General features: G+C 46.7%; 5 protein-coding genes and 1 long non-coding RNA gene across 6 annotated transcripts; all 6 read right to left on the bottom strand.

Moving 5' to 3' along the window:
* Positions 1-20,582: 20,582 nt before the first annotated feature.
* Positions 20,583-23,892, bottom strand: LOC137847247 (adenosine 5'-monophosphoramidase HINT1-like). Its single transcript, XM_068665537.1, has 3 exons — positions 23,750-23,892; positions 21,452-21,557; positions 20,583-20,747 (listed from the first exon to the last, which is right to left on the bottom strand). The coding sequence occupies exons 1-3, from the start codon at positions 23,884-23,886 to the stop codon at positions 20,628-20,630; spliced, it is 363 nt and encodes a 120-aa protein (XP_068521638.1). The 5' UTR covers positions 23,887-23,892; the 3' UTR covers positions 20,583-20,627.
* Positions 23,893-51,723: 27,831 nt separating this feature from the next.
* LOC137847267 (adenosine 5'-monophosphoramidase HINT1-like) lies at positions 51,724-55,045 on the bottom strand. The gene is made up of 3 exons (XM_068665561.1): positions 54,902-55,045; positions 52,586-52,691; positions 51,724-51,881 (listed from the first exon to the last, which is right to left on the bottom strand). Exons 1-3 carry the CDS (start codon positions 55,036-55,038, stop codon positions 51,762-51,764), a joined length of 363 nt encoding a protein of 120 aa, XP_068521662.1. The 5' UTR covers positions 55,039-55,045; the 3' UTR covers positions 51,724-51,761.
* Positions 55,046-69,003: 13,958 nt separating this feature from the next.
* LOC137847248 (adenosine 5'-monophosphoramidase HINT1-like) lies at positions 69,004-72,337 on the bottom strand. The gene is made up of 3 exons (XM_068665538.1): positions 72,195-72,337; positions 69,873-69,978; positions 69,004-69,168 (listed from the first exon to the last, which is right to left on the bottom strand). Exons 1-3 carry the CDS (start codon positions 72,329-72,331, stop codon positions 69,049-69,051), a joined length of 363 nt encoding a protein of 120 aa, XP_068521639.1. The 5' UTR covers positions 72,332-72,337; the 3' UTR covers positions 69,004-69,048.
* Positions 72,338-95,984: 23,647 nt separating this feature from the next.
* Positions 95,985-99,310, bottom strand: LOC137847281 (adenosine 5'-monophosphoramidase HINT1-like). Its single transcript, XM_068665570.1, has 3 exons — positions 99,168-99,310; positions 96,854-96,959; positions 95,985-96,149 (listed from the first exon to the last, which is right to left on the bottom strand). The coding sequence occupies exons 1-3, from the start codon at positions 99,302-99,304 to the stop codon at positions 96,030-96,032; spliced, it is 363 nt and encodes a 120-aa protein (XP_068521671.1). The 5' UTR covers positions 99,305-99,310; the 3' UTR covers positions 95,985-96,029.
* A 1,328-nt stretch (positions 99,311-100,638) lies between these two features.
* Positions 100,639-139,606, bottom strand: LOC137846978 (uncharacterized). The gene is made up of 2 exons (XR_011090693.1): positions 132,338-139,606; positions 100,639-108,265 (listed from the first exon to the last, which is right to left on the bottom strand). It is a non-coding gene; the product is annotated as an uncharacterized lncRNA (long non-coding RNA).
* LOC137847284 (adenosine 5'-monophosphoramidase HINT1-like) lies at positions 127,139-130,466 on the bottom strand. Its single transcript, XM_068665573.1, has 3 exons — positions 130,324-130,466; positions 128,008-128,113; positions 127,139-127,303 (listed from the first exon to the last, which is right to left on the bottom strand). The coding sequence occupies exons 1-3, from the start codon at positions 130,458-130,460 to the stop codon at positions 127,184-127,186; spliced, it is 363 nt and encodes a 120-aa protein (XP_068521674.1). The 5' UTR covers positions 130,461-130,466; the 3' UTR covers positions 127,139-127,183.
* Positions 139,607-143,320: the final 3,714 nt, after the last annotated feature.

Genomic DNA, 143,320 nt, shown 5'->3' with positions numbered 1-143,320 from the left:
GTATCATTGCATAGCCAATACCACCCTTTTCCTTCTGGAACCGGCCAGCTGGTTGAATTTGCTCAGCCGCTAGTCGTACTAATATCAATTGTTCGATTACAAGATGTCTGATTTCCCACATAAGTAGTATCCGTATTTATACAATCCTGTTTTCCCATACCCCTAGGTGGGTTACACCTTTGTACACATACATAGTAAGATTCCAACGGCACAAAGCTACTCACTTCTAGTTCCAAAACTTCTTCATATTTTCGACCCCAAGATGTGTTTTCCCACAAATTAGTCCAAGGTAAGTTTGCAGGCAAGGGAATCCTGATTAACGATACACCCTTATTCCCATGCTGTGGCAGATGGGTGCATACCCAACAGTTTGTCTTATTAATTACTTGAGAAATTGTTTGTATCAGGGACAGGTGTAAGTTCTCATCCCAAACTGCCCACCCCGAATCTGAGAACCACACCCCTGCAATCATTAGGATCTGGAAAACCATAATTTTGTTGGTCCAATTGGAGTGGTGGTCCATATCCTCGCCAGGGCCTTCTTCACCCTTGAATCGTGGATCCAAGCTGCTTGCTCCTTAATCTTAATGGCGGTGTGTGTTGTCAGTAATACCTGGTATGGTCCCGTCCACTTTCCTTCCGTTTTTCCTCTAGGGGTTGTCCTGAAAAAGTCTTTATATATATATAATCCCTGAGCTTAAAAGGGTGGATTGGTTGATCCAACCGTCTAGCCCAGGTCCTGAGAACAAATTTATGTACTTTATTTAATTATTTCTGAAGTTCAGTTATATATGCATATAAATATTCTAATCCTAACTGCGTTCGATCCTCTCCACTAAATAGAAATGGATACGGCCTTCCATATAAGATTTCAAAGGGACTCAAATTCCCTTTTATTCTAGGTTTAACTCAAATTCTAAGTAATGAGAATATCTTTAGAATCTTACTTATCTGTTGTACCACTTGCACACAAAAATGTGAAACTCTATCAGAAGACATTGCTACTAGAATCCCAAAGCATGGTATTATTTCATTTAACAAGACTTTAACCACTTCTTCTTGCTTTGTTTGTTCAACAGGGAAAGGCTTCAGGCCTTCCTGAAATCATGTCAGTCAGAACCAGTAAATAACAATACCCCCCTTTTCTAGGGAGTTCTGAAAAATCAATTTGCCACAGTTGCCCCGAATAATTTCCTTTACTGATTATTCCAAATTTTATTCTATTCTTGGTATTGGGGTTATTGTGTAAGCAAATGCTACATTGTTGAGTTACTTGTTTTATTGTTGTATATAAATTTTGTTCCACTAATGTCTGACTCAGGCTCTTATGCAATGTGTCAGCTCCCCGATGTGTTTTATTGTGTTCTGTAAGAACTATGGGCCATATCAAATTAGAGGGTATTATTACACAGTTATCTTTTAAATATACTCATCTATCTGGTTTCATTTTACCTTTCAAATCTTCAATTAATTTTAAGTCTTCTTTTGTATAATTTGGCTTTTTGGTTCATATATATAGTTTGGATTTTACCGTCTGGTATTAAAGACAATGCCTTCACCTCAGTTATTTCAGCTGCCTGTTTAGCCTCCTGATCTGCCAATCGATTTCCAATTTCAAAATCAGAGTTTCCCTTTTGGTGTCCTTGGCAATGCATCATAGCTACCTTTTCTGATTGTTTTACAGCCTGTAACAATTTTAAAATTTCTTCAGCATGTTTTCTTTTTGTTTTCCCTGAGCAGTCAGCAATCCACGTTCTTTCCATATCGCTCCATGAGCATGTACCACGCCGAATGCATATTTAGAGTCTGTCCAAATACTTATTTTCCTTCCTGCTGCTAGTTCCAGTGCTCGTGTAAGAGCAATTATCTCTGCTTTCTGGGCAGATGTCCCAGGGGGTAATGGTTTAGACTCGATTACCTGTTGAGTAGTTGTTATAGCATATCCAGCTTTACGTTGTCCTTGTGTAACAAAACTGCTCCCATCCGTGAACCAAGTTTCTTCTGCATCTTCCATGGGCTCCTCCTTAAGGTCTGGTCGGCTGGAATACACAGTCTCCATAGTTTCTAAGCAATCGTGAATCACAGGTTCCGCCGGAGCATCACTAAGAAAAGAGGCTGGATTCACAATATTAGTTATCACAATTTCCACATCGTCCTGTTCTACCAATATTGCTTGATATTTTAAAATCATCAATTCTTGTTTAAGTTGTTTAAAGACTTTTTGTGCTTCTCCAGTCCAGACTAACTTTGACTGGTTAATCTTTATCAATTCACATAGAGGCTTTACCAATCGTCCATAATTATAAATCCAAAGGCGACACCAACCTGTCATTCCTAGAAAGGTTTGTAGCTCCTTTACCGTTTGAGGTTCTGGAGTCCGGCAAATGACTTCCTTATGTTCAGTTCCTAGTTCTCGTTGTCCTCCCGAAATTTCAAATCCCAGATAGGTCACACTTTGTTGAGACAGCTGGACTTTCTGTCAAGAGACTTGATATCCATTTTAAACCCAGAAAATTAAGAAAACTTATAGTCCATTGAATACAGCTCCCTTTAGTCTCGGTAGCTATTAAGAGATCATCTACATATTGTAACAAAGCACCTTCAGTGTCCGGAGGCATCCATGTTTCGAGTTCCCTTGCTAATTGGTTTCCAAAAATAGTGGGGCTATTCTTGAATCCTTGAGGTAGTAATGTCCACGTAAGCTGCGTCTTTCTGCCTGAATTGGGATTTTCCCATTCAAAGGCAAATAGGTTTTGGCTTTCTGTGGCTAAGCCTAGGCAGAAGAAGGCGTCTTTTAAATCCAGTACGGTAAACCAGACTTGACTATTCTTTAATTTAGTCGGCAAAGTATAAGGGTTTGCCACTACTGGATGTATATCCTCAGTGATTTTACTTATGGCCCTCAAATCCTGAACTAACCTATAGCTTTTTTCATCTGCCTTTTTAATTGGCAATATGGGTGTATTGTATTCTGATTCACATTCAATCAATAATCCATACTGTAAAAATTTATCAATTATCTCTTTAATTCCTTTCCTATCTTCTATCCTCAAAGGATATTACTTAACCTTAACGGGTTTCTCTCCTGGCTTTAATTTAATAATTATTGGGGTCACATTTTTAGCTCTTCCAGAGACTTCAGTGGCCCAAACTCCTGGATATACTTGATTTATGATCTCTAAGGGTATTTCACTTTTAGGGTCGGTTTGTATTAGTGCCAGGCTTAACACATTTATTAGTTGTTCTTCTCCTATCCTTAATTCCATTTTCCTTTTTTTCGAAGATAATTTCTGCTTCTAATTGTTCTAACAGATCTCAACCTAATAGAGATTTTGGAGATCCAGGTAGATATAAAAACCTATGTATCCCCATTTGTTTCCTGTTATAAATGAGGTCTGAATTTTGTAATATTTATAAAACAAATATTTCTAAAAGGTATATAAAAGGCAAGTAAACAGCGCTGGGTGTGCAGGGAGTCTACGCTCCACCAACACGCACACACAAACATCAAACGTTCTAAATACATGTATACAGAACATTGCTTTACATAATAACCCGAGTATGCCTATACATACATACAATCAGGATAGGTAACAAACAATCCTTTGAGTTCCATAACTTAACAGTCCCCATTCTGCCAGCCTGTTCCTCTTCACTTCTTTTTCCTGCTTCTGTACCAATGTAACTTCATAGTGTTGCTTTTTTTTTTTTTTTTTTTTTTAAAAAAGCAGGTTCCCCTCTAATACCCTTCTCTCCACAGCAGTTCTTTTCAAAACAACTGTTTAATTAGTCAAACAACTTTGAATGTAACAACAACAGCAAACACCCAGAAACATCCATGCCTTAACGGCTGGAGAACAAGAAACCCCAGACTGCATGGAGTCTCCTGAATCACCCTTCTTTGTTAATATCAACCATTTTCTCGACACGAATTACCACTCCATATATAACATTTCCCCAACTTGTATTTCAAAGGTTCACAAAAATAAGCCTTTTCGGTTACACCCTTTTACGTTAACATAATCATTCCGTAAAGGCATTAATGCTTGATTTAGAACTGAATACGTTGCCCCATATCAATAAGAAATTTCACTTCCATTCCTCCCCTAGCTTCATTATAATCAGTGGAGGATCCGCTAGGGTAAATTCCCCAGGTCCCCGTTATTCCTGTTGAAATCAGGGACCAATGATTACCCTAGAAAAAGGCTAGTCCATTTGTCCTCCGAAGCCAGGTCCAAACCGTTTTATTTATTTATTTATTTATTTTCATTACATTTCAGAGTTGGTCCAAAAATTCCATAGGGGTTTCTTTTAGACCTTGTTGGAAGCATATTCTCAATTCCCAATTCATCCAGATTTTAGTATTTACTTAGCCGTTCATAATTTTAGGGATGATTAGGGTCTCAGTGGAGTCGGTCAGGGGAATGCAGTTGTCCACAGTTCCCTGAGCGGTCCCATCGGTAATCTGAGCTCGCACATGAACTCAGGTTGTTTTAAGAGTTAACTGTTTTTCTGTTTCCATAACAACTCTCTCTCTCGGACCCATCATGATCCATTTGCCCCAAAGGGCTAACACCCATGATTTTAAGATCTCTGCCTAGAGCAGAGGCAGAACTATTAACATTCCTACATCCTCCTTCCCTGCTCATTCAACTTCAAACACCTTTAACACTTTCAACAACCCTTTTAACACTTCCTTTATCTTTCTCCAGCCTGTACTTCTCTAATGCCAACGTCAAAGGCTCAGTCAGGGGCCAACTTAATTCCGTACCTTTTCCCACCAAGATGCTGAAACAACATCAGTATACAACATTTCATCCTATTCTCCTTCTCAAAACCAACATTAACTGTAGCAAAACATTAGAGTTTAAAGTTCCATTTAGGGGCCACTTTTCTCCACATTCCAGCTTATAAAGCAGCCACCATTGATTACAATATTTTATCAATGTTTTCCTGTTCACACTTCCACCGGCAGATCCTCCAATATCCTTCCAGTGACTCAAAACACATCCTAACGCACTTTTCTTAGGAATTTCACTGCTTACTCGCCCCCCCATTTTCCAGTTTACACTTTCAGAATACACGTGTTACTTACAAAAGCGTATCACAAAAACGTATCGCTCACAAAATTACAGGCACGCAATATCTTTCAGTAGCGATGTCACAAAGCTACTATTACCAGCAATATTGCTAAAATCACAATAACAATAGTCAGAGTCAAATTCCACATGCGATAAGTCAGAAAACCGAACTGTGTAACACCATAACGATATCTTTCTTATAACAATGCCACGAACCTACTATTACCACCAGAAAAATAGCCAAAATCACAGTAACAATAACCAGAGTTAAATACCATACTCCATGAGTCAGAAAACCGAAATAAACAACACAATTCCAGATGGGGACCTTAAGGAAAGAGCTCACTTTAAGGTCCAAATATACTTATGGTGCTTACCACAAAGTATATACCAAACACTGCCTCGCAGAAGATCACCTTCCGACTTACAGACAGTTCCAGATACAGATGGACCTCAAGGTCCCCAAATATACTTGTGGTACTAACCACAAAGTATATACCAAACACTGTCCTGCAGAAGTCACCTTCCGACTTACTGGACAGTCCCAGATGACCGGTCTACCAGAAAACCAAACCAGAATAAAGAATATACTCACTTACAATGATGGGGTCCTTGTCTGCCTCCGCAGTGATCCGGTGAGTCGAGGAGTCCCTCCGGGAAATCCCGGGGGTACCCTAGGGAGTCCTGTCCCCAGCGGGTCCTGCGGACCGGCAGAGAGGTTGTCCCATCTGGGGTGCCAGATTGATTCAAAGATCGAAGCCGAAATTCCTTTAAGTGGTATATTCTTTATTGCAGCGCTGGATGCACGGGGGATCTCTCCACCTATCGTGCATACCCAAAGCGGAAAGCAGTCTTGAATTTATACAATCAATCTATCAATAGTCTACAAGCGCCTATACATATGCATTACCTATCCCCGCCTTCCCTCGCTTCTCATGCTAATTAGCCTTTTGGCACCTTGCGCCTGCGTAGAGCCTCCCAAGAATTGTGGGCAGGGGTCTTTGGGAGGAAGACCCTGAGTCTTCCTCACAGTGTACTTTTCACCTTTGGTCAGGAATCTGCTGAATTGGCACGTTTCTTAATTGCGAGAGCTGGTTGTTGCCAATTCTTCCGTTTATTGTATCTTTATAATGAATTCCAATGTCCAATTTTGAGATTTATAGTCCTTACATTTGTTTCTCTGTCCGTCTGCCGCTTCCTTATCATGAGTTCCAGTGTCTTGTTTCGAGATATACAGTCCATGTCTGGGGATTGTCCTTGCCTCCCCAATGCCTCCCCAATACCTCCTTAATCACTGGCAGGACAGAGTGAGAAGCTGAAACGCCCTTGGCTTGGCCTAAGCACTGCTCTGCAACAATTAAAACATCAGCATGTTATCAGCACTCTTCTCATCCTAAGCCAAAACATAGCATTCTACCAGCTACTAGGAAGAAACACCTTCATCACCAATCTATAAAACAGCAATTACTAAGGTTAAATTTTCCACAGACTTCTCCTTCTTGCGCAAATAATCCAAAGCTAAGCGATTTTGATACAAAGCAGTCCTCATCTTAGTATTTTGCCTTGCAATTAATCCAAGTGCATCTCCGGTTTTATTTACAACTATTTCTATTACAGCTTCTAACCTAATTATTCTATTAAGCATATATATTGGGGTCCTATAGCCCCAGGATCCGTCTTCTGCCCACGTAGCTGGATCATGTTATAAGTAGCTCAGTCCCAAAATAGGATTATAATCAAAGTTTACAATTTATTAAAAGAATAGAGGTAAGCAAACAGCGCTGGGTGCGCCGGGAGTCTCCGCTCCACCTGGTCGCACACCCGTTACATCAAGATGCTGATTTTTTATGCTCCTAGACTAATACATATTCATTACTATTTCTAAAAAAAAAAACAAACAACGGAGTTATTATAATTAGTTCCGGAATCTGAACCCTCCTACTGGAGCATGCGTATCAGTCTCTGGTGCTCCCTCTGGGGGTCTTTCATGATGAAGGCTCATAGTCTTCCTCTCAGGCTTTTTTTTTTCTTGTCCTTCTTCGTTGTACTCCTTGGCTGTATGTCAAAAGCTTGCACAGCGTTCCCTGCAAGCTTTGTCTTTTAGCCGTCCTTCAGCTTTTCCCTTCTCCCTAATCTCCTGGCCAGATATCAAGATATCAGGGGCTTGCATAGTGTCCCATTCAGAAGTCATAACAGTTAGCAGTTGTTCTGAAACCCCCAGGTATCAGAGACTTCAAGGAAAGAACATACGAATACATTTTCCTTCAAGCTCTCTATTGACACACATTGTTAAAACATTCCTCACAATCCCTTATCTTCTTTTTAATATCCTCAATTCGTGTCTCTTTTTCAACTTTTGTCATTAATAACTGGAGTTCATCAGTCCGTTCTCAGAGGGTCCAATTCTTAAGCATCATAATTGACTTCCTTTTTTAATGAAGTCATTACAAATGTACTATTTATCATCCGGCGCATCAATAATGTAAAGCAAGGTATCATACAAGGTATGAATAATAACATCATTACAGCACATAAAAATAAAAATAACATCCTTCTAACCCATGGTCCACCAGGCAGCCATGAAAATAAATCCCAATCCATACCCTTCCAAGTTTGTGCTGGGACGTGGGCCAATTTTCTAATTTCTCTTGTTATCTGTTTAACCACTTTCCCATTACCGTCAATTTGTAAGCAACAATTAGAATCATTTAGTTTCCCACCCCCACCCCCCCCCCCTTCTGCTAGTAAATAGTCTAAAACCATTCTATGTTGAAAAATAGCATTCCTCATCTGGGCGGACTGGTCAGCTAAAAGATCCAAAGCTGTCGCTGTTTGCTTATTATTTCGAGGACAGCTTGCAACCTAATTATTCGATTCAAATTATGAAGAGGTTCTCGGGCTCCAGATATTACCTCATTTGGGTTCCGGGTAGCCGGTCCATAATACTGTATGATTCTTTCAGGGGGCCATTCATTTTCTCTCCGTTTTTGAGCACTACCTCTGGCTAAGGAAGCATCAATAGATCGTTTTTCTCTATTCAGATCATCATATAATTTTATTCCTAAGTGATTTCCTTGTATTTGTGACAATAAAAAGAACAAGGGTCTTATGTACCCCACATAGCATATTCCTGACCAGTCCTTTGGTAGCCTTTTATAGGCCTGTTTGCCACACACCCAATAATGAGCCCACGTCCCATTTGGAAAAGGACCGTCCCGTTCTCTTTTATTCCTTGGGGCGTGAAAATACAAAGTGTTTTCATTACCAAGTGGTCCTGTTACAATGTTTGCCCCATTAGTACTCATATATATACACCTCCAAGCTCCCGCACTAGATTCCCACTCACAATTACGACTAAGTTCTCCTTCACGACTTGTCATATTACGAGCTGACCAGAAACATTTAAAGAACACTTGTGTCCCATTCTCATTTTGCCACCTCCAGCGGTAGACTCTTTACCACATGCTGCTCCCTAGTGGTGTTATCACGCTGACAACTCAGGATTTGAACGTCAAATTGTCCCTTTGATTGTGCTCTTGCCATGGCTTCACATCCAGGTCCAAAAAACATCTTATATGAGCATTTCAGCCAAGTCCCGTTTTTCAGCTGGACATGCGTAGCATTCCATTTCCCTTTACTTGCTGTACAGTTTCTAGGTCCACATTCAGGATCAGTACATTCATATCCAGGAGATAGAGCCCATTTACAAATGCTTTTTCCCACCTTTACTGTTCCTGTTCTGTTTAAACAGTATATACCTTTCTCTGACGAGTGCAACTGCCACGGGCCTTCTTCCCCTTTCCAGAATTGTGTACCATTATGAACTTCACTCAAATTACTAACCCACCCCTTAGGTTCAACCGGGCCAGCTACCCAGGGCCAACTTTCAGCTCCCCCTGGTCCCCCACAAACCCAGCAATTGCTAAGGTTAAAAGCCTTGGCCACTTCCTCCCCCAGAATGAAAAAGTTATTCCCATGGCTTAATTGCCCTTGTAAAAATAGTACCAGGAAGTATAACATCCTTCTGCGTCGTCCAGGGGGTATCGTGGGGGTGTGAGAAATGCCTTCAATCAAGGGGTTGGGCCCACTTCCAGGATCTATTTGAGCTTGGGTTACTGTTCAGCCTTTGAGGGTGATCCAGCTCCTGGAAAACTAATTACAATAGGTTAAAAAAAAAAACTTATTCATTATATACATATATCTTTGCTTGCTTGTTTGTTTCTTTTTCCTGGGACAACCTGGCTTTAGTGCGGGAAAAGTCCGGTCGAGGCCCTCTCACTCGGCGGTCAATACCCATAGGGGTTGCCTCCCTCGGTAGACCATACACACCGCAGTGGAGAGTCCTGCCCCGGTCTTGCCTTCTCCCTTTCTTCCCTTCAGGCTTGTCCCCTTCTTCTGGCATCCTTAATTTATGCAGAGCCTTATTGCCAGAACATTAGTTCTTTTTTAGCTTTAATTTCAGTTCCCCAGGAGCGGACTCAACCCTCCAAGTTTTGGTATTTATTGGTCCTTTTACTCTGGATGCATGGGTCCAACCCCTTTCTGCTGTTCTCACAGCTGTTTCAGTGGTAAGTGAAACAAGGTACGGTCCCTCCCACCGGGGGTGCAATGATTCTTCTCTCCAGGTTTTTATTAAGACCTTGTCCCCTGGTTGTATCTTATGAATAGCAAATCCTAAAGGTGGTGTCTGAGCCATCACTCCAATTTCTCTTAGCTCTTGCAATCTTTTCCCAACAGTAATTATGTATTTCTGGATACTACGATCCTCAACTACATTGTTTCCCAGAGGCATTCCCTATGAATAAGGCATACCATATAACATTTCATATGGCGATAATCCAGTCTCACTGTGTGGTTTAGTTCTTATGTTTAGAAGTGCCAATGGTAAGCATTTCATCCAGGGCATTTGTGTCTCGATCATTGATTTAGCCAATTGTTGTTTTTTTTTTGTTGTTTGATTCAATCTTTCTACTTTCCCTGAGCTTTGTGGGTGCCATGGAGTATGATATTCACAGAATCACAGAATTTCTAGGTTGGAAGAGACCTCAAGATCATCGAGTCCAACCTCTGACCTAACGCTAACAGTCCCCTCTAAACCATATCCCTAAGCTCTACATCTAAACATCTTTTAAAGACTTCCAGGGATGGTGACTCCACCACTTCCCTGGGCAGCCTGTTCCAATGTCTAACAACCCTTTCGGTAAAGAAGTTCTTCCTAACATCCAACCTAAAACTCCCCTGGCGCAACTGTAGCCCATTCCCCCTCCTCGTCCTGTCACCAGGCACGTGGGAGAACAGACCAACCCCCACCTCGCTACAGCCTCCTTTAAGGTACCTGTAGAGAGCGATAAGGTCGCCCCTGAGCCTCCTCTTCTCCAGGCTGAACAAGCCCAGCTCCCTCAGCCGCTCCTCGTAGGACTCGTTCTCCAGACCCCTCACCAGCTTCGTCGCCCTTCTGTGGACTCGCTCAAGCACCTCCATGTCCTTCTTGGAGCGAGGGGCCCAAAACCAAACACAGTACTCGAGGTGCGGCCTCACCAGAGCCGAGTACAGGGGGACGATCACTTCCCTAGCCCTGCTGGCCACACTGCTTCTTATACAAGCCAGGATGCCGTTGGCCTTCTCGGCCACCTGAGCACACTGCTGGCTCATATTCAGCCGACTATCAACCAATACTCCCAGGTCCTTCTCCGCCTGGCAGCTTTCCAACCATTCCTCTCCCAGCCTGTAGCTCTGCTTGGGGTTATTGCGCCCCAGGTGCAGGACCCGGCACTTGGCCTTGTTGAACTTCATGCAGTTGACCTCAGCCCATCGGTCCAGCCTATCCAGATCCTCCTGCAGAGCCTTCCTACCCTCGAGCAGATCGACACACGCACCTAACTTGGTGTCATCTGCGAACTTACTGAGGGTACCCTCAATGCCCTCATCCAGATCATCGATGAAGATATTAAAGAGGACCGGCCCCAGCACCGAGCCCTGGGGAACGCCACTAGTAACCGGCCTCCAACTGGATTTGACTCCATTCACCACGACTCTTTGGGCCCGGCTATCCAGCCAGTTTCTAAGCCAACGAAGCGTGCGCCAGTCCAAGCCAAGAGCAGCCAGTTTCCTGAGGAGAATGCTGTGGGAAACGGTGTCAAAAGCCTTGCTGAAGTCAAGGTAGACCACATCCACAGCCTTTCCCTCATCCACCAAGCGCGTCACTTTGTCATAGAAGGAGATCAGGCTCGTCAAGCAGGACCTGCCTTTCATAAACCCATGCTGACTGGGCCTGATCGCCTGCTTGCCCTGCAAGTGCCGCGTGATGACTCTCAAGATAATCTGCTCCATGAGCTTCCCTGGCACTGAGGTCAAACTGACAGGCCTATAGTTCCCCGGGTCTGCCCTACGGCCCTTCTTGTAGATGGGCGTCACATTTGCTAGCCGCCAGTCAACTGGGACCTCCCCCGATAGCCAGGACTGTTGATAAATGATGGTAAGCAGCTTGGCCAGCTCCTCTGCCAGTTCTCTCAGTACCCTCGGGTGGATCCCATCTGGCCCCATCGACTTGCGCGCATCCAAGTGCCGTACCAGGTCACCAACCATTTCTTCGTGGATAGTGAGGACCACATTCAGCTCCCCATCCCCTTCTGCCAGCTCAGGGTACCGGGTATCCAGAGAACAACTGGTATTGCCGCTAAAGACAGGCAAAGAAGGCATAAGCACCTCCGCCTTTTCCTCATCTTTTGTAACAAGGTTTCCCCCCCCGCATCCAGTAAAGGATGGAGATTCTCCTTAGAATTTTCCCACTGAATACCTAATTAGATTACCACACCGGAGGAAATAATCTAGCAGATAAAGAATACCACTTAGAATATTCCAATACCACTTAGAATATTCCCACTGAATACCTAATGATTGACAGAATAATCTTATTATTTTAGAAGCAAAGTGTGTGCCCTGAGCAGAATCAATGTACTGGATTATCCCGTATTTAGGTATCAGGTGTTCTAATAGAATTTTTGCCACCATTTGTGCCGTAGCTCGTGCTACGGGATAAGCTTCTACCCATTGCGTTAAGTGATCTACTATTACCAATAGATATTTTATCCTCCCTACCTGGGGCAATTCAGTGAAACCAACTTGTACCCTCTCGAAAGGCCTATAAGCTGTTTTTCTCCCTCCCGTGGCTGCTTGTCAAAACACTTTCTTATTTATCTTCTGACAAGTTAAGCAACGTGGTGTAATTTGCTTTGCTATTTCAAAAACAAGCAATGCAACCAAATTGTTTTAGTAAATGATCACTTAACACCTTTGTACCCCAATGTGTTTGGGCATGCAAACGTCCCAGTATTTGCTTATCGGTTAGAAGACCTCCGCACTCGCTTCGGAACTACGTTCCGTCTCAGTCACACTCTTACACACACACAGGCAACCGAATCCCACCCAACCGAACGGTACACGCCTTAAATGCTTACGACTCCGTCGTCTTCGTTCGGATCTCCGCGCGCAGAATTATGGGCAAAATACAGTGCTGCAGCCGGCAAGGGAGCTCATAACAAAATCAAGTTCTTTGCTTACCTTTATTCAGGTTCAAGATGGCATTAGTCCCGACCTGACTCGAACAGGAGCCACCAAATGGTGGGGCGCCTCTCCTAGATCAAATCAGAATTCAGGAACCAAAGCCATCCCGGACGAGCCCCCAACCGTTATAAATGACAATTCCCCCCTTTTCTTCTTTATAAACCGTTGATTTTTGAAAAACCTTTCTCTAAGGTGTAATTTGGTAGATTTCTTCTTCTCCTTCGCTTTCCATCTCCTCATTGTCACCTTATCTGAGTAAGGTGGTGGCTCCATGGTCATTCGTTTCAATAGTGCGGTTTCAGTTAACCACTGTACTAGTCCTCTTACACGGGGGATAATGCAGCAACCAATGGCTGTCAAAACTCCTACAACTACGATCAAGGATGTAAATATGCCTACTTTTTCTGCCAATTCACTGGCAAGGGTGGTAAGCCCTTGCAATGCTCTAGTTACTGAGCCATCTGGGGCAGTATTGCTGGGTATAAGAGTGCAACCATGGTTGCTCAGTATCTCACACACACACCCCACCTCCTTCCTCCGCGAGCATCATATCTAACGATGTTCTGTTTTCCCAAGCCATTTTGCTGGTGGCATCTAGTTGTTCAGCGATTCCTCTCATCGCATCCCTTGTATAATTTATGACTCTCTGCTGATTAGAATAAATATAATTAATCCAATCCACATTCTTATCGATCGTTACCCACCAGAACAGTGACTCAAACCCTGCAGCAATTTGATTCCTGGCTTTCTGTTCATCGGAAACTCCTCTAGGCACCCCAAAAGAATCTATGTATACTCTGTCATCGAATGATACTCCTAAGCCTCTTTAACTTCTTCTGGGTATTTGTGATGTTTCTCTTTCAAATGCCAGGGTGAAGGGTATAGCTAATCGAACAAGCGCACAAGTGCCTCCCCAGTTATATGGTAGGGTGGACCGTAAGATCTTCCCTCCACCGTACCACCAGAGATCTGCCCTGGGTGGGGATCTCAAGTCTTGAGCAGTTTCCCATCGAGTCCTTGGTAGCACAAGGCAAATTCTCCCAGATGCTGGGCAGCACTCACACCCTGCTGTGAGAGGCAAGCTGTATGGTTACCTATAGCTGTAGAGAATGCAGGGGGAACCGCGATGTTGCTATCACGCAAGGAACAGCAAAGAGAGACTTACGGGCCTCATTTCCCCAGGCAGTCTTTTCTTGGTACAATGTAATCATACATCGCATCCCCTGGGAATCCTTGGTTACACTTAAAACATCTTATCAAAGCCTGTCCCTGCTAGGATTCAGGCCACAACACAGGCAGCCTTCTTTGCCTGCCATTCCTTCATCTCTCTTCCTCTCCTTTCCATCCTGGCCCTGACTCCCCCTGAAGATTTTCTTCCTCTTTCTCCAACCCTCTGCCTCACTACCCGCTGCACTGTCAATACCATTAGTTTCGCTCTCTGCTTTTCCTTCTCATCTCCCCTCCGGACACACACCTCCAGGGCCTCCCGCAGGAGGGTCCCCCAGTGACTGTTCACTACAGCCCCCCACCTTCTGGAGCATTTTCTGCGTATCTCGCCAGGCTTTAATCACACAATGAACTTTCAAGAGCCCTTGGGATACCGGGTCCTCGGGACTCATCCCCGAGTACTTTCTCATTCTGACCCCAAGCCTCTCGTATGATTTCTGTGTTGCACACTATTGTTACTCCAGCCAGGACTGGCAAGTGGGTATTTCTGCTCTGCCGGTATTACCCCTGGTCCTGGAGGATGAGCTCTTTCCCATTCTTGTATAGCAGCTCTCCTCCTGATCATTCCCATTTCTTTCCCTGTAAACAACATACTTACAGGCATAATTCCCTTCCCCAAGAGTATAAGTCAGGTCGTAGGAACTGGTCTAATTGTTCAGCTAGGCTCTTGGGGTCCTCGAATAAACACTTCCTCTCCTTCTTAAAAGTCCTAACCTCTCTGCTGCTAAGGACGGGGGGTAGTTCACCTAAGAGGATACACGGTTAGTGTTAGTACTGTTAGTACCAGGGAAGGCAAAATTCTCAACATATCTTCTACCTTGTTCTAATTCTTGACAGAGCCTAGAGCACGATCCTTCTTTAGGGACAGTGTTAACTACAGTCCCTGTCTCCCTTCCTGGAGTGACTGCTGCTGCCACCGGTACAGTATTAGGATTATAGGGAGCATAACTTGGCTCCTTCTCCGAAAAAGGAAGCTTATTGTTTACACATAAATGTAAAGCCTGAATTTTCATCAGACCCCTATTTTGGCCAAAACACTGCTGTTTCCTTAATTGGTTCTTTTGTCCAGACTGATACACAATATTTAATTTTATTTTTTTTTCTTTTACAATCTCCTCTAATTTTGGGATTATGTTTCCAATTTCTTATCATTCTTCAGGAAGAACTGTTGGTAGGCACTCCCCCAGGGATATCTCCCTGTCCCCTGGAACTCATATTTCCCATTTTTCCTAGCCCTTGTCAGTGTGCTGCTACAGAAATTTCCCTCCTGCAGGGTACCTCACACTAATGTTCCGATTCTGGAAAACGGGGGTGTACTGCCAAGCACTTCCCCCTGCAAGGGCTACCACACACCTATGAATTTACCAGATTCCCTGGTGTACTTCCAAGCACTTCCCTGTGCAAGGATTACCGTACACCAAATTTCCCGAGACTCTTCCTTTCTCTCCCTTATCTCACGCTTCGTCCATCTCCGGCCGCGCCCCTCGCGGAGCCACGGAACCGCGGATCAGGACTCCACACTCGCTTCGTACAAAAGTACGTCTCAATCACACATCACGCAGAGTCTCACCTGACCCCCAAGGCAATACTTAACATTTCTTACCTTGGTCTGTGCACAGAGTTACCGGATCAATTCTTAAAACCCGGCAATCTTACCTTTTCAGAACTTGCTCCACAACCTTCCCTGAGAGCCCCACTTCAACCGCTGGTGTTTCCAAGGGGGAAAGCTGCACCTCCCGTGCAGGGGGTGGCGGGAAGGAATACAAAGCCTGTGCTCAGCCCTGACGCATCACAACTGGGTTTCTGCTCAGCTGGGGAGGAAGCTTCTGGAAAACTAGGCAGCGCCCCCCGAGGCTGCCCAAGCGTGGTCCGCGGTGCCCTGCAGCCGCACGGAGAGCGGAGCTCAAACTGGCCCGACACGGCGGCAGGGACGCGGCCGTCCCCACACGTGCAGTTCCTGCCTGAGGAGGCCACAGCGCTTCTGCCTCTCTGACAGGCTTGGAGGGTAACGACATCAGAATACGCTCGCTTTAGTTTGAGCTTCCAGGCGGGCGCTACTGACGGCCATCGGGATGGCCCACGGGGACGGGGCTGGGGGCAGGCAACCACAGGCAGCTTTAACATCTCAGTCCTCCCCGTCGGCCATCTCCCAGCTACCACGTGGGCCAATCAACGTGACCAGACGCCAATTCACCCAAGGCAACAAAAACATTTACAAAGCTACATCTCTCTTCATAACTGTTTGTTGTTTACGGCTGAAACCAGTCCTGGGATAGGATATGCTACCTGGACCGAGCAAAGCCTTTGATATGGTCCCTCACCACATTCTTCTCTCTAAATTGCAGAGGTAGGGATTTGAAGGATGGACTGTTGGGTGGATAAAGAATTGGTTGGCTGGTCGCGGCCAAAGGGTTGTGGCCAACGGCTCTATGTCTGGGCGGAGGCCGGTCACAAGTGGCGTCCCTCAGGGGTCGGGCTCGGGACCGGTGCTCTTCAACATCCTTAGCAATGGCACAGACGACGGAATCGCGCAAGTTTGCGGATGACACCAAGCTGAGCGGTGCAGTCGATACAATAGAGGGAAGGGATGCCATAAGTGCAAGGCGTTGACCTTGGGCTTGGGGCAATCCTAGGTATCTCTATAGGCTGGGAGAAGAAGAACTTCAGAGCAGCCCCGCGGAGAAGGACTTGGGGGTCCTGACGGACAAGAAGCTGGACGTGAGCCAGCAACGCACGCTTGCAGCCCGGAAGGCCAACTAAGTCCTGGGCTGCATTAAAAAAAGGGGTGGCCAGCAGGGAGAGGGAGGTGATTCTCCCCCTCTACCCTGCTCTTGGGAGACCCCACCCGGAATACTGCGTGCAGGCCTGGGGCCCCCAGCACAAGAAGGATGTGGAGCTCTTGGAAAGGTCAGTCTCACCTCTGTCCCTGGAAAGCTGTTGGAACAGCTTGTTCCGGATGCCATCTCCAAGCCACTGGAAGAGAAGAAAGTTATGAGGAGTAGTCAGCATGGATTCACCAAGGGGAAATCGTGCTCGACCAACCTCGTAGCCTTCTATGATGGCATCACCAGCTGGGTTGATGGAGGGAGAGCAGCGGACGTCATCTACCTTGACTTTAGCAAGGCTTTTGACACTGTCTCCCACGACACCCTGCTAGCAAAGCTGAGAAGGCGTGGGATAGACAAGTGGACGGTAAGGTGGGTTGAGAACTGGCTGACTGGCCAAGCTCAGAGGGTGGCGATCGGCGGCGCAGAGTCCGGCTGGAGATCTGTGACTAGCGGTGTTCCCCAGGGGTCGGTGCCGGGTCCGGTCTTGTTCAACATCTTCATCGACGACCTTGATGAGCGAACAGTGTCCACCCTCCGCAAGTACGCCCATGATACAAAGCTGGGAGGAGTGGCCGACACGCCAGAAGGCTGTGCTGCCATTCAGCGAGACCTGGGCGGGCTGGAGAGCTGGGCGGGAAGAAACCAAATGAAGTTTAACAAGAGCAAGTGTAGAGTCCTGCACCTGGGAAGGAACAACCGCATGTATCAGTACAGGCTGGGGGATGACCTGCTGGAGAGGAGCTCTGCGGAGAAGGACCTGCGGGTCCTGGTGGACGACAGGTTGACCACGAGCCAGCAGTGCGCCCTGGTGGCCAAGAAGGCCAATGGGATCCTGGCGTGCATTAAAAGGAGCGTGGCCAGCAGGTCAAGGGAGGTGATCCTCCCCCTCTACTCTGCCCTGGGCAGGCCTCACCTGGAGTACTGTGTCCAGTTCTGGGCTCCCCGGTACAAAAAAAGACAAGGATCTCCTGGAAAGAGTCCAGCGGAGGGCAACAAAGATGATACGGGGCCTGGAGCATCTTCCCTATGAGCAAAGACTGAGAGACCTGGGTCTGTTCAGCCTGGAGAAGAGAAGACTGAGAGGGGATCTTATCAATGTTTACAAATACCTTCAGCGTGGGAGACAGTGGGATTTCGCCACCCTCTTTGCAGTGGTTAGTGGGGATAGGACAAGGGGCAACGGCCTGTACTGGGTCTGGCTGGGATGTTAACTTTCCCTGCAGCAGCCCATACAGTGCTGTGCTCTGCACTTGTAGCTAGAACAGCAGTGGTATCACACCAGTGTTGCGTCTACTGCCGAGCAGCGCTGGCACAGCATCAGGACTCTCTCTAACCCTCCTAGGGGGTGGGCAAAAAAGCGAGAAGACAAACATCACCAGGGCAGCTGACTTCAACCAACCAAAGGGATATTCCATACCGTACGATGTCACACTCAGCAATAAAAGGTGGAAACAGGAAGAAGAGGGGAAGGCTGGGCTCTCCTTGTGAAAACGTCGGTCTTCCTCCCGAACACCGGCTACGCGTGTTGAGGCCCTGCTTCAAGGACGTGGTCAAGCATCGCTCATTTGTGGGAAGTAGAGAGTAATTTCTTTCCTCTGCACTTCCACGTAGCCTTTATTCGTTTTGGTTTTTTCCTTTTTTCCCTTTCCCTTTTTTTCCCCCTTTAATTAAATTGTTTAGTTAATAATAATAATCGTTATTATTATCAAGGAAAGATTATTATTTTTTCCCTTTAATTCAATTATCCTCATCTCAACCCGTGAGTTGTTCTTTCCTTTACTTCTTCCCCTCCTCATCTAAGGAGGGGGAGCGAGAGAGCGGTTGTGGTGTTTAGCTGCCTAGCACGGTAAAGCCACCACAGGAAGTTCCGCACCAACGTGCGAAAGAACAGCTTCACGGTGCGGGTGACGGAGCACTGGAACAGGCTGCCCAGGGAGGTTGTGGAGTCTCCTTCTCTGGAGATGTTCAAGGCCCGTCTGGACGCCTACCTGGGCAGCCTGCTCTAGGGAACCTGCTTTGGCAGGGGGGTTGGACCCGATGATCTCTTGAGGTCCCTTCCAACCCCTACGATTCTGTGATTCTGTATAAACAGGAGTAAAAATACACGCGTTGATAGCGATAGGACAAGGGGGAGTGGTTTTAAACTAAGACAGGGGAGATTTAGGTTAGATATTAGGAGAAAGTTTTTCACTCAGAGGGTGGTAAGGCACCGGAACGGGTTGCCCAGGGAGGTCGTGGATGCCCCATCCCTGGAGGCGTTCAAGGCCAGGCTGGATGCAGCTCTGGGCAGCCTGTTCTAGTGGTTGGCAACCCTGCCCAATCTATGCTTCTATGATATGCTCTTTGAAAGCATACAGGCTAAAAGAAGGGTCAGATTGGTGCCTCGGGGGCAAGTTTCTTCGCCTTCTGCGGTTGCCTAACAGTGCCTCTTAAGCAGAGAGATTACCAGTGGTCTTCCTCCTCTACTGTCTCGGGAATTAAACATCTTTTGTAAAAGAATACAAGCGCTGATAGCATTAGCTAGACCGACCGGGGAACAGTTGAACATGTAAATACTTACTCAAGGTCCACTTGAGCACGTTTCTTTGAGCAGTTCCATCGGCTCTTCTAGGTCAACAAAACAGATCAATGAAAGAGACCAAGGGAAAATACGGAAATAGAACAGTTGGTCAAGTGCCAACTTAAGAAGCTTTCTCTGAAAGGGCAACAGCATCTCCACCTTCACCCACCCCTCCCCCCCAAACTAGTTGACTTGCACGACTATTTTCACGTGACCCCACAAACGGCAAATCCTATATTATTTCGAGTAGACCAAGGGCTGTTTCTTGGTTTGGTTTTTATCATTCAGCTTCCTCAAAAGACTTTAGTCATTCACAGCTGCAATCGTTAACCCCGCAAACAGATCCAGTAACAAAGATCATTTCTCCTGCTAACGAATCAAGTTTCTTTATGAGGAACGGAGTCACAAAAATCATCTCATTTAGCAAGTTTCAAACACTAAGAGTATTTAATAGCATTTTAACGTTCCCACCCTCCAGTAAGCCTTGAATGTAATCGCGATTAAACAAGGAGCAGAGCGAAGCCAGAGGTCTAACAAAGCACGAGAGGTGATCGCATTTAAAAGCCTTATGGTGCCTTTACCTAATCCTTCTTCTAGTTACTGAACAACGGACTTCGTTTAGGGGAAAAAAAAAGACACTAAAAATAAATGAAAAAAAAAAAATAAAGAGAACGGCAGCCGAGTCTCGAACTTATCAGAAGCCGACTCAAGAATCCCAGAGCCTTCTACATCCTGTGGGAGGAATTCCTTCTCAAAGTTGCGAAAGCCACGAGGAGGACTGAAAAGAAAGCGGTAGCAAAACTCCTAGGGTAGTCAAGAACAGGCTGACAAGCACCTGTCAGAAATCACACCCGGTAGAGCTTGTTCTGCCTCCTCCTCGGGACAGGGGCAGACAACAGACAATGCCTGGAAGCTTTCTTCCAACCTTATTCTTCTCTGGTTCTACATCTGCCAGTCCTCAACACGGCTATTTCGCAATAAAAGCGTGCCCTTTTATTTGGGAGCAGGGGGAAGATAGCAAGGCCTCAAACACACAGCACATCCTAGATCGTCTTAGGAAGACGGAGACCCACAGGACCGCCGAGCGCTTCTAGCTTCGCGTTCCAAATGAATGGGCAAACCACCACCTACACGACACTGTCAACGGACCAAAACATTCTACACACGTGCGCTCCAGGGAGACGCCGTTTTAACTTGCGGAACTATTTCCATCGGTAAGACACGCAAGACAGAGGTGATATCCCCATGCTCCATCTTTATTGTGCAAACGCTGCTCAAAGCTCTTTCTTACCCTCCATAGACAGCCGTCCAAAAAAAATAATAAATCAAACATCAACAGGGGCTAGACTGATGGGCAACATATGAAACCTATTCGGCGGCGATAGTCTGAAGGGCCCGAGGGTGGGCATTCACAGCCATCCGGAATCCATTGGTCAGGTCCAGGTTAGCAGCACACTTCTTGCCAACAACCACGAAACGCCCAAGAAGCTGGAAAAAGGAAATAACGTCACCTAACGTGCTGCGCCACGACGCACAGAATGAATGCGAGCAGAGAACCACCCACAGAACACGGTTAGCTAATCCTTCACAATTCAACCGCTGCTCTTTGAATTACCCTCTAGACAGTAACAGACTACAAAACAGTCACAGAAGCTGAATTTGTCTCGGGGCTTAAAGCCCCCGTCATAGCTTCGGGCAACGTAAGCCGCTCTGGCGGAAAATAAAAGCTTCACGGTGCCTTTTCTCTTGCGTGAGCTCACAGAGCCTTGGAACTTGACTTGCATAGCTAACAGCAAAACAAACACCCAAGCGCCGCTCAAACAGCTTTCCCTTTCCTCGCCTCTGACCTGACCAAACCCCAAGCCCTCTTCTGCATAGTCAAGGCACCACCCCCGCTGTCCGGAAACCGTGAAAACGGGCATCAGACCGCACGTCGGAACAACGCTGCTTTTTGCACTGCAAGCGCGTAGCTGGAGACGAGCATCGCTTTATATCACTGCTCTCAGTCAAAAAGCTCAGCTCCATTACAAGCTAGAGGCGAAAGACTACAGCATCGGACAACCCCAAATAGCCTACTGTGCGCCCCTCTGCAACATCCAGAGGAAAAGAGGGGACGGGAAAGAGTCTAGGAAGTTACAAACCAGTTACAGGTACAGCCAGCCTAGCGAACAGAAAGCTCCCACAGTACTCACGGGTCCGCCAGAATCTTCTGCTTCACATAACCGGACAACTACCTTCTCAGGAAGGACTAGGAAAAAACACTGGAGCCTGAGGCGAACTATCACGGAACGCAAGGCACTGGAGGAAGAGTAAACAGTTAAAACGTAGTCGGCTTCAGAGAAAGGCAACAGCTTCAGCAAATCACTATGCCCCACTGAACTCGCCCTACCAAAGCAGATTATCAGGCGCCCCAAACGCGCACGACAAAACAGCCATTCTTCTTAAGCGAGCTTTGAATAGGCAAAGTTCTCTACCTTCTACGCACAAGACACACAAGCGGCAAACAATGGCTAACCGTCCTTCGGTTACGTCCAAATATTGCCTCGGCCAGAGGCAGGAAGGCATCTTCAAAGAACCTGGAGTAATCCGGCTGAGGCCGTATTAACTCTCCGTCCTCGAGAACGCCACCTACTCAGGGGAAGGAACGTTCCAAATTAGCCCGTTACGGCCGGCCTGACGTCAGACACCTCCAGACCGAGGCCAAGGCATCACCTTCGAAACACAAATACCACCGACCTGTAGGAAACCATCAACTCGCAACTAATTGCGAGGGAACTCCCCAAATCACCAGCAGACAGAAACTGCATATGGCACCAGAAGCAGGATCCAGCGCGCAAGGTGACGGGGGCAGCGAGACAGCCGAGTACTTCAGGTTAGCGACTTCCGCTATTTTTATTTGTTTTAGATGCGACTGAAACACTGCCGATAAGACTCGATTCCACAGATGCTTTGTACTTCTTACTCACCATCGCCTTTCACTGCACGACAATCGAGAATTATAAGCCTTCCTCACACTCCTCCCTATAACATCGCTCAACCGTGAAACAGGCCTTCGGTACAGTGAGCTAAGCAAATTCAAGACCACTCGCTAGAGCCAACTACGCTCCAGAAGTGGTTCTAAGCCCCCCGCCCCCTCCCCCCGCCTCAAGTTAAGACCAAGCGAGAAACTGCAACTAATTCGTCCTCCAGGAAACGTGTCGCACTAAGAGCGGTCAGAGTAGGTTGTCTGCTCTCAAGTCACTCATCAGACTCAAGTTAACGGCCTGGTTCTCCAATCAAGCACAGCGTTCAGGTTACATACGTTGCTGCAGCCAGTACGGCCAAGTCAAAACAGATGTGCGCACGCGCACACACACACAGACTCCTCGCGCAGCCTTCAACACGAAGGAGACAGGAAACGCGCCCTTTCGTAAAGGCAGGGCGCTACCGCAAGCACGGTTTCCGGAGAGCAGTTGAACGCTTCCAGTACTCCAAACGGGCGGCAGCTGCAACATTACCGAGACCTATTAAGAAAGCGCTGTTCCAAGCAACGCGTCAACGCTTTGAGCAACCCGATCTAGTGAAACACGTCCCTGACCGCGGCAGGCGGGTTGGGCTAGATGATCTTTAAGGGTGCCTTCCAAGCCTAACCATTCTACGAGTCAGCACGCAGAGCGGGCAACGCAGCCCCTTTCACTAAGGGCCTGTTTTCCACGCTGCAGATAAACCCTGCCGTCAGAAGCAGAGGAAATCCCTAACTGTCCTATCTTTAGCATTTCAAATTTAAGAACAGCAACAACGGTTATGCTGGACACTAACTTAAAGTTAGCACCTTGCAGATAACATCTGCAACTTTTTCATAACTCTCCGCAGCTGCTCACTTAGCTCCTAGCACGTTGCGGCGCACCAGCATCAGTGAACCTTGCCAGCATGCTCTTATCACGGCCCACCTCCAGCACGGAAATGAGAGCTGGGAAGCTCTCGCAGCCTGCGGGATTGACTGGTTTCTAGGCGTTTAAGAAAGCTAGGAAAAGCTGCAATTCTTCCCTTTCACAAGCCACTTTGGAGAGAGCGTGCGCTCGTGTGCGCGGTGGGGGTGGTGCCATAACCAAAGCCTAGCACAGCCGAGCCGGGGCGTCTCTGCAAGGCTATCAGCAGCGCAGAAACGACTGATTACGGTCACTACTGCGATGCTCACTGCCTATATGCATACAGTCCGAACCCCCAAGGAGACCGACTGCGCCGGCGACCCAGTACGCGCCGTGGCACCCCGGGGGCAGGCACCGAAGAAGCGCGGCGTTTTAGAGGCGCTGCAGTAGAGAGCGCCACGAGCCGGAGAGACCCCGACCGACCGACCGACCGACCGACCGTCCCTCCCTCCCTCCCTCCCGCAGCAAGGCCACCACCCGCCCTGCCGCACTCCCGGGACCCGCGACGGGCCCTCGTTTCAGAGGGCCTGCGAGCGGCCGAGGGAAAGGAAGGAAAGACTCGCACAACAACGCCGCGGCTACCTCCTCGTCCACGACCGCTCATCCTCACGGAGAACGTTGGCGGGGACCTCCTTGCCCTTGCAGGCGACCTCTCCGAAAGCAGCGGCAGCGCCGCCACCGGGCCAGGCGGCCTGCGCCCTAACAATCCCGTCGGCCATGACGGCGCCCGCTCGGTACAACGCCCCCTCACTTCCCGCACTCGGCCCGGCCCTCCGCGGCGCTCATTGGGCCGACAGATCGCCGCCGACCGCCCCCGCGCCTCGATTGGCTGCCTCGCCTGCCCTCTTCCCTTGTCCCCGCCCTCTCGGCGGCTCCGCTCCCGTCGACCCGGTGCTTATCGGCGCTCAGGGAGGTCGCGTGCCCTCGGGGCGCGGAGGGAGCCGACCGGGAGGGAGGAAGTGGGCGCCCGAAAACGGGCTGGGCGGCTCCGCGGAGGGAATCTGGGCCCTGCACGGCTGGGAAACGAGCTCCACAGAACAGGCGCTCCGCTCATAGAATCAGAGCGTGGCTTGGGTTGGAAGGGAGGGTGAGAAACGCTCCGTAGCCGATAGCTTAGGCTCAGGCGAGGATCTCAGCGAAGTAGTAATTTACTCGCGATTGATTGCAATGGCGGGCGCCCCACAAGCAGGAGAGCGCGCCTACTAGTTCCAAAACACAGTTTATACGCTTTTTGATGACAGGACCCTCCCCTGTTTCCCCACTGAGGGGGTAATCCAGGTTCACAACCTATCTGATGTGGTAATGTTTCTTCACTTATCTGACTTGACACCGCCATTTTCACCTAATTGTCCTAAGGAGTCCGGTTGTCTGCATTTTACGAGGTCGCCTGCTAAGCTTCTTATCACTGCAAGCATATCTCAGTACCAAGTTCCTTCCCTCTAAACAACGGAACTCTGCAAAAACAACATTTCTATTCCCACAACAGGTACCGCAGGTATTTGCATTCCTTGTATAACCGAGTGTATTGGTCTGGTAAAACATGGAATTATTAAAATCCTCCACATATCCCCCCAGTACAACCATCCCACTTTTAGTAAGCCAATCAACACCCATAAAGCCCCCCCCCCCCCCGATAATCCTCCTAGCTCGATTCCATTGCGAGTTTGAACTGGGGCATGTGCAATTTTCTTCGTTTCTTTCACAAGTTCATTTACAGCTTTTCCTTCTGTTGTGGTTTAACCCGGCCGGCAGCTAAACACCACACAGCCGTTCGCTCACCCTCTCCCCTCCCTCTCTGGGATGGGGAGAGAAACGGGAAAGCGAAGCCCGTGAGTTGAGATAAAGACAGATAAATAAAAATAATAACAATAAAGACAATCGTTATGATAATAGTATTACTAATAATAACGTGTATGAAACAAGTGATGCACAATGCAATTGCTCACCACCCGCTGTCCGATGCCCAGCCTAACCCCGAGCAGTCCAGCCCTCCTCCCAGCTCTTGCTGCACCCCCAGCCTGCTCGCTGGTGATTCAAAGATCGAAGCCGAAATTCCTTTAAGTGGTATATTCTTTATTGCAGCGCTGGATGCACGGGGGATCTCTCCACCTATCGTGCATACCCAAAGCGGAAAGCAGTCTTGAATTTATACAATCAATCTATCAATATTCTACAAGCGCCTATACATATGCATTACCTATCCCCGCCTTCCCTCGCTTCTCATGCTAATTAGCCTTTTGGCACCTTGCGCCTGCGTAGAGCCTCCCAAGAATTGTGGGCAGGGGTCTTTGGGACGTGGGCAGGGGTCTTTGGGAGGAAGACCCCGAGTCTTCCTCACAGTGTACTTTTCACCTTTGGTCAGGAATCTGCTGAATTGGCACGTTTCTTAATTGCGAGAGCTGGTTGTTGCCAATTCTTCCGTTTATTGTATCTTTATAATGAATTCCAATGTCCAATTTTGAGATTTATAGTCCTTACATTTGTTTCTCTGTCCGTCTGCCGCTTCCTTATCATGAGTTCCAGTGTCTTGTTTCGAGATATACAGTCCATGTCTGGGGACTGTCCTTGCCTCCCCAATGCCTCCCGAATACCTCCTTAATCAATCCCCCCTTTTCTTTTCCCATGCAAATTCTTTTGCATCAGATACTTTCATTATTTACAGTAACACAACAAAGCAGGCATCTAAACAACATGCACACAAATATTCCTAACACTACTAATGTGATTAGAGCAATGAACACTTGTTCCAAGCATTGGAAGTTGGGCAACCAGGAGGTTAACTTATTCCATATTTCACTAAAACTCCATGAAAGATCATCTTTACTGATCTCATGTAGGACCCTTGTCTGCTTCCATATTTCTTCCAGGTCGGTAGAGATCCTTCCACTCTGATCTACATACATACAACAACTTGTATTTATTACTGTACAGACTCCCCCTTGAGCGGCCAGTAACAAGTCTAGGGCCATCCGATTTTGTAATACTACCTGTGATAAACTAGGTATCTCTTCTTGTTGAGCCTTTATAGCATCCAGAGTTTTGTTTTCTAACTTCTCTATAATTGCAGAAATATTAACTATCGCCTTTTCCAATTCACTCACTCCTAACCATGGGATAAACCATCGAACAAAACTATGAAAAGCGGTGTGTCTCCCTATCAATGGATTGTTAATTTTTCGTCTAATTCTCCGGATATGATTTCTGAAATAACCTCGAGGCGCTACATCATGTATGGTCAAATTGGGGACTACTGCTCCAAGAGTGCAAGTTCCCTTCCAATTCTCGGGCAAGACCTTACGGGCTGTATCATTGCATAGCCAATACCACCCTTTTCCTTCTGGAACCGGCCAGCTGGTTGAATTTGCTCAGCCGCTAGTCGTACTAATATCAATTGTTCGATTACAAGATGTCTGATTTCCCACATAAGTAGTATCCGTATTTATACAATCCTGTTTTCCCATACCCCTAGGTGGGTTACACCTTTGTACACATACATAGTAAGATTCCAACGGCACAAAGCTACTCACTTCTAGTTCCAAAACTTCTTCATATTTTCGACCCCAAGATGTGTTTTCCCACAAATTAGTCCAAGGTAAGTTTGCAGGCAAGGGAATCCTGATTAACGATACACCCTTATTCCCATGCTGTGGCAGATGGGTGCATACCCAACAGTTTGTCTTATTAATTACTTGAGAAATTGTTTGTATCAGGGACAGGTGTAAGTTCTCATCCCAAACTGCCCACCCCGAATCTGAGAACCACACCCCTGCAATCATTAGGATCTGGAAAACCATAATTTTGTTGGTCCAATTGGAGTGGTGGTCCATATCCTCGCCAGGGCCTTCTTCACCCTTGAATCGTGGATCCAAGCTGCTTGCTCCTTAATCTTAATGGCGGTGTGTGTTGTCAGTAATACCTGGTATGGTCCCGTCCACTTTCCTTCCGTTTTTCCTCTAGGGGTTGTCCTGAAAAAGTCTTTATATATATATAATCCCTGAGCTTAAAAGGGTGGATTGGTTGATCCAACCGTCTAGCCCAGGTCCTGAGAACAAATTTATGTACTTTATTTAATTATTTCTGAAGTTCAGTTATATATGCATATAAATATTCTAATCCTAACTGCGTTCGATCCTCTCCACTAAATAGAAATGGATACGGCCTTCCATATAAGATTTCAAAGGGACTCAAATTCCCTTTTATTCTAGGTTTAACTCAAATTCTAAGTAATGAGAATATCTTTAGAATCTTACTTATCTGTTGTACCACTTGCACACAAAAATGTGAAACTCTATCAGAAGACATTGCTACTAGAATCCCAAAGCATGGTATTATTTCATTTAACAAGACTTTAACCACTTCTTCTTGCTTTGTTTGTTCAACAGGGAAAGGCTTCAGGCCTTCCTGAAATCATGTCAGTCAGAACCAGTAAATAACAATACCCCCCTTTTCTAGGGAGTTCTGAAAAATCAATTTGCCACAGTTGCCCCGAATAATTTCCTTTACTGATTATTCCAAATTTTATTCTATTCTTGGTATTGGGGTTATTGTGTAAGCAAATGCTACATTGTTGAGTTACTTGTTTTATTGTTGTATATAAATTTTGTTCCACTAATGTCTGACTCAGGCTCTTATGCAATGTGTCAGCTCCCCGATGTGTTTTATTGTGTTCTGTAAGAACTATGGGCCATATCAAATTAGAGGGTATTATTACACAGTTATCTTTTAAATATACTCATCTATCTGGTTTCATTTTACCTTTCAAATCTTCAATTAATTTTAAGTCTTCTTTTGTATAATTTGGCTTTTTGGTTCATATATATAGTTTGGATTTTACCGTCTGGTATTAAAGACAATGCCTTCACCTCAGTTATTTCAGCTGCCTGTTTAGCCTCCTGATCTGCCAATCGATTTCCAATTTCAAAATCAGAGTTTCCCTTTTGGTGTCCTTGGCAATGCATCATAGCTACCTTTTCTGATTGTTTTACAGCCTGTAACAATTTTAAAATTTCTTCAGCATGTTTTCTTTTTGTTTTCCCTGAGCAGTCAGCAATCCACGTTCTTTCCATATCGCTCCATGAGCATGTACCACGCCGAATGCATATTTAGAGTCTGTCCAAATACTTATTTTCCTTCCTGCTGCTAGTTCCAGTGCTCGTGTAAGAGCAATTATCTCTGCTTTCTGGGCAGATGTCCCAGGGGGTAATGGTTTAGACTCGATTACCTGTTGAGTAGTTGTTATAGCATATCCAGCTTTACGTTGTCCTTGTGTAACAAAACTGCTCCCATCCGTGAACCAAGTTTCTTCTGCATCTTCCATGGGCTCCTCCTTAAGGTCTGGTCGGCTGGAATACACAGTCTCCATAGTTTCTAAGCAATCGTGAATCACAGGTTCCGCCGGAGCATCACTAAGAAAAGAGGCTGGATTCACAATATTAGTTATCACAATTTCCACATCGTCCTGTTCTACCAATATTGCTTGATATTTTAAAATCATCAATTCTTGTTTAAGTTGTTTAAAGACTTTTTGTGCTTCTCCAGTCCAGACTAACTTTGACTGGTTAATCTTTATCAATTCACATAGAGGCTTTACCAATCGTCCATAATTATAAATCCAAAGGCGACACCAACCTGTCATTCCTAGAAAGGTTTGTAGCTCCTTTACCGTTTGAGGTTCTGGAGTCCGGCAAATGACTTCCTTATGTTCAGTTCCTAGTTCTCGTTGTCCTCCCGAAATTTCAAATCCCAGATAGGTCACACTTTGTTGAGACAGCTGGACTTTCTGTCAAGAGACTTGATATCCATTTTAAACCCAGAAAATTAAGAAAACTTATAGTCCATTGAATACAGCTCCCTTTAGTCTCGGTAGCTATTAAGAGATCATCTACATATTGTAACAAAGCACCTTCAGTGTCCGGAGGCATCCATGTTTCGAGTTCCCTTGCTAATTGGTTTCCAAAAATAGTGGGGCTATTCTTGAATCCTTGAGGTAGTAATGTCCACGTAAGCTGCGTCTTTCTGCCTGAATTGGGATTTTCCCATTCAAAGGCAAATAGGTTTTGGCTTTCTGTGGCTAAGCCTAGGCAGAAGAAGGCGTCTTTTAAATCCAGTACGGTAAACCAGACTTGACTATTCTTTAATTTAGTCGGCAAAGTATAAGGGTTTGCCACTACTGGATGTATATCCTCAGTGATTTTACTTATGGCCCTCAAATCCTGAACTAACCTATAGCTTTTTTCATCTGCCTTTTTAATTGGCAATATGGGTGTATTGTATTCTGATTCACATTCAATCAATAATCCATACTGTAAAAATTTATCAATTATCTCTTTAATTCCTTTCCTATCTTCTATCCTCAAAGGATATTACTTAACCTTAACGGGTTTCTCTCCTGGCTTTAATTTAATAATTATTGGGGTCACATTTTTAGCTCTTCCAGAGACTTCAGTGGCCCAAACTCCTGGATATACTTGATTTATGATCTCTAAGGGTATTTCACTTTTAGGGTCGGTTTGTATTAGTGCCAGGCTTAACACATTTATTAGTTGTTCTTCTCCTATCCTTAATTCCATTTTCCTTTTTTTCGAAGATAATTTCTGCTTCTAATTGTTCTAACAGATCTCAACCTAATAGAGATTTTGGAGATCCAGGTAGATATAAAAACCTATGTATCCCCATTTGTTTCCTGTTATAAATGAGGTCTGAATTTTGTAATATTTATAAAACAAATATTTCTAAAAGGTATATAAAAGGCAAGTAAACAGCGCTGGGTGTGCAGGGAGTCTACGCTCCACCAACACGCACACACAAACATCAAACGTTCTAAATACATGTATACAGAACATTGCTTTACATAATAACCCGAGTATGCCTATACATACATACAATCAGGATAGGTAACAAACAATCCTTTGAGTTCCATAACTTAACAGTCCCCATTCTGCCAGCCTGTTCCTCTTCACTTCTTTTTCCTGCTTCTGTACCAATGTAACTTCATAGTGTTGCTTTTTTTTTTTTTTTTTTTTTTAAAAAAGCAGGTTCCCCTCTAATACCCTTCTCTCCACAGCAGTTCTTTTCAAAACAACTGTTTAATTAGTCAAACAACTTTGAATGTAACAACAACAGCAAACACCCAGAAACATCCATGCCTTAACGGCTGGAGAACAAGAAACCCCAGACTGCATGGAGTCTCCTGAATCACCCTTCTTTGTTAATATCAACCATTTTCTCGACACGAATTACCACTCCATATATAACATTTCCCCAACTTGTATTTCAAAGGTTCACAAAAATAAGCCTTTTCGGTTACACCCTTTTACGTTAACATAATCATTCCGTAAAGGCATTAATGCTTGATTTAGAACTGAATACGTTGCCCCATATCAATAAGAAATTTCACTTCCATTCCTCCCCTAGCTTCATTATAATCAGTGGAGGATCCGCTAGGGTAAATTCCCCAGGTCCCCGTTATTCCTGTTGAAATCAGGGACCAATGATTACCCTAGAAAAAGGCTAGTCCATTTGTCCTCCGAAGCCAGGTCCAAACCGTTTTATTTATTTATTTATTTATTTTCATTACATTTCAGAGTTGGTCCAAAAATTCCATAGGGGTTTCTTTTAGACCTTGTTGGAAGCATATTCTCAATTCCCAATTCATCCAGATTTTAGTATTTACTTAGCCGTTCATAATTTTAGGGATGATTAGGGTCTCAGTGGAGTCGGTCAGGGGAATGCAGTTGTCCACAGTTCCCTGAGCGGTCCCATCGGTAATCTGAGCTCGCACATGAACTCAGGTTGTTTTAAGAGTTAACTGTTTTTCTGTTTCCATAACAACTCTCTCTCTCGGACCCATCATGATCCATTTGCCCCAAAGGGCTAACACCCATGATTTTAAGATCTCTGCCTAGAGCAGAGGCAGAACTATTAACATTCCTACATCCTCCTTCCCTGCTCATTCAACTTCAAACACCTTTAACACTTTCAACAACCCTTTTAACACTTCCTTTATCTTTCTCCAGCCTGTACTTCTCTAATGCCAACGTCAAAGGCTCAGTCAGGGGCCAACTTAATTCCGTACCTTTTCCCACCAAGATGCTGAAACAACATCAGTATACAACATTTCATCCTATTCTCCTTCTCAAAACCAACATTAACTGTAGCAAAACATTAGAGTTTAAAGTTCCATTTAGGGGCCACTTTTCTCCACATTCCAGCTTATAAAGCAGCCACCATTGATTACAATATTTTATCAATGTTTTCCTGTTCACACTTCCACCGGCAGATCCTCCAATATCCTTCCAGTGACTCAAAACACATCCTAACGCACTTTTCTTAGGAATTTCACTGCTTACTCGCCCCCCCATTTTCCAGTTTACACTTTCAGAATACACGTGTTACTTACAAAAGCGTATCACAAAAACGTATCGCTCACAAAATTACAGGCACGCAATATCTTTCAGTAGCGATGTCACAAAGCTACTATTACCAGCAATATTGCTAAAATCACAATAACAATAGTCAGAGTCAAATTCCACATGCGATAAGTCAGAAAACCGAACTGTGTAACACCATAACGATATCTTTCTTATAACAATGCCACGAACCTACTATTACCACCAGAAAAATAGCCAAAATCACAGTAACAATAACCAGAGTTAAATACCATACTCCATGAGTCAGAAAACCGAAATAAACAACACAATTCCAGATGGGGACCTTAAGGAAAGAGCTCACTTTAAGGTCCAAATATACTTATGGTGCTTACCACAAAGTATATACCAAACACTGCCTCGCAGAAGATCACCTTCCGACTTACAGACAGTTCCAGATACAGATGGACCTCAAGGTCCCCAAATATACTTGTGGTACTAACCACAAAGTATATACCAAACACTGTCCTGCAGAAGTCACCTTCCGACTTACTGGACAGTCCCAGATGACCGGTCTACCAGAAAACCAAACCAGAATAAAGAATATACTCACTTACAATGATGGGGTCCTTGTCTGCCTCCGCAGTGATCCGGTGAGTCGAGGAGTCCCTCCGGGAAATCCCGGGGGTACCCTAGGGAGTCCTGTCCCCAGCGGGTCCTGCGGACCGGCAGAGAGGTTGTCCCATCTGGGGTGCCAGATTGATTCAAAGATCGAAGCCGAAATTCCTTTAAGTGGTATATTCTTTATTGCAGCGCTGGATGCACGGGGGATCTCTCCACCTATCGTGCATACCCAAAGCGGAAAGCAGTCTTGAATTTATACAATCAATCTATCAATAGTCTACAAGCGCCTATACATATGCATTACCTATCCCCGCCTTCCCTCGCTTCTCATGCTAATTAGCCTTTTGGCACCTTGCGCCTGCGTAGAGCCTCCCAAGAATTGTGGGCAGGGGTCTTTGGGAGGAAGACCCTGAGTCTTCCTCACAGTGTACTTTTCACCTTTGGTCAGGAATCTGCTGAATTGGCACGTTTCTTAATTGCGAGAGCTGGTTGTTGCCAATTCTTCCGTTTATTGTATCTTTATAATGAATTCCAATGTCCAATTTTGAGATTTATAGTCCTTACATTTGTTTCTCTGTCCGTCTGCCGCTTCCTTATCATGAGTTCCAGTGTCTTGTTTCGAGATATACAGTCCATGTCTGGGGATTGTCCTTGCCTCCCCAATGCCTCCCCAATACCTCCTTAATCACTGGCAGGACAGAGTGAGAAGCTGAAACGCCCTTGGCTTGGCCTAAGCACTGCTCTGCAACAATTAAAACATCAGCATGTTATCAGCACTCTTCTCATCCTAAGCCAAAACATAGCATTCTACCAGCTACTAGGAAGAAACACCTTCATCACCAATCTATAAAACAGCAATTACTAAGGTTAAATTTTCCACAGACTTCTCCTTCTTGCGCAAATAATCCAAAGCTAAGCGATTTTGATACAAAGCAGTCCTCATCTTAGTATTTTGCCTTGCAATTAATCCAAGTGCATCTCCGGTTTTATTTACAACTATTTCTATTACAGCTTCTAACCTAATTATTCTATTAAGCATATATATTGGGGTCCTATAGCCCCAGGATCCGTCTTCTGCCCACGTAGCTGGATCATGTTATAAGTAGCTCAGTCCCAAAATAGGATTATAATCAAAGTTTACAATTTATTAAAAGAATAGAGGTAAGCAAACAGCGCTGGGTGCGCCGGGAGTCTCCGCTCCACCTGGTCGCACACCCGTTACATCAAGATGCTGATTTTTTATGCTCCTAGACTAATACATATTCATTACTATTTCTAAAAAAAAAAACAAACAACGGAGTTATTATAATTAGTTCCGGAATCTGAACCCTCCTACTGGAGCATGCGTATCAGTCTCTGGTGCTCCCTCTGGGGGTCTTTCATGATGAAGGCTCATAGTCTTCCTCTCAGGCTTTTTTTTTTCTTGTCCTTCTTCGTTGTACTCCTTGGCTGTATGTCAAAAGCTTGCACAGCGTTCCCTGCAAGCTTTGTCTTTTAGCCGTCCTTCAGCTTTTCCCTTCTCCCTAATCTCCTGGCCAGATATCAAGATATCAGGGGCTTGCATAGTGTCCCATTCAGAAGTCATAACAGTTAGCAGTTGTTCTGAAACCCCCAGGTATCAGAGACTTCAAGGAAAGAACATACGAATACATTTTCCTTCAAGCTCTCTATTGACACACATTGTTAAAACATTCCTCACAATCCCTTATCTTCTTTTTAATATCCTCAATTCGTGTCTCTTTTTCAACTTTTGTCATTAATAACTGGAGTTCATCAGTCCGTTCTCAGAGGGTCCAATTCTTAAGCATCATAATTGACTTCCTTTTTTAATGAAGTCATTACAAATGTACTATTTATCATCCGGCGCATCAATAATGTAAAGCAAGGTATCATACAAGGTATGAATAATAACATCATTACAGCACATAAAAATAAAAATAACATCCTTCTAACCCATGGTCCACCAGGCAGCCATGAAAATAAATCCCAATCCATACCCTTCCAAGTTTGTGCTGGGACGTGGGCCAATTTTCTAATTTCTCTTGTTATCTGTTTAACCACTTTCCCATTACCGTCAATTTGTAAGCAACAATTAGAATCATTTAGTTTCCCACCCCCACCCCCCCCCCCTTCTGCTAGTAAATAGTCTAAAACCATTCTATGTTGAAAAATAGCATTCCTCATCTGGGCGGACTGGTCAGCTAAAAGATCCAAAGCTGTCGCTGTTTGCTTATTATTTCGAGGACAGCTTGCAACCTAATTATTCGATTCAAATTATGAAGAGGTTCTCGGGCTCCAGATATTACCTCATTTGGGTTCCGGGTAGCCGGTCCATAATACTGTATGATTCTTTCAGGGGGCCATTCATTTTCTCTCCGTTTTTGAGCACTACCTCTGGCTAAGGAAGCATCAATAGATCGTTTTTCTCTATTCAGATCATCATATAATTTTATTCCTAAGTGATTTCCTTGTATTTGTGACAATAAAAAGAACAAGGGTCTTATGTACCCCACATAGCATATTCCTGACCAGTCCTTTGGTAGCCTTTTATAGGCCTGTTTGCCACACACCCAATAATGAGCCCACGTCCCATTTGGAAAAGGACCGTCCCGTTCTCTTTTATTCCTTGGGGCGTGAAAATACAAAGTGTTTTCATTACCAAGTGGTCCTGTTACAATGTTTGCCCCATTAGTACTCATATATATACACCTCCAAGCTCCCGCACTAGATTCCCACTCACAATTACGACTAAGTTCTCCTTCACGACTTGTCATATTACGAGCTGACCAGAAACATTTAAAGAACACTTGTGTCCCATTCTCATTTTGCCACCTCCAGCGGTAGACTCTTTACCACATGCTGCTCCCTAGTGGTGTTATCACGCTGACAACTCAGGATTTGAACGTCAAATTGTCCCTTTGATTGTGCTCTTGCCATGGCTTCACATCCAGGTCCAAAAAACATCTTATATGAGCATTTCAGCCAAGTCCCGTTTTTCAGCTGGACATGCGTAGCATTCCATTTCCCTTTACTTGCTGTACAGTTTCTAGGTCCACATTCAGGATCAGTACATTCATATCCAGGAGATAGAGCCCATTTACAAATGCTTTTTCCCACCTTTACTGTTCCTGTTCTGTTTAAACAGTATATACCTTTCTCTGACGAGTGCAACTGCCACGGGCCTTCTTCCCCTTTCCAGAATTGTGTACCATTATGAACTTCACTCAAATTACTAACCCACCCCTTAGGTTCAACCGGGCCAGCTACCCAGGGCCAACTTTCAGCTCCCCCTGGTCCCCCACAAACCCAGCAATTGCTAAGGTTAAAAGCCTTGGCCACTTCCTCCCCCAGAATGAAAAAGTTATTCCCATGGCTTAATTGCCCTTGTAAAAATAGTACCAGGAAGTATAACATCCTTCTGCGTCGTCCAGGGGGTATCGTGGGGGTGTGAGAAATGCCTTCAATCAAGGGGTTGGGCCCACTTCCAGGATCTATTTGAGCTTGGGTTACTGTTCAGCCTTTGAGGGTGATCCAGCTCCTGGAAAACTAATTACAATAGGTTAAAAAAAAAAACTTATTCATTATATACATATATCTTTGCTTGCTTGTTTGTTTCTTTTTCCTGGGACAACCTGGCTTTAGTGCGGGAAAAGTCCGGTCGAGGCCCTCTCACTCGGCGGTCAATACCCATAGGGGTTGCCTCCCTCGGTAGACCATACACACCGCAGTGGAGAGTCCTGCCCCGGTCTTGCCTTCTCCCTTTCTTCCCTTCAGGCTTGTCCCCTTCTTCTGGCATCCTTAATTTATGCAGAGCCTTATTGCCAGAACATTAGTTCTTTTTTAGCTTTAATTTCAGTTCCCCAGGAGCGGACTCAACCCTCCAAGTTTTGGTATTTATTGGTCCTTTTACTCTGGATGCATGGGTCCAACCCCTTTCTGCTGTTCTCACAGCTGTTTCAGTGGTAAGTGAAACAAGGTACGGTCCCTCCCACCGGGGGTGCAATGATTCTTCTCTCCAGGTTTTTATTAAGACCTTGTCCCCTGGTTGTATCTTATGAATAGCAAATCCTAAAGGTGGTGTCTGAGCCATCACTCCAATTTCTCTTAGCTCTTGCAATCTTTTCCCAACAGTAATTATGTATTTCTGGATACTACGATCCTCAACTACATTGTTTCCCAGAGGCATTCCCTATGAATAAGGCATACCATATAACATTTCATATGGCGATAATCCAGTCTCACTGTGTGGTTTAGTTCTTATGTTTAGAAGTGCCAATGGTAAGCATTTCATCCAGGGCATTTGTGTCTCGATCATTGATTTAGCCAATTGTTGTTTTTTTTTTGTTGTTTGATTCAATCTTTCTACTTTCCCTGAGCTTTGTGGGTGCCATGGAGTATGATATTCACAGAATCACAGAATTTCTAGGTTGGAAGAGACCTCAAGATCATCGAGTCCAACCTCTGACCTAACGCTAACAGTCCCCTCTAAACCATATCCCTAAGCTCTACATCTAAACATCTTTTAAAGACTTCCAGGGATGGTGACTCCACCACTTCCCTGGGCAGCCTGTTCCAATGTCTAACAACCCTTTCGGTAAAGAAGTTCTTCCTAACATCCAACCTAAAACTCCCCTGGCGCAACTGTAGCCCATTCCCCCTCCTCGTCCTGTCACCAGGCACGTGGGAGAACAGACCAACCCCCACCTCGCTACAGCCTCCTTTAAGGTACCTGTAGAGAGCGATAAGGTCGCCCCTGAGCCTCCTCTTCTCCAGGCTGAACAAGCCCAGCTCCCTCAGCCGCTCCTCGTAGGACTCGTTCTCCAGACCCCTCACCAGCTTCGTCGCCCTTCTGTGGACTCGCTCAAGCACCTCCATGTCCTTCTTGGAGCGAGGGGCCCAAAACCAAACACAGTACTCGAGGTGCGGCCTCACCAGAGCCGAGTACAGGGGGACGATCACTTCCCTAGCCCTGCTGGCCACACTGCTTCTTATACAAGCCAGGATGCCGTTGGCCTTCTCGGCCACCTGAGCACACTGCTGGCTCATATTCAGCCGACTATCAACCAATACTCCCAGGTCCTTCTCCGCCTGGCAGCTTTCCAACCATTCCTCTCCCAGCCTGTAGCTCTGCTTGGGGTTATTGCGCCCCAGGTGCAGGACCCGGCACTTGGCCTTGTTGAACTTCATGCAGTTGACCTCAGCCCATCGGTCCAGCCTATCCAGATCCTCCTGCAGAGCCTTCCTACCCTCGAGCAGATCGACACACGCACCTAACTTGGTGTCATCTGCGAACTTACTGAGGGTACCCTCAATGCCCTCATCCAGATCATCGATGAAGATATTAAAGAGGACCGGCCCCAGCACCGAGCCCTGGGGAACGCCACTAGTAACCGGCCTCCAACTGGATTTGACTCCATTCACCACGACTCTTTGGGCCCGGCTATCCAGCCAGTTTCTAAGCCAACGAAGCGTGCGCCAGTCCAAGCCAAGAGCAGCCAGTTTCCTGAGGAGAATGCTGTGGGAAACGGTGTCAAAAGCCTTGCTGAAGTCAAGGTAGACCACATCCACAGCCTTTCCCTCATCCACCAAGCGCGTCACTTTGTCATAGAAGGAGATCAGGCTCGTCAAGCAGGACCTGCCTTTCATAAACCCATGCTGACTGGGCCTGATCGCCTGCTTGCCCTGCAAGTGCCGCGTGATGACTCTCAAGATAATCTGCTCCATGAGCTTCCCTGGCACTGAGGTCAAACTGACAGGCCTATAGTTCCCCGGGTCTGCCCTACGGCCCTTCTTGTAGATGGGCGTCACATTTGCTAGCCGCCAGTCAACTGGGACCTCCCCCGATAGCCAGGACTGTTGATAAATGATGGTAAGCAGCTTGGCCAGCTCCTCTGCCAGTTCTCTCAGTACCCTCGGGTGGATCCCATCTGGCCCCATCGACTTGCGCGCATCCAAGTGCCGTACCAGGTCACCAACCATTTCTTCGTGGATAGTGAGGACCACATTCAGCTCCCCATCCCCTTCTGCCAGCTCAGGGTACCGGGTATCCAGAGAACAACTGGTATTGCCGCTAAAGACAGGCAAAGAAGGCATAAGCACCTCCGCCTTTTCCTCATCTTTTGTAACAAGGTTTCCCCCCCCGCATCCAGTAAAGGATGGAGATTCTCCTTAGAATTTTCCCACTGAATACCTAATTAGATTACCACACCGGAGGAAATAATCTAGCAGATAAAGAATACCACTTAGAATATTCCAATACCACTTAGAATATTCCCACTGAATACCTAATGATTGACAGAATAATCTTATTATTTTAGAAGCAAAGTGTGTGCCCTGAGCAGAATCAATGTACTGGATTATCCCGTATTTAGGTATCAGGTGTTCTAATAGAATTTTTGCCACCATTTGTGCCGTAGCTCGTGCTACGGGATAAGCTTCTACCCATTGCGTTAAGTGATCTACTATTACCAATAGATATTTTATCCTCCCTACCTGGGGCAATTCAGTGAAACCAACTTGTACCCTCTCGAAAGGCCTATAAGCTGTTTTTCTCCCTCCCGTGGCTGCTTGTCAAAACACTTTCTTATTTATCTTCTGACAAGTTAAGCAACGTGGTGTAATTTGCTTTGCTATTTCAAAAACAAGCAATGCAACCAAATTGTTTTAGTAAATGATCACTTAACACCTTTGTACCCCAATGTGTTTGGGCATGCAAACGTCCCAGTATTTGCTTATCGGTTAGAAGACCTCCGCACTCGCTTCGGAACTACGTTCCGTCTCAGTCACACTCTTACACACACACAGGCAACCGAATCCCACCCAACCGAACGGTACACGCCTTAAATGCTTACGACTCCGTCGTCTTCGTTCGGATCTCCGCGCGCAGAATTACGGGCAAAAACAATGCTGCAGCCGGCAAGGGAGCTCATAACAAAATCAAAATCTTTGCTTACCTTTATTCAGGTTCAAGATGGCATTGGTTCTGGACAGGAGCCACCAAATGGTGGGGGCGCCTCTCCTAGATTAAAATCCAGGAACCAAAACCATCCCGGACGAGCCCCCAAGTTGTTATAAATAGCTCAGTCCCAAAATAGGATTATAATCAAAGTTTACAATTTATTAAAAGAATAGAGGTAAGCAAACAGCACTGGCAAACAGCGCTTGGTGCGCCGGGAGTCTCCGCTCCACCTGGTCGCACACCCGTTACATCAAGATGCTGATTTTTTATGCTCCTAGACTAATACATACTCATTACTATTTCTAAAAAAAAAAAACAAACAACGGAGTTATTATAATTAGTTCCGGAATTTGAACCCTCCTACTGGAGCATGCGTATCAGTCTCTGGTGCTCCCTCTGGGGGTCTTTCATGATGAAGGCTCAGTCTTCCTCTCAGGCTTTTTTTTTTTTCTTGTCCTTCTTCGTTGTACTCCTTGGCTGTATGTCAAAAGCTTGCACAGCGTTCCCTGCAAGCTTTGTCTTTTAGCCGTCCTTCAGCTTTTCCCTTCTCCTTAATCTCCTGGCCAGATATCAGGGGCTTGCATAGTGTCCCATTCAGAAGTCATAACAGTTAGCAGTTGTTCTGAAACCCCCAGGTATCAGAGACTTCAAGGAAAGAACATACGAATACATTTTCCTTCAAGCTCTCCATTGACACGAATTGTTAAAACATTCCTCACAGATCATAATAGGCAAGACGCCTTCAATCAAGGGGTTGGGCCCGCTTTCAGGGTCGATTGGGGCTTGTGTTACCATTCAGTTCAGCCTGTCGGGGTGATCCAGCTCCTGGAAAACAAATCACAATTTTATATGGGTTTATAAAAAAGGTTCTTATGTTATTTTCTCGGGACAACCTGACCTTAGCGTGGGAGAAGTCGGGTCGAGGCCCTCTCACTCGGCAGTCAATACCCATAGGGGTTGCCTCCCTCGGTAGACCATACACACCGCAGTGGAGAGTCCTGCCCCGGTCTTGCCTTCTCCCTTTCCTCCCTTTAGGCTTGTCCCCTTTATTTGGCGTCCTTAATTCATGCAGAGCGTCACTGCCAGAACATTAGTTCTTCTCTAGCTTTAGTTTCAGTTCCCCAGGAGCGGACTCAACCCTCCAAGTTTCGGTACTTACTGGTCCTTTTGTTCTGGATGTGCAGGTAAAACAAGGTACGGTCCCTCCCACCGGGGGTTCAATGATTCTTCCCTCCAGGTTTTTATTAAGACCTTGTCCCCTGGTTGTATCTTATGAATAGCAAATCCTAAAGGTGGCGTCTGAGCCATCACTCCAATTTCTCTTAGCTCTTGCAATCTCCTTCCAATAGTAATTATATATTTCTGCATGCTACGACCCTCAACTACATTGTTCCCTAGAGGCATCCCTTGAGAATAAGGCATACCATATAACATTTCATATGGCGATAATCCAGTCTCACTGTGTGGTTTAGTTCTTATGTTTAGAAGTGCCAATGGTAAGCATTTCATCCAGGGCATTTGTGTCTCGATCATTGATTTAGCCAATTGTTGTTTTTTTTTTGTTGTTTGATTCAATCTTTCTACTTTCCCTGAGCTTTGTGGGTGCCACAGAGTATGGTATTCCCACTGAATACCCAATGATTGACAGAATAATCTTATTATTTTAGAAGCAAAGTGTGTGTCCTGAGCAGAATCAATGTACTGGATTATCCCGTATTTAGGTATCAGGTGTTCTAATAGAATTTTTGCCACCATTTGTGCCGTAGCTCGTGCTACGGGATAAGCTTCTACCCATTGCGTTAAGTGATCTACTATTACCAATAGATATCTTATCCTCCCTACCTGGGGCAATTCAGTGAAACCAACTTGTACCCTCTCGAAAGGCCTATAAGCTGTTTTTCTCCCTCCCGCGGCTGCTTGTCAAAACACTTTCTTATTTATCTTCTGACAAGTTAAGCAACGTGGTGTAATTTGCTTTGCTATTTCAAAAACAAACAATGCAACCAAATTGTTTTAGTAAATGATCACTTAACACCTTTGTACCCCAATGTGTTTGTGCATGCAAACGTCCCAGTATTTGCTTCGCATAAGCTTTTGGCAGTATCTCTCGCCTGTCTGGCAGCGTCCATTTTCCTTGTTCTAACTTAGCCCCCATTTTCTCCTGTTTCGTTTGTTTGTTTTGTTTTGTTTTCCATTGCATTTCAAAGTTGGTCCAAAAATTCCATAGGGGTTTCTTTTGGACCTTGTTGGAACTGATTCTCCATTCCCAATTTAACCAGATTTTGGTATTTACCGTTCATTATTTCCGGGGTGACTATAGTCTCAGTGGGGGGTCGGTCAGGGGAATGCAATTGTCAGCAGTTCCCTGAGCGGTCCCATCGGCAATCTGAGCTCACTCATAAACTCAGGTTGTTTTAAGAGTTAGCTGCTCTTCTGTTTCCATGACAACTCTCTCGGACCCATCATGGTCCCTCTGCCCCAAAGGGCTCACACCGGTGATTTTGAGATCACAGCCTCCTGTTGAGGCAGAACTATTAACATTCCTACATCCTCTTTCCCTGCTCATTCAACTTCAAACAGCTCTGTTAAATACTACATGCCACACCTTTAACACCGTCGACAACTCTTTTAACACTTCCTTTTATCTTTCTCCAGCCTGTACTTTTCTCATGCCAACACCAAAGGCTCAGTCAAGGGCCAATTAATTCCACTCCTTTTCTCTCTAAGATGCTGAAACAACCTATCAGTATACTACATTTCATCCTATTTTCCTTCTCTCCTCAAAAACATTAGTTGCAAGATAGCCTTATAGTCGATTGATCCATAAAGTGGCCATTTAGCTTATGTAGTGGCCACCATTGATTGCAATACTTAGTGAAAGTCCTCTTCCTTTCCCTGCCCCCAGTTCTAACAATATCCTTCGAATGTGCCAATATGCACCCAAGGAGGCTTTCTTTAAAACGTCTTTGTTTTGGATGTTACCCGTTTCCTTGATTTCCCATTCCCTTTTATTTATTTGTTTATTACTATTCCTTACTAGTTACCGTCCTTTGCTTCAATTTCCACGCAAACCTTTTTACTGCGGGTTTTTTACCATCTTTTCCTAATCTTCTTCCCTAATGCCCCAATTCTCTGGGATTGAACGCTTCTTCCCACGTACAAACTTTACTATTTCAGATTATTAATGAGCCCCGTTCCAATCATAAAGCCACGGAACTTCAGGAAAACAGCTGAAGCACTCAGCCTTCCGTCTTCTAGACGAACATGACCACCGTTTCCACAAAATTGACATTTCAACAGGACCGAATTTCAAGCCGAATGCCGATTTTTCTCATGCGCTTTCTTAGTGAGCCCATACAAAACAAGGAATCACTCCTGTGTATCCGTCAATATGGGGGGTTTAAAAAGGTATTGAGGCCTAAATAAATTCGCTCTCCCCCTTCTTACCGAATTCCCAGGGCTCAAACCCGAACCACCAAAGAAATGACTCTCTCCGTTCTACCGCTTCGATAATCAGTCAGCCCCCTCCCCCTCTCCAGTACTTGGGAAACTGACCAAACACCACAGCAAATACGCCAGGGCTTCTAAACTGTTAGTTACTTAGATAATGCTCCCGCCTTTTTTCTTGTCACACTCAAAGCATTTAAGAGCAAAACTAGGATCACAAGATACACTGCCAGGCCCATATATTGGGCACCACCAATCAACACTTGGATAAAACAGCACTTCTTTTCGGTCTGTCACGCACTTCGCTCGTCTCCGGCCCCTCCCCTCACGAAGAACACGGAACCGCGGATCGGAACTCCGCACTCGCTTCGCAGCGACGCTGCGTCTCACTCCCACAGCACAATCATGCAATCACACAGAGAGGCCTCTAGCACATCTCATTCATACCACAAGAATATAATTTAGAATGATAACCAACCAAACGAGTATTGTCTCTGACCGTGTTCTTCGTGGAGTGACTCATTCCACTTGGTTTCAAACCCTTACACTTACACAAATGCTTTCAACACAAAATACCTGGACGTTTAAGAATAAGACATACAATTATTAACACTCCAGTTAGTATCCCTCCAGCAGCTGAAAACATACCGCTTGTCCGCAGCTTCAGGAGGCCTTTGTCTGCTCCTGCGGTGAGCGGCCGAGAGTGGAGTCCCCTCCGAGCAAAACACTCAGGGTGCACCTAGGGGCGTCCGCTAATCATTATTCCTTAACGGACTTTCTGGTGGTATGTCTGGTAATTTGCTCCCTTTCTTCTGGTCCTTGGTCTTCAATTCTGTCTGAACCATCTAGGAATTTTACTATGGCAATTCCCACAGCCCTTGGTTACCTTAGTAAGAGGGTCTTGCAGGGGGTTTAGGACCTATCACCCACCCACAAATCCTATAGGAATCGCTTCGGTCCTTCACCGGCCAAGTCCCTCGCGGGAGACTGGAGCCGCGGTTAGAAGACCTCCACACTCGCTTCGGAACTACGTCCCGTCTCAGTCACACTCTCACACACACAGGCAACCGAATCCCACCCAACCGAACGGTACACGCCTTAAATGCTTACGACTCCGTCGTTTTTGTTCGGATCTCCGCGCGCAGAATTATGGGCAAAATACAGTGCTGCAGCCGGCAAGGGAGCTCATAACAAAATCAAGTTCTTTGCTTACCTTTATTCAGGTTCAAGATGGCATTAGTCCCGACCTGACTCGAACAGGAGCCACCAAATGGTGGGGCACCTCTCCTAGATCAAATCAGAATTCAGGAACCAAAGCCATCCCGGACGAGCCCCCAACCGTTATAAATGACAATTCCCCCCTTTTCTTCTTTATAAACCGTTGATTTTTGAAAAACCTTTCTCTAAGGTGTAATTTGGTAGATTTCTTCTTCTCCTTCGCTTTCCATCTCCTCATTGTCACCTTATCTGAGTAAGGTGGTGGCTCCATGGTCATTTGTTTCAATAGTGCGGTTTCAGTTAACCACTGTACTAGTCCTCTTACACGGGGGATAATGCAGCAACCAATGGCCGTCAAAACTCCTACAACTACGATCAAGGATGTAAATATGCCTACTTTTTCTGCCAATTCACTGGCAAGGGTGGTAAGCCCTTGCAATGCTCTAGTTACTGAGCCATCTGGGGCAGTATTGCTGGGTATAAGAGTGCAACCATGGTTGCTCAGTATCTCACACACACACCCCACCTCCTTCCTCCGCGAGCATCATATCTAACGATGTTCTGTTTTCCCAAGCCATTTTGCTGGTGGCATCTAGTTGTTCAGTGATTCCTCTCATCGCATCCCTTGTATAATTTATGACTCTCTGCTGATTAGAATAAATATAATTAATCCAATCCACATTCTTATTGATCGTTACCCACCAGAACAGTGACTCAAACCCTGCAGCAATTTGATTCCTGGCTTTCTGTTCATCGGAAACTCCTCTAGGCACCCCAAAAGAATCTATGTATACTCTGTCATCGAATGATACTCCTAAGCCTCTTTAACTTCTTCTGGGTATTTGTGATGTTTCTCTTTCAAATGCCAGGGTGAAGGGTATAGCTAATCGAACAAGCGCACAAGTGCCTCCCCAGTTATATGGTAGGGTGGACCGTAAGATCTTCCCTCCACCGTACCACCAGAGATCTGCCCTGGGTGGGGATCTCAAGTCTTGAGCAGTTTCCCATCAAGTCCTTGGTAGCACAAGGCAAATTCTCCCAGATGCTGGGCAGCACTCACACCCTGCCGTGAGAGGCAAGCTGTATGGTTACCTATAGCTGTAGAGAATGCAGGGGGAACCGCGATGTTGCTATCACGCAAGGAACAGCAAAGAGAGACTTACGGGCCTCATTTCCCCAGGCAGTCTTTTCTTGGTACAATGTAATCATACATCGCATCCCCTGGGAATCCTTGGTCACACTTAAAACATCTTATCAAAGCCTGTCCCTGCTAGGATTCAGGCCACAACACAGGCAGCCTTCTTTGCCTGCCATTCCTTCATCTCTCTTCCTCTCCTTTCCATCCTGGCCCTGACTCCCCCTGAAGATTTTCTTCCTCTTTCTCCAACCCTCTGCCTCACTACCCGCTGCACTGTCAATACCATTAGTTTCGCTCTCTGCTTTTCCTTCTCATCTCCCCTCCGGACACACACCTCCAGGGCCTCCCGCAGGAGGGTCCCCCAGTGACTGTTCACTACAGCCCCCCACCTTCTGGAGCATTTTCTGCGTATCTCGCCAGGCTTTAATCACACAATGAACTTTCAAGAGCCCTTGGGATACCGGGTCCTCGGGACTCATCCCCGAGTACTTTCTCATTCTGACCCCAAGCCTCTCGTATGATTTCTGTGTTGCACACTATTGTTACTCCAGCCAGGACTGGCAAGTGGGTATTTCTGCTCTGCCGGTATTACCCCTGGTCCTGGAGGATGAGCTCTTTCCCATTCTTGTATAGCAGCTCTCCTCCTGATCATTCCCATTTCTTTCCCTGTAAACAACATACTTACAGGCATAATTCCCTTCCCCAAGAGTATAAGTCAGGTCGTAGGAACTGGTCTAATTGTTCAGCTAGGCTCTTGGGGTCCTCGAATAAACACTTCCTCTCCTTCTTAAAAGTCCTAACCTCTCTGCTGCTAAGGACGGGGGGTAGTTCACCTAAGAGGATACACGGTTAGTGTTAGTACTGTTAGTACCAGGGAAGGCAAAATTCTCAACATATCTTCTACCTTGTTCTAATTCTTGACAGAGCCTAGAGCACGATCCTTCTTTAGGGACAGTGTTAACTACAGTCCCTGTCTCCCTTCCTGGAGTGACTGCTGCTGCCACCGGTACAGTATTAGGATTATAGGGAGCATAACTTGGCTCCTTCTCCGAAAAAGGAAGCTTATTGTTTACACATAAATGTAAAGCCTGAATTTTCATCAGACCCCTATTTTGGCCAAAACACTGCTGTTTCCTTAATTGGTTCTTTTGTCCAGACTGATACACAATATTTAATTTTATTTTTTTTTCTTTTACAATCTCCTCTAATTTTGGGATTATGTTTCCAATTTCTTATCATTCTTCAGGAAGAACTGTTGGTAGGCACTCCCCCAGGGATATCTCCCTGTCCCCTGGAACTCATATTTCTCATTTTTCCTAGCCCTTGTCAGTGTGCTGCTACAGAAATTTCCCTCCTGCAGGGTACCTCACACTAATGTTCCGATTCTGGAAAACGGGGGTGTACTGCCAAGCACTTCCCCCTGCAAGGGCTACCACACACCTATGAATTTACCAGATTCCCTGGTGTACTTCCAAGCACTTCCCTGTGCAAGGATTACCGTACACCAAATTTCCCGAGACTCTTCCTTTCTCTCCCTTATCTCACGCTTCGTCCATCTCCGGCCGCGCCCCTCGCGGAGCCACGGAACCGCGGATCAGGACTCCACACTCGCTTCGTACAAAAGTACGTCTCAATCACACATCACGCAGAGTCTCACCTGACCCCCAAGGCAATACTTAACATTTCTTACCTTGGTCTGTGCACAGAGTTACCGGATCAATTCTTAAAACCCGGCAATCTTACCTTTTCAGAACTTGCTCCACAACCTTCCCTGAGAGCCCCACTTCAACCGCTGGCGTTTCCAAGGGGGAAAGCTGCACCTCCCGTGCAGGGGGTGGCGGGAAGGAATACAAAGCCTGTGCTCAGCCCTGACGCATCACAACTGGGTTTCTGCTCAGCTGGGGAGGAAGCTTCTGGAAAACTAGGCAGCGCCCCCCGAGGCTGCCCAAGCGTGGTCCGCGGTGCCCTGCAGCCGCACGGAGAGCAGAGCTCAAACTGGCCCGACACGGCGGCAGGGACGCGGCCGTCCCCACACGTGCAGTTCCTGCCTGAGGAGGCCACAGCGCTTCTGCCTCTCTGACAGGCTTGGAGGGTAACGACATCAGAATACGCTCGCTTTAGTTTGAGCTTCCAGGCGGGCGCTACTGACGGCCATCGGGATGGCCCACGGGGACGGGGCTGGGGGCAGGCAACCACAGGCAGCTTTAACATCTCAGTCCTCCCCGTCGGCCATCTCCCAGCTACCACGTGGGCCAATCAACGTGACCAGACGCCAATTCACCCAAGGCAACAAAAACATTTACAAAGCTACATCTCTCTTCATAACTGTTTGTTGTTTACGGCTGAAACCAGTCCTGGGATAGGATATGCTACCTGGACCGAGCAAAGCCTTTGATATGGTCCCTCACCACATTCTTCTCTCTAAATTGCAGAGGTAGGGATTTGAAGGATGGACTGTTGGGTGGATAAAGAATTGGTTGGCTGGTCGCGGCCAAAGGGTTGTGGCCAACAGCTCTATGTCTGGGCGGAGGCCGGTCACAAGTGGCGTCCCTCAGGGGTCGGGCTCGGGACCGGTGCTCTTCAACATCCTTAGCAATGGCACAGACGACGGAATCGCGCAAGTTTGCGGATGACACCAAGCTGAGCGGTGCAGTCGATACAATAGAGGGAAGGGATGCCATAAGTGCAAGGCGTTGACCTTGGGCTTGGGGCAATCCTAGGTATCTCTATAGGCTGGGAGAAGAAGAACTTCAGAGCAGCCCCGCGGAGAAGGACTTGGGGGTCCTGACGGACAAGAAGCTGGACGTGAGCCAGCAGCGCACGCTTGCAGCCCGGAAGGCCAACTAAGTCCTGGGCTGCATTAAAAAAAGGGGTGGCCAGCAGGGAGAGGGAGGTGATTCTCCCCCTCTACCCTGCTCTTGGGAGACCCCACCCGGAATACTGCGTGCAGGCCTGGGGCCCCCAGCACAAGAAGGATGTGGAGCTCTTGGAAAGGTCAGTCTCACCTCTGTCCCTGGAAAGCTGTTGGAACAGCTTGTTCCGGATGCCATCTCCAAGCCACTGGAAGAGAAGAAAGTTATGAGGAGTAGTCAGCATGGATTCACCAAGGGGAAATCGTGCTCGACCAACCTTGTAGCCTTCTATGATGGCATCACCAGCTGGGTTGATGGAGGGAGAGCAGCGGACGTCATCTACCTTGACTTTAGCAAGGCTTTTGACACTGTCTCCCACGACACCCTGCTAGCAAAGCTGAGAAGGCGTGGGATAGACAAGTGGACGGTAAGGTGGGTTGAGAACTGGCTGACTGGCCGAGCTCAGAGGGTGGCGATCGGCGGCGCAGAGTCCGGCTGGAGATCTGTGACTAGCGGTGTTCCCCAGGGGTCGGTGCCGGGTCCGGTCTTGTTCAACATCTTCATCGACGACCTTGATGAGCGAACAGTGTCCACCCTCCGCAAGTACGCCCATGATACAAAGCTGGGAGGAGTGGCCGACACGCCAGAAGGCTGTGCTGCCATTCAGCGAGACCTGGGCGGGCTGGAGAGCTGGGCGGGAAGAAACCAAATGAAGTTTAACAAGAGCAAGTGTAGAGTCCTGCACCTGGGAAGGAACAACCGCATGTATCAGTACAGGCTGGGGGATGACCTGCTGGAGAGGAGCTCTGCGGAGAAGGACCTGCGGGTCCTGGTGGACGACAGGTTGACCACGAGCCAGCAGTGCGCCCTGGTGGCCAAGAAGGCCAATGGGATCCTGGCGTGCATTAAAAGGAGCGTGGCCAGCAGGTCAAGGGAGGTGATCCTCCCCCTCTACTCTGCCCTGGGCAGGCCTCACCTGGAGTACTGTGTCCAGTTCTGGGCTCCCCGGTACAAAAAAAGACAAGGATCTCCTGGAAAGAGTCCAGCGGAGGGCAACAAAGATGATACGGGGCCTGGAGCATCTTCCCTATGAGCAAAGACTGAGAGACCTGGATCTGTTCAGCCTGGAGAAGAGAAGACTGAGAGGGGATCTTATCAATGTTTACAAATACCTTCAGCGTGGGAGACAGTGGGATTTCGCCACCCTCTTTGCAGTGGTTAGTGGGGATAGGACAAGGGGCAACGGCCTGTACTGGGTCTGGCTGGGATGTTAACTTTCCCTGCAGCAGCCCATACAGTGCTGTGCTCTGCACTTGTAGCTAGAACAGCAGTGGTATCACACCAGTGTTGCGTCTACTGCCAAGCAGCGCTGGCACAGCATCAGGACTCTCTCTAACCCTCCTAGGGGGTGGGCAAAAAAGCGAGAAGACAAACATCACCAGGGCAGCTGACTTCAACCAACCAAAGGGATATTCCATACCGTACGATGTCACACTCAGCAATAAAAGGTGGAAACAGGAAGAAGAGGGGAAGGCTGGGCTCTCCTTGTGAAAACGTCGGTCTTCCTCCCGAACACCGGCTACGCGTGTTGAGGCCCTGCTTCAAGGACGTGGTCAAGCATCGCTCATTTGTGGGAAGTAGAGAGTAATTTCTTTCCTCTGCACTTCCACGTAGCCTTTATTCGTTTTGGTTTTTTCCTTTTTTCCCTTTCCCTTTTTTTCCCCCTTTAATTAAATTGTTTAGTTAATAATAATAATCGTTATTATTATCAAGGAAAGATTATTATTTTTTCCCTTTAATTCAATTATCCTCATCTCAACCCGTGAGTTGTTCTTTCCTTTACTTCTTCCCCTCCTCATCTAAGGAGGGGGAGCGAGAGAGCGGTTGTGGTGTTTAGCTGCCTAGCACGGTAAAGCCACCACAGGAAGTTCCGCACCAACGTGCGAAAGAACAGCTTCACGGTGCGGGTGACGGAGCACTGGAACAGGCTGCCCAGGGAGGTTGTGGAGTCTCCTTCTCTGGAGATGTTCAAGGCCCGTCTGGACGCCTACCTGGGCAGCCTGCTCTAGGGAACCTGCTTTGGCAGGGGGGTTGGACCCGATGATCTCTTGAGGTCCCTTCCAACCCCTACGATTCTGTGATTCTGTATAAACAGGAGTAAAAATACACGCGTTGATAGCGATAGGACAAGGGGGAGTGGTTTTAAACTAAGACAGGGGAGATTTAGGTTAGATATTAGGAGAAAGTTTTTCACTCAGAGGGTGGTGAGGCACCGGAACGGGTTGCCCAGGGAGGTCGTGGATGCCCCATCCCTGGAGGCGTTCAAGGCCAGGCTGGATGCAGCTCTGGGCAGCCTGTTCTAGTGGTTGGCAACCCTGCCCAATCTATGCTTCTATGATATGCTCTTTGAAAGCATACAGGCTAAAAGAAGGGTCAGATTGGTGCCTCGGGGGCAAGTTTCTTCGCCTTCTGCGGTTGCCTAACAGTGCCTCTTAAGCAGAGAGATTACCAGTGGTCTTCCTCCTCTACTGTCTCGGGAATTAAACATCTTTTGTAAAAGAATACAAGCGCTGATAGCATTAGCTAGACCGACCGGGGAACAGTTGAACATGTAAATACTTACTCAAGGTCCACTTGAGCACGTTTCTTTGAGCAGTTCCATCGGCTCTTCTAGGTCAACAAAACAGATCAATGAAAGAGACCAAGGGAAAATACGGAAATAGAACAGTTGGTCAAGTGCCAACTTAAGAAGCTTTCTCTGAAAGGGCAACAGCATCTCCACCTTCACCCACCCCTCCCCCCCAAACTAGTTGACTTGCACGACTATTTTCACGTGACCCCACAAACGGCAAATCCTATATTATTTCGAGTAGACCAAGGGCTGTTTCTTGGTTTGGTTTTTATCATTCAGCTTCCTCAAAAGACTTTAGTCATTCACAGCTGCAATCGTTAACCCCGCAAACAGATCCAGTAACAAAGATCATTTCTCCTGCTAACGAATCAAGTTTCTTTATGAGGAACGGAGTCACAAAAATCATCTCATTTAGCAAGTTTCAAACACTAAGAGTATTTAATAGCATTTTAACGTTCCCACCCTCCAGTAAGCCTTGAATGTAATCGCGATTAAACAAGGAGCAGAGCGAAGCCAGAGGTCTAACAAAGCACGAGAGGTGATCGCATTTAAAAGCCTTATGGTGCCTTTACCTAATCCTTCTTCTAGTTACTGAACAACGGACTTCGTTTAGGGGAAAAAAAAAGACACTAAAAATAAATGAAAAAAAAAAAATAAAGAGAACGGCAGCCGAGTCTCGAACTTATCAGAAGCCGACTCAAGAATCCCAGAGCCTTCTACATCCTGTGGGAGGAATTCCTTCTCAAAGTTGCGAAAGCCACGAGGAGGACTGAAAAGAAAGCGGTAGCAAAACTCCTAGGGTAGTCAAGAACAGGCTGACAAGCACCTGTCAGAAATCACACCCGGTAGAGCTTGTTCTGCCTCCTCCTCGGGACAGGGGCAGACAACAGACAATGCCTGGAAGCTTTCTTCCAACCTTATTCTTCTCTGGTTCTACATCTGCCAGTCCTCAACACGGCTATTTCGCAATAAAAGCGTGCCCTTTTATTTGGGAGCAGGGGGAAGATAGCAAGGCCTCAAACACACAGCACATCCTAGATCGTCTTAGGAAGACGGAGACCCACAGGACCGCCGAGCGCTTCTAGCTTCGCGTTCCAAATGAATGGGCAAACCACCACCTACACGACACTGTCAACGGACCAAAACATTCTACACACGTGCGCTCCAGGGAGACGCCGTTTTAACTTGCGGAACTATTTCCATCGGTAAGACACGCAAGACAGAGGTGATATCCCCATGCTCCATCTTTATTGTGCAAACGCTGCTCAAAGCTCTTTCTTACCCTCCATAGACAGCCGTCCAAAAAAAATAATAAATCAAACATCAACAGGGGCTAGACTGATGGGCAACATATGAAACCTATTCGGCGGCGATAGTCTGAAGGGCCCGAGGGTGGGCATTCACAGCCATCCGGAATCCATTGGTCAGGTCCAGGTTAGCAGCACACTTCTTGCCAACAACCACGAAACGCCCAAGAAGCTGGAAAAAGGAAATAACGTCACCTAACGTGCTGCGCCACGACGCACAGAATGAACGCGAGCAGAGAACCACCCACAGAACACGGTTAGCTAATCCTTCACAATTCAACCGCTGCTCTTTGAATTACCCTCTAGACAGTAACAGACTACAAAACAGTCACAGAAGCTGAATTTGTCTCGGGGCTTAAAGCCCCCGTCATAGCTTCGGGCAACGTAAGCCGCTCTGGCGGAAAATAAAAGCTTCACGGTGCCTTTTCTCTTGCGTGAGCTCACAGAGCCTTGGAACTTGACTTGCATAGCTAACAGCAAAACAAACACCCAAGCGCCGCTCAAACAGCTTTCCCTTTCCTCGCCTCTGACCTGACCAAACCCCAAGCCCTCTTCTGCATAGTCAAGGCACCACCCCCGCTGTCCGGAAACCGTGAAAACGGGCATCAGACCGCACGTCGGAACAACGCTGCTTTTTGCACTGCAAGCGCGTAGCTGGAGACGAGCATCGCTTTATATCACTGCTCTCAGTCAAAAAGCTCAGCTCCATTACAAGCTAGAGGCGAAAGACTACAGCATCGGACAACCCCAAATAGCCTACTGTGCGCCCCTCTGCAACATCCAGAGGAAAAGAGGGGACGGGAAAGAGTCTAGGAAGTTACAAACCAGTTACAGGTACAGCCAGCCTAGCGAACAGAAAGCTCCCACAGTACTCACGGGTCCGCCAGAATCTTCTGCTTCACATAACCGGACAACTACCTTCTCAGGAAGGACTAGGAAAAAACACTGGAGCCTGAGGCGAACTATCACGGAACGCAAGGCACTGGAGGAAGAGTAAACAGTTAAAACGTAGTCGGCTTCAGAGAAAGGCAACAGCTTCAGCAAATCACTATGCCCCACTGAACTCGCCCTACCAAAGCAGATTATCAGGCGCCCCAAACGCGCACGACAAAACAGCCATTCTTCTTAAGCGAGCTTTGAATAGGCAAAGTTCTCTACCTTCTACGCACAAGACACACAAGCGGCAAACAATGGCTAACCGTCCTTCGGTTACGTCCAAATATTGCCTCGGCCAGAGGCAGGAAGGCATCTTCAAAGAACCTGGAGTAATCCGGCTGAGGCCGTATTAACTCTCCGTCCTCGAGAACGCCACCTACTCAGGGGAAGGAACGTTCCAAATTAGCCCGTTACGGCCGGCCTGACGTCAGACACCTCCAGACCGAGGCCAAGGCATCACCTTCGAAACACAAATACCACCGACCTGTAGGAAACCATCAACTCGCAACTAATTGCGAGGGAACTCCCCAAATCACCAGCAGACAGAAACTGCATATGGCACCAGAAGCAGGATCCAGCGCGCAAGGTGACAGGGGCAGCGAGACAGCCGAGTACTTCAGGTTAGCGACTTCCGCTATTTTTATTTGTTTTAGATGCGACTGAAACACTGCCGATAAGACTCGATTCCACAGATGCTTTGTACTTCTTACTCACCATCGCCTTTCACTGCACGACAATCGAGAATTATAAGCCTTCCTCACACTCCTCCCTATAACATCGCTCAACCGTGAAACAGGCCTTCGGTACAGTGAGCTAAGCAAATTCAAGACCACTCGCTAGAGCCAACTACGCTCCAGAAGTGGTTCTAAGCCCCCCGCCCCCTCCCCCCGCCTCAAGTTAAGACCAAGCGAGAAACTGCAACTAATTCGTCCTCCAGGAAACGTGTCGCACTAAGAGCGGTCAGAGTAGGTTGTCTGCTCTCAAGTCACTCATCAGACTCAAGTTAACAGCCTGGTTCTCCAATCAAGCACAGCGTTCAGGTTACATACGTTGCTGCAGCCAGTACGGCCGAGTCAAAACAGATGCGCGCACGCGCGCACACACACACACACAGACTCCTCGCGCAGCCTTCAACACGAAGGAGACAGGAAACGCGCCCTTTCGTAAAGGCAGGGCGCTACCGCAAGCACGGTTTCCGGAGAGCAGTTGAACGCTTCCAGTACTCCAAACGGGCGGCAGCTGCAACATTACCGAGACCTATTAAGAAAGCGCTGTTCCAAGCAACGCGTCAACGCTTTGAGCAACCCGATCTAGTGAAACACGTCCCTGACCGCGGCAGGCGGGTTGGGCTAGATGATCTTTAAGGGTGCCTTCCAAGCCTAACCATTCTACGAGTCAGCACGCAGAGCGGGCAACGCAGCCCCTTTCACTAAGGGCCTGTTTTCCACGCTGCAGATAAACCCTGCCGTCAGAAGCAGAGGAAATCCCTAGCTGTCCTATCTTTAGCATTTCAAATTTAAGAACAGCAACAACGGTTAGGCTGGACACTAACTTAAAGTTAGCACCTTGCAGATAACATCTGCAACTTTTTCATAACTCTCCGCAGCTGCTCACTTAGCTCCTAGCACGTTGCGGCGCACCAGCATCAGTGAACCTTGCCAGCATGCTCTTATCACGGCCCACCTCCAGCACGGAAATGAGAGCTGGGAAGCTCTCGCAGCCTGCGGGATTGACTGGTTTCTAGGCGTTTAAGAAAGCTAGGAAAAGCTGCAATTCTTCCCTTTCACAAGCCACTTTGGAGAGAGCGTGCGCTCGTGTGCGCGGTGGGGGTGGTGCCATAACCAAAGCCTAGCACAGCCGAGCCGGGGCGTCTCTGCAAGGCTATCAGCAGCGCAGAAACGACTGATTACGGTCACTACTGCGATGCTCACTGCCTATATGCATACAGTCCGAACCCCCAAGGAGACCGACTGCGCCGGCGACCCAGTACGCGCCGTGGCACCCCGGGGGCAGGCACCGAAGAAGCGCGGCGTTTTAGAGGCGCTGCAGTAGAGAGCGCCACGAGCCGGAGAGACCCCGACCGACCGACCGACCGACCGACCGTCCCTCCCTCCCTCCCTCCCTCCCTCCCTCCCGCAGCAAGGCCACCACCCGCCCTGCCGCACTCCCGGGACCCGCGACGGGCCCTCGTTTCAGAGGGCCTGCGAGCGGCCGAGGGAAAGGAAGGAAAGACTCGCACAACAACGCCGCGGCTACCTCCTCGTCCACGACCGCTCATCCTCACGGAGAACGTTGGCGGGGACCTCCTTGCCCTTGCAGGCGACCTCTCCGAAAGCAGCGGCAGCGCCGCCACCGGGCCAGGCGGCCTGCGCCCTAACAATCCCGTCGGCCATGACGGCGCCCGCTCGGTACAACGCCCCCTCACTTCCCGCACTCGGCCCGGCCCTCCGCGGCGCTCATTGGGCCGACAGATCGCCGCCGACCGCCCCCGCGCCTCGATTGGCTGCCTCGCCTGCCCTCTTCCCTTGTCCCCGCCCTCTCGGCGGCTCCGCTCCCGTCGACCCGGTGCTTATCGGCGCTCAGGGAGGTCGCGTGCCCTCGGGGCGCGGAGGGAGCCGACCGGGAGGGAGGAAGTGGGCGCCCGAAAACGGGCTGGGCGGCTCCGCGGAGGGAATCTGGGCCCTGCACGGCTGGGAAACGAGCTCCACAGAACAGGCGCTCCGCTCATAGAATCAGAGCGTGGCTTGGGTTGGAAGGGAGGGTGAGAAACGCTCCGTAGCCGATAGCTTAGGCTCAGGCGAGGATCTCAGCGAAGTAGTAATTTACTCGCGATTGATTGCAATGGCGGGCGCCCCACAAGCAGGAGAGCGCGCCTACTAGTTCCAAAACACAGTTTATACGCTTTTTGATGACAGGACCCTCCCCTGTTTCCCCACTGAGGGGGTAATCCAGGTTCACAACCTATCTGATGTGGTAATGTTTCTTCACTTATCTGACTTGACACCGCCATTTTCACCTAATTGTCCTAAGGAGTCCGGTTCAACAGCCAATCAACACCCATAAAGCCCCCTCCCCCCCCCCCCCCGATAATCCTCCTAGCTCGATTCCATTGCGAGTTTGAACTGGGGCATGTGCAATTTTCTTCGTTTCTTTTACAAGTTCATTTACAGCTTTTCCTTCTGTTGTGGTTTAACCCGGCCGGCAGCTAAACACCACACAGCCGTTCGCTCACCCTCTCCCCTCCCTCTCTGGGATGGGGAGAGAAACGGGAAAGCGAAGCCCGTGAGTTGAGATAAAGACAGATAAATAAAAATAATAACAATAAAGACAATCGTTATGATAATAGTATTACTAATAATAACGTGTATGAAACAAGTGATGCACAATGCAATTGCTCACCACCCGCTGTCCGATGCCCAGCCTAACCCCGAGCAGTCCAGCCCTCCTCCCAGCTCTTGCTGCACCCCCAGCCTGCTCGCTGGCAGGACAGAGTGAGAAGCTGAAACGCCCTTGGCTTGGCCTAAGCACTGCTCTGCAACAATTAAAACATCAGCATGTTATCAGCACTCTTCTCATCCTAAGCCAAAACATAGCATTCTACCAGCTACTAGGAAGAAACACCTTCATCACCAATCTATAAAACAGCAATTACTAAGGTTAAATTTTCCACAGACTTCTCCTTCTTGCGCAAATAATCCAAAGCTAAGCGATTTTGATACAAAGCAGTCCTCATCTTAGTATTTTGCCTTGCAATTAATCCAAGTGCATCTCCAGTTTTATTTACAACTATTTCTATTACAGCTTCTAACCTAATTATTCTATTAAGCATATATATTGGGGTCCTATAGCCCCAGGATCCGTCTTCTGCCCACGTAGCTGGATCATGTTATAAGTAGCTCAGTCCCAAAATAGGATTATAATCAAAGTTTACAATTTATTAAAAGAATAGAGGTAAGCAAACAGCGCTGGGTGCGCCGGGAGTCTCCGCTCCACCTGGTCGCACACCCGTTACATCAAGATGCTGATTTTTTTATGCTCCTAGACTAATACATACTCATTACTATTTCTAAAAAAAAAAACAAACAACGGAGTTATTATAATTAGTTCTGGAATTTGAACCCTCCTACTGGAGCATGCGTATCAGTCTCTGGTGCTCCCTCTGGGGGTCTTTCATGATGAAGGCTCAGTCTTCCTCTCAGGCTTTTTTTTTTTTCTTGTCCTTCTTCGTTGTACTCCTTGGCTGTATGTCAAAAGCTTGCACAGCGTTCCCTGCAAGCTTTGTCTTTTAGCCGTCCTTCAGCTTTTCCCTTCTCCTTAATCTCCTGGCCAGATATCAGGGGCTTGCATAGTGTCCCATTCAAAAGTCATAACAGTTAGCAGTTGTTCTGAAACCCCCAGGTATCAGAGACTTCAAGGAAAGAACATACGAATACATTTTCCTTCAAGCTCTCCATTGACACGAATTGTTAAAACATTCCTCACAGATCATAATAGGCAAGACGCCTTCAATCAAGGGGTTGGGCCCGCTTTCAGGGTCGATTGGGGTTTGTGTTACCATTCAGTTCAGCCTGTCGGGGTGATCCAGCTCCTGGAAAACAAATCACAATTTTATATGGGTTTATAAAAAAGGTTCTTATGTTATTTTCTCGGGACAACCTGACCTTAGCGTGGGAGAAGTCGGGTCGAGGCCCTCTCACTCGGCAGTCAATACCCATAGGGGTTGCCTCCCTCGGTAGACCATACACACCGCAGTGGAGAGTCCTGCCCCGGTCTTGCCTTCTCCCTTTCCTCCCTTTAGGCTTGTCCCCTTTATTTGGCGTCCTTAATTCATGCAGAGCGTCACTGCCAGAACATTAGTTCTTCTCTAGCTTTAGTTTCAGTTCCCCAGGAGCGGACTCAACCCTCCAAGTTTCGGTACTTACTGGTCCTTTTGTTCTGGATGTGCAGGTAAAACAAGGTACGGTCCCTCCCACCAGGGGTTCAATGATTCTTCCCTTCAGGTTTTTATTAAGACCTTGTCCCCTGGTTGTATCTTATGAATAGCAAATCCTAAAGGTGGCGTCTGAGCCATCACTCCAATTTCTCTTAGCTCTTGCAATCTCCTTCCAATAGTAATTATATATTTCTGCATGCTACGACCCTCAACTACATTGTTCCCTAGAGGCATCCCTTGAGAATAAGGCATACCATATAACATTTCATATGGCGATAATCCAGTCTCACTGTGTGGTTTAGTTCTTATGTTTAGAAGTGCCAATGGTAAGCATTTCATCCAGGGCATTTGTGTCTCGATCATTGATTTAGCCAATTGTTGTTTTATTGTTTGATTCAATCTTTCTACTTTCCCTGAGCTTTGTGGGTGCCACAGAGTATGGTATTCCCACTGAATACCCAATGATTGACAGAATAATCTTATTATTTTAGAAGCAAAGTGTGTGTCCTGAGCAGAATCAATGTACTGGATTATCCCGTATTTAGGTATCAGGTGTTCTAATAGAATTTTTGCCACCATTTGTGCCGTAGCTCGTGCTACGGGATAAGCTTCTACCCATTGCGTTAAGTGATCTACTATTACCAATAGATATCTTATCCTCCCTACCTGGGGCAATTCAGTGAAACCAACTTGTACCCTCTCGAAAGGCCTATAAGCTGTTTTTCTCCCTCCCGCGGCTGCTTGTCAAAACACTTTCTTATTTATCTTCTGACAAGTTAAGCAACGTGGTGTAATTTGCTTTGCTATTTCAAAAACAAACAATGCAACCAAATTGTTTTAGTAAATGATCACTTAACACCTTTGTACCCCAATGTGTTTGGGCATGCAAACGTCCCAGTATTTGCTTCGCATAAGCTTTTGGCCGTATCTCTCGCCTGTCTGGCAGCGTCCATTTTCCTTGTTCTAACTTAGCCCCCATTTTCTCCTGTTTCGTTTGTTTGTTTTGTTTTGTTTTCCATTGCATTTCAAAGTTGGTCCAAAAATTCCATAGGGGTTTCTTTTGGACCTTGTTGGAACTGATTCTCCATTCCCAATTTAACCAGATTTTGGTATTTACCGTTCATTATTTCCGGGGTGACTATAGTCTCAGTGGGGGGTCGGTCAGGGGAATGCAATTGTCAGCAGTTCCCTGAGCGGTCCCATCGGCAATCTGAGCTCACTCATAAACTCAGGTTGTTTTAAGAGTTAGCTGCTCTTCTGTTTCCATGACAACTCTCTCGGACCCATCATGGTCCCTCTGCCCCAAAGGGCTCACACCGGTGATTTTGAGATCACAGCCTCCTGTTGAGGCAGAACTATTAACATTCCTACATCCTCTTTCCCTGCTCATTCAACTTCAAACAGCTCTGTTAAATACTACATGCCACACCTTTAACACCGTCGACAACTCTTTTAACACTTCCTTTTATCTTTCTCCAGCCTGTACTTTTCTCATGCCAACACCAAAGGCTCAGTCAAGGGCCAATTAATTCCACTCCTTTTCTCTCTAAGATGCTGAAACAACCTATCAGTATACTACATTTCATCCTATTTTCCTTCTCTCCTCAAAAACATTAGTTGCAAGATAGCCTTATAGTCGATTGATCCATAAAGTGGCCATTTAGCTTATGTAGTGGCCACCATTGATTGCAATACTTAGTGAAAGTCCTCTTCCTTTCCCTGCCCCCAGTTCTAACAATATCCTTCGAATGTGCCAATATGCACCCAAGGAGGCTTTCTTTAAAACGTCTTTGTTTTGGATGTTACCCGTTTCCTTGATTTCCCATTCCTTTTTATTTATTTGTTTATTACTATTCCTTACTAGTTACCGTCCTTTGCTTCAATTTCCACGCAAACCTTTTTACAGTGGGTTTTTTTACCATCTTTTCCTAATCTTCTTCCCTAATGCCCCAATTCTCTGGGATTGAACGCTTCTTCCCACGTACAAACTTTACTATTTCAGATTATTAATGAGCCCCGTTCCAATCATAAAGCCACGGAACTTCAGGAAAACAGCTGAAGCACTCAGCCTTCCGTCTTCTAGACGAACATGACCACCGTTTCCACAAAATTGACATTTCAACAGGACCGAATTTCAAGCCGAATGCCGATTTTTCTCATGCGCTTTCTTAGTGAGCCCATACAAAACAAGGAATCACTCCTGTGTATCCGTCAATATGGGGGGTTTAAAAAGGTATTGAGGCCTAAATAAATTCGCTCTCCCCCTTCTTACCGAATTCCCAGGGCTCAAACCCGAACCACCAAAGAAATGACTCTCTCCGTTCTACCGCTTCGATAATCAGTCAGCCCCCTCCCCCTCTCCAGTACTTGGGAAACTGACCAAACACCACAGCAAATACGCCAGGGCTTCTAAACTGTTAGTTACTTAGATAATGCTCCCGCCTTTTTTCTTGTCACACTCAAAGCATTTAAGAGCAAAACTAGGATCACAAGATACACTGCCAGGCCCATATATTGGGCACCACCAATCAACACTTGGATAAAACAGCACTTCTTTTCGGCCTGTCACGCACTTCGCTCGTCTCCGGCCGCTCCCCTCACGGAGAACACGGAACCGCGGATCGGAACTCCGCACTCGCTTCGCAGCGACGCTGCGTCTCACTCCCACAGCACAATCATGCAATCACACAGAGAGGCCTCTAGCACATCTCATTCATACCACAAGAATATAATTTAGAATGATAACCAACCAAACGAGTATTGTCTCTGACCGTGTTCTTCGTGGAGTGACTCATTCCACTTGGTTTCAAACCCTTACACTTACACAAATGCTTTCAACACAAAATACCTGGACGTTTAAGAATAAGACATACAATTATTAACACTCCAGTTAGTATCCCTCCAGCAGCTGAAAACATACCGCTTGTCCGCAGCTTCAGGAGGCCTTGGTCTGCTCCTGCGGTGAGTGGCCGAGAGTGGAGTCCCCTCCGAGCAAAACACTCAGGGTGCACCTAGGGGCGTCCGCTAATCATTATTCCTTAACGGACTTTCTGGTGGTATGTCTGGTAATTTGCTCCCTTTCTTCTGGTCCTTGGTCTTCAATTCTGTCTGAACCATCTAGGAATTTTACTATGGCAATTCCCACAGCCCTTGGTTACCTTAGTAAGAGGGTCTTGCAGGGGGTTTAGGACCTATCACCCACCCACAAATCCTATAGGAATCGCTTCGGTCCTTCACTGGCCAAGTCCCTCGCGGGAGACTGGAGCCGCGGTTAGAAGACCTCCACACTCGCTTCGGAACTACGTCCCGTCTCAGTCACACTCTCACACACACAGGCAACCGAATCCCACCCAACCGAACGGTACACGCCTTAAATGCTTACGACTCCGTCGTTTTTGTTCGGATCTCCGCGCGCAGAATTATGGGCAAAATACAGTGCTGCAGCCGGCAAGGGAGCTCATAACAAAATCAAGTTCTTTGCTTACCTTTATTCAGGTTCAAGATGGCATTAGTCCCGACCTGACTCGAACAGGAGCCACCAAATGGTGGGGCGCCTCTCCTAGATCAAATCAGAATTCAGGAACCAAAGCCATCCCGGACGAGCCCCCAACCGTTATAAATGACAATTCCCCCCTTTTCTTCTTTATAAACCGTTGATTTTTGAAAAACCTTTCTCTAAGGTGTAATTTGGTAGATTTCTTCTTCTCCTTCGCTTTCCATCTCCTCATTGTCACCTTATCTGAGTAAGGTGGTGGCTCCATGGTCATTCGTTTCAATAGTGCGGTTTCAGTTAACCACTGTACTAGTCCTCTTACACGGGGGATAATGCAGCAACCAATGGCTGTCAAAACTCCTACAACTACGATCAAGGATGTAAATATGCCTACTTTTTCTGCCAATTCACTGGCAAGGGTGGTAAGCCCTTGCAATGCTCTAGTTACTGAGCCATCTGGGGCAGTATTGCTGGGTATAAGAGTGCAACCATGGTTGCTCAGTATCTCACACACACACCCCACCTCCTTCCTCCGCGAGCATCATATCTAACGATGTTCTGTTTTCCCAAGCCATTTTGCTGGTGGCATCTAGTTGTTCAGCGATTCCTCTCATCGCATCCCTTGTATAATTTATGACTCTCTGCTGATTAGAATAAATGTAATTAATCCAATCCACATTCTTATTGATCGTTACCCACCAGAACAGTGACTCAAACCCTGCAGCAATTTGATTCCTGGCTTTCTGTTCATCGGAAACTCCTCTAGGCACCCCAAAAGAATCTATGTATACTCTGTCATCGAATGATACTCCTAAGCCTCTTTAACTTCTTCTGGGTATTTGTGATGTTTCTCTTTCAAATGCCAGGGTGAAGGGTATAGCTAATCGAACAAGCGCACAAGTGCCTCCCCAGTTATATGGTAGGGTGGACCGTAAGATCTTCCCTCCACCGTACCACCAGAGATCTGCCCTGGGTGGGGATCTCAAGTCTTGAGCAGTTTCCCATCGAGTCCTTGGTAGCACAAGGCAAATTCTCCCAGATGCTGGGCAGCACTCACACCCTGCCGTGAGAGGCAAGCTGTATGGTTACCTATAGCTGTAGAGAATGCAGGGGGAACCGTGATGTTGCTATCACGCAAGGAACAGCAAAGAGAGACTTACGGGCCTCATTTCCCCAGGCAGTCTTTTCTTGGTACAATGTAATCATACATCGCATCCCCTGGGAATCCTTGGTCACACTTAAAACATCTTATCAAAGCCTGTCCCTGCTAGGATTCAGGCCACAACACAGGCAGCCTTCTTTGCCTGCCATTCCTTCATCTCTCTTCCTCTCCTTTCCATCCTGGCCCTGACTCCCCCTGAAGATTTTCTTCCTCTTTCTCCAACCCTCTGCCTCACTACCCGCTGCACTGTCAATACCATTAGTTTCGCTCTCTGCTTTTCCTTCTCATCTCCCCTCCGGACACACACCTCCAGGGCCTCCCGCAGGAGGGTCCCCCAGTGACTGTTCACTACAGCCCCCCACCTTCTGGAGCATTTTCTGCGTATCTCGCCAGGCTTTAATCACACAATGAACTTTCAAGAGCCCTTGGGATACCGGGTCCTCGGGACTCATCCCCGAGTACTTTCTCATTCTGACCCCAAGCCTCTCGTATGATTTCTGTGTTGCACACTATTGTTACTCCAGCCAGGACTGGCAAGTGGGTATTTCTGCTCTGCCGGTATTACCCCTGGTCCTGGAGGATGAGCTCTTTCCCATTCTTGTATAGCAGCTCTCCTCCTGATCATTCCCATTTCTTTCCCTGTAAACAACATACTTACAGGCATAATTCCCTTCCCCAAGAGTATAAGTCAGGTCGTAGGAACTGGTCTAATTGTTCAGCTAGGCTCTTGGGGTCCTCGAATAAACACTTCCTCTCCTTCTTAAAAGTCCTAACCTCTCTGCTGCTAAGGACGGGGGGTAGTTCACCTAAGAGGATACACGGTTAGTGTTAGTACTGTTAGTACCAGGGAAGGCAAAATTCTCAACATATCTTCTACCTTGTTCTAATTCTTGACAGAGCCTAGAGCACGATCCTTCTTTAGGGACAGTGTTAACTACAGTCCCTGTCTCCCTTCCTGGAGTGACTGCTGCTGCCACCGGTACAGTATTAGGATTATAGGGAGCATAACTTGGCTCCTTCTCCGAAAAAGGAAGCTTATTGTTTACACATAAATGTAAAGCCTGAATTTTCATCAGACCCCTATTTTGGCCAAAACACTGCTGTTTCCTTAATTGGTTCTTTTGTCCAGACTGATACACAATATTTAATTTTATTTTTTTTTCTTTTACAATCTCCTCTAATTTTGGGATTATGTTTCCAATTTCTTATCATTCTTCAGGAAGAACTGTTGGTAGGCACTCCCCCAGGGATATCTCCCTGTCCCCTGGAACTCATATTTCTCATTTTTCCTAGCCCTTGTCAGTGTGCTGCTACAGAAATTTCCCTCCTGCAGGGTACCTCACACTAACGTTCCGATTCTGGAAAACGGGGGTGTACTGCCAAGCACTTCCCCCTGCAAGGGCTACCACACACCTATGAATTTACCAGATTCCCTGGTGTACTTCCAAGCACTTCCCTGTGCAAGGATTACCGTACACCAAATTTCCCGAGACTCTTCCTTTCTCTCCCTTATCTCACGCTTCGTCCATCTCCGGCCGCGCCCCTCGCGGAGCCACGGAACCGCGGATCAGGACTCCACACTCGCTTCGTACAAAAGTACGTCTCAATCACACATCACGCAGAGTCTCACCTGACCCCCAAGGCAATACTTAACATTTCTTACCTTGGTCTGTGCACAGAGTTACCGGATCAATTCTTAAAACCCGGCAATCTTACCTTTTCAGAACTTGCTCCACAACCTTCCCTGAGAGCCCCACTTCAACCGCTGGCGTTTCCAAGGGGGAAAGCTGCACCTCCCGTGCAGGGGGTGGCGGGAAGGAATACAAAGCCTGTGCTCAGCCCTGACGCATCACAACTGGGTTTCTGCTCAGCTGGGGAGGAAGCTTCTGGAAAACTAGGCAGCGCCCCCCGAGGCTGCCCAAGCGTGGTCCGCGGTGCCCTGCAGCCGCACGGAGAGCAGAGCTCAAACTGGCCCGACACGGCGGCAGGGACGCGGCCGTCCCCACACGTGCAGTTCCTGCCTGAGGAGGCCACAGCGCTTCTGCCTCTCTGACAGGCTTGGAGGGTAACGACATCAGAATACGCTCGCTTTAGTTTGAGCTTCCAGGCGGGCGCTACTGACGGCCATCGGGATGGCCCACGGGGACGGGGCTGGGGGCAGGCAACCACAGGCAGCTTTAACATCTCAGTCCTCCCCGTCGGCCATCTCCCAGCTACCACGTGGGCCAATCAACGTGACCAGACGCCAATTCACCCAAGGCAACAAAAACATTTACAAAGCTACATCTCTCTTCATAACTGTTTGTTGTTTACGGCTGAAACCAGTCCTGGGATAGGATATGCTACCTGGACCGAGCAAAGCCTTTGATATGGTCCCTCACCACATTCTTCTCTCTAAATTGCAGAGGTAGGGATTTGAAGGATGGACTGTTGGGTGGATAAAGAATTGGTTGGCTGGTCGCGGCCAAAGGGTTGTGGCCAACGGCTCTATGTCTGGGCGGAGGCCGGTCACAAGTGGCGTCCCTCAGGGGTCGGGCTCGGGACCGGTGCTCTTCAACATCCTTAGCAATGGCACAGACGACGGAATCGCGCAAGTTTGCGGATGACACCAAGCTGAGCGGTGCAGTCGATACAATAGAGGGAAGGGATGCCATAAGTGCAAGGCGTTGACCTTGGGCTTGGGGCAATCCTAGGTATCTCTATAGGCTGGGAGAAGAAGAACTTCAGAGCAGCCCCGCGGAGAAGGACTTGGGGGTCCTGACGGACGAGAAGCTGGACGTGAGCCAGCAGCGCACGCTTGCAGCCCGGAAGGCCAACTAAGTCCTGGGCTGCATTAAAAAAAGGGGTGGCCAGCAGGGAGAGGGAGGTGATTCTCCCCCTCTACCCTGCTCTTGGGAGACCCCACCCGGAATACTGCGTGCAGGCCTGGGGCCCCCAGCACAAGAAGGATGTGGAGCTCTTGGAAAGGTCAGTCTCACCTCTGTCCCTGGAAAGCTGTTGGAACAGCTTGTTCCGGATGCCATCTCCAAGCCACTGGAAGAGAAGAAAGTTATGAGGAGTAGTCAGCATGGATTCACCAAGGGGAAATCGTGCTCGACCAACCTCGTAGCCTTCTATGATGGCATCACCAGCTGGGTTGATGGAGGGAGAGCAGCGGACGTCATCTACCTTGACTTTAGCAAGGCTTTTGACACTGTCTCCCACGACACCCTGCTAGCAAAGCTGAGAAGGCGTGGGATAGACAAGTGGACGGTAAGGTGGGTTGAGAACTGGCTGACTGGCCGAGCTCAGAGGGTGGCGATCGGCGGCGCAGAGTCCGGCTGGAGATCTGTGACTAGCGGTGTTCCCCAGGGGTCGGTGCCGGGTCCGGTCTTGTTCAACATCTTCATCGACGACCTTGATGAGCGAACAGTGTCCACCCTCCGCAAGTACGCCCATGATACAAAGCTGGGAGGAGTGGCCGACACGCCAGAAGGCTGTGCTGCCATTCAGCGAGACCTGGGCGGGCTGGAGAGCTGGGCGGGAAGAAACCAAATGAAGTTTAACAAGAGCAAGTGTAGAGTCCTGCACCTGGGAAGGAACAACCGCATGTATCAGTACAGGCTGGGGGATGACCTGCTGGAGAGGAGCTCTGCGGAGAAGGACCTGCGGGTCCTGGTGGACGACAGGTTGACCACGAGCCAGCAGTGCGCCCTGGTGGCCAAGAAGGCCAATGGGATCCTGGCGTGCATTAAAAGGAGCGTGGCCAGCAGGTCAAGGGAGGTGATCCTCCCCCTCTACTCTGCCCTGGGCAGGCCTCACCTGGAGTACTGTGTCCAGTTCTGGGCTCCCCGGTACAAAAAAAGACAAGGATCTCCTGGAAAGAGTCCAGCGGAGGGCAACAAAGATGATACGGGGCCTGGAGCATCTTCCCTATGAGCAAAGACTGAGAGACCTGGGTCTGTTCAGCCTGGAGAAGAGAAGACTGAGAGGGGATCTTATCAATGTTTACAAATACCTTCAGCGTGGGAGACAGTGGGATTTCGCCACCCTCTTTGCAGTGGTTAGTGGGGATAGGACAAGGGGCAACGGCCTGTACTGGGTCTGGCTGGGATGTTAACTTTCCCTGCAGCAGCCCATACAGTGCTGTGCTCTGCACTTGTAGCTAGAACAGCAGTGGTATCACACCAGTGTTGCGTCTACTGCCGAGCAGCGCTGGCACAGCATCAGGACTCTCTCTAACCCTCCTAGGGGGTGGGCAAAAAAGCGAGAAGACAAACATCACCAGGGCAGCTGACTTCAACCAACCAAAGGGATATTCCATACCGTACGATGTCACACTCAGCAATAAAAGGTGGAAACAGGAAGAAGAGGGGAAGGCTGGGCTCTCCTTGTGAAAACGTCGGTCTTCCTCCCGAACACCGGCTACGCATGTTGAGGCCCTGCTTCAAGGACGTGGTCAAGCATCGCTCATTTGTGGGAAGTAGAGAGTAATTTCTTTCCTCTGCACTTCCACGTAGCCTTTATTCGTTTTGGTTTTTTCCTTTTTTCCCTTTCCCTTTTTTTCCCCCTTTAATTAAATTGTTTAGTTAATAATAATAATCGTTATTATTATCAAGGAAAGATTATTATTTTTTCCCTTTAATTCAATTATCCTCATCTCAACCCGTGAGTTGTTCTTTCCTTTACTTCTTCCCCTCCTCATCTAAGGAGGGGGAGCGAGAGAGCGGTTGTGGTGTTTAGCTGCCTAGCACGGTAAAGCCACCACAGGAAGTTCCGCACCAATGTGCGAAAGAACAGCTTCACGGTGCGGGTGACGGAGCACTGGAACAGGCTGCCCAGGGAGGTTGTGGAGTCTCCTTCTCTGGAGATGTTCAAGGCCCGTCTGGACGCCTACCTGGGCAGCCTGCTCTAGGGAACCTGCTTTGGCAGGGGGGTTGGACCCGATGATCTCTTGAGGTCCCTTCCAACCCCTACGATTCTGTGATTCTGTATAAACAGGAGTAAAAATACACGCGTTGATAGCGATAGGACAAGGGGGAGTGGTTTTAAACTAAGACAGGGGAGATTTAGGTTAGATATTAGGAGAAAGTTTTTCACTCAGAGGGTGGTGAGGCACCGGAACGGGTTGCCCAGGGAGGTCGTGGATGCCCCATCCCTGGAGGCGTTCAAGGCCAGGCTGGATGCAGCTCTGGGCAGCCTGTTCTAGTGGTTGGCAACCCTGCCCAATCTATGCTTCTATGATATGCTCTTTGAAAGCATACAGGCTAAAAGAAGGGTCAGATTGGTGCCTCGGGGGCAAGTTTCTTCGCCTTCTGCGGTTGCCTAACAGTGCCTCTTAAGCAGAGAGATTACCAGTGGTCTTCCTCCTCTACTGTCTCGGGAATTAAACATCTTTTGTAAAAGAATACAAGCGCTGATAGCATTAGCTAGACCGACCGGGGAACAGTTGAACATGTAAATACTTACTCAAGGTCCACTTGAGCACGTTTCTTTGAGCAGTTCCATCGGCTCTTCTAGGTCAACAAAACAGATCAATGAAAGAGACCAAGGGAAAATACGGAAATAGAACAGTTGGTCAAGTGCCAACTTAAGAAGCTTTCTCTGAAAGGGCAACAGCATCTCCACCTTCACCCACCCCTCCCCCCCAAACTAGTTGACTTGCACGACTATTTTCACGTGACCCCACAAACGGCAAATCCTATATTATTTCGAGTAGACCAAGGGCTGTTTCTTGGTTTGGTTTTTATCATTCAGCTTCCTCAAAAGACTTTAGTCATTCACAGCTGCAATCGTTAACCCCGCAAACAGATCCAGTAACAAAGATCATTTCTCCTGCTAACGAATCAAGTTTCTTTATGAGGAACGGAGTCACAAAAATCATCTCATTTAGCAAGTTTCAAACACTAAGAGTATTTAATAGCATTTTAACGTTCCCACGCTCCAGTAAGCCTTGAATGTAATCGCGATTAAACAAGGAGCAGAGCGAAGCCAGAGGTCTAACAAAGCACGAGAGGTGATCGCATTTAAAAGCCTTATGGTGCCTTTACCTAATCCTTCTTCTAGTTACTGAACAACGGACTTCGTTTAGGGGAAAAAAAAAAGACACTAAAAATAAATGCAAAAAAAAATAAAGAGAACGGCAGCCGAGTCTCGAACTTATCAGAAGCCGACTCAAGAATCCCAGAGCCTTCTACATCCTGTGGGAGGAATTCCTTCTCAAAGTTGCGAAAGCCACGAGGAGGACTGAAAAGAAAGCGGTAGCAAAACTCCTAGGGTAGTCAAGAACAGGCTGACAAGCACCTGTCAGAAATCACACCCGGTAGAGCTTGTTCTGCCTCCTCCTCGGGACAGGGGCAGACAACAGACAATGCCTGGAAGCTTTCTTCCAACCTTATTCTTCTCTGGTTCTACATCTGCCAGTCCTCAACACGGCTATTTCGCAATAAAAGCGTGCCCTTTTATTTGGGAGCAGGGGGAAGATAGCAAGGCCTCAAACACACAGCACATCCTAGATCGTCTTAGGAAGACGGAGACCCACAGGACCGCCGAGCGCTTCTAGCTTCGCGTTCCAAATGAATGGGCAAACCACCACCTACACGACACTGTCAACGGACCAAAACATTCTACACACGTGCGCTCCAGGGAGACGCCGTTTTAACTTGCGGAACTATTTCCATCGGTAAGACACGCAAGACAGAGGTGATATCCCCATGCTCCATCTTTATTGTGCAAACGCTGCTCAAAGCTCTTTCTTACCCTCCATAGACAGCCGTCCAAAAAAAATAATAAATCAAACATCAACAGGGGCTAGACTGATGGGCAACATATGAAACCTATTCGGCGGCGATAGTCTGAAGGGCCCGAGGGTGGGCATTCACAGCCATCCGGAATCCATTGGTCAGGTCCAGGTTAGCAGCACACTTCTTGCCAACAACCACGAAACGCCCAAGAAGCTGGAAAAAGGAAATAACGTCACCTAACGTGCTGCGCCACGACGCACAGAATGAACGCGAGCAGAGAACCACCCACAGAACACGGTTAGCTAATCCTTCACAATTCAACCGCTGCTCTTTGAATTACCCTCTAGACAGTAACAGACTACAAAACAGTCACAGAAGCTGAATTTGTCTCGGGGCTTAAAGCCCCCGTCATAGCTTCGGGCAACGTAAGCCGCTCTGGCGGAAAATAAAAGCTTCACGGTGCCTTTTCTCTTGCGTGAGCTCACAGAGCCTTGGAACTTGACTTGCATAGCTAACAGCAAAACAAACACCCAAGCGCCGCTCAAACAGCTTTCCCTTTCCTCGCCTCTGACCTGACCAAACCCCAAGCCCTCTTCTGCATAGTCAAGGCACCACCCCCGCTGTCCGGAAACCGTGAAAACGGGCATCAGACCGCACGTCGGAACAACGCTGCTTTTTGCACTGCAAGCGCGTAGCTGGAGACGAGCATCGCTTTATATCACTGCTCTCAGTCAAAAAGCTCAGCTCCATTACAAGCTAGAGGCGAAAGACTACAGCATCGGACAACCCCAAATAGCCTACTGTGCGCCCCTCTGCAACATCCAGAGGAAAAGAGGGGACGGGAAAGAGTCTAGGAAGTTACAAACCAGTTACAGGTACAGCCAGCCTAGCGAACAGAAAGCTCCCACAGTACTCACGGGTCCGCCAGAATCTTCTGCTTCACATAACCGGACAACTACCTTCTCAGGAAGGACTAGGAAAAAACACTGGAGCCTGAGGCGAACTATCACGGAACGCAAGGCACTGGAGGAAGAGTAAACAGTTAAAACGTAGTCGGCTTCAGAGAAAGGCAACAGCTTCAGCAAATCACTATGCCCCACTGAACTCGCCCTACCAAAGCAGATTATCAGGCGCCCCAAACGCGCACGACAAAACAGCCATTCTTCTTAAGCGAGCTTTGAATAGGCAAAGTTCTCTACCTTCTACGCACAAGACACACAAGCGGCAAACAATGGCTAACCGTCCTTCGGTTACGTCCAAATATTGCCTCGGCCAGAGGCAGGAAGGCATCTTCAAAGAACCTGGAGTAATCCGGCTGAGGCCGTATTAACTCTCCGTCCTCGAGAACGCCACCTACTCAGGGGAAGGAACGTTCCAAATTAGCCCGTTACGGCCGGCCTGACGTCAGACACCTCCAGACCGAGGCCAAGGCATCACCTTCGAAACACAAATACCACCGACCTGTAGGAAACCATCAACTCGCAACTAATTGCGAGGGAACTCCCCAAATCACCAGCAGACAGAAACTGCATATGGCACCAGAAGCAGGATCCAGCGCGCAAGGTGACGGGGGCAGCGAGACAGCCGAGTACTTCAGGTTAGCGACTTCCGCTATTTTTATTTGTTTTAGATGCGACTGAAACACTGCCGATAAGACTCGATTCCACAGATGCTTTGTACTTCTTACTCACCATCGCCTTTCACTGCACGACAATCGAGAATTATAAGCCTTCCTCACACTCCTCCCTATAACATCGCTCAACCGTGAAACAGGCCTTCGGTACAGTGAGCTAAGCAAATTCAAGACCACTCGCTAGAGCCAACTACGCTCCAGAAGTGGTTCTAAGCCCCCCGCCCCCTCCCCCCGCCTCAAGTTAAGACCAAGCGAGAAACTGCAACTAATTCGGCCTCCAGGAAACGTGTCGCACTAAGAGCGGTCAGAGTAGGTTGTCTGCTCTCAAGTCACTCATCAGACTCAAGTTAACGGCCTGGTTCTCCAATCAAGCACAGCGTTCAGGTTACATACGTTGCTGCAGCCAGTACGGCCAAGTCAAAACAGATGCGCGCACGCGCACACACACACACACACACACACACACACACAGACTCCTCGCGCAGCCTTCAACACGAAGGAGACAGGAAACGCGCCCTTTCGTAAAGGCAGGGCGCTACCGCAAGCACGGTTTCCGGAGAGCAGTTGAACGCTTCCAGTACTCCAAACGGGCGGCAGCTGCAACATTACCGAGACCTATTAAGAAAGCGCTGTTCCAAGCAACGCGTCAACGCTTTGAGCAACCCGATCTAGTGAAACACGTCCCTGACCGCGGCAGGCGGGTTGGGCTAGATGATCTTTAAGGGTGCCTTCCAAGCCTAACCATTCTACGAGTCAGCACGCAGAGCGGGCAACGCAGCCCCTTTCACTAAGGGCCTGTTTTCCACGCTGCAGATAAACCCTGCCGTCAGAAGCAGAGGAAATCCCTAACTGTCCTATCTTTAGCATTTCAAATTTAAGAACAGCAACAACGATTATGCTGGACACTAACTTAAAGTTAGCACCTTGCAGATAACATCTGCAACTTTTTCATAACTCTCCGCAGCTGCTCACTTAGCTCCTAGCACGTTGCGGCGCACCAGCATCAGTGAACCTTGCCAGCATGCTCTTATCACGGCCCACCTCCAGCACGGAAATGAGAGCTGGGAAGCTCTCGCAGCCTGCGGGATTGACTGGTTTCTAGGCGTTTAAGAAAGCTAGGAAAAGCTGCAATTCTTCCCTTTCACAAGCCACTTTGGAGAGAGCGTGCGCTCGTGTGCGCGGTGGGGGTGGTGCCATAACCAAAGCCTAGCACAGCCGAGCCGGGGCGTCTCTGCAAGGCTATCAGCAGCGCAGAAACGACTGATTACGGTCACTACTGCGATGCTCACTGCCTATATGCATACAGTCCGAACCCCCAAGGAGACCGACTGCGCCGGCGACCCAGTACGCGCCGTGGCACCCCGGGGGCAGGCACCGAAGAAGCGCGGCGTTTTAGAGGCGCTGCAGTAGAGAGCGCCACGAGCCGGAGAGACCCCGACCGACCGACCGACCGACCGTCCCTCCCTCCCTCCCTCCCTCCCTCCCGCAGCAAGGCCACCACCCGCCCTGCCGCACTCCCGGGACCCGCGACGGGCCCTCGTTTCAGAGGGCCTGCGAGCGGCCGAGGGAAAGGAAGGAAAGACTCGCACAACAACGCCGCGGCTACCTCCTCGTCCACGACCGCTCATCCTCACGGAGAACGTTGGCGGGGACCTCCTTGCCCTTGCAGGCGACCTCTCCGAAAGCAGCGGCAGCGCCGCCACCGGGCCAGGCGGCCTGCGCCCTAACAATCCCGTCGGCCATGACGGCGCCCGCTCGGTACAACGCCCCCTCACTTCCCGCACTCGGCCCGGCCCTCCGCGGCGCTCATTGGGCCGACAGATCGCCGCCGACCGCCCCCGCGCCTCGATTGGCTGCCTCGCCTGCCCTCTTCCCTTGTCCCCGCCCTCTCGGCGGCTCCGCTCCCGTCGACCCGGTGCTTATCGGCGCTCAGGGAGGTCGCGTGCCCTCGGGGCGCGGAGGGAGCCGACCGGGAGGGAGGAAGTGGGCGCCCGAAAACGGGCTGGGCGGCTCCGCGGAGGGAATCTGGGCCCTGCACGGCTGGGAAACGAGCTCCACAGAACAGGCGCTCCGCTCATAGAATCAGAGCGTGGCTTGGGTTGGAAGGGAGGGTGAGAAACGCTCCGTAGCCGATAGCTTAGGCTCAGGCGAGGATCTCAGCGAAGTAGTAATTTACTCGCGATTGATTGCAATGGCGGGCGCCCCACAAGCAGGAGAGCGCGCCTACTAGTTCCAAAACACAGTTTATACGCTTTTTGATGACAGGACCCTCCCCTGTTTCCCCACTGAGGGGGTAATCCAGGTTCACAACCTATCTGATGTGGTAATGTTTCTTCACTTATCTGACTTGACACCGCCATTTTCACCTAATTGTCCTAAGGAGTCCGGTTGTCTGCATTTTACGAGGTCGCCTGCTAAGCTTCTTATCACTGCAAGCATATCTCAGTACCAAGTTCCTTCCCTCTAAACAACGGAACTCTGCAAAAACAACATTTCTATTCCCACAACAGGTACCGCAGGTATTTGCATTCCTTGTATAACCGAGTGTATTGGTCTGGTAAAACATGGAATTATTAAAATCCTCCACATATCCCCCCAGTACAACCATCCCACTTTTAGTAAGCCAATCAACACCCATAAAGCCCCCCCCCCCCGATAATCCTCCTAGCTCGATTCCATTGCGAGTTTGAACTGGGGCATGTGCAATTTTCTTCGTTTCTTTCACAAGTTCATTTACAGCTTTTCCTTCTGTTGTGGTTTAACCCGGCCGGCAGCTAAACACCACACAGCCGTTCGCTCACCCTCTCCCCTCCCTCTCTGGGATGGGGAGAGAAACGGGAAAGCGAAGCCCGTGAGTTGAGATAAAGACAGATAAATAATAACAATAACAATAAAGACAATCGTTATGATAATAGTATTACTAATAATAACGTGTATGAAACAAGTGATGCACAATGCAATTGCTCACCACCCGCTGTCCGATGCCCAGCCTAACCCCGAGCAGTCCAGCCCTCCTCCCAGCTCTTGCTGCACCCCCAGCCTGCTCGCTGGTGATTCAAAGATCGAAGCCGAAATTCCTTTAAGTGGTATATTCTTTATTGCAGCGCTGGATGCACGGGGGATCTCTCCACCTATCGTGCATACCCAAAGCGGAAAGCAGTCTTGAATTTATACAATCAATCTATCAATATTCTACAAGCGCCTATACATATGCATTACCTATCCCCGCCTTCCCTCGCTTCTCATGCTAATTAGCCTTTTGGCACCTTGCGCCTGCGTAGAGCCTCCCAAGAATTGTGGGCAGGGGTCTTTGGGACGTGGGCAGGGGTCTTTGGGAGGAAGACCCCGAGTCTTCCTCACAGTGTACTTTTCACCTTTGGTCAGGAATCTGCTGAATTGGCACGTTTCTTAATTGCGAGAGCTGGTTGTTGCCAATTCTTCCGTTTATTGTATCTTTATAATGAATTCCAATGTCCAATTTTGAGATTTATAGTCCTTACATTTGTTTCTCTGTCCGTCTGCCGCTTCCTTATCATGAGTTCCAGTGTCTTGTTTCGAGATATACAGTCCATGTCTGGGGACTGTCCTTGCCTCCCCAATGCCTCCCGAATACCTCCTTAATCAATCCCCCCTTTTCTTTTCCCATGCAAATTCTTTTGCATCAGATACTTTCATTATTTACAGTAACACAACAAAGCAGGCATCTAAACAACATGCACACAAATATTCCTAACACTACTAATGTGATTAGAGCAATGAACACTTGTTCCAAGCATTGGAAGTTGGGCAACCAGGAGGTTAACTTATTCCATATTTCACTAAAACTCCATGAAAGATCATCTTTACTGATCTCATGTAGGACCCTTGTCTGCTTCCATATTTCTTCCAGGTCGGTAGAGATCCTTCCACTCTGATCTACATACATACAACAACTTGTATTTATTACTGTACAGACTCCCCCTTGAGCGGCCAGTAACAAGTCTAGGGCCATCCGATTTTGTAATACTACCTGTGATAAACTAGGTATCTCTTCTTGTTGAGCCTTTATAGCATCCAGAGTTTTGTTTTCTAACTTCTCTATAATTGCAGAAATATTAACTATCGCCTTTTCCAATTCACTCACTCCTAACCATGGGATAAACCATCGAACAAAACTATGAAAAGCGGTGTGTCTCCCTATCAATGGATTGTTAATTTTTCGTCTAATTCTCCGGATATGATTTCTGAAATAACCTCGAGGCGCTACATCATGTATGGTCAAATTGGGGACTACTGCTCCAAGAGTGCAAGTTCCCTTCCAATTCTCGGGCAAGACCTTACGGGCTGTATCATTGCATAGCCAATACCACCCTTTTCCTTCTGGAACCGGCCAGCTGGTTGAATTTGCTCAGCCGCTAGTCGTACTAATATCAATTGTTCGATTACAAGATGTCTGATTTCCCACATAAGTAGTATCCGTATTTATACAATCCTGTTTTCCCATACCCCTAGGTGGGTTACACCTTTGTACACATACATAGTAAGATTCCAACGGCACAAAGCTACTCACTTCTAGTTCCAAAACTTCTTCATATTTTCGACCCCAAGATGTGTTTTCCCACAAATTAGTCCAAGGTAAGTTTGCAGGCAAGGGAATCCTGATTAACGATACACCCTTATTCCCATGCTGTGGCAGATGGGTGCATACCCAACAGTTTGTCTTATTAATTACTTGAGAAATTGTTTGTATCAGGGACAGGTGTAAGTTCTCATCCCAAACTGCCCACCCTGAATCTGAGAACCACACCCCTGCAATCATTAGGATCTGGAAAACCATAATTTTGTTGGTCCAATTGGAGTGGTGGTCCATATCCTCGCCAGGGCCTTCTTCACCCTTGAATCGTGGATCCAAGCTGCTTGCTCCTTAATCTTAATGGCGGTGTGTGTTGTCAGTAATACCTGGTATGGTCCCGTCCACTTTCCTTCCGTTTTTCCTCTAGGGGTTGTCCTGAAAAAGTCTTTATATATATATAATCCCTGAGCTTAAAAGGGTGGATTGGTTGATCCAACCGTCTAGCCCAGGTCCTGAGAACAAATTTATGTACTTTATTTAATTATTTCTGAAGTTCAGTTATATATGCATATAAATATTCTAATCCTAACTGCGTTCGATCCTCTCCACTAAATAGAAATGGATACGGCCTTCCATATAAGATTTCAAAGGGACTCAAATTCCCTTTTATTCTAGGTTTAACTCAAATTCTAAGTAATGAGAATATCTTTAGAATCTTACTTATCTGTTGTACCACTTGCACACAAAAATGTGAAACTCTATCAGAAGACATTGCTACTAGAATCCCAAAGCATGGTATTATTTCATTTAACAAGACTTTAACCACTTCTTCTTGCTTTGTTTGTTCAACAGGGAAAGGCTTCAGGCCTTCCTGAAATCATGTCAGTCAGAACCAGTAAATAACAATACCCCCCTTTTCTAGGGAGTTCTGAAAAATCAATTTGCCACAGTTGCCCCGAATAATTTCCTTTACTGATTATTCCAAATTTTATTCTATTCTTGGTATTGGGGTTATTGTGTAAGCAAATGCTACATTGTTGAGTTACTTGTTTTATTGTTGTATATAAATTTTGTTCCACTAATGTCTGACTCAGGCTCTTATGCAATGTGTCAGCTCCCCGATGTGTTTTATTGTGTTCTGTAAGAACTATGGGCCATATCAAATTAGAGGGTATTATTACACAGTTATCTTTTAAATATACTCATCTATCTGGTTTCATTTTACCTTTCAAATCTTCAATTAATTTTAAGTCTTCTTTTGTATAATTTGGCTTTTTGGTTCATATATATAGTTTGGATTTTACCGTCTGGTATTAAAGACAATGCCTTCACCTCAGTTATTTCAGCTGCCTGTTTAGCCTCCTGATCTGCCAATCGATTTCCAATTTCAAAATCAGAGTTTCCCTTTTGGTGTCCTTGGCAATGCATCATAGCTACCTTTTCTGATTGTTTTACAGCCTGTAACAATTTTAAAATTTCTTCAGCATGTTTTCTTTTTGTTTTCCCTGAGCAGTCAGCAATCCACGTTCTTTCCATATCGCTCCATGAGCATGTACCACGCCGAATGCATATTTAGAGTCTGTCCAAATACTTATTTTCCTTCCTGCTGCTAGTTCCAGTGCTCGTGTAAGAGCAATTATCTCTGCTTTCTGGGCGGATGTCCCAGGGGGTAATGGTTTAGACTCGATTACCTGTTGAGTAGTTGTTATAGCATATCCAGCTTTACGTTGTCCTTGTGTAACAAAACTGCTCCCATCCGTGAACCAAGTTTCTTCTGCATCTTCCATGGGCTCCTCCTTAAGGTCTGGTCGGCTGGAATACACAGTCTCCATAGTTTCTAAGCAATCGTGAATCACAGGTTCCGCCGGAGCATCACTAAGAAAAGAGGCTGGATTCACAATATTAGTTATCACAATTTCCACATCGTCCTGTTCTACCAATATTGCTTGATATTTTAAAATCATCAATTCTTGTTTAAGTTGTTTAAAGACTTTTTGTGCTTCTCCAGTCCAGACTAACTTTGACTGGTTAATCTTTATCAATTCACATAGAGGCTTTACCAATCGTCCATAATTATAAATCCAAAGGCGACACCAACCTGTCATTCCTAGAAAGGTTTGTAGCTCCTTTACCGTTTGAGGTTCTGGAGTCCGGCAAATGACTTCCTTATGTTCAGTTCCTAGTTCTCGTTGTCCTCCCGAAATTTCAAATCCCAGATAGGTCACACTTTGTTGAGACAGCTGGACTTTCTGTCAAGAGACTTGATATCCATTTTAAACCCAGAAAATTAAGAAAACTTATAGTCCATTGAATACAGCTCCCTTTAGTCTCGGTAGCTATTAAGAGATCATCTACATATTGTAACAAAGCACCTTCAGTGTCCGGAGGCATCCATGTTTCGAGTTCCCTTGCTAATTGGTTTCCAAAAATAGTGGGGCTATTCTTGAATCCTTGAGGTAGTAATGTCCACGTAAGCTGCGTCTTTCTGCCTGAATTGGGATTTTCCCATTCAAAGGCAAATAGGTTTTGGCTTTCTGTGGCTAAGCCTAGGCAGAAGAAGGCGTCTTTTAAATCCAGTACGGTAAACCAGACTTGACTATTCTTTAATTTAGTCGGCAAAGTATAAGGGTTTGCCACTACTGGATGTATATCCTCAGTGATTTTACTTATGGCCCTCAAATCCTGAACTAACCTATAGCTTTTTTCATCTGCCTTTTTAATTGGCAATATGGGTGTATTGTATTCTGATTCACATTCAATCAATAATCCATACTGTAAAAATTTATCAATTATCTCTTTAATTCCTTTCCTATCTTCTATCCTCAAAGGATATTACTTAACCTTAACGGGTTTCTCTCCTGGCTTTAATTTAATAATTATTGGGGTCACATTTTTAGCTCTTCCAGAGACTTCAGTGGCCCAAACTCCTGGATATACTTGATTTATGATCTCTAAGGGTATTTCACTTTTAGGGTCGGTTTGTATTAGTGCCAGGCTTAACACATTTATTAGTTGTTCTTCTCCTATCCTTAATTCCATTTTCCTTTTTTTCGAAGATAATTTCTGCTTCTAATTGTTCTAACAGATCTCAACCTAATAGAGATTTTGGAGATCCAGATAGATATAAAAACCTATGTATCCCCATTTGTTTCCTGTTATAAATGAGGTCTGAATTTTGTAATATTTATAAAACAAATATTTCTAAAAGGTATATAAAAGGCAAGTAAACAGCGCTGGGTGTGCAGGGAGTCTACGCTCCACCAACACGCACACACAAACATCAAACGTTCTAAATACATGTATACAGAACATTGCTTTACATAATAACCCGAGTATGCCTATACATACATACAATCAGGATAGGTAACAAACAATCCTTTGAGTTCCATAACTTAACAGTCCCCATTCTGCCAGCCTGTTCCTCTTCACTTCTTTTTCCTGCTTCTGTACCGATGTAACTTCATAGTGTTGCTTTTTTTTTTTTTTTTTTTTTAAAAAAAGCAGGTTCCCCTCTAATACCCTTCTCTCCACAGCAGTTCTTTTCAAAACAACTGTTTAATTAGTCAAACAACTTTGAATGTAACAACAACAGCAAACACCCAGAAACATCCATGCCTTAACGGCTGGAGAACAAGAAACCCCAGACTGCATGGAGTCTCCTGAATCACCCTTCTTTGTTAATATCAACCATTTTCTCGACACGAATTACCACTCCATATATAACATTTCCCCAACTTGTATTTCAAAGGTTCACAAAAATAAGCCTTTTCGGTTACACCCTTTTACGTTAACATAATCATTCCGTAAAGGCATTAATGCTTGATTTAGAACTGAATACGTTGCCCCATATCAATAAGAAATTTCACTTCCATTCCTCCCCTAGCTTCATTATAATCAGTGGAGGATCCGCTAGGGTAAATTCCCCAGGTCCCCGTTATTCCTGTTGAAATCAGGGACCAATGATTACCCTAGAAAAAGGCTAGTCCATTTGTCCTCCGAAGCCAGGTCCAAACCGTTTTATTTATTTATTTATTTATTTTCATTACATTTCAGAGTTGGTCCAAAAATTCCATAGGGGTTTCTTTTAGACCTTGTTGGAAGCATATTCTCAATTCCCAATTCATCCAGATTTTAGTATTTACTTAGCCGTTCATAATTTTAGGGATGATTAGGGTCTCAGTGGAGTCGGTCAGGGGAATGCAGTTGTCCACAGTTCCCTGAGCGGTCCCATCGGTAATCTGAGCTCGCACATGAACTCAGGTTGTTTTAAGAGTTAACTGTTTTTCTGTTTCCATAACAACTCTCTCTCTCGGACCCATCATGATCCATTTGCCCCAAAGGGCTAACACCCATGATTTTAAGATCTCTGCCTAGAGCAGAGGCAGAACTATTAACATTCCTACATCCTCCTTCCCTGCTCATTCAACTTCAAACACCTTTAACACTTTCAACAACCCTTTTAACACTTCCTTTATCTTTCTCCAGCCTGTACTTCTCTAATGCCAACGTCAAAGGCTCAGTCAGGGGCCAACTTAATTCCGTACCTTTTCCCACCAAGATGCTGAAACAACATCAGTATACAACATTTCATCCTATTCTCCTTCTCAAAACCAACATTAACTGTAGCAAAACATTAGAGTTTAAAGTTCCATTTAGGGGCCACTTTTCTCCACATTCCAGCTTATAAAGCAGCCACCATTGATTACAATATTTTATCAATGTTTTCCTGTTCACACTTCCACCGGCAGATCCTCCAATATCCTTCCAGTGACTCAAAACACATCCTAACGCACTTTTCTTAGGAATTTCACTGCTTACTCGCCCCCCCATTTTCCAGTTTACACTTTCAGAATACACGTGTTACTTACAAAAGCGTATCACAAAAACGTATCGCTCACAAAATTACAGGCACGCAATATCTTTCAGTAGCGATGTCACAAAGCTACTATTACCAGCAATATTGCTAAAATCACAATAACAATAGTCAGAGTCAAATTCCACATGCGATAAGTCAGAAAACCGAACTGTGTAACACCATAACGATATCTTTCTTATAACAATGCCACGAACCTACTATTACCACCAGAAAAATAGCCAAAATCACAGTAACAATAACCAGAGTTAAATACCATACTCCATGAGTCAGAAAACCGAAATAAACAACACAATTCCAGATGGGGACCTTAAGGAAAGAGCTCACTTTAAGGTCCAAATATACTTATGGTGCTTACCACAAAGTATATACCAAACACTGCCTCGCAGAAGATCACCTTCCGACTTACAGACAGTTCCAGATACAGATGGACCTCAAGGTCCCCAAATATACTTGTGGTACTAACCACAAAGTATATACCAAACACTGTCCTGCAGAAGTCACCTTCCGACTTACTGGACAGTCCCAGATGACCGGTCTACCAGAAAACCAAACCAGAATAAAGAATATACTCACTTACAATGATGGGGTCCTTGTCTGCCTCCGCAGTGATCCGGTGAGTCGAGGAGTCCCTCCGGGAAATCCCGGGGGTACCCTAGGGAGTCCTGTCCCCAGCGGGTCCTGCGGACCGGCAGAGAGGTTGTCCCATCTGGGGTGCCAGATTGATTCAAAGATCGAAGCCGAAATTCCTTTAAGTGGTATATTCTTTATTGCAGCGCTGGATGCACGGGGGATCTCTCCACCTATCGTGCATACCCAAAGCGGAAAGCAGTCTTGAATTTATACAATCAATCTATCAATAGTCTACAAGCGCCTATACATATGCATTACCTATCCCCGCCTTCCCTCGCTTCTCATGCTAATTAGCCTTTTGGCACCTTGCGCCTGCGTAGAGCCTCCCAAGAATTGTGGGCAGGGGTCTTTGGGAGGAAGACCCCGAGTCTTCCTCACAGTGTACTTTTCACCTTTGGTCAGGAATCTGCTGAATTGGCACGTTTCTTAATTGCGAGAGCTGGTTGTTGCCAATTCTTCCGTTTATTGTATCTTTATAATGAATTCCAATGTCCAATTTTGAGATTTATAGTCCTTACATTTGTTTCTCTGTCCGTCTGCCGCTTCCTTATCATGAGTTCCAGTGTCTTGTTTCGAGATATACAGTCCATGTCTGGGGATTGTCCTTGCCTCCCCAATGCCTCCCCAATACCTCCTTAATCACTGGCAGGACAGAGTGAGAAGCTGAAACGCCCTTGGCTTGGCCTAAGCACTGCTCTGCAACAATTAAAACATCAGCATGTTATCAGCACTCTTCTCATCCTAAGCCAAAACATAGCATTCTACCAGCTACTAGGAAGAAACACCTTCATCACCAATCTATAAAACAGCAATTACTAAGGTTAAATTTTCCACAGACTTCTCCTTCTTGCGCAAATAATCCAAAGCTAAGCGATTTTGATACAAAGCAGTCCTCATCTTAGTATTTTGCCTTGCAATTAATCCAAGTGCATCTCCGGTTTTATTTACAACTATTTCTATTACAGCTTCTAACCTAATTATTCTATTAAGCATATATATTGGGGTCCTATAGCCCCAGGATCCGTCTTCTGCCCACGTAGCTGGATCATGTTATAAGTAGCTCAGTCCCAAAATAGGATTATAATCAAAGTTTACAATTTATTAAAAGAATAGAGGTAAGCAAACAGCGCTGGGTGCGCCGGGAGTCTCCGCTCCACCTGGTCGCACACCCGTTACATCAAGATGCTGATTTTTTATGCTCCTAGACTAATACATATTCATTACTATTTCTAAAAAAAAAAACAAACAACGGAGTTATTATAATTAGTTCCGGAATCTGAACCCTCCTACTGGAGCATGCGTATCAGTCTCTGGTGCTCCCTCTGGGGGTCTTTCATGATGAAGGCTCATAGTCTTCCTCTCAGGCTTTTTTTTTTTTTCTTGTCCTTCTTCGTTGTACTCCTTGGCTGTATGTCAAAAGCTTGCACAGCGTTCCCTGCAAGCTTTGTCTTTTAGCCGTCCTTCAGCTTTTCCCTTCTCCCTAATCTCCTGGCCAGATATCAAGATATCAGGGGCTTGCATAGTGTCCCATTCAGAAGTCATAACAGTTAGCAGTTGTTCTGAAACCCCCAGGTATCAGAGACTTCAAGGAAAGAACATACGAATACATTTTCCTTCAAGCTCTCTATTGACACACATTGTTAAAACATTCCTCACAATCCCTTATCTTCTTTTTAATATCCTCAATTCGTGTCTCTTTTTCAACTTTTGTCATTAATAACTGGAGTTCATCAGTCCGTTCTCAGAGGGTCCAATTCTTAAGCATCATAATTGACTTCCTTTTTTAATGAAGTCATTACAAATGTACTATTTATCATCCGGCGCATCAATAATGTAAAGCAAGGTATCATACAAGGTATGAATAATAACATCATTACAGCACATAAAAATAAAAATAACATCCTTCTAACCCATGGTCCACCAGGCAGCCATGAAAATAAATCCCAATCCATACCCTTCCAAGTTTGTGCTGGGACGTGGGCCAATTTTCTAATTTCTCTTGTTATCTGTTTAACCACTTTCCCATTACCGTCAATTTGTAAGCAACAATTAGAATCATTTAGTTTCCCACCCCCACCCCCCCCCCTTCTGCTAGTAAATAGTCTAAAACCATTCTATGTTGAAAAATAGCATTCCTCATCTGGGCGGACTGGTCAGCTAAAAGATCCAAAGCTGTCGCTGTTTGATTGCTTATTATTTCGAGGACAGCTTGCAACCTAATTATTCGATTCAAATTATGAAGAGGTTCTCGGGCTCCAGATATTACCTCATTCGGGTTCCGGGTAGCCGGTCCATAATACTGTATGATTCTTTCAGGGGGCCATTCATTTTCTCTCCGTTTTTGAGCACTACCTCTGGCTAAGGAAGCATCAATAGATCGTTTTTCTCTATTCAGATCATCATATAATTTTATTCCTAAGTGATTTCCTTGTATTTGTGACAATAAAAAGAACAAGGGTCTTACGTACCCCACATAGCATATTCCTGACCAGTCCTTTGGTAGCCTTTTATAGGCCTGTTTGCCACACACCCAATAATGAGCCCACGTCCCATTTGGAAAAGGACCGTCCCGTTCTCTTTTATTCCTTGGGGCGTGAAAATACAAAGTGTTTTCATTACCAAGTGGTCCTGTTACAATGTTTGCCCCATTAGTACTCATATATATACACCTCCAAGCTCCCGCACTAGATTCCCACTCACAATTACGACTAAGTTCTCCTTCACGACTTGTCATATTACGAGCTGACCAGAAACATTTAAAGAACACTTGTGTCCCATTCTCATTTTGCCACCTCCAGCGGTAGACTCTTTACCACATGCTGCTCCCTAGTGGTGTTATCACGCTGACAACTCAGGATTTGAACGTCAAATTGTCCCTTTGATTGTGCTCTTGCCATGGCTTCACATCCAGGTCCAAAAAACGTCTTATACGAGCATTTCAGCCAAATCCCGTTTTTCAGCTGGACATGCGTAGCATTCCATTTCCCTTTACTTGCTGTACAGTTTCTAGGTCCACATTCAGGATCAGTACATTCATATCCAGGAGACAGAGCCCATTTACAAATGCTTTTTCCCACCTTTACTGTTCCTGTTCTGTTTAAACAGTATATACCTTTCTCTGACGAGTGCAACTGCCACGGGCCTTCTTCCCCTTTCCAGAATTGTGTACCATTATGAACTTCACTCAAATTACTAACCCACCCCTTAGGTTCAACCGGGCCAGCTACCCAGGGCCAACTTTCAGCTCCCCCTGGTCCCCCACAAACCCAGCAATTGCTAAGGTTAAAAGCCTTGGCCACTTCCTCCCCCAGAATGAAAAAGTTATTCCCATGGCTTAATTGCCCTTGTAAAAATAGTACCAGGAAGTATAACATCCTTCTGCGTCGTCCAGGGGGTATCGTGGGGGTGTGAGAAATGCCTTCAATCAAGGGGTTGGGCCCACTTCCAGGATCTATTTGAGCTTGGGTTACTGTTCAGCCTTTGAGGGTGATCCAGCTCCTGGAAAACTAATTACAATAGGTTAAAAAAAAAAAAACTTATTCATTATATACATATATCTTTGCTTGCTTGTTTGTTTCTTTTTCCTGGGACAACCTGGCTTTAGTGCGGGAGAAGTCCGGTCGAGGCCCTCTCACTCGGCGGTCAATACCCATAGGGGTTGCCTCCCTCGGTAGACCATACACACCGCAGTGGAGAGTCCTGCCCCGGTCTTGCCTTCTCCCTTTCTTCCCTTCAGGCTTGTCCCCTTCTTCTGGCATCCTTAATTTATGCAGAGCCTTATTGCCAGAACATTAGTTCTTTTTTAGCTTTAATTTCAGTTCCCCAGGAGCGGACTCAACCCTCCAAGTTTTGGTATTTATTGGTCCTTTTACTCTGGATGCATGGGTCCAACCCCTTTCTGCTGTTCTCACAGCTGTTTCAGTGGTAAGTGAAACAAGGTACGGTCCCTCCCACCGGGGGTTCAATGATTCTTCCCTCCAGGTTTTTATTAAGACCTTGTCCCCTGGTTGTATCTTATGAATAGCAAATCCTAAAGGTGGTGTCTGAGCCATCACTCCAATTTCTCTTAGCTCTTGTAATCTCCTTCCAATAGTAATTATATATTTCTGCATGCTACGACCCTCAACTACATTGTTCCCTAGAGGCATCCCTTGAGAATAAGGCATACCATATAACATTTCATATGGCGATAATCCAGTCTCACTGTGTGGTTTAGTTCTTATGTTTAGAAGTGCCAATGGTAAGCATTTCATCCAGGGCATTTGTGTCTCGATCATTGATTTAGCCAATTGTTGTTTTATTGTTTGATTCAATCTTTCTACTTTCCCTGAGCTTTGTGGGTGCCACAGAGTATGGTATTCCCACTGAATACCCAATGATTGACAGAATAATCTTATTATTTTAGAAGCAAAGTGTGTGTCCTGAGCAGAATCAATGTACTGGATTATCCCGTATTTAGGTATCAGGTGTTCTAATAGAATTTTTGCCACCATTTGTGCCGTAGCTCGTGCTACGGGATAAGCTTCTACCCATTGCGTTAAGTGATCTACTATTACCAATAGATATTTTATCCTCCCTACCTGGGGCAATTCAGTGAAACCAACTTGTACCCTCTCGAAAGGCCTATAAGCTGTTTTACTCCCTCCCGCGGCTGCTTGTCAAAACACTTTCTTATTTATCTTCTGACAAGTTAAGCAACGTGGTGTAATTTGCTTTGCTATTTCAAAAACAAACAATGCAACCAAATTGTTTTAGTAAATGATCACTTAACACCTTTGTACCCCAATGTGTTTGTGCATGCAAACGTCCCAGTATTTGCTTCGCATAAGCTTTTGGCAGTATCTCTCGCCTGTCTGGCAGCGTCCATTTTCCTTGTTCTAACTTAGCCCCCATTTTCTCCTGTTTCGTTTGTTTGTTTTGTTTTGTTTTCCATTGCATTTCAAAGTTGGTCCAAAAATTCCATAGGGGTTTCTTTTGGACCTTGTTGGAACTGATTCTCCATTCCCAATTTAACCAGATTTTGGTATTTACCGTTCATTATTTCCGGGGTGACTATAGTCTCAGTGGGGGGTCGGTCAGGGGAATGCAATTGTCAGCAGTTCCCTGAGCGGTCCCATCGGCAATCTGAGCTCACTCATAAACTCAGGTTGTTTTAAGAGTTAGCTGCTCTTCTGTTTCCATGACAACTCTCTCGGACCCATCATGGTCCCTCTGCCCCAAAGGGCTCACACCGGTGATTTTGAGATCACAGCCTCCTGTTGAGGCAGAACTATTAACATTCCTACATCCTCTTTCCCTGCTCATTCAACTTCAAACAGCTCTGTTAAATACTACATGCCACACCTTTAACACCGTCGACAACTCTTTTAACACTTCCTTTTATCTTTCTCCAGCCTGTACTTTTCTCATGCCAACACCAAAGGCTCAGTCAAGGGCCAATTAATTCCACTCCTTTTCTCTCTAAGATGCTGAAACAACCTATCAGTATACTACATTTCATCCTATTTTCCTTCTCTCCTCAAAAACATTAGTTGCAAGATAGCCTTATAGTCGATTGATCCATAAAGTGGCCATTTAGCTTATGTAGTGGCCACCATTGATTGCAATACTTAGTGAAAGTCCTCTTCCTTTCCCTGCCCCCAGTTCTAACAATATCCTTCGAATGTGCCAATATGCACCCAAGGAGGCTTTCTTTAAAACGTCTTTGTTTTGGATGTTACCCGTTTCCTTGATTTCCCATTCCCTTTTATTTATTTGTTTATTACTATTCCTTACTAGTTACCGTCCTTTGCTTCAATTTCCACGCAAACCTTTTTACTGCGGGTTTTTTACCATCTTTTCCTAATCTTCTTCCCTAATGCCCCAATTCTCTGGGATTGAACGCTTCTTCCCACGTACAAACTTTACTATTTCAGATTATTAATGAGCCCCGTTCCAATCATAAAGCCACGGAACTTCAGGAAAACAGCTGAAGCACTCAGCCTTCCGTCTTCTAGACGAACATGACCACCGTTTCCACAAAATTGACATTTCAACAGGACCGAATTTCAAGCCGAATGCCGATTTTTCTCATGCGCTTTCTTAGTGAGCCCATACAAAACAAGGAATCACTCCTGTGTATCCGTCAATATGGGGGGTTTAAAAAGGTATTGAGGCCTAAATAAATTCGCTCTCCCCCTTCTTACCGAATTCCCAGGGCTCAAACCCGAACCACCAAAGAAATGACTCTCTCCGTTCTACCGCTTCGATAATCAGTCAGCCCCCTCCCCCTCTCCAGTACTTGGGAAACTGACCAAACACCACAGCAAATACGCCAGGGCTTCTAAACTGTTAGTTACTTAGATAATGCTCCCGCCTTTTTTCTTGTCACACTCAAAGCATTTAAGAGCAAAACTAGGATCACAAGATACACTGCCAGGCCCATATATTGGGCACCACCAATCAACACTTGGATAAAACAGCACTTCTTTTCGGCCTGTCACGCACTTCGCTCGTCTCCGGCCCCTCCCCTCACGAAGAACACGGAACCGCGGATCGGAACTCCGCACTCGCTTCGCAGCGACGCTGCGTCTCACTCCCACAGCACAATCATGCAATCACACAGAGAGGCCTCTAGCACATCTCATTCATACCACAAGAATATAATTTAGAATGATAACCAACCAAACGAGTATTGTCTCTGACCGTGTTCTTCGTGGAGTGACTCATTCCACTTGGTTTCAAACCCTTACACTTACACAAATGCTTTCAACACAAAATACCTGGACGTTTAAGAATAAGACATACAATTATTAACACTCCAGTTAGTATCCCTCCAGCAGCTGAAAACATACCGCTTGTCCGCAGCTTCAGGAGGCCTTTGTCTGCTCCTGCGGTGAGCGGCCGAGAGTGGAGTCCCCTCCGAGCAAAACACTCAGGGTGCACCTAGGGGCGTCCGCTAATCATTATTCCTTAACGGACTTTCTGGTGGTATGTCTGGTAATTTGCTCCCTTTCTTCTGGTCCTTGGTCTTCAATTCTGTCTGAACCATCTAGGAATTTTACTATGGCAATTCCCACAGCCCTTGGTTACCTTAGTAAGAGGGTCTTGCAGGGGGTTTAGGACCTATCACCCACCCACGAATCCTATAGGAATCGCTTCGGTCCTTCACCGGCCAAGTCCCTCGCGGGAGACTGGAGCCGCGGTTAGAAGACCTCCACACTCGCTTCGGAACTACGTCCCGTCTCAGTCACACTCTCACACACACAGGCAACCGAATCCCACCCAACCGAACGGTACACGCCTTAAATGCTTACGACTCCGTCGTTTTTGTTCGGATCTCCGCGTGCAGAATTATGGGCAAAATACAGTGCTGCAGCCGGCAAGGGAGCTCATAACAAAATCAAGTTCTTTGCTTACCTTTATTCAGGTTCAAGATGGCATTAGTCCCGACCTGACTCGAACAGGAGCCACCAAATGGTGGGGCGCCTCTCCTAGATCAAATCAGAATTCAGGAACCAAAGCCATCCCGGACGAGCCCCCAACCGTTATAAATGACAATTCCCCCCTTTTCTTCTTTATAAACCGTTGATTTTTGAAAAACCTTTCTCTAAGGTGTAATTTGGTAGATTTCTTCTTCTCCTTCGCTTTCCATCTCCTCATTGTCACCTTATCTGAGTAAGGTGGTGGCTCCATGGTCATTCGTTTCAATAGTGCGGTTTCAGTTAACCACTGTACTAGTCCTCTTACACGGGGGATAATGCAGCAACCAATGGCTGTCAAAACTCCTACAACTACGATCAAGGATGTAAATATGCCTACTTTTTCTGCCAATTCACTGGCAAGGGTGGTAAGCCCTTGCAATGCTCTAGTTACTGAGCCATCTGGGGCAGTATTGCTGGGTATAAGAGTGCAACCATGGTTGCTCAGTATCTCACACACACACCCCACCTCCTTCCTCCGCGAGCATCATATCTAACGATGTTCTGTTTTCCCAAGCCATTTTGCTGGTGGCATCTAGTTGTTCAGCGATTCCTCTCATCGCATCCCTTGTATAATTTATGACTCTCTGCTGATTAGAATAAATGTAATTAATCCAATCCACATTCTTATTGATCGTTACCCACCAGAACAGTGACTCAAACCCTGCAGCAATTTGATTCCTGGCTTTCTGTTCATCGGAAACTCCTCTAGGCACCCCAAAAGAATCTATGTATACTCTGTCATCGAATGATACTCCTAAGCCTCTTTAACTTCTTCTGGGTATTTGTGATGTTTCTCTTTCAAATGCCAGGGTGAAGGGTATAGCTAATCGAACAAGCGCACAAGTGCCTCCCCAGTTATATGGTAGGGTGGACCGTAAGATCTTCCCTCCACCGTACCACCAGAGATCTGCCCTGGGTGGGGATCTCAAGTCTTGAGCAGTTTCCCATCGAGTCCTTGGTAGCACAAGGCAAATTCTCCCAGATGCTGGGCAGCACTCACACCCTGCCGTGAGAGGCAAGCTGTATGGTTACCTATAGCTGTAGAGAATGCAGGGGGAACCGTGATGTTGCTATCACGCAAGGAACAGCAAAGAGAGACTTACGGGCCTCATTTCCCCAGGCAGTCTTTTCTTGGTACAATGTAATCATACATCGCATCCCCTGGGAATCCTTGGTCACACTTAAAACATCTTATCAAAGCCTGTCCCTGCTAGGATTCAGGCCACAACACAGGCAGCCTTCTTTGCCTGCCATTCCTTCATCTCTCTTCCTCTCCTTTCCATCCTGGCCCTGACTCCCCCTGAAGATTTTCTTCCTCTTTCTCCAACCCTCTGCCTCACTACCCGCTGCACTGTCAATACCATTAGTTTCGCTCTCTGCTTTTCCTTCTCATCTCCCCTCCGGACACACACCTCCAGGGCCTCCCGCAGGAGGGTCCCCCAGTGACTGTTCACTACAGCCCCCCACCTTCTGGAGCATTTTCTGCGTATCTCGCCAGGCTTTAATCACACAATGAACTTTCAAGAGCCCTTGGGATACCGGGTCCTCGGGACTCATCCCCGAGTACTTTCTCATTCTGACCCCAAGCCTCTCGTATGATTTCTGTGTTGCACACTATTGTTACTCCAGCCAGGACTGGCAAGTGGGTATTTCTGCTCTGCCGGTATTACCCCTGGTCCTGGAGGATGAGCTCTTTCCCATTCTTGTATAGCAGCTCTCCTCCTGATCATTCCCATTTCTTTCCCTGTAAACAACATACTTACAGGCATAATTCCCTTCCCCAAGAGTATAAGTCAGGTCGTAGGAACTGGTCTAATTGTTCAGCTAGGCTCTTGGGGTCCTCGAATAAACACTTCCTCTCCTTCTTAAAAGTCCTAACCTCTCTGCTGCTAAGGACGGGGGGTAGTTCACCTAAGAGGATACACGGTTAGTGTTAGTACTGTTAGTACCAGGGAAGGCAAAATTCTCAACATATCTTCTACCTTGTTCTAATTCTTGACAGAGCCTAGAGCACGATCCTTCTTTAGGGACAGTGTTAACTACAGTCCCTGTCTCCCTTCCTGGAGTGACTGCTGCTGCCACCGGTACAGTATTAGGATTATAGGGAGCATAACTTGGCTCCTTCTCCGAAAAAGGAAGCTTATTGTTTACACATAAATGTAAAGCCTGAATTTTCATCAGACCCCTATTTTGGCCAAAACACTGCTGTTTCCTTAATTGGTTCTTTTGTCCAGACTGATACACAATATTTAATTTTATTTTTTTTTCTTTTACAATCTCCTCTAATTTTGGGATTATGTTTCCAATTTCTTATCATTCTTCAGGAAGAACTGTTGGTAGGCACTCCCCCAGGGATATCTCCCTGTCCCCTGGAACTCATATTTCTCATTTTTCCTAGCCCTTGTCAGTGTGCTGCTACAGAAATTTCCCTCCTGCAGGGTACCTCACACTAACGTTCCGATTCTGGAAAACGGGGGTGTACTGCCAAGCACTTCCCCCTGCAAGGGCTACCACACACCTATGAATTTACCAGATTCCCTGGTGTACTTCCAAGCACTTCCCTGTGCAAGGATTACCGTACACCAAATTTCCCGAGACTCTTCCTTTCTCTCCCTTATCTCACGCTTCGTCCATCTCCGGCCGCGCCCCTCGCGGAGCCACGGAACCGCGGATCAGGACTCCACACTCGCTTCGTACAAAAGTACGTCTCAATCACACATCACGCAGAGTCTCACCTGACCCCCAAGGCAATACTTAACATTTCTTACCTTGGTCTGTGCACAGAGTTACCGGATCAATTCTTAAAACCCGGCAATCTTACCTTTTCAGAACTTGCTCCACAACCTTCCCTGAGAGCCCCACTTCAACCGCTGGCGTTTCCAAGGGGGAAAGCTGCACCTCCCGTGCAGGGGGTGGCGGGAAGGAATACAAAGCCTGTGCTCAGCCCTGACGCATCACAACTGGGTTTCTGCTCAGCTGGGGAGGAAGCTTCTGGAAAACTAGGCAGCGCCCCCCGAGGCTGCCCAAGCGTGGTCCGCGGTGCCCTGCAGCCGCACGGAGAGCAGAGCTCAAACTGGCCCGACACGGCGGCAGGGACGCGGCCGTCCCCACACGTGCAGTTCCTGCCTGAGGAGGCCACAGCGCTTCTGCCTCTCTGACAGGCTTGGAGGGTAACGACATCAGAATACGCTCGCTTTAGTTTGAGCTTCCAGGCGGGCGCTACTGACGGCCATCGGGATGGCCCACGGGGACGGGGCTGGGGGCAGGCAACCACAGGCAGCTTTAACATCTCAGTCCTCCCCGTCGGCCATCTCCCAGCTACCACGTGGGCCAATCAACGTGACCAGACGCCAATTCACCCAAGGCAACAAAAACATTTACAAAGCTACATCTCTCTTCATAACTGTTTGTTGTTTACGGCTGAAACCAGTCCTGGGATAGGATATGCTACCTGGACCGAGCAAAGCCTTTGATATGGTCCCTCACCACATTCTTCTCTCTAAATTGCAGAGGTAGGGATTTGAAGGATGGACTGTTGGGTGGATAAAGAATTGGTTGGCTGGTCGCGGCCAAAGGGTTGTGGCCAACGGCTCTATGTCTGGGCGGAGGCCGGTCACAAGTGGCGTCCCTCAGGGGTCGGGCTCGGGACCGGTGCTCTTCAACATCCTTAGCAATGGCACAGACGACGGAATCGCGCAAGTTTGCGGATGACACCAAGCTGAGCGGTGCAGTCGATACAATAGAGGGAAGGGATGCCATAAGTGCAAGGCGTTGACCTTGGGCTTGGGGCAATCCTAGGTATCTCTATAGGCTGGGAGAAGAAGAACTTCAGAGCAGCCCCGCGGAGAAGGACTTGGGGGTCCTGACGGACGAGAAGCTGGACGTGAGCCAGCAGCGCACGCTTGCAGCCCGGAAGGCCAACTAAGTCCTGGGCTGCATTAAAAAAAGGGGTGGCCAGCAGGGAGAGGGAGGTGATTCTCCCCCTCTACCCTGCTCTTGGGAGACCCCACCCGGAATACTGCGTGCAGGCCTGGGGCCCCCAGCACAAGAAGGATGTGGAGCTCTTGGAAAGGTCAGTCTCACCTCTGTCCCTGGAAAGCTGTTGGAACAGCTTGTTCCGGATGCCATCTCCAAGCCACTGGAAGAGAAGAAAGTTATGAGGAGTAGTCAGCATGGATTCACCAAGGGGAAATCGTGCTCGACCAACCTCGTAGCCTTCTATGATGGCATCACCAGCTGGGTTGATGGAGGGAGAGCAGCGGACGTCATCTACCTTGACTTTAGCAAGGCTTTTGACACTGTCTCCCACGACACCCTGCTAGCAAAGCTGAGAAGGCGTGGGATAGACAAGTGGACGGTAAGGTGGGTTGAGAACTGGCTGACTGGCCGAGCTCAGAGGGTGGCGATCGGCGGCGCAGAGTCCGGCTGGAGATCTGTGACTAGCGGTGTTCCCCAGGGGTCGGTGCCGGGTCCGGTCTTGTTCAACATCTTCATCGACGACCTTGATGAGCGAACAGTGTCCACCCTCCGCAAGTACGCCCATGATACAAAGCTGGGAGGAGTGGCCGACACGCCAGAAGGCTGTGCTGCCATTCAGCGAGACCTGGGCGGGCTGGAGAGCTGGGCGGGAAGAAACCAAATGAAGTTTAACAAGAGCAAGTGTAGAGTCCTGCACCTGGGAAGGAACAACCGCATGTATCAGTACAGGCTGGGGGATGACCTGCTGGAGAGGAGCTCTGCGGAGAAGGACCTGCGGGTCCTGGTGGACGACAGGTTGACCACGAGCCAGCAGTGCGCCCTGGTGGCCAAGAAGGCCAATGGGATCCTGGCGTGCATTAAAAGGAGCGTGGCCAGCAGGTCAAGGGAGGTGATCCTCCCCCTCTACTCTGCCCTGGGCAGGCCTCACCTGGAGTACTGTGTCCAGTTCTGGGCTCCCCGGTACAAAAAAAGACAAGGATCTCCTGGAAAGAGTCCAGCGGAGGGCAACAAAGATGATACGGGGCCTGGAGCATCTTCCCTATGAGCAAAGACTGAGAGACCTGGGTCTGTTCAGCCTGGAGAAGAGAAGACTGAGAGGGGATCTTATCAATGTTTACAAATACCTTCAGCGTGGGAGACAGTGGGATTTCGCCACCCTCTTTGCAGTGGTTAGTGGGGATAGGACAAGGGGCAACGGCCTGTACTGGGTCTGGCTGGGATGTTAACTTTCCCTGCAGCAGCCCATACAGTGCTGTGCTCTGCACTTGTAGCTAGAACAGCAGTGGTATCACACCAGTGTTGCGTCTACTGCCGAGCAGCGCTGGCACAGCATCAGGACTCTCTCTAACCCTCCTAGGGGGTGGGCAAAAAAGCGAGAAGACAAACATCACCAGGGCAGCTGACTTCAACCAACCAAAGGGATATTCCATACCGTACGATGTCACACTCAGCAATAAAAGGTGGAAACAGGAAGAAGAGGGGAAGGCTGGGCTCTCCTTGTGAAAACGTCGGTCTTCCTCCCGAACACCGGCTACGCGTGTTGAGGCCCTGCTTCAAGGACGTGGTCAAGCATCGCTCATTTGTGGGAAGTAGAGAGTAATTTCTTTCCTCTGCACTTCCACGTAGCCTTTATTCGTTTTGGTTTTTTCCTTTTTTCCCTTTCCCTTTTTTTCCCCCTTTAATTAAATTGTTTAGTTAATAATAATAATCGTTATTATTATCAAGGAAAGATTATTATTTTTTCCCTTTAATTCAATTATCCTCATCTCAACCCGTGAGTTGTTCTTTCCTTTACTTCTTCCCCTCCTCATCTAAGGAGGGGGAGCGAGAGAGCGGTTGTGGTGTTTAGCTGCCTAGCACGGTAAAGCCACCACAGGAAGTTCCGCACCAATGTGCGAAAGAACAGCTTCACGGTGCGGGTGACGGAGCACTGGAACAGGCTGCCCAGGGAGGTTGTGGAGTCTCCTTCTCTGGAGATGTTCAAGGCCCGTCTGGACGCCTACCTGGGCAGCCTGCTCTAGGGAACCTGCTTTGGCAGGGGGGTTGGACCCGATGATCTCTTGAGGTCCCTTCCAACCCCTACGATTCTGTGATTCTGTATAAACAGGAGTAAAAATACACGCGTTGATAGCGATAGGACAAGGGGGAGTGGTTTTAAACTAAGACAGGGGAGATTTAGGTTAGATATTAGGAGAAAGTTTTTCACTCAGAGGGTGGTGAGGCACCGGAACGGGTTGCCCAGGGAGGTCGTGGATGCCCCATCCCTGGAGGCGTTCAAGGCCAGGCTGGATGCAGCTCTGGGCAGCCTGTTCTAGTGGTTGGCAACCCTGCCCAATCTATGCTTCTATGATATGCTCTTTGAAAGCATACAGGCTAAAAGAAGGGTCAGATTGGTGCCTCGGGGGCAAGTTTCTTCGCCTTCTGCGGTTGCCTAACAGTGCCTCTTAAGCAGAGAGATTACCAGTGGTCTTCCTCCTCTACTGTCTCGGGAATTAAACATCTTTTGTAAAAGAATACAAGCGCTGATAGCATTAGCTAGACCGACCGGGGAACAGTTGAACATGTAAATACTTACTCAAGGTCCACTTGAGCACGTTTCTTTGAGCAGTTCCATCGGCTCTTCTAGGTCAACAAAACAGATCAATGAAAGAGACCAAGGGAAAATACGGAAATAGAACAGTTGGTCAAGTGCCAACTTAAGAAGCTTTCTCTGAAAGGGCAACAGCATCTCCACCTTCACCCACCCCTCCCCCCCAAACTAGTTGACTTGCACGACTATTTTCACGTGACCCCACAAACGGCAAATCCTATATTATTTCGAGTAGACCAAGGGCTGTTTCTTGGTTTGGTTTTTATCATTCAGCTTCCTCAAAAGACTTTAGTCATTCACAGCTGCAATCGTTAACCCCGCAAACAGATCCAGTAACAAAGATCATTTCTCCTGCTAACGAATCAAGTTTCTTTATGAGGAACGGAGTCACAAAAATCATCTCATTTAGCAAGTTTCAAACACTAAGAGTATTTAATAGCATTTTAACGTTCCCACGCTCCAGTAAGCCTTGAATGTAATCGCGATTAAACAAGGAGCAGAGCGAAGCCAGAGGTCTAACAAAGCACGAGAGGTGATCGCATTTAAAAGCCTTATGGTGCCTTTACCTAATCCTTCTTCTAGTTACTGAACAACGGACTTCGTTTAGGGGAAAAAAAAAAGACACTAAAAATAAATGCAAAAAAAAATAAAGAGAACGGCAGCCGAGTCTCGAACTTATCAGAAGCCGACTCAAGAATCCCAGAGCCTTCTACATCCTGTGGGAGGAATTCCTTCTCAAAGTTGCGAAAGCCACGAGGAGGACTGAAAAGAAAGCGGTAGCAAAACTCCTAGGGTAGTCAAGAACAGGCTGACAAGCACCTGTCAGAAATCACACCCGGTAGAGCTTGTTCTGCCTCCTCCTCGGGACAGGGGCAGACAACAGACAATGCCTGGAAGCTTTCTTCCAACCTTATTCTTCTCTGGTTCTACATCTGCCAGTCCTCAACACGGCTATTTCGCAATAAAAGCGTGCCCTTTTATTTGGGAGCAGGGGGAAGATAGCAAGGCCTCAAACACACAGCACATCCTAGATCGTCTTAGGAAGACGGAGACCCACAGGACCGCCGAGCGCTTCTAGCTTCGCGTTCCAAATGAATGGGCAAACCACCACCTACACGACACTGTCAACGGACCAAAACATTCTACACACGTGCGCTCCAGGGAGACGCCGTTTTAACTTGCGGAACTATTTCCATCGGTAAGACACGCAAGACAGAGGTGATATCCCCATGCTCCATCTTTATTGTGCAAACGCTGCTCAAAGCTCTTTCTTACCCTCCATAGACAGCCGTCCAAAAAAAATAATAAATCAAACATCAACAGGGGCTAGACTGATGGGCAACATATGAAACCTATTCGGCGGCGATAGTCTGAAGGGCCCGAGGGTGGGCATTCACAGCCATCCGGAATCCATTGGTCAGGTCCAGGTTAGCAGCACACTTCTTGCCAACAACCACGAAACGCCCAAGAAGCTGGAAAAAGGAAATAACGTCACCTAACGTGCTGCGCCACGACGCACAGAATGAACGCGAGCAGAGAACCACCCACAGAACACGGTTAGCTAATCCTTCACAATTCAACCGCTGCTCTTTGAATTACCCTCTAGACAGTAACAGACTACAAAACAGTCACAGAAGCTGAATTTGTCTCGGGGCTTAAAGCCCCCGTCATAGCTTCGGGCAACGTAAGCCGCTCTGGCGGAAAATAAAAGCTTCACGGTGCCTTTTCTCTTGCGTGAGCTCACAGAGCCTTGGAACTTGACTTGCATAGCTAACAGCAAAACAAACACCCAAGCGCCGCTCAAACAGCTTTCCCTTTCCTCGCCTCTGACCTGACCAAACCCCAAGCCCTCTTCTGCATAGTCAAGGCACCACCCCCGCTGTCCGGAAACCGTGAAAACGGGCATCAGACCGCACGTCGGAACAACGCTGCTTTTTGCACTGCAAGCGCGTAGCTGGAGACGAGCATCGCTTTATATCACTGCTCTCAGTCAAAAAGCTCAGCTCCATTACAAGCTAGAGGCGAAAGACTACAGCATCGGACAACCCCAAATAGCCTACTGTGCGCCCCTCTGCAACATCCAGAGGAAAAGAGGGGACGGGAAAGAGTCTAGGAAGTTACAAACCAGTTACAGGTACAGCCAGCCTAGCGAACAGAAAGCTCCCACAGTACTCACGGGTCCGCCAGAATCTTCTGCTTCACATAACCGGACAACTACCTTCTCAGGAAGGACTAGGAAAAAACACTGGAGCCTGAGGCGAACTATCACGGAACGCAAGGCACTGGAGGAAGAGTAAACAGTTAAAACGTAGTCGGCTTCAGAGAAAGGCAACAGCTTAAGCAAATCACTATGCCCCACTGAACTCGCCCTACCAAAGCAGATTATCAGGCGCCCCAAACGCGCACGACAAAACAGCCATTCTTCTTAAGCGAGCTTTGAATAGGCAAAGTTCTCTACCTTCTACGCACAAGACACACAAGCGGCAAACAATGGCTAACCGTCCTTCGGTTACGTCCAAATGTTGCCTCGGCCAGAAGCAGGAAGGCATCTTCAAAGAACCTGGAGTAATCCGGCTGAGGCCGTATTAACTCTCCGTCCTCGAGAACGCCACCTACTCAGGGGAAGGAACGTTCCAAATTAGCCCGTTACGGCCGGCCTGACGTCAGACACCTCCAGACCGAGGCCAAGGCATCACCTTCGAAACACGAATACCACCGACCTGTAGGAAACCATCAACTCGCAACTAATTGCGAGGGAACTCCCCAAATCACCAGCAGACAGAAACTGCATATGGCACCAGAAGCAGGATCCAGCGCGCAAGGTGACGGGGGCAGCGAGACAGCCGAGTACTTCAGGTTAGCGACTTCCGCTATTTTTATTTGTTTTAGATGCGACTGAAACACTGCCGATAAGACTCGATTCCACAGATGCTTTGTACTTCTTACTCACCATCGCCTTTCACTGCACGACAATCGAGAATTATAAGCCTTCCTCACACTCCTCCCTATAACATCGCTCAACCGTGAAACAGGCCTTCGGTACAGTGAGCTAAGCAAATTCAAGACCACTCGCTAGAGCCAACTACGCTCCAGAAGTGGTTCTAAGCCCCCCGCCCCCTCCCCCCGCCTCAAGTTAAGACCAAGCGAGAAACTGCAACTAATTCGTCCTCCAGGAAACGTGTCGCACTAAGAGCGGTCAGAGTAGGTTGTCTGCTCTCAAGTCACTCATCAGACTCAAGTTAACGGCCTGGTTCTCCAATCAAGCACAGCGTTCATGTTACATACGTTGCTGCAGCCAGTACGGCCAAGTCAAAACAGATGCGCGCACGCGCACACACACACACACACACACACACACACACAGACTCCTCGCGCAGCCTTCAACACGAAGGAGACAGGAAACGCGCCCTTTCGTAAAGGCAGGGCGCTACCGCAAGCATGGTTTCCGGAGAGCAGTTGAACGCTTCCAGTACTCCAAACGGGCGGCAGCTGCAACATTACCGAGACCTATTAAGAAAGCGCTGTTCCAAGCAACGCGTCAACGCTTTGAGCAACCCGATCTAGTGAAACACGTCCCTGACCGCGGCAGGCGGGTTGGGCTAGATGATCTTTAAGGGTGCCTTCCAAGCCTAACCATTCTACGAGTCAGCACGCAGAGCGGGCAATGCAGCCCCTTTCACTAAGGGCCTGTTTTCCACGCTGCAGATAAACCCTGCCGTCAGAAGCAGAGGAAATCCCTAACTGTCCTATCTTTAGCATTTCAAATTTAAGAACAGCAACAACGGTTAGGCTGGACACTAACTTAAAGTTAGCACCTTGCAGATAACATCTGCAACTTTTTCATAACTCTCCGCAGCTGCTCACTTAGCTCCTAGCACGTTGCGGCGCACCAGCATCAGTGAACCTTGCCAGCATGCTCTTATCACGGCCCACCTCCAGCACGGAAATGAGAGCTGGGAAGCTCTCGCAGCCTGCGGGATTGACTGGTTTCTAGGCGTTTAAGAAAGCTAGGTAAAGCTGCAATTCTTCCCTTTCACAAGCCACTTTGGAGAGAGCGTGCGCTCGTGTGCGCGGTGGGGGTGGTGCCATAACCAAAGCCTAGCACAGCCGAGCCGGGGCGTCTCTGCAAGGCTATCAGCAGCGCAGAAACGACTGATTACGGTCACTACTGCGATGCTCACTGCCTATATGCATACAGTCCGAACCCCCAAGGAGACCGACTGCGCCGGCGACCCAGTACGCGCCGTGGCACCCCGGGGGCAGGCACCGAAGAAGCGCGGCGTTTTAGAGGCGCTGCAGTAGAGAGCGCCACGAGCCGGAGAGACCCCGACCGACCGACCGACCGACCGACCGTCCCTCCCTCCCTCCCGCAGCAAGGCCACCACCCGCCCTGCCGCACTCCCGGGACCCGCGACGGGCCCTCGTTTCAGAGGGCCTGCGAGCGGCCGAGGGAAAGGAAGGAAAGACTCGCACAACAACGCCGCGGCTACCTCCTCGTCCACGACCGCTCATCCTCACGGAGAACGTTGGCGGGGACCTCCTTGCCCTTGCAGGCGACCTCTCCGAAAGCAGCGGCAGCGCCGCCACCGGGCCAGGCGGCCTGCGCCCTAACAATCCCGTCGGCCATGACGGCGCCCGCTCGGTACAACGCCCCCTCACTTCCCGCACTCGGCCCGGCCCTCCGCGGCGCTCATTGGGCCGACAGATCGCCGCCGACCGCCCCCGCGCCTCGATTGGCTGCCTCGCCTGCCCTCTTCCCTTGTCCCCGCCCTCTCGGCGGCTCCGCTCCCGTCGACCCGGTGCTTATCGGCGCTCAGGGAGGTCGCGTGCCCTCGGGGCGCGGAGGGAGCCGACCGGGAGGGAGGAAGTGGGCGCCCGAAAACGGGCTGGGCGGCTCCGCGGAGGGAATCTGGGCCCTGCACGGCTGGGAAACGAGCTCCACAGAACAGGCGCTCCGCTCATAGAATCAGAGCGTGGCTTGGGTTGGAAGGGAGGGTGAGAAACGCTCCGTAGCCGATAGCTTAGGCTCAGGCGAGGATCTCAGCGAAGTAGTAATTTACTCGCGATTGATTGCAATGGCGGGCGCCCCACAAGCAGGAGAGCGCGCCTACTAGTTCCAAAACACAGTTTATACGCTTTTTGATGACAGGACCCTCCCCTGTTTCCCCACTGAGGGGGTAATCCAGGTTCACAACCTATCTGATGTGGTAATGTTTCTTCACTTATCTGACTTGACACCGCCATTTTCACCTAATTGTCCTAAGGAGTCCGGTTGTCTGCATTTTACGAGGTCGCCTGCTAAGCTTCTTATCACTGCAAGCATATCTCAGTACCAAGTTCCTTCCCTCTAAACAACGGAACTCTGCAAAAACAACATTTCTATTCCCACAACAGGTACCGCAGGTATTTGCATTCCTTGTATAACCGAGTGTATTGGTCTGGTAAAACATGGAATTATTAAAATCCTCCACATATCCCCCCAGTACAACCATCCCACTTTTAGTAAGCCAATCAACACCCATAAAGCCCCCCCCCCCCCCCGATAATCCTCCTAGCTCGATTCCATTGCGAGTTTGAACTGGGGCATGTGCAATTTTCTTCGTTTCTTTCACAAGTTCATTTACAGCTTTTCCTTCTGTTGTGGTTTAACCCGGCCGGCAGCTAAACACCACACAGCCGTTCGCTCACCCTCTCCCCTCCCTCTCTGGGATGGGGAGAGAAACGGGAAAGCGAAGCCCGTGAGTTGAGATAAAGACAGATAAATAAAAATAATAACAATAAAGACAATCGTTATGATAATAGTATTACTAATAATAACGTGTATGAAACAAGTGATGCACAATGCAATTGCTCACCACCCGCTGTCCGATGCCCAGCCTAACCCCGAGCAGTCCAGCCCTCCTCCCAGCTCTTGCTGCACCCCCAGCCTGCTCGCTGGTGATTCAAAGATCGAAGCCGAAATTCCTTTAAGTGGTATATTCTTTATTGCAGCGCTGGATGCACGGGGGATCTCTCCACCTATCGTGCATACCCAAAGCGGAAAGCAGTCTTGAATTTATACAATCAATCTATCAATATTCTACAAGCGCCTATACATATGCATTACCTATCCCCGCCTTCCCTCGCTTCTCATGCTAATTAGCCTTTTGGCACCTTGCGCCTGCGTAGAGCCTCCCAAGAATTGTGGGCAGGGGTCTTTGGGACGTGGGCAGGGGTCTTTGGGAGGAAGACCCCGAGTCTTCCTCACAGTGTACTTTTCACCTTTGGTCAGGAATCTGCTGAATTGGCACGTTTCTTAATTGCGAGAGCTGGTTGTTGCCAATTCTTCCGTTTATTGTATCTTTATAATGAATTCCAATGTCCAATTTTGAGATTTATAGTCCTTACATTTGTTTCTCTGTCCGTCTGCCGCTTCCTTATCATGAGTTCCAGTGTCTTGTTTCGAGATATACAGTCCATGTCTGGGGACTGTCCTTGCCTCCCCAATGCCTCCCGAATACCTCCTTAATCAATCCCCCCTTTTCTTTTCCCATGCAAATTCTTTTGCATCAGATACTTTCATTATTTACAGTAACACAACAAAGCAGGCATCTAAACAACATGCACACAAATATTCCTAACACTACTAATGTGATTAGAGCAATGAACACTTGTTCCAAGCATTGGAAGTTGGGCAACCAGGAGGTTAACTTATTCCATATTTCACTAAAACTCCATGAAAGATCATCTTTACTGATCTCATGTAGGACCCTTGTCTGCTTCCATATTTCTTCCAGGTCGGTAGAGATCCTTCCACTCTGATCTACATACATACAACAACTTGTATTTATTACTGTACAGACTCCCCCTTGAGCGGCCAGTAACAAGTCTAGGGCCATCCGATTTTGTAATACTACCTGTGATAAACTAGGTATCTCTTCTTGTTGAGCCTTTATAGCATCCAGAGTTTTGTTTTCTAACTTCTCTATAATTGCAGAAATATTAACTATCGCCTTTTCCAATTCACTCACTCCTAACCATGGGATAAACCATCGAACAAAACTATGAAAAGCGGTGTGTCTCCCTATCAATGGATTGTTAATTTTTCGTCTAATTCTCCGGATATGATTTCTGAAATAACCTCGAGGCGCTACATCATGTATGGTCAAATTGGGGACTACTGCTCCAAGAGTGCAAGTTCCCTTCCAATTCTCGGGCAAGACCTTACGGGCTGTATCATTGCATAGCCAATACCACCCTTTTCCTTCTGGAACCGGCCAGCTGGTTGAATTTGCTCAGCCGCTAGTCGTACTAATATCAATTGTTCGATTACAAGATGTCTGATTTCCCACATAAGTAGTATCCGTATTTATACAATCCTGTTTTCCCATACCCCTAGGTGGGTTACACCTTTGTACACATACATAGTAAGATTCCAACGGCACAAAGCTACTCACTTCTAGTTCCAAAACTTCTTCATATTTTCGACCCCAAGATGTGTTTTCCCACAAATTAGTCCAAGGTAAGTTTGCAGGCAAGGGAATCCTGATTAACGATACACCCTTATTCCCATGCTGTGGCAGATGGGTGCATACCCAACAGTTTGTCTTATTAATTACTTGAGAAATTGTTTGTATCAGGGACAGGTGTAAGTTCTCATCCCAAACTGCCCACCCCGAATCTGAGAACCACACCCCTGCAATCATTAGGATCTGGAAAACCATAATTTTGTTGGTCCAATTGGAGTGGTGGTCCATATCCTCGCCAGGGCCTTCTTCACCCTTGAATCGTGGATCCAAGCTGCTTGCTCCTTAATCTTAATGGCGGTGTGTGTTGTCAGTAATACCTGGTATGGTCCCGTCCACTTTCCTTCCGTTTTTCCTCTAGGGGTTGTCCTGAAAAAGTCTTTATATATATATAATCCCTGAGCTTAAAAGGGTGGATTGGTTGATCCAACCGTCTAGCCCAGGTCCTGAGAACAAATTTATGTACTTTATTTAATTATTTCTGAAGTTCAGTTATATATGCATATAAATATTCTAATCCTAACTGCGTTCGATCCTCTCCACTAAATAGAAATGGATACGGCCTTCCATATAAGATTTCAAAGGGACTCAAATTCCCTTTTATTCTAGGTTTAACTCAAATTCTAAGTAATGAGAATATCTTTAGAATCTTACTTATCTGTTGTACCACTTGCACACAAAAATGTGAAACTCTATCAGAAGACATTGCTACTAGAATCCCAAAGCATGGTATTATTTCATTTAACAAGACTTTAACCACTTCTTCTTGCTTTGTTTGTTCAACAGGGAAAGGCTTCAGGCCTTCCTGAAATCATGTCAGTCAGAACCAGTAAATAACAATACCCCCCTTTTCTAGGGAGTTCTGAAAAATCAATTTGCCACAGTTGCCCCGAATAATTTCCTTTACTGATTATTCCAAATTTTATTCTATTCTTGGTATTGGGGTTATTGTGTAAGCAAATGCTACATTGTTGAGTTACTTGTTTTATTGTTGTATATAAATTTTGTTCCACTAATGTCTGACTCAGGCTCTTATGCAATGTGTCAGCTCCCCGATGTGTTTTATTGTGTTCTGTAAGAACTATGGGCCATATCAAATTAGAGGGTATTATTACACAGTTATCTTTTAAATATACTCATCTATCTGGTTTCATTTTACCTTTCAAATCTTCAATTAATTTTAAGTCTTCTTTTGTATAATTTGGCTTTTTGGTTCATATATATAGTTTGGATTTTACCGTCTGGTATTAAAGACAATGCCTTCACCTCAGTTATTTCAGCTGCCTGTTTAGCCTCCTGATCTGCCAATCGATTTCCAATTTCAAAATCAGAGTTTCCCTTTTGGTGTCCTTGGCAATGCATCATAGCTACCTTTTCTGATTGTTTTACAGCCTGTAACAATTTTAAAATTTCTTCAGCATGTTTTCTTTTTGTTTTCCCTGAGCAGTCAGCAATCCACGTTCTTTCCATATCGCTCCATGAGCATGTACCACGCCGAATGCATATTTAGAGTCTGTCCAAATACTTATTTTCCTTCCTGCTGCTAGTTCCAGTGCTCGTGTAAGAGCAATTATCTCTGCTTTCTGGGCGGATGTCCCAGGGGGTAATGGTTTAGACTCGATTACCTGTTGAGTAGTTGTTATAGCATATCCAGCTTTACGTTGTCCTTGTGTAACAAAACTGCTCCCATCCGTGAACCAAGTTTCTTCTGCATCTTCCATGGGCTCCTCCTTAAGGTCTGGTCGGCTGGAATACACAGTCTCCATAGTTTCTAAGCAATCGTGAATCACAGGTTCCGCCGGAGCATCACTAAGAAAAGAGGCTGGATTCACAATATTAGTTATCACAATTTCCACATCGTCCTGTTCTACCAATATTGCTTGATATTTTAAAATCATCAATTCTTGTTTAAGTTGTTTAAAGACTTTTTGTGCTTCTCCAGTCCAGACTAACTTTGACTGGTTAATCTTTATCAATTCACATAGAGGCTTTACCAATCGTCCATAATTATAAATCCAAAGGCGACACCAACCTGTCATTCCTAGAAAGGTTTGTAGCTCCTTTACCGTTTGAGGTTCTGGAGTCCGGCAAATGACTTCCTTATGTTCAGTTCCTAGTTCTCGTTGTCCTCCCGAAATTTCAAATCCCAGATAGGTCACACTTTGTTGAGACAGCTGGACTTTCTGTCAAGAGACTTGATATCCATTTTAAACCCAGAAAATTAAGAAAACTTATAGTCCATTGAATACAGCTCCCTTTAGTCTCGGTAGCTATTAAGAGATCATCTACATATTGTAACAAAGCACCTTCAGTGTCCGGAGGCATCCATGTTTCGAGTTCCCTTGCTAATTGGTTTCCAAAAATAGTGGGGCTATTCTTGAATCCTTGAGGTAGTAATGTCCACGTAAGCTGCGTCTTTCTGCCTGAATTGGGATTTTCCCATTCAAAGGCAAATAGGTTTTGGCTTTCTGTGGCTAAGCCTAGGCAGAAGAAGGCGTCTTTTAAATCCAGTACGGTAAACCAGACTTGACTATTCTTTAATTTAGTCGGCAAAGTATAAGGGTTTGCCACTACTGGATGTATATCCTCAGTGATTTTACTTATGGCCCTCAAATCCTGAACTAACCTATAGCTTTTTTCATCTGCCTTTTTAATTGGCAATATGGGTGTATTGTATTCTGATTCACATTCAATCAATAATCCATACTGTAAAAATTTATCAATTATCTCTTTAATTCCTTTCCTATCTTCTATCCTCAAAGGATATTACTTAACCTTAACGGGTTTCTCTCCTGGCTTTAATTTAATAATTATTGGGGTCACATTTTTAGCTCTTCCAGAGACTTCAGTGGCCCAAACTCCTGGATATACTTGATTTATGATCTCTAAGGGTATTTCACTTTTAGGGTCGGTTTGTATTAGTGCCAGGCTTAACACATTTATTAGTTGTTCTTCTCCTATCCTTAATTCCATTTTCCTTTTTTTCGAAGATAATTTCTGCTTCTAATTGTTCTAACAGATCTCAACCTAATAGAGATTTTGGAGATCCAGGTAGATATAAAAACCTATGTATCCCCATTTGTTTCCTGTTATAAATGAGGTCTGAATTTTGTAATATTTATAAAACAAATATTTCTAAAAGGTATATAAAAGGCAAGTAAACAGCGCTGGGTGTGCAGGGAGTCTACGCTCCACCAACACGCACACACAAACATCAAACGTTCTAAATACATGTATACAGAACATTGCTTTACATAATAACCCGAGTATGCCTATACATACATACAATCAGGATAGGTAACAAACAATCCTTTGAGTTCCATAACTTAACAGTCCCCATTCTGCCAGCCTGTTCCTCTTCACTTCTTTTTCCTGCTTCTGTACCGATGTAACTTCATAGTGTTGCTTTTTTTTTTTTTTTTTTTTTTTTAAAAAAGCAGGTTCCCCTCTAATACCCTTCTCTCCACAGCAGTTCTTTTCAAAACAACTGTTTAATTAGTCAAACAACTTTGAATGTAACAACAACAGCAAACACCCAGAAACATCCATGCCTTAACGGCTGGAGAACAAGAAACCCCAGACTGCATGGAGTCTCCTGAATCACCCTTCTTTGTTAATATCAACCATTTTCTCGACACGAATTACCACTCCATATATAACATTTCCCCAACTTGTATTTCAAAGGTTCACAAAAATAAGCCTTTTCGGTTACACCCTTTTACGTTAACATAATCATTCCGTAAAGGCATTAATGCTTGATTTAGAACTGAATACGTTGCCCCATATCAATAAGAAATTTCACTTCCATTCCTCCCCTAGCTTCATTATAATCAGTGGAGGATCCGCTAGGGTAAATTCCCCAGGTCCCCGTTATTCCTGTTGAAATCAGGGACCAATGATTACCCTAGAAAAAGGCTAGTCCATTTGTCCTCCGAAGCCAGGTCCAAACCGTTTTATTTATTTATTTATTTATTTTCATTACATTTCAGAGTTGGTCCAAAAATTCCATAGGGGTTTCTTTTAGACCTTGTTGGAAGCATATTCTCAATTCCCAATTCATCCAGATTTTAGTATTTACTTAGCCGTTCATAATTTTAGGGATGATTAGGGTCTCAGTGGAGTCGGTCAGGGGAATGCAGTTGTCCACAGTTCCCTGAGCGGTCCCATCGGTAATCTGAGCTCGCACATGAACTCAGGTTGTTTTAAGAGTTAACTGTTTTTCTGTTTCCATAACAACTCTCTCTCTCGGACCCATCATGATCCATTTGCCCCAAAGGGCTAACACCCATGATTTTAAGATCTCTGCCTAGAGCAGAGGCAGAACTATTAACATTCCTACATCCTCCTTCCCTGCTCATTCAACTTCAAACACCTTTAACACTTTCAACAACCCTTTTAACACTTCCTTTATCTTTCTCCAGCCTGTACTTCTCTAATGCCAACGTCAAAGGCTCAGTCAGGGGCCAACTTAATTCCGTACCTTTTCCCACCAAGATGCTGAAACAACATCAGTATACAACATTTCATCCTATTCTCCTTCTCAAAACCAACATTAACTGTAGCAAAACATTAGAGTTTAAAGTTCCATTTAGGGGCCACTTTTCTCCACATTCCAGCTTATAAAGCAGCCACCATTGATTACAATATTTTATCAATGTTTTCCTGTTCACACTTCCACCGGCAGATCCTCCAATATCCTTCCAGTAACTCAAAACACATCCTAACGCACTTTTCTTAGGAATTTCACTGCTTACTCGCCCCCCCATTTTCCAGTTTACACTTTCAGAATACACGTGTTACTTACAAAAGCGTATCACAAAAACGTATCGCTCACAAAATTACAGGCACGCAATATCTTTCAGTAGCGATGTCACAAAGCTACTATTACCAGCAATATTGCTAAAATCACAATAACAATAGTCAGAGTCAAATTCCACATGCGATAAGTCAGAAAACCGAACTGTGTAACACCATAACGATATCTTTCTTATAACAATGCCACGAACCTACTATTACCACCAGAAAAATAGCCAAAATCACAGTAACAATAACCAGAGTTAAATACCATACTCCATGAGTCAGAAAACCGAAATAAACAACACAATTCCAGATGGGGACCTTAAGGAAAGAGCTCACTTTAAGGTCCAAATATACTTATGGTGCTTACCACAAAGTATATACCAAACACTGCCTCGCAGAAGATCACCTTCCGACTTACAGACAGTTCCAGATACAGATGGACCTCAAGGTCCCCAAATATACTTGTGGTACTAACCACAAAGTATATACCAAACACTGTCCTGCAGAAGTCACCTTCCGACTTACTGGACAGTCCCAGATGACCGGTCTACCAGAAAACCAAACCAGAATAAAGAATATACTCACTTACAATGATGGGGTCCTTGTCTGCCTCCGCAGTGATCCGGTGAGTCGAGGAGTCCCTCCGGGAAATCCCGGGGGTACCCTAGGGAGTCCTGTCCCCAGCGGGTCCTGCGGACCGGCAGAGAGGTTGTCCCATCTGGGGTGCCAGATTGATTCAAAGATCGAAGCCGAAATTCCTTTAAGTGGTATATTCTTTATTGCAGCGCTGGATGCACGGGGGATCTCTCCACCTATCGTGCATACCCAAAGCGGAAAGCAGTCTTGAATTTATACAATCAATCTATCAATATTCTACAAGCGCCTATACATATGCATTACCTATCCCCGCCTTCCCTCGCTTCTCATGCTAATTAGCCTTTTGGCACCTTGCGCCTGCGTAGAGCCTCCCAAGAATTGTGGGCAGGGGTCTTTGGGACGTGGGCAGGGGTCTTTGGGAGGAAGACCCCGAGTCTTCCTCACAGTGTACTTTTCACCTTTGGTCAGGAATCTGCTGAATTGGCACGTTTCTTAATTGCGAGAGCTGGTTGTTGCCAATTCTTCCGTTTATTGTATCTTTATAATGAATTCCAATGTCCAATTTTGAGATTTATAGTCCTTACATTTGTTTCTCTGTCCGTCTGCCGCTTCCTTATCATGAGTTCCAGTGTCTTGTTTCGAGATATACAGTCCATGTCTGGGGATTGTCCTTGCCTCCCCAATACCTCCTTAATCACTGGCAGGACAGAGTGAGAAGCTGAAACGCCCTTGGCTTGGCCTAAGCACTGCTCTGCAACAATTAAAACATCAGCATGTTATCAGCACTCTTCTCATCCTAAGCCAAAACATAGCATTCTACCAGCTACTAGGAAGAAACACCTTCATCACCAATCTATAAAACAGCAATTACTAAGGTTAAATTTTCCACAGACTTCTCCTTCTTGCGCAAATAATCCAAAGCTAAGCGATTTTGATACAAAGCAGTCCTCATCTTAGTATTTTGCCTTGCAATTAATCCAAGTGCATCTCCGGTTTTATTTACAACTATTTCTATTACAGCTTCTAACCTAATTATTCTATTAAGCATATATATTGGGGTCCTATAGCCCCAGGATCCGTCTTCTGCCCACGTAGCTGGATCATGTTATAAGTAGCTCAGTCCCAAAATAGGATTATAATCAAAGTTTACAATTTATTAAAAGAATAGAGGTAAGCAAACAGCGCTGGGTGCGCCGGGAGTCTCCGCTCCACCTGGTCGCACACCCGTTACATCAAGATGCTGATTTTTTATGCTCCTAGACTAATACATATTCATTACTATTTCTAAAAAAAAAAACAAACAACGGAGTTATTATAATTAGTTCCGGAATCTGAACCCTCCTACTGGAGCATGCGTATCAGTCTCTGGTGCTCCCTCTGGGGGTCTTTCATGATGAAGGCTCATAGTCTTCCTCTCAGGCTTTTTTTTTTTCTTGTCCTTCTTCGTTGTACTCCTTGGCTGTATGTCAAAAGCTTGCACAGCGTTCCCTGCAAGCTTTGTCTTTTAGCCGTCCTTCAGCTTTTCCCTTCTCCCTAATCTCCTGGCCAGATATCAAGATATCAGGGGCTTGCATAGTGTCCCATTCAGAAGTCATAACAGTTAGCAGTTGTTCTGAAACCCCCAGGTATCAGAGACTTCAAGGAAAGAACATACGAATACATTTTCCTTCAAGCTCTCTATTGACACACATTGTTAAAACATTCCTCACAATCCCTTATCTTCTTTTTAATATCCTCAATTCGTGTCTCTTTTTCAACTTTTGTCATTAATAACTGGAGTTCATCAGTCCGTTCTCAGAGGGTCCAATTCTTAAGCATCATAATTGACTTCCTTTTTTAATGAAGTCATTACAAATGTACTATTTATCATCCAGCGCATCAATAATGTAAAGCAAGGTATCATACAAGGTATGAATAATAACATCATTACAGCACATAAAAATAAAAATAACATCCTTCTAACCCATGGTCCACCAGGCAGCCATGAAAATAAATCCCAATCCATACCCTTCCAAGTTTGTGCTGGGACGTGGGCCAATTTTCTAATTTCTCTTGTTATCTGTTTAACCACTTTCCCATTACCGTCAATTTGTAAGCAACAATTAGAATCATTTAGTTTCCCACCCCCACCCCCCCCCCTTCTGCTAGTAAATAGTCTAAAACCATTCTATGTTGAAAAATAGCATTCCTCATCTGGGCGGACTGGTCAGCTAAAAGATCCAAAGCTGTCGCTGTTTGATTGCTTATTATTTCGAGGACAGCTTGCAACCTAATTATTCGATTCAAATTATGAAGAGGTTCTCGGGCTCCAGATATTACCTCATTCGGGTTCCGGGTAGCCGGTCCATAATACTGTATGATTCTTTCAGGGGGCCATTCATTTTCTCTCCGTTTTTGAGCACTACCTCCGGCTAAGGAAGCATCAATAGATCGTTTTTCTCTATTCAGATCATCATATAATTTTATTCCTAAGTGATTTCCTTGTATTTGTGACAATAAAAAGAACAAGGGTCTTATGTACCCCACATAGCATATTCCTGACCAGTCCTTTGGTAGCCTTTTATAGGCCTGTTTGCCACACACCCAATAATGAGCCCACGTCCCATTTGGAAAAGGACCGTCCCGTTCTCTTTTATTCCTTGGGGCGTGAAAATACAAAGTGTTTTCATTACCAAGTGGTCCTGTTACAATGTTTGCCCCATTAGTACTCATATATATACACCTCCAAGCTCCCGCACTAGATTCCCACTCACAATTACGACTAAGTTCTCCTTCACGACTTGTCATATTACGAGCTGACCAGAAACGTTTAAAGAACACTTGTGTCCCATTCTCATTTTGCCACCTCCAGCGGTAGACTCTTTACCACATGCTGCTCCCTAGTGGTGTTATCACGCTGACAACTCAGGATTTGAACGTCAAATTGTCCCTTTGATTGTGCTCTTGCCATGGCTTCACATCCAGGTCCAAAAAACATCTTATATGAGCATTTCAGCCAAGTCCCATTTTTCAGCTGGACATGCGTAGCATTCCATTTCCCTTTACTTGCTGTACAGTTTCTAGGTCCACATTCAGGATCAGTACATTCATATCCAGGAGATAGAGCCCATTTACAAATGCTTTTTCCCACCTTTACTGTTCCTGTTCTGTTTAAACAGTATATACCTTTCTCTGACGAGTGCAACTGCCACGGGCCTTCTTCCCCTTTCCAGAATTGTGTACCATTATGAACTTCACTCAAATTACTAACCCACCCCTTAGGTTCAACCGGGCCAGCTACCCAGGGCCAACTTTCAGCTCCCCCTGGTCCCCCACAAACCCAGCAATTGCTAAGGTTAAAAGCCTTGGCCACTTCCTCCCCCAGAATGAAAAAGTTATTCCCATGGCTTAATTGCCCTTGTAAAAATAGTACCAGGAAGTATAACATCCTTCTGCGTCGTCCAGGGGGTATCGTGGGGGTGTGAGAAATGCCTTCAATCAAGGGGTTGGGCCCACTTCCAGGATCTATTTGAGCTTGGGTTACTGTTCAGCCTTTGAGGGTGATCCAGCTCCTGGAAAACTAATTACAATAGGTTAAAAAAAAAACCTTATTCATTATATACATATATCTTTGCTAGCTTGTTTGTTTCTTTTTCCTGGGACAACCTGGCTTTAGTGCGGGAGAAGTCCGGTCGAGGCCCTCTCACTCGGCGGTCAATACCCATAGGGGTTGCCTCCCTCGGTAGACCATACACACCGCAGTGGAGAGTCCTGCCCCGGTCTTGCCTTCTCCCTTTCTTCCCTTCAGGCTTGTCCCCTTCTTCTGGCATCCTTAATTTATGCAGAGCCTTATTGCCAGAACATTAGTTCTTTTTTAGCTTTAATTTCAGTTCCCCAGGAGCGGACTCAACCCTCCAAGTTTTGGTATTTATTGGTCCTTTTACTCTGGATGCATGGGTCCAACCCCTTTCTGCTGTTCTCACAGCTGTTTCAGTGGTAAGTGAAACAAGGTACGGTCCCTCCCACCGGGGGTGCAATGATTCTTCTCTCCAGGTTTTTATTAAGACCTTGTCCCCTGGTTGTATCTTATGAATAGCAAATCCTAAAGGTGGTGTCTGAGCCATCACTCCAATTTCTCTTAGCTCTTGCAATCTTTTCCCAACAGTAATTATGTATTTCTGGATACTACGATCCTCAACTACATTGTTTCCCAGAGGCATTCCCTATGAATAAGGCATACCATATAACATTTCATATGGCGATAATCCAGTCTCACTGTGTGGTTTAGTTCTTATGTTTAGAAGTGCCAATGGTAAGCATTTCATCCAGGGCATTTGTGTCTCGATCATTGATTTAGCCAATTGTTGGTTTTTTTTTGTTGTTTGATTCAATCTTTCTACTTTCCCTGAGCTTTGTGGGTGCCATGGAGTATGATATTCACAGAATCACAGAATTTCTAGGTTGGAAGAGACCTCAAGATCATCGAGTCCAACCTCTGACCTAACGCTAACAGTCCCCTCTAAACCATATCCCTAAGCTCTACATCTAAACATCTTTTAAAGACTTCCAGGGATGGTGACTCCACCACTTCCCTGGGCAGCCTGTTCCAATGTCTAACAACCCTTTCGGTAAAGAAGTTCTTCCTAACATCCAACCTAAAACTCCCCTGGCGCAACTTTAGCCCATTCCCCCTCCTCGTCCTGTCACCAGGCACGTGGGAGAACAGACCAACCCCCACCTCGCTACAGTCTCCTTTAAGGTACCTGTAGAGAGCGATAAGGTCGCCCCTGAGCCTCCTCTTCTCCAGGCTGAACAAGCCCAGCTCCCTCAGCCGCTCCTCGTAGGACTCGTTCTCCAGACCCCTCACCAGCTTCGTCGCCCTTCTGTGGACTCGCTCAAGCACCTCCATGTCCTTCTTGGAGCGAGGGGCCCAAAACCAAACACAGTACTCGAGGTGCGGCCTCACCAGAGCCGAGTACAGGGGGACAATCACTTCCCTAGCCCTGCTGGCCACACTGCTTCTTATACAAGCCAGGATGCCGTTGGCCTTCTCGGCCACCTGAGCACACTGCTGGCTCATATTCAGCCGACTATCAACCAATACTCCCAGGTCCTTCTCCGCCTGGCAGCTTTCCAACCATTCCTCTCCCAGCCTGTAGCTCTGCTTGGGGTTATTGCGCCCCAGGTGCAGGACCCGGCACTTGGCCTTGTTGAACTTCATGCAGTTGACCTCAGCCCATCGGTCCAGCCTATCCAGATCCTCCTGCAGAGCCTTCCTACCCTCGAGCAGATCGACACACGCACCTAACTTGGTGTCATCTGCGAACTTACTGAGGGTACCCTCAATGCCCTCATCCAGATCATCGATGAAGATATTAAAGAGGACCGGCCCCAGCACCGAGCCCTGGGGAACGCCACTAGTAACCGGCCTCCAACTGGATTTGACTCCAGTTACCACGACTCTTTGGGCCCGGCTATCCAGCCAGTTTCTAAGCCAACGAAGCGTGCGCCAGTCCAAGCCAAGAGCAGCCAGTTTCCTGAGGAGAATGCTGTGGGAAACGGTGTCAAAAGCCTTGCTGAAGTCAAGGTAGACCACATCCACAGCCTTTCCCTCATCCACCAAGCGCGTCACTTTGTCATAGAAGGAGATCAGGCTCGTCAAGCAGGACCTGCCTTTCATAAACCCATGCTGACTGGGCCTGATCGCCTGCTTGCCCTGCAAGTGCCGCGTGATGACTCTCAAGATAATCTGCTCCATGAGCTTCCCTGGCACTGAGGTCAAACTGACAGGCCTATAGTTCCCCGGGTCTGCCCTACGGCCCTTCTTGTAGATGGGCGTCACATTTGCTAGCCGCCAGTCAACTGGGACCTCCCCCGATAGCCAGGACTGTTGATAAATGATGGTAAGCGGCTTGGCCAGCTCCTCTGCCAGTTCTCTCAGTACCCTCGGGTGGATCCCATCTGGCCCCATCGACTTGCGCGCATCCAAGTGCCGTACCAGGTCACCAACCATTTCTTCGTGGATAGTGAGGGCCACATTCAGCTCCCCATCCCCTTCTGCCAGCTCAGGGTACCGGGTATCCAGAGAACAACCGGTATTGCCGCTAAAGACAGGCAAAGAAGGCATAAGCACCTCCGCCTTTTCCTCATCTTTTGTAACAAGGTTTCCCCCCCCGCATCCAGTAAAGGATGGAGATTCTCCTTAGAATTTTCCCACTGAATACCTAATTAGATTACCACACCGGAGGAAATATTCTAGCAGATAAAGAATACCACTTAGAATATTCCAATACCACTTAGAATATTCCCACTGAATACCTAATGATTGACAGAATAATCTTATTATTTTAGAAGCAAAGTGTGTGCCCTGAGCAGAATCAATGTACTGGATTATCCCGTATTTAGGTATCAGGTGTTCTAATAGAATTTTTGCCACCATTTGTGCCGTAGCTCGTGCTACGGGATAAGCTTCTACCCATTGCGTTAAGTGATCTACTATTACCAATAGATATCTTATCCTCCCTACCTGGGGCAATTCAGTGAAACCAACTTGTACCCTCTCGAAAGGCCTATAAGCTGTTTTTCTCCCTCCCGTGGCTGCTTGTCAAAACACTTTCTTATTTATCTTCTGACAAGTTAAGCAACGTGGTGTAATTTGCTTTGCTATTTCAAAAACAAGCAATGCAACCAAATTGTTTTAGTAAATGATCACTTAACACCTTTGTACCCCAATGTGTTTGGGCATGCAAACGTCCCAGTATTTGCTTATCGTTTAGAAGACCTCCGCACTCGCTTCGGAACTACGTTCCGTCTCAGTCACACTCTTACACACACACAGGCAACCGAATCCCACCCAACCGAACGGTACACGCCTTAAATGCTTACGACTCCGTCGTCTTCGTTCGGATCTTCGCGCGCAGAATTACGGGCAAAAACAATGCTGCAGCCGGCAAGGGAGCTCATAACAAAATCAAAATCTTTGCTTACCTTTATTCAGGTTCAAGATGGCATTGGTTCTGGACAGGAGCCACCAAATGGTGGGGGCGCCTCTCCTAGATTAAAATCCAGGAACCAAAACCATCCCGGACGAGCCCCCAAGTTGTTATAAATAGCTCAGTCCCAAAATAGGATTATAATCAAAGTTTACAATTTATTAAAAGAATAGAGGTAAGCAAACAGCACTGGCAAACAGCGCTTGGTGCGCCGGGAGTCTCCGCTCCACCTGGTCGCACACCCGTTACATCAAGATGCTGATTTTTTATGCTCCTAGACTAATACATACTCATTACTATTTCTAAAAAAAAAAAGAAACAACGGAGTTATTATAATTAGTTCCGGAATTTGAACCCTCCTACTGGAGCATGCGTATCAGTCTCTGGTGCTCCCTCTGGGGGTCTTTCATGATGAAGGCTCATAGTCTTCCTCTCAGGCTTTTTTTTTTTTCTTGTCCTTCTTCTTTGTACTCCTTGGCTGTATGTCAAAAGCTTGCACAGCGTTCCCTGCAAGCTTTGTCTTTTAGCCGTCCTTCAGCTTTTCCCTTCTCCTTAATCTCCTGGCCAGATATCAGGGGCTTGCATAGTGTCCCATTCAAAAGTCATAACAGTTAGCAGTTGTTCTGAAACCCCCAGATATCAGAGACTTCAAGGAAAGAACATACGAATACATTTTCCTTCAAGCTCTCCATTGACACGAATTGTTAAAACATTCCTCACAGATCATAATAGGCAAGACGCCTTCAATCAAGGGGTTGGGCCCGCTTTCAGGGTCGATTGGGGTTTGTGTTACCATTCAGTTCAGCCTGTCGGGGTGATCCAGCTCCTGGAAAACAAATCACAATTTTATATGGGTTTATAAAAAAGGTTCTTATGTTATTTTCTCGGGACAACCTGACCTTAGCGTGGGAGAAGTCGGGTCGAGGCCCTCTCACTCGGCAGTCAATACCCATAGGGGTTGCCTCCCTCGGTAGACCATACACACCGCAGTGGAGAGTCCTGCCCCGGTCTTGCCTTCTCCCTTTCCTCCCTTTAGGCTTGTCCCCTTTATTTGGCGTCCTTAATTCATGCAGAGCGTCACTGCCAGAACATTAGTTCTTCTCTAGCTTTAGTTTCAGTTCCCCAGGAGCGGACTCAACCCTCCAAGTTTCGGTACTTACTGGTCCTTTTATTCTGGATGTGCAGGTAAAACAAGGTACGGTCCCTCCCACCGGGGGTTCAATGATTCTTCCCTCCAGGTTTTTATTAAGACCTTGTCCCCTGGTTGTATCTTATGAATAGCAAATCCTAAAGGTGGTGTTTGAGCCATCACTCCAATTTCTCTTAGCTCTTGCAATCTCCTTCCAATAGTAATTATATATTTCTGCATGCTACGACCCTCAACTACATTGTTCCCTAGAGGCATCCCTTGAGAATAAGGCATACCATATAACATTTCATATGGCGATAATCCAGTCTCACTGTGTGGTTTAGTTCTTATGTTTAGAAGTGCCAATGGTAAGCATTTCATCCAGGGCATTTGTGTCTCGATCATTGATTTAGCCAATTGTTGTTTTATTGTTTGATTCAATCTTTCTACTTTCCCTGAGCTTTGTGGGTGCCACAGAGTATGGTATTCCCACTGAATACCCAATGATTGACAGAATAATCTTATTATTTTAGAAGTAAAGTGTGTGTCCTGAGCAGAATCAATGTACTGGATTATCCCGTATTTAGGTATCAGGTGTTCTAATAGAATTTTTGCCACCATTTGTGCCGTAGCTCGTGCTACGGGATAAGCTTCTACCCATTGCGTTAAGTGATCTACTATTACCAATAGATATCTTATCCTCCCTACCTGGGGCAATTCAGTGAAACCAACTTGTACCCTCTCGAAAGGCCTATAAGCTGTTTTTCTCCCTCCCGTGGCTGCTTGTCAAAACACTTTCTTATTTATCTTCTGACAAGTTAAGCAACGTGGTGTAATTTGCTTTGCTATTTCAAAAACAAGCAATGCAACCAAATTGTTTTAGTAAATGATCACTTAACACCTTTGTACCCCAATGTGTTTGGGCATGCAAACGTCCCAGTATTTGCTTCGCATAAGCTTTTGGCCGTATCTCTCGCCTGTCTGGCAGCGTCCATTTTCCTTGTTCTAACTTAGCCCCCATTTTCTCCTGTTTCGTTTGTTTGTTTTGTTTTGTTTTCCATTGCATTTCAAAGTTGGTCCAAAAATTCCATAGGGGTTTCTTTTGGACCTTGTTGGAACTGATTCTCCATTCCCAATTTAACCAGATTTTGGTATTTACCGTTCATTATTTCCGGGGTGACTATAGTCTCAGTGGGGGGTCGGTCAGGGGAATGCAATTGTCAGCAGTTCCCTGAGCGGTCCCATCGGCAATCTGAGCTCACTCATAAACTCAGGTTGTTTTAAGAGTTAGCTGCTCTTCTGTTTCCATGACAACTCTCTCGGACCCATCATGGTCCCTCTGCCCCAAAGGGCTCACACCGGTGATTTTGAGATCACAGCCTCCTGTTGAGGCAGAACTATTAACATTCCTACATCCTCTTTCCCTGCTCATTCAACTTCAAACAGCTCTGTTAAATACTACATGCCACACCTTTAACACCGTCGACAACTCTTTTAACACTTCCTTTTATCTTTCTCCAGCCTGTACTTTTCTCATGCCAACACCAAAGGCTCAGTCAAGGGCCAATTAATTCCACTCCTTTTCTCTCTAAGATGCTGAAACAACCTATCAGTATACTACATTTCATCCTATTTTCCTTCTCTCCTCAAAAACATTAGTTGCAAGATAGCCTTATAGTCGATTGATCCATAAAGTGGCCATTTAGCTTATGTAGTGGCCACCATTGATTGCAATACTTAGTGAAAGTCCTCTTCCTTTCCCTGCCCCCAGTTCTAACAATATCCTTCGAATGTGCCAATATGCACCCAAGGAGGCTTTCTTTAAAACGTCTTTGTTTTGGATGTTACCCGTTTCCTTGATTTCCCATTCCCTTTTATTTATTTGTTTATTACTATTCCTTACTAGTTACCGTCCTTTGCTTCAATTTCCACGCAAACCTTTTTACTGCGGGTTTTTTACCATCTTTTCCTAATCTTCTTCCCTAATGCCCCAATTCTCTGGGATTGAACGCTTCTTCCCACGTACAAACTTTACTATTTCAGATTATTAATGAGCCCCGTTCCAATCATAAAGCCACGGAACTTCAGGAAAACAGCTGAAGCACTCAGCCTTCCGTCTTCTAGACGAACATGACCACCGTTTCCACAAAATTGACATTTCAACAGGACCGAATTTCAAGCCGAATGCCGATTTTTCTCATGCGCTTTCTTAGTGAGCCCATACAAAACAAGGAATCACTCCTGTGTATCCGTCAATATGGGGGGTTTAAAAAGGTATTGAGGCCTAAATAAATTCGCTCTCCCCCTTCTTACCGAATTCCCAGGGCTCAAACCCGAACCACCAAAGAAATGACTCTCTCCGTTCTACCGCTTCGATAATCAGTCAGCCCCCTCCCCCTCTCCAGTACTTGGGAAACTGACCAAACACCACAGCAAATCCGCCAGGGCTTCTAAACTGTTAGTTACTTAGATAATGCTCCCGCCTTTTTTCTTGTCACACTCAAAGCATTTAAGAGCAAAACTAGGATCACAAGATACACTGCCAGGCCCATATATTGGGCACCACCAATCAACACTTGGATAAAACAGCACTTCTTTTCGGTCTGTCACGCACTTCGCTCGTCTCCGGCCCCTCCCCTCACGAAGAACACGGAACCGCGGATCGGAACTCCGCACTCGCTTCGCAGCGACGCTGCGTCTCACTCCCACAGCACAATCATGCAATCACACAGAGAGGCCTCTAGCACATCTCATTCATACCACAAGAATATAATTTAGAATGATAACCAACCAAACGAGTATTGTCTCTGACCGTGTTCTTCGTGGAGTGACTCATTCCACTTGGTTTCAAACCCTTACACTTACACAAATGCTTTCAACACAAAATACCTGGACGTTTAAGAATAAGACATACAATTATTAACACTCCAGTTAGTATCCCTCCAGCAGCTGAAAACATACCGCTTGTCCGCAGCTTCAGGAGGCCTTTGTCTGCTCCTGCGGTGAGCGGCCGAGAGTGGAGTCCCCTCCGAGCAAAACACTCAGGGTGCACCTAGGGGCGTCCGCTAATCATTATTCCTTAACGGACTTTCTGGTGGTATGTCTGGTAATTTGCTCCCTTTCTTCTGGTCCTTGGTCTTCAATTCTGTCTGAACCATCTAGGAATTTTACTATGGCAATTCCCACAGCCCTTGGTTACCTTAGTAAGAGGGTCTTGCAGGGGGTTTAGGACCTATCACCCACCCACAAATCCTATAGGAATCGCTTCGGTCCTTCACTGGCCAAGTCCCTCGCGGGAGACTGGAGCCGCGGTTAGAAGACCTCCACACTCGCTTCGGAACTACGTCCCGTCTCAGTCACACTCTCACACACACAGGCAACCGAATCCCACCCAACCGAACGGTACACGCCTTAAATGCTTACGACTCCGTCGTTTTTGTTCGGATCTCCGCGCGCAGAATTATGGGCAAAATACAGTGCTGCAGCCGGCAAGGGAGCTCATAACAAAATCAAGTTCTTTGCTTACCTTTATTCAGGTTCAAGATGGCATTAGTCCCGACCTGACTCGAACAGGAGCCACCAAATGGTGGGGCGCCTCTCCTAGATCAAATCAGAATTCAGGAACCAAAGCCATCCCGGACGAGCCCCCAACCGTTATAAATGACAATTCCCCCCTTTTCTTCTTTATAAACCGTTGATTTTTGAAAAACCTTTCTCTAAGGTGTAATTTGGTAGATTTCTTCTTCTCCTTCGCTTTCCATCTCCTCATTGTCACCTTATCTGAGTAAGGTGGTGGCTCCATGGTCATTTGTTTCAATAGTGCGGTTTCAGTTAACCACTGTACTAGTCCTCTTACATGGGGGATAATGCAGCAACCAATGGCCGTCAAAACTCCTACAACTACGATCAAGGATGTAAATATGCCTACTTTTTCTGCCAATTCACTGGCAAGGGTGGTAAGCCCTTGCAATGCTCTAGTTACTGAGCCATCTGGGGCAGTATTGCTGGGTATAAGAGTGCAACCATGGTTGCTCAGTATCTCACACACACACCCCACCTCCTTCCTCCGCGAGCATCATATCTAACGATGTTCTGTTTTCCCAAGCCATTTTGCTGGTGGCATCTAGTTGTTCAGCGATTCCTCTCATCGCATCCCTTGTATAATTTATGACTCTCTGCTGATTAGAATAAATATAATTAATCCAATCCACATTCTTATTGATCGTTACCCACCAGAACAGTGACTCAAACCCTGCAGCAATTTGATTCCTGGCTTTCTGTTCATCGGAAACTCCTCTAGGCACCCCAAAAGAATCTATGTATACTCTGTCATCGAATGATACTCCTAAGCCTCTTTAACTTCTTCTGGGTATTTGTGATGTTTCTCTTTCAAATGCCAGGGTGAAGGGTATAGCTAATCGAACAAGCGCACAAGTGCCTCCCCAGTTATATGGTAGGGTGGACCGTAAGATCTTCCCTCCACCGTACCACCAGAGATCTGCCCTGGGTGGGGATCTCAAGTCTTGAGCAGTTTCCCATCGAGTCCTTGGTAGCACAAGGCAAATTCTCCCAGATGCTGGGCAGCACTCACACCCTGCCGTGAGAGGCAAGCTGTATGGTTACCTATAGCTGTAGAGAATGCAGGGGGAACCGCGATGTTGCTATCACGCAAGGAACAGCAAAGAGAGACTTACGGGCCTCATTTCCCCAGGCAGTCTTTTCTTGGTACAATGTAATCATACATCCTGGGAATCCTTGGTCACACTTAAAACATCTTATCAAAGCCTGTCCCTGCTAGGATTCAGGCCACAACACAGGCAGCCTTCTTTGCCTGCCATTCCTTCATCTCTCTTCCTCTCCTTTCCATCCTGGCCCTGACTCCCCCTGAAGATTTTCTTCCTCTTTCTCCAACCCTCTGCCTCACTACCCGCTGCACTGTCAATACCATTAGTTTCGCTCTCTGCTTTTCCTTCTCATCTCCCCTCCGGACACACACCTCCAGGGCCTCCCGCAGGAGGGTCCCCCAGTGACTGTTCACTACAGCCCCCCACCTTCTGGAGCATTTTCTGCGTATCTCGCCAGGCTTTAATCACACAATGAACTTTCAAGAGCCCTTGGGATACCGGGTCCTCGGGACTCATCCCCGAGTACTTTCTCATTCTGACCCCAAGCCTCTCATATGATTTCTGTGTTGCACACTATTGTTACTCCAGCCAGGACTGGCAAGTGGGTATTTCTGCTCTGCCGGTATTACCCCTGGTCCTGGAGGATGAGCTCTTTCCCATTCTTGTATAGCAGCTCTCCTCCTGATCATTCCCATTTCTTTCCCTGTAAACAACATACTTACAGGCATAATTCCCTTCCCCAAGAGTATAAGTCAGGTCGTAGGAACTGGTCTAATTGTTCAGCTAGGCTCTTGGGGTCCTCGAATAAACACTTCCTCTCCTTCTTAAAAGTCCTAACCTCTCTGCTGCTAAGGACGGGGGGTAGTTCACCTAAGAGGATACACGGTTAGTGTTAGTACTGTTAGTACCAGGGAAGGCAAAATTCTCAACATATCTTCTACCTTGTTCTAATTCTTGACAGAGCCTAGAGCACGATCCTTCTTTAGGGACAGTGTTAACTACAGTCCCTGTCTCCCTTCCTGGAGTGACTGCTGCTGCCACCGGTACAGTATTAGGATTATAGGGAGCATAACTTGGCTCCTTCTCCGAAAAAGGAAGCTTATTGTTTACACATAAATGTAAAGCCTGAATTTTCATCAGACCCCTATTTTGGCCAAAACACTGCTGTTTCCTTAATTGGTTCTTTTGTCCAGACTGATACACAATATTTAATTTTATTTTTTTTTCTTTTACAATCTCCTCTAATTTTGGGATTATGTTTCCAATTTCTTATCATTCTTCAGGAAGAACTGTTGGTAGGCACTCCCCCAGGGATATCTCCCTGTCCCCTGGAACTCATATTTCCCATTTTTCCTAGCCCTTGTCAGTGTGCTGCTACAGAAATTTCCCTCCTGCAGGGTACCTCACACTAATGTTCCGATTCTGGAAAACGGGGGTGTACTGCCAAGCACTTCCCCCTGCAAGGGCTACCACACACCTATGAATTTACCAGATTCCCTGGTGTACTTCCAAGCACTTCCCTGTGCAAGGATTACCGTACACCAAATTTCCCGAGACTCTTCCTTTCTCTCCCTTATCTCACGCTTCGTCCATCTCCGGCCGCGCCCCTCGCAGAGCCACGGAACCGCGGATCAGGACTCCACACTCGCTTCGTACAAAAGTACGTCTCAATCACACATCACGCAGAGTCTCACCTGACCCCCAAGGCAATACTTAACATTTCTTACCTTGGTCTGTGCACAGAGTTACCGGATCAATTCTTAAAACCCGGCAATCTTACCTTTTCAGAACTTGCTCCACAACCTTCCCTGAGAGCCCCACTTCAACCGCTGGCGTTTCCAAGGGGGAAAGCTGCACCTCCCGTGCAGGGGGTGGCGGGAAGGAATACAAAGCCTGTGCTCAGCCCTGACGCATCACAACTGGGTTTCTGCTCAGCTGGGGAGGAAGCTTCTGGAAAACTAGGCAGCGCCCCCCGAGGCTGCCCAAGCGTGGTCCGCGGTGCCCTGCAGCCGCACGGAGAGCAGAGCTCAAACTGGCCCGACACGGCGGCAGGGACGCGGCCGTCCCCACACGTGCAGTTCCTGCCTGAGGAGGCCACAGCGCTTCTGCCTCTCTGACAGGCTTGGAGGGTAACGACATCAGAATACGCTCGCTTTAGTTTGAGCTTCCAGGCGGGCGCTACTGACGGCCATCGGGATGGCCCACGGGGACGGGGCTGGGGGCAGGCAACCACAGGCAGCTTTAACATCTCAGTCCTCCCCGTCGGCCATCTCCCAGCTACCACGTGGGCCAATCAACGTGACCAGACGCCAATTCACCCAAGGCAACAAAAACATTTACAAAGCTACATCTCTCTTCATAACTGTTTGTTGTTTACGGCTGAAACCAGTCCTGGGATAGGATATGCTACCTGGACCGAGCAAAGCCTTTGATATGGTCCCTCACCACATTCTTCTCTCTAAATTGCAGAGGTAGGGATTTGAAGGATGGACTGTTGGGTGGATAAAGAATTGGTTGGCTGGTCGCGGCCAAAGGGTTGTGGCCAACGGCTCTATGTCTGGGCGGAGGCCGGTCACAAGTGGCGTCCCTCAGGGGTCGGGCTCGGGACCGGTGCTCTTCAACATCCTTAGCGATGGCACAGACGACGGAATCGCGCAAGTTTGCGGATGACACCAAGCTGAGCGGTGCAGTCGATACAATAGAGGGAAGGGATGCCATAAGTGCAAGGCGTTGACCTTGGGCTTGGGGCAATCCTAGGTATCTCTATAGGCTGGGAGAAGAAGAACTTCAGAGCAGCCCCGCGGAGAAGGACTTGGGGGTCCTGACGGACGAGAAGCTGGACGTGAGCCAGCAGCGCACGCTTGCAGCCCGGAAGGCCAACTAAGTCCTGGGCTGCATTAAAAAAAGGGGTGGCCAGCAGGGAGAGGGAGGTGATTCTCCCCCTCTACCCTGCTCTTGGGAGACCCCACCCGGAATACTGCGTGCAGGCCTGGGGCCCCCAGCACAAGAAGGATGTGGAGCTCTTGGAAAGGTCAGTCTCACCTCTGTCCCTGGAAAGCTGTTGGAACAGCTTGTTCCGGATGCCATCTCCAAGCCACTGGAAGAGAAGAAAGTTATGAGGAGTAGTCAGCATGGATTCACCAAGGGGAAATCGTGCTCGACCAACCTCGTAGCCTTCTATGATGGCATCACCAGCTGGGTTGATGGAGGGAGAGCAGCGGACGTCATCTACCTTGACTTTAGCAAGGCTTTTGACACTGTCTCCCACGACACCCTGCTAGCAAAGCTGAGAAGGCGTGGGATAGACAAGTGGACGGTAAGGTGGGTTGAGAACTGGCTGACTGGCCGAGCTCAGAGGGTGGCGATCGGCGGCGCAGAGTCCGGCTGGAGATCTGTGACTAGCGGTGTTCCCCAGGGGTCGGTGCCGGGTCCGGTCTTGTTCAACATCTTCATCGACGACCTTGATGAGCGAACAGTGTCCACCCTCCGCAAGTACGCCCATGATACAAAGCTGGGAGGAGTGGCCGACACGCCAGAAGGCTGTGCTGCCATTCAGCGAGACCTGGGCGGGCTGGAGAGCTGGGCGGGAAGAAACCAAATGAAGTTTAACAAGAGCAAGTGTAGAGTCCTGCACCTGGGAAGGAACAACCGCATGTATCAGTACAGGCTGGGGGATGACCTGCTGGAGAGGAGCTCTGCGGAGAAGGACCTGCGGGTCCTGGTGGACGACAGGTTGACCACGAGCCAGCAGTGCGCCCTGGTGGCCAAGAAGGCCAATGGGATCCTGGCGTGCATTAAAAGGAGCGTGGCCAGCAGGTCAAGGGAGGTGATCCTCCCCCTCTACTCTGCCCTGGGCAGGCCTCACCTGGAGTACTGTGTCCAGTTCTGGGCTCCCCGGTACAAAAAAAGACAAGGATCTCCTGGAAAGAGTCCAGCGGAGGGCAACAAAGATGATACGGGGCCTGGAGCATCTTCCCTATGAGCAAAGACTGAGAGACCTGGGTCTGTTCAGCCTGGAGAAGAGAAGACTGAGAGGGGATCTTATCAATGTTTACAAATACCTTCAGCGTGGGAGACAGTGGGATTTCGCCACCCTCTTTGCAGTGGTTAGTGGGGATAGGACAAGGGGCAACGGCCTGTACTGGGTCTGGCTGGGATGTTAACTTTCCCTGCAGCAGCCCATACAGTGCTGTGCTCTGCACTTGTAGCTAGAACAGCAGTGGTATCACACCAGTGTTGCGTCTACTGCCGAGCAGCGCTGGCACAGCATCAGGACTCTCTCTAACCCTCCTAGGGGGTGGGCAAAAAAGCGAGAAGACAAACATCACCAGGGCAGCTGACTTCAACCAACCAAAGGGATATTCCATACCGTACGATGTCACACTCAGCAATAAAAGGTGGAAACAGGAAGAAGAGGGGAAGGCTGGGCTCTCCTTGTGAAAACGTCGGTCTTCCTCCCGAACACCGGCTACGCATGTTGAGGCCCTGCTTCAAGGACGTGGTCAAGCATCGCTCATTTGTGGGAAGTAGAGAGTAATTTCTTTCCTCTGCACTTCCACGTAGCCTTTATTCGTTTTGGTTTTTTCCTTTTTTCCCTTTCCCTTTTTTTCCCCCTTTAATTAAATTGTTTAGTTAATAATAATAATCGTTATTATTATCAAGGAAAGATTATTATTTTTTCCCTTTAATTCAATTATCCTCATCTCAACCCGTGAGTTGTTCTTTCCTTTACTTCTTCCCCTCCTCATCTAAGGAGGGGGAGCGAGAGAGCGGTTGTGGTGTTTAGCTGCCTAGCACGGTAAAGCCACCACAGGAAGTTCCGCACCAATGTGCGAAAGAACAGCTTCACGGTGCGGGTGACGGAGCACTGGAACAGGCTGCCCAGGGAGGTTGTGGAGTCTCCTTCTCTGGAGATGTTCAAGGCCCGTCTGGACGCCTACCTGGGCAGCCTGCTCTAGGGAACCTGCTTTGGCAGGGGGGTTGGACCCGATGATCTCTTGAGGTCCCTTCCAACCCCTACGATTCTGTGATTCTGTATAAACAGGAGTAAAAATACACGCGTTGATAGCGATAGGACAAGGGGGAGTGGTTTTAAACTAAGACAGGGGAGATTTAGGTTAGATATTAGGAGAAAGTTTTTCACTCAGAGGGTGGTGAGGCACCGGAACGGGTTGCCCAGGGAGGTCGTGGATGCCCCATCCCTGGAGGCGTTCAAGGCCAGGCTGGATGCAGCTCTGGGCAGCCTGTTCTAGTGGTTGGCAACCCTGCCCAATCTATGCTTCTATGATATGCTCTTTGAAAGCATACAGGCTAAAAGAAGGGTCAGATTGGTGCCTCGGGGGCAAGTTTCTTCGCCTTCTGCGGTTGCCTAACAGTGCCTCTTAAGCAGAGAGATTACCAGTGGTCTTCCTCCTCTACTGTCTCGGGAATTAAACATCTTTTGTAAAAGAATACAAGCGCTGATAGCATTAGCTAGACCGACCGGGGAACAGTTGAACATGTAAATACTTACTCAAGGTCCACTTGAGCACGTTTCTTTGAGCAGTTCCATCGGCTCTTCTAGGTCAACAAAACAGATCAATGAAAGAGACCAAGGGAAAATACGGAAATAGAACAGTTGGTCAAGTGCCAACTTAAGAAGCTTTCTCTGAAAGGGCAACAGCATCTCCACCTTCACCCACCCCTCCCCCCCAAACTAGTTGACTTGCACGACTATTTTCACGTGACCCCACAAACGGCAAATCCTATATTATTTCGAGTAGACCAAGGGCTGTTTCTTGGTTTGGTTTTTATCATTCAGCTTCCTCAAAAGACTTTAGTCATTCACAGCTGCAATCGTTAACCCCGCAAACAGATCCAGTAACAAAGATCATTTCTCCTGCTAACGAATCAAGTTTCTTTATGAGGAACGGAGTCACAAAAATCATCTCATTTAGCAAGTTTCAAACACTAAGAGTATTTAATAGCATTTTAACGTTCCCACGCTCCAGTAAGCCTTGAATGTAATCGCGATTAAACAAGGAGCAGAGCGAAGCCAGAGGTCTAACAAAGCACGAGAGGTGATCGCATTTAAAAGCCTTATGGTGCCTTTACCTAATCCTTCTTCTAGTTACTGAACAACGGACTTCGTTTAGGGGAAAAAAAAAAGACACTAAAAATAAATGCAAAAAAAAATAAAGAGAACGGCAGCCGAGTCTCGAACTTATCAGAAGCCGACTCAAGAATCCCAGAGCCTTCTACATCCTGTGGGAGGAATTCCTTCTCAAAGTTGCGAAAGCCACGAGGAGGACTGAAAAGAAAGCGGTAGCAAAACTCCTAGGGTAGTCAAGAACAGGCTGACAAGCACCTGTCAGAAATCACACCCGGTAGAGCTTGTTCTGCCTCCTCCTCGGGACAGGGGCAGACAACAGACAATGCCTGGAAGCTTTCTTCCAACCTTATTCTTCTCTGGTTCTACATCTGCCAGTCCTCAACACGGCTATTTCGCAATAAAAGCGTGCCCTTTTATTTGGGAGCAGGGGGAAGATAGCAAGGCCTCAAACACACAGCACATCCTAGATCGTCTTAGGAAGACGGAGACCCACAGGACCGCCGAGCGCTTCTAGCTTCGCGTTCCAAATGAATGGGCAAACCACCACCTACACGACACTGTCAACGGACCAAAACATTCTACACACGTGCGCTCCAGGGAGACGCCGTTTTAACTTGCGGAACTATTTCCATCGGTAAGACACGCAAGACAGAGGTGATATCCCCATGCTCCATCTTTATTGTGCAAACGCTGCTCAAAGCTCTTTCTTACCCTCCATAGACAGCCGTCCAAAAAAAATAATAAATCAAACATCAACAGGGGCTAGACTGATGGGCAACATATGAAACCTATTCGGCGGCGATAGTCTGAAGGGCCCGAGGGTGGGCATTCACAGCCATCCGGAATCCATTGGTCAGGTCCAGGTTAGCAGCACACTTCTTGCCAACAACCACGAAACGCCCAAGAAGCTGGAAAAAGGAAATAACGTCACCTAACGTGCTGCGCCACGACGCACAGAATGAACGCGAGCAGAGAACCACCCACAGAACACGGTTAGCTAATCCTTCACAATTCAACCGCTGCTCTTTGAATTACCCTCTAGACAGTAACAGACTACAAAACAGTCACAGAAGCTGAATTTGTCTCGGGGCTTAAAGCCCCCGTCATAGCTTCGGGCAACGTAAGCCGCTCTGGCGGAAAATAAAAGCTTCACGGTGCCTTTTCTCTTGCGTGAGCTCACAGAGCCTTGGAACTTGACTTGCATAGCTAACAGCAAAACAAACACCCAAGCGCCGCTCAAACAGCTTTCCCTTTCCTCGCCTCTGACCTGACCAAACCCCAAGCCCTCTTCTGCATAGTCAAGGCACCACCCCCGCTGTCCGGAAACCGTGAAAACGGGCATCAGACCGCACGTCGGAACAACGCTGCTTTTTGCACTGCAAGCGCGTAGCTGGAGACGAGCATCGCTTTATATCACTGCTCTCAGTCAAAAAGCTCAGCTCCATTACAAGCTAGAGGCGAAAGACTACAGCATCGGACAACCCCAAATAGCCTACTGTGCGCCCCTCTGCAACATCCAGAGGAAAAGAGGGGACGGGAAAGAGTCTAGGAAGTTACAAACCAGTTACAGGTACAGCCAGCCTAGCGAACAGAAAGCTCCCACAGTACTCACGGGTCCGCCAGAATCTTCTGCTTCACATAACCGGACAACTACCTTCTCAGGAAGGACTAGGAAAAAACACTGGAGCCTGAGGCGAACTATCACGGAACGCAAGGCACTGGAGGAAGAGTAAACAGTTAAAACGTAGTCGGCTTCAGAGAAAGGCAACAGCTTCAGCAAATCACTATGCCCCACTGAACTCGCCCTACCAAAGCAGATTATCAGGCGCCCCAAACGCGCACGACAAAACAGCCATTCTTCTTAAGCGAGCTTTGAATAGGCAAAGTTCTCTACCTTCTACGCACAAGACACACAAGCGGCAAACAATGGCTAACCGTCCTTCGGTTACGTCCAAATGTTGCCTCGGCCAGAAGCAGGAAGGCATCTTCAAAGAACCTGGAGTAATCCGGCTGAGGCCGTATTAACTCTCCGTCCTCGAGAACGCCACCTACTCAGGGGAAGGAACGTTCCAAATTAGCCCGTTACGGCCGGCCTGACGTCAGACACCTCCAGACCGAGGCCAAGGCATCACCTTCGAAACACAAATACCACCGACCTGTAGGAAACCATCAACTCGCAACTAATTGCGAGGGAACTCCCCAAATCACCAGCAGACAGAAACTGCATATGGCACCAGAAGCAGGATCCAGCGCGCAAGGTGACGGGGGCAGCGAGACAGCCGAGTACTTCAGGTTAGCGACTTCCGCTATTTTTATTTGTTTTAGATGCGACTGAAACACTGCCGATAAGACTCGATTCCACAGATGCTTTGTACTTCTTACTCACCATCGCCTTTCACTGCACGACAATCGAGAATTATAAGCCTTCCTCACACTCCTCCCTATAACATCGCTCAACCGTGAAACAGGCCTTCGGTACAGTGAGCTAAGCAAATTCAAGACCACTCGCTAGAGCCAACTACGCTCCAGAAGTGGTTCTAAGCCCCCCGCCCCCTCCCCCCGCCTCAAGTTAAGACCAAGCGAGAAACTGCAACTAATTCGTCCTCCAGGAAACGTGTCGCACTAAGAGTGGTCAGAGTAGGTTGTCTGCTCTCAAGTCACTCATCAGACTCAAGTTAACGGCCTGGTTCTCCAATCAAGCACAGCGTTCATGTTACATACGTTGCTGCAGCCAGTACGGCCAAGTCAAAACAGATGCGCGCACGCGCACACACACACACACACACACACACACACAGACTCCTCGCGCAGCCTTCAACACGAAGGAGACAGGAAACGCGCCCTTTCGTAAAGGCAGGGCGCTACCGCAAGCATGGTTTCCGGAGAGCAGTTGAACGCTTCCAGTACTCCAAACGGGCGGCAGCTGCAACATTACCGAGACCTATTAAGAAAGCGCTGTTCCAAGCAACGCGTCAACGCTTTGAGCAACCCGATCTAGTGAAACACGTCCCTGACCGCGGCAGGCGGGTTGGGCTAGATGATCTTTAAGGGTGCCTTCCAAGCCTAACCATTCTACGAGTCAGCACGCAGAGCGGGCAATGCAGCCCCTTTCACTAAGGGCCTGTTTTCCACGCTGCAGATAAACCCTGCCGTCAGAAGCAGAGGAAATCCCTAACTGTCCTATCTTTAGCATTTCAAATTTAAGAACAGCAACAACGGTTAGGCTGGACACTAACTTAAAGTTAGCACCTTGCAGATAACATCTGCAACTTTTTCATAACTCTCCGCAGCTGCTCACTTAGCTCCTAGCACGTTGCGGCGCACCAGCATCAGTGAACCTTGCCAGCATGCTCTTATCACGGCCCACCTCCAGCACGGAAATGAGAGCTGGGAAGCTCTCGCAGCCTGCGGGATTGACTGGTTTCTAGGCGTTTAAGAAAGCTAGGAAAAGCTGCAATTCTTCCCTTTCACAAGCCACTTTGGAGAGAGCGTGCGCTCGTGTGCGCGGTGGGGGTGGTGCCATAACCAAAGCCTAGCACAGCCGAGCCGGGGCGTCTCTGCAAGGCTATCAGCAGCGCAGAAACGACTGATTACGGTCACTACTGCGATGCTCACTGCCTATATGCATACAGTCCGAACCCCCAAGGAGACCGACTGCGCCGGCGACCCAGTACGCGCCGTGGCACCCCGGGGGCAGGCACCGAAGAAGCGCGGCGTTTTAGAGGCGCTGCAGTAGAGAGCGCCACGAGCCGGAGAGACCCCGACCGACCGACCGACCGACCGACCGTCCCTCCCTCCCTCCCTCCCGCAGCAAGGCCACCACCCGCCCTGCCGCACTCCCGGGACCCGCGACGGGCCCTCGTTTCAGAGGGCCTGCGAGCGGCCGAGGGAAAGGAAGGAAAGACTCGCACAACAACGCCGCGGCTACCTCCTCGTCCACGACCGCTCATCCTCACGGAGAACGTTGGCGGGGACCTCCTTGCCCTTGCAGGCGACCTCTCCGAAAGCAGCGGCAGCGCCGCCACCGGGCCAGGCGGCCTGCGCCCTAACAATCCCGTCGGCCATGACGGCGCCCGCTCGGTACAACGCCCCCTCACTTCCCGCACTCGGCCCGGCCCTCCGCGGCGCTCATTGGGCCGACAGATCGCCGCCGACCGCCCCCGCGCCTCGATTGGCTGCCTCGCCTGCCCTCTTCCCTTGTCCCCGCCCTCTCGGCGGCTCCGCTCCCGTCGACCCGGTGCTTATCGGCGCTCAGGGAGGTCGCGTGCCCTCGGGGCGCGGAGGGAGCCGACCGGGAGGGAGGAAGTGGGCGCCCGAAAACGGGCTGGGCGGCTCCGCGGAGGGAATCTGGGCCCTGCACGGCTGGGAAACGAGCTCCACAGAACAGGCGCTCCGCTCATAGAATCAGAGCGTGGCTTGGGTTGGAAGGGAGGGTGAGAAACGCTCCGTAGCCGATAGCTTAGGCTCAGGCGAGGATCTCAGCGAAGTAGTAATTTACTCGCGATTGATTGCAATGGCGGGCGCCCCACAAGCAGGAGAGCGCGCCTACTAGTTCCAAAACACAGTTTATACGCTTTTTGATGACAGGACCCTCCCCTGTTTCCCCACTGAGGGGGTAATCCAGGTTCACAACCTATCTGATGTGGTAATGTTTCTTCACTTATCTGACTTGACACCGCCATTTTCACCTAATTGTCCTAAGGAGTCCGGTTGTCTGCATTTTACGAGGTCGCCTGCTAAGCTTCTTATCACTGCAAGCATATCTCAGTACCAAGTTCCTTCCCTCTAAACAACGGAACTCTGCAAAAACAACATTTCTATTCCCACAACAGGTACCGCAGGTATTTGCATTCCTTGTATAACCGAGTGTATTGGTCTGGTAAAACATGGAATTATTAAAATCCTCCACATATCCCCCCAGTACAACCATCCCACTTTTAGTAAGCCAATCAACACCCATAAAGCCCCCCCCCCCCCCCCCCCGATAATCCTCCTAGCTCGATTCCATTGCGAGTTTGAACTGGGGCATGTGCAATTTTCTTCGTTTCTTTCACAAGTTCATTTACAGCTTTTCCTTCTGTTGTGGTTTAACCCGGCCGGCAGCTAAACACCACACAGCCGTTCGCTCACCCTCTCCCCTCCCTCTCTGGGATGGGGAGAGAAACGGGAAAGCGAAGCCCGTGAGTTGAGATAAAGACAGATAAATAATAACAATAACAATAAAGACAATCGTTATGATAATAGTATTACTAATAATAACGTGTATGAAACAAGTGATGCACAATGCAATTGCTCACCACCCGCTGTCCGATGCCCAGCCTAACCCCGAGCAGTCCAGCCCTCCTCCCAGCTCTTGCTGCACCCCCAGCCTGCTCGCTGGTGATTCAAAGATCGAAGCCGAAATTCCTTTAAGTGGTATATTCTTTATTGCAGCGCTGGATGCACGGGGGATCTCTCCACCTATCGTGCATACCCAAAGCGGAAAGCAGTCTTGAATTTATACAATCAATCTATCAATATTCTACAAGCGCCTATACATATGCATTACCTATCCCCGCCTTCCCTCGCTTCTCATGCTAATTAGCCTTTTGGCACCTTGCGCCTGCGTAGAGCCTCCCAAGAATTGTGGGCAGGGGTCTTTGGGACGTGGGCAGGGGTCTTTGGGAGGAAGACCCCGAGTCTTCCTCACAGTGTACTTTTCACCTTTGGTCAGGAATCTGCTGAATTGGCACGTTTCTTAATTGCGAGAGCTGGTTGTTGCCAATTCTTCCGTTTATTGTATCTTTATAATGAATTCCAATGTCCAATTTTGAGATTTATAGTCCTTACATTTGTTTCTCTGTCCGTCTGCCGCTTCCTTATCATGAGTTCCAGTGTCTTGTTTCGAGATATACAGTCCATGTCTGGGGACTGTCCTTGCCTCCCCAATGCCTCCCGAATACCTCCTTAATCAATCCCCCCTTTTCTTTTCCCATGCAAATTCTTTTGCATCAGATACTTTCATTATTTACAGTAACACAACAAAGCAGGCATCTAAACAACATGCACACAAATATTCCTAACACTACTAATGTGATTAGAGCAATGAACACTTGTTCCAAGCATTGGAAGTTGGGCAACCAGGAGGTTAACTTATTCCATATTTCACTAAAACTCCATGAAAGATCATCTTTACTGATCTCATGTAGGACCCTTGTCTGCTTCCATATTTCTTCCAGGTCGGTAGAGATCCTTCCACTCTGATCTACATACATACAACAACTTGTATTTATTACTGTACAGACTCCCCCTTGAGCGGCCAGTAACAAGTCTAGGGCCATCCGATTTTGTAATACTACCTGTGATAAACTAGGTATCTCTTCTTGTTGAGCCTTTATAGCATCCAGAGTTTTGTTTTCTAACTTCTCTATAATTGCAGAAATATTAACTATCGCCTTTTCCAATTCACTCACTCCTAACCATGGGATAAACCATCGAACAAAACTATGAAAAGCGGTGTGTCTCCCTATCAATGGATTGTTAATTTTTCGTCTAATTCTCCGGATATGATTTCTGAAATAACCTCGAGGCGCTACATCATGTATGGTCAAATTGGGGACTACTGCTCCAAGAGTGCAAGTTCCCTTCCAATTCTCGGGCAAGACCTTACGGGCTGTATCATTGCATAGCCAATACCACCCTTTTCCTTCTGGAACCGGCCAGCTGGTTGAATTTGCTCAGCCGCTAGTCGTACTAATATCAATTGTTCGATTACAAGATGTCTGATTTCCCACATAAGTAGTATCCGTATTTATACAATCCTGTTTTCCCATACCCCTAGGTGGGTTACACCTTTGTACACATACATAGTAAGATTCCAACGGCACAAAGCTACTCACTTCTAGTTCCAAAACTTCTTCATATTTTCGACCCCAAGATGTGTTTTCCCACAAATTAGTCCAAGGTAAGTTTGCAGGCAAGGGAATCCTGATTAACGATACACCCTTATTCCCATGCTGTGGCAGATGGGTGCATACCCAACAGTTTGTCTTATTAATTACTTGAGAAATTGTTTGTATCAGGGACAGGTGTAAGTTCTCATCCCAAACTGCCCACCCCGAATCTGAGAACCACACCCCTGCAATCATTAGGATCTGGAAAACCATAATTTTGTTGGTCCAATTGGAGTGGTGGTCCATATCCTCGCCAGGGCCTTCTTCACCCTTGAATCGTGGATCCAAGCTGCTTGCTCCTTAATCTTAATGGCGGTGTGTGTTGTCAGTAATACCTGGTATGGTCCCGTCCACTTTCCTTCCGTTTTTCCTCTAGGGGTTGTCCTGAAAAAGTCTTTATATATATATAATCCCTGAGCTTAAAAGGGTGGATTGGTTGATCCAACCGTCTAGCCCAGGTCCTGAGAACAAATTTATGTACTTTATTTAATTATTTCTGAAGTTCAGTTATATATGCATATAAATATTCTAATCCTAACTGCGTTCGATCCTCTCCACTAAATAGAAATGGATACGGCCTTCCATATAAGATTTCAAAGGGACTCAAATTCCCTTTTATTCTAGGTTTAACTCAAATTCTAAGTAATGAGAATATCTTTAGAATCTTACTTATCTGTTGTACCACTTGCACACAAAAATGTGAAACTCTATCAGAAGACATTGCTACTAGAATCCCAAAGCATGGTATTATTTCATTTAACAAGACTTTAACCACTTCTTCTTGCTTTGTTTGTTCAACAGGGAAAGGCTTCAGGCCTTCCTGAAATCATGTCAGTCAGAACCAGTAAATAACAATACCCCCCTTTTCTAGGGAGTTCTGAAAAATCAATTTGCCACAGTTGCCCCGAATAATTTCCTTTACTGATTATTCCAAATTTTATTCTATTCTTGGTATTGGGGTTATTGTGTAAGCAAATGCTACATTGTTGAGTTACTTGTTTTATTGTTGTATATAAATTTTGTTCCACTAATGTCTGACTCAGGCTCTTATGCAATGTGTCAGCTCCCCGATGTGTTTTATTGTGTTCTGTAAGAACTATGGGCCATATCAAATTAGAGGGTATTATTACACAGTTATCTTTTAAATATACTCATCTATCTGGTTTCATTTTACCTTTCAAATCTTCAATTAATTTTAAGTCTTCTTTTGTATAATTTGGCTTTTTGGTTCATATATATAGTTTGGATTTTACCGTCTGGTATTAAAGACAATGCCTTCACCTCAGTTATTTCAGCTGCCTGTTTAGCCTCCTGATCTGCCAATCGATTTCCAATTTCAAAATCAGAGTTTCCCTTTTGGTGTCCTTGGCAATGCATCATAGCTACCTTTTCTGATTGTTTTACAGCCTGTAACAATTTTAAAATTTCTTCAGCATGTTTTCTTTTTGTTTTCCCTGAGCAGTCAGCAATCCACGTTCTTTCCATATCGCTCCATGAGCATGTACCACGCCGAATGCATATTTAGAGTCTGTCCAAATACTTATTTTCCTTCCTGCTGCTAGTTCCAGTGCTCGTGTAAGAGCAATTATCTCTGCTTTCTGGGCGGATGTCCCAGGGGGTAATGGTTTAGACTCGATTACCTGTTGAGTAGTTGTTATAGCATATCCAGCTTTACGTTGTCCTTGTGTAACAAAACTGCTCCCATCCGTGAACCAAGTTTCTTCTGCATCTTCCATGGGCTCCTCCTTAAGGTCTGGTCGGCTGGAATACACAGTCTCCATAGTTTCTAAGCAATCGTGAATCACAGGTTCCGCCGGAGCATCACTAAGAAAAGAGGCTGGATTCACAATATTAGTTATCACAATTTCCACATCGTCCTGTTCTACCAATATTGCTTGATATTTTAAAATCATCAATTCTTGTTTAAGTTGTTTAAAGACTTTTTGTGCTTCTCCAGTCCAGACTAACTTTGACTGGTTAATCTTTATCAATTCACATAGAGGCTTTACCAATCGTCCATAATTATAAATCCAAAGGCGACACCAACCTGTCATTCCTAGAAAGGTTTGTAGCTCCTTTACCGTTTGAGGTTCTGGAGTCCGGCAAATGACTTCCTTATGTTCAGTTCCTAGTTCTCGTTGTCCTCCCGAAATTTCAAATCCCAGATAGGTCACACTTTGTTGAGACAGCTGGACTTTCTGTCAAGAGACTTGATATCCATTTTAAACCCAGAAAATTAAGAAAACTTATAGTCCATTGAATACAGCTCCCTTTAGTCTCGGTAGCTATTAAGAGATCATCTACATATTGTAACAAAGCACCTTCAGTGTCCGGAGGCATCCATGTTTCGAGTTCCCTTGCTAATTGGTTTCCAAAAATAGTGGGGCTATTCTTGAATCCTTGAGGTAGTAATGTCCACGTAAGCTGCGTCTTTCTGCCTGAATTGGGATTTTCCCATTCAAAGGCAAATAGGTTTTGGCTTTCTGTGGCTAAGCCTAGGCAGAAGAAGGCGTCTTTTAAATCCAGTACGGTAAACCAGACTTGACTATTCTTTAATTTAGTCGGCAAAGTATAAGGGTTTGCCACTACTGGATGTATATCCTCAGTGATTTTACTTATGGCCCTCAAATCCTGAACTAACCTATAGCTTTTTTCATCTGCCTTTTTAATTGGCAATATGGGTGTATTGTATTCTGATTCACATTCAATCAATAATCCATACTGTAAAAATTTATCAATTATCTCTTTAATTCCTTTCCTATCTTCTATCCTCAAAGGATATTACTTAACCTTAACGGGTTTCTCTCCTGGCTTTAATTTAATAATTATTGGGGTCACATTTTTAGCTCTTCCAGAGACTTCAGTGGCCCAAACTCCTGGATATACTTGATTTATGATCTCTAAGGGTATTTCACTTTTAGGGTCGGTTTGTATTAGTGCCAGGCTTAACACATTTATTAGTTGTTCTTCTCCTATCCTTAATTCCATTTTCCTTTTTTTCGAAGATAATTTCTGCTTCTAATTGTTCTAACAGATCTCAACCTAATAGAGATTTTGGAGATCCAGATAGATATAAAAACCTATGTATCCCCATTTGTTTCCTGTTATAAATGAGGTCTGAATTTTGTAATATTTATAAAACAAATATTTCTAAAAGGTATATAAAAGGCAAGTAAACAGCGCTGGGTGTGCAGGGAGTCTACGCTCCACCAACACGCACACACAAACATCAAACGTTCTAAATACATGTATACAGAACATTGCTTTACATAATAACCCGAGTATGCCTATACATACATACAATCAGGATAGGTAACAAACAATCCTTTGAGTTCCATAACTTAACAGTCCCCATTCTGCCAGCCTGTTCCTCTTCACTTCTTTTTCCTGCTTCTGTACCGATGTAACTTCATAGTGTTGCTTTTTTTTTTTTTTTTTTTTTAAAAAAAGCAGGTTCCCCTCTAATACCCTTCTCTCCACAGCAGTTCTTTTCAAAACAACTGTTTAATTAGTCAAACAACTTTGAATGTAACAACAACAGCAAACACCCAGAAACATCCATGCCTTAACGGCTGGAGAACAAGAAACCCCAGACTGCATGGAGTCTCCTGAATCACCCTTCTTTGTTAATATCAACCATTTTCTCGACACGAATTACCACTCCATATATAACATTTCCCCAACTTGTATTTCAAAGGTTCACAAAAATAAGCCTTTTCGGTTACACCCTTTTACGTTAACATAATCATTCCGTAAAGGCATTAATGCTTGATTTAGAACTGAATACGTTGCCCCATATCAATAAGAAATTTCACTTCCATTCCTCCCCTAGCTTCATTATAATCAGTGGAGGATCCGCTAGGGTAAATTCCCCAGGTCCCCGTTATTCCTGTTGAAATCAGGGACCAATGATTACCCTAGAAAAAGGCTAGTCCATTTGTCCTCCGAAGCCAGGTCCAAACCGTTTTATTTATTTATTTATTTATTTTCATTACATTTCAGAGTTGGTCCAAAAATTCCATAGGGGTTTCTTTTAGACCTTGTTGGAAGCATATTCTCAATTCCCAATTCATCCAGATTTTAGTATTTACTTAGCCGTTCATAATTTTAGGGATGATTAGGGTCTCAGTGGAGTCGGTCAGGGGAATGCAGTTGTCCACAGTTCCCTGAGCGGTCCCATCGGTAATCTGAGCTCGCACATGAACTCAGGTTGTTTTAAGAGTTAACTGTTTTTCTGTTTCCATAACAACTCTCTCTCTCGGACCCATCATGATCCATTTGCCCCAAAGGGCTAACACCCATGATTTTAAGATCTCTGCCTAGAGCAGAGGCAGAACTATTAACATTCCTACATCCTCCTTCCCTGCTCATTCAACTTCAAACACCTTTAACACTTTCAACAACCCTTTTAACACTTCCTTTATCTTTCTCCAGCCTGTACTTCTCTAATGCCAACGTCAAAGGCTCAGTCAGGGGCCAACTTAATTCCGTACCTTTTCCCACCAAGATGCTGAAACAACATCAGTATACAACATTTCATCCTATTCTCCTTCTCAAAACCAACATTAACTGTAGCAAAACATTAGAGTTTAAAGTTCCATTTAGGGGCCACTTTTCTCCACATTCCAGCTTATAAAGCAGCCACCATTGATTACAATATTTTATCAATGTTTTCATGTTCACACTTCCACCGGCAGATCCTCCAATATCCTTCCAGTGACTCAAAACACATCCTAACGCACTTTTCTTAGGAATTTCACTGCTTACTCGCCCCCCCATTTTCCAGTTTACACTTTCAGAATACACGTGTTACTTACAAAAGCGTATCACAAAAACGTATCGCTCACAAAATTACAGGCACGCAATATCTTTCAGTAGCGATGTCACAAAGCTACTATTACCAGCAATATTGCTAAAATCACAATAACAATAGTCAGAGTCAAATTCCACATGCGATAAGTCAGAAAACCGAACTGTGTAACACCATAACGATATCTTTCTTATAACAATGCCACGAACCTACTATTACCACCAGAAAAATAGCCAAAATCACAGTAACAATAACCAGAGTTAAATACCATACTCCATGAGTCAGAAAACCGAAATAAACAACACAATTCCAGATGGGGACCTTAAGGAAAGAGCTCACTTTAAGGTCCAAATATACTTATGGTGCTTACCACAAAGTATATACCAAACACTGCCTCGCAGAAGATCACCTTCCGACTTACAGACAGTTCCAGATACAGATGGACCTCAAGGTCCCCAAATATACTTGTGGTACTAACCACAAAGTATATACCAAACACTGTCCTGCAGAAGTCACCTTCCGACTTACTGGACAGTCCCAGATGACCGGTCTACCAGAAAACCAAACCAGAATAAAGAATATACTCACTTACAATGATGGGGTCCTTGTCTGCCTCCGCAGTGATCCGGTGAGTCGAGGAGTCCCTCCGGGAAATCCCGGGGGTACCCTAGGGAGTCCTGTCCCCAGCGGGTCCTGCGGACCGGCAGAGAGGTTGTCCCATCTGGGGTGCCAGATTGATTCAAAGATCGAAGCCGAAATTCCTTTAAGTGGTATATTCTTTATTGCAGCGCTGGATGCACGGGGGATCTCTCCACCTATCGTGCATACCCAAAGCGGAAAGCAGTCTTGAATTTATACAATCAATCTATCAATATTCTACAAGCGCCTATACATATGCATTACCTATCCCCGCCTTCCCCCGCTTCTCATGCTAATTAGCCTTTTGGCACCTTGCGCCTGCGTAGAGCCTCCCAAGAATTGTGGGCAGGGGTCTTTGGGACGTGGGCAGGGGTCTTTGGGAGGAAGACCCCGAGTCTTCCTCACAGTGTACTTTTCACCTTTGGTCAGGAATCTGCTGAATTGGCACGTTTCTTAATTGCGAGAGCTGGTTGTTGCCAATTCTTCCGTTTATTGTATCTTTATAATGAATTCCAATGTCCAATTTTGAGATTTATAGTCCTTACATTTGTTTCTCTGTCCGTCTGCCGCTTCCTTATCATGAGTTCCAGTGTCTTGTTTCGAGATATACAGTCCATGTCTGGGGATTGTCCTTGCCTCCCCAATGCCTCCCCAATACCTCCTTAATCACTGGCAGGACAGAGTGAGAAGCTGAAACGCCCTTGGCTTGGCCTAAGCACTGCTCTGCAACAATTAAAACATCAGCATGTTATCAGCACTCTTCTCATCCTAAGCCAAAACATAGCATTCTACCAGCTACTAGGAAGAAACACCTTCATCACCAATCTATAAAACAGCAATTACTAAGGTTAAATTTTCCACAGACTTCTCCTTCTTGCGCAAATAATCCAAAGCTAAGCGATTTTGATACAAAGCAGTCCTCATCTTAGTATTTTGCCTTGCAATTAATCCAAGTGCATCTCCGGTTTTATTTACAACTATTTCTATTACAGCTTCTAACCTAATTATTCTATTAAGCATATATATTGGGGTCCTATAGCCCCAGGATCCGTCTTCTGCCCACGTAGCTGGATCATGTTATAAGTAGCTCAGTCCCAAAATAGGATTATAATCAAAGTTTACAATTTATTAAAAGAATAGAGGTAAGCAAACAGCGCTGGGTGCGCCGGGAGTCTCCGCTCCACCTGGTCGCACACCCGTTACATCAAGATGCTGATTTTTTATGCTCCTAGACTAATACATATTCATTACTATTTCTAAAAAAAAAAACAAACAACGGAGTTATTATAATTAGTTCCGGAATCTGAACCCTCCTACTGGAGCATGCGTATCAGTCTCTGGTGCTCCCTCTGGGGGTCTTTCATGATGAAGGCTCATAGTCTTCCTCTCAGGCTTTTTTTTTTTCTTGTCCTTCTTCGTTGTACTCCTTGGCTGTATGTCAAAAGCTTGCACAGCGTTCCCTGCAAGCTTTGTCTTTTAGCCGTCCTTCAGCTTTTCCCTTCTCCCTAATCTCCTGGCCAGATATCAAGATATCAGGGGCTTGCATAGTGTCCCATTCAGAAGTCATAACAGTTAGCAGTTGTTCTGAAACCCCCAGGTATCAGAGACTTCAAGGAAAGAACATACGAATACATTTTCCTTCAAGCTCTCTATTGACACACATTGTTAAAACATTCCTCACAATCCCTTATCTTCTTTTTAATATCCTCAATTCGTGTCTCTTTTTCAACTTTTGTCATTAATAACTGGAGTTCATCAGTCCGTTCTCAGAGGGTCCAATTCTTAAGCATCATAATTGACTTCCTTTTTTAATGAAGTCATTACAAATGTACTATTTATCATCCGGCGCATCAATAATGTAAAGCAAGGTATCATACAAGGTATGAATAATAACATCATTACAGCACATAAAAATAAAAATAACATCCTTCTAACCCATGGTCCACCAGGCAGCCATGAAAATAAATCCCAATCCATACCCTTCCAAGTTTGTGCTGGGACGTGGGCCAATTTTCTAATTTCTCTTGTTATCTGTTTAACCACTTTCCCATTACCGTCAATTTGTAAGCAACAATTAGAATCATTTAGTTTCCCACCCCCACCCCCCCCCCTTCTGCTAGTAAATAGTCTAAAACCATTCTATGTTGAAAAATAGCATTCCTCATCTGGGCGGACTGGTCAGCTAAAAGATCCAAAGCTGTCGCTGTTTGATTGCTTATTATTTCGAGGACAGCTTGCAACCTAATTATTCGATTCAAATTATGAAGAGGTTCTCGGGCTCCAGATATTACCTCATTCGGGTTCCGGGTAGCCGGTCCATAATACTGTATGATTCTTTCAGGGGGCCATTCATTTTCTCTCCGTTTTTGAGCACTACCTCCGGCTAAGGAAGCATCAATAGATCGTTTTTCTCTATTCAGATCATCATATAATTTTATTCCTAAGTGATTTCCTTGTATTTGTGACAATAAAAAGAACAAGGGTCTTATGTACCCCACATAGCATATTCCTGACCAGTCCTTTGGTAGCCTTTTATAGGCCTGTTTGCCACACACCCAATAATGAGCCCACGTCCCATTTGGAAAAGGACCGTCCCGTTCTCTTTTATTCCTTGGGGCGTGAAAATACAAAGTGTTTTCATTACCAAGTGGTCCTGTTACAATGTTTGCCCCATTAGTACTCATATATATACACCTCCAAGCTCCCGCACTAGATTCCCACTCACAATTACGACTAAGTTCTCCTTCACGACTTGTCATATTACGAGCTGACCAGAAACGTTTAAAGAACACTTGTGTCCCATTCTCATTTTGCCACCTCCAGCGGTAGACTCTTTACCACATGCTGCTCCCTAGTGGTGTTATCACGCTGACAACTCAGGATTTGAACGTCAAATTGTCCCTTTGATTGTGCTCTTGCCATGGCTTCACATCCAGGTCCAAAAAACATCTTATATGAGCATTTCAGCCAAGTCCCATTTTTCAGCTGGACATGCGTAGCATTCCATTTCCCTTTACTTGCTGTACAGTTTCTAGGTCCACATTCAGGATCAGTACATTCATATCCAGGAGATAGAGCCCATTTACAAATGCTTTTTCCCACCTTTACTGTTCCTGTTCTGTTTAAACAGTATATACCTTTCTCTGACGAGTGCAACTGCCACGGGCCTTCTTCCCCTTTCCAGAATTGTGTACCATTATGAACTTCACTCAAATTACTAACCCACCCCTTAGGTTCAACCGGGCCAGCTACCCAGGGCCAACTTTCAGCTCCCCCTGGTCCCCCACAAACCCAGCAATTGCTAAGGTTAAAAGCCTTGGCCACTTCCTCCCCCAGAATGAAAAAGTTATTCCCATGGCTTAATTGCCCTTGTAAAAATAGTACCAGGAAGTATAACATCCTTCTGCGTCGTCCAGGGGGTATCGTGGGGGTGTGAGAAATGCCTTCAATCAAGGGGTTGGGCCCACTTCCAGGATCTATTTGAGCTTGGGTTACTGTTCAGCCTTTGAGGGTGATCCAGCTCCTGGAAAACTAATTACAATAGGTTAAAAAAAAAAAACTTATTTATTATATACATATATCTTTGCTTGCTTGTTTGTTTCTTTTTCCTGGGACAACCTGGCTTTAGTGCGGGAAAAGTCCGGTCGAGGCCCTCTCACTCGGCGGTCAATACCCATAGGGGTTGCCTCCCTCGGTAGACCATACACACCGCAGTGGAGAGTCCTGCCCCGGTCTTGCCTTCTCCCTTTCTTCCCTTCAGGCTTGTCCCCTTCTTCTGGCATCCTTAATTTATGCAGAGCCTTATTGCCAGAACATTAGTTCTTTTTTAGCTTTAATTTCAGTTCCCCAGGAGCGGACTCAACCCTCCAAGTTTTGGTATTTATTGGTCCTTTTACTCTGGATGCATGGGTCCAACCCCTTTCTGCTGTTCTCACAGCTGTTTCAGTGGTAAGTGAAACAAGGTACGGTCCCTCCCACCGGGGGTGCAATGATTCTTCTCTCCAGGTTTTTATTAAGACCTTGTCCCCTGGTTGTATCTTATGAATAGCAAATCCTAAAGGTGGTGTCTGAGCCATCACTCCAATTTCTCTTAGCTCTTGCAATCTTTTCCCAACAGTAATTATGTATTTCTGGATACTACGATCCTCAACTACATTGTTTCCCAGAGGCATTCCCTATGAATAAGGCATACCATATAACATTTCATATGGCGATAATCCAGTCTCACTGTGTGGTTTAGTTCTTATGTTTAGAAGTGCCAATGGTAAGCATTTCATCCAGGGCATTTGTGTCTCGATCATTGATTTAGCCAATTGTTGGTTTTTTTTTGTTGTTTGATTCAATCTTTCTACTTTCCCTGAGCTTTGTGGGTGCCATGGAGTATGATATTCACAGAATCACAGAATTTCTAGGTTGGAAGAGACCTCAAGATCATCGAGTCCAACCTCTGACCTAACGCTAACAGTCCCCTCTAAACCATATCCCTAAGCTCTACATCTAAACATCTTTTAAAGACTTCCAGGGATGGTGACTCCACCACTTCC

This window comes from Anas acuta, chromosome W (genome assembly GCF_963932015.1).
Source record: "Anas acuta chromosome W, bAnaAcu1.1, whole genome shotgun sequence".
NCBI lineage: Eukaryota > Metazoa > Chordata > Aves > Anseriformes > Anatidae > Anas > Anas acuta.
This window is presented reverse-complemented; position numbering and strand designations above follow the sequence as displayed.

Bases quoted from the DNA above. Each gene is read 5' to 3' on its own strand.
- LOC137847247 (XM_068665537.1), bottom strand. From the start codon at position 23,886: ATGGCCGACGGGATTGTTAGGGCGCAGGCCGCCTGGCCCGGTGGCGGC. The intron at 21,558-23,749 runs GTAGCCGCGGCG...CTCTTCCTCCAG, and splicing joins GAGCGGTCGTGGACGAGGAG to TGCCTTGCGTTCCGTGATAG. The intron at 20,748-21,451 runs GTGAGTACTGTG...TCCTTTTTCCAG, and splicing joins CAGAAGATTCTGGCGGACCC to CTTCTTGGGCGTTTCGTGGT.
- LOC137847267 (XM_068665561.1), bottom strand. From the start codon at position 55,038: ATGGCCGACGGGATTGTTAGGGCGCAGGCCGCCTGGCCCGGTGGCGGC. The intron at 52,692-54,901 runs GTAGCCGCGGCG...CTCTTCCTCCAG, and splicing joins GAGCGGTCGTGGACGAGGAG to TGCCTTGCGTTCCGTGATAG. The intron at 51,882-52,585 runs GTGAGTACTGTG...TCCTTTTTCCAG, and splicing joins CAGAAGATTCTGGCGGACCC to CTTCTTGGGCGTTTCGTGGT.
- LOC137847248 (XM_068665538.1), bottom strand. From the start codon at position 72,331: ATGGCCGACGGGATTGTTAGGGCGCAGGCCGCCTGGCCCGGTGGCGGC. The intron at 69,979-72,194 runs GTAGCCGCGGCG...CTCTTCCTCCAG, and splicing joins GAGCGGTCGTGGACGAGGAG to TGCCTTGCGTTCCGTGATAG. The intron at 69,169-69,872 runs GTGAGTACTGTG...TCCTTTTTCCAG, and splicing joins CAGAAGATTCTGGCGGACCC to CTTCTTGGGCGTTTCGTGGT.
- LOC137847281 (XM_068665570.1), bottom strand. From the start codon at position 99,304: ATGGCCGACGGGATTGTTAGGGCGCAGGCCGCCTGGCCCGGTGGCGGC. The intron at 96,960-99,167 runs GTAGCCGCGGCG...CTCTTCCTCCAG, and splicing joins GAGCGGTCGTGGACGAGGAG to TGCCTTGCGTTCCGTGATAG. The intron at 96,150-96,853 runs GTGAGTACTGTG...TCCTTTTTCCAG, and splicing joins CAGAAGATTCTGGCGGACCC to CTTCTTGGGCGTTTCGTGGT.
- LOC137847284 (XM_068665573.1), bottom strand. From the start codon at position 130,460: ATGGCCGACGGGATTGTTAGGGCGCAGGCCGCCTGGCCCGGTGGCGGC. The intron at 128,114-130,323 runs GTAGCCGCGGCG...CTCTTCCTCCAG, and splicing joins GAGCGGTCGTGGACGAGGAG to TGCCTTGCGTTCCGTGATAG. The intron at 127,304-128,007 runs GTGAGTACTGTG...TCCTTTTTCCAG, and splicing joins CAGAAGATTCTGGCGGACCC to CTTCTTGGGCGTTTCGTGGT.